A 124,272-nucleotide genomic window follows, 5' to 3' on the forward strand; every position below is an offset into this window, starting at 1 on the left:
TCTTCTTTTGGAGAAAACAGAATTTTGATTTCGCTGGAAAGATCTGTGCCTTTTCAGGTCTGATGATGGATTAGTTTCCAATGGTGGTTGATTATATCAATCCAGACGGCAAGACGGAGCTCGATGCTTGTTGCCTCTTATTGAAGGATCAGAAATGGTTAGCCTCTCGTGCCACGAATGTTTCAAAGTGAGCTTTACGGCTCTTGTTTTTTTTTTGTTTTTTTCAAATAATCATTTAATAGGTGTTACTAAAACCTTTTAAACTTTTAAAATATCAAAGATAATTTTGTTCTGTAAAAAGAATAAAATGTTTTACCATATGACATTAAATGAATGATTAAAAATTTTCTTCAATTTTAGATAAAACGCGCCAAATGATGAGGTTGGCTAAATATTAGTAATTTGTTGTCACTTTTCATCGAAAAAAATTTAAAAAAGTATATTTTAGATATTTTATATTAAATATACACATTGTAAGACCACTTTAACTTAAAAAGAAATTTATTTTTAACTGAAACAGGCAATATTTATGACAGTAAAGCAAATCGCTTTTTTTTTACTCGAAAAATATTAATGGTCACGTGATGACGTTTACGCATAAAAATACAAAAAATGTTGTAAACCAGCCAACTTTGAAGACATATGGCTTGACATAGCTTGAGATTTTAATTAATTTTCAGATGTATAAAGGGATGCAATTTTGATAATTTGGTGCCCTTTGCAAAAAAAAATTACAATTTTGATTTAATAGTGATTAAATTAAAAATAGAAATGCATTAAAAACTAACTAACTTTTCTTCAAAAAATAAGCAAAGGGCACCAAAAATCAGATAGAACAGACATTCATTGATAAGTGTTCCAAATTTCAACCATCAAGCATATAGTTATGTAAGACCATCTTAGTTGTCCCAAGCCAGGTTTTTCGTAAATATCACAAAAAACAGAAAAGTGATCACAAATCATTGGCAATATTTTAACATTATTTACTTTTATTCCGTTTAATGTAACTATTTATTTAATAGGGAAAGATAAATCTTTTATATTTTTTTTATTTGAAGATGACAGCGTTTATAGAAAAAAAATACTAATATTTTAAAGTTAGTGATTTTTTATACTTTTTATGCGGAAATGCTTTTTTTTTGTTGATAAACTCGTGACGTCAGGCTCATTTTTATGAGTGAAACAGCCGTGGTGCGCATCAGCCAATATTTCACGCAAGTTGTGAAATGTGAGGATCCCAGATGTTGTTCTTTGAAAATGAGCTCTTATTTCCATGTTATTTCCGGTCAATTTCTGTTTCCACCTATTTCAATCTGCCAGTCAGAAGATGGCTTGGAAGCTGTAGTCGTTTCAGAGGTCACCAGAGGTAGTAGTAACAGTATCGAAAACAGCCAAACTGATTAATATCGAAAAGGGACTTTTCGGAATAATATCGAAAAAGAGAATACATCGAAATTGTTAGAAAAGAAATAGTATCGAAAATCAGAAAAGCAGAATAATCTCGAAATAGCTCAAAAGAGAATAATATCGAAAAGGGATTTACCAGAATAATATCGAAGTTGTGGAAAAAGGAATAAAATCAAAAAGGGACTTTCCGGAATAATATCAAAAATGTGAAACAAGGAATTGGTTCGAAAATTCCAAAAGCAGAATAAATAGAAGGCCAGTATTTTGCGGTTTTGAATTTAAGTGTAGTAATTATACTGTATAATTGTATAATTTATACAATATAAACTAAAAGTTCTATTAGTAGAACAAATAATATTGAATGTTGTGTTGTTGGCTATTTATAAAACGATTTAAAACAAGATGTTTTGATTTTATTTACATTTAGTGTCAACAAACCATAAAAAGTTACAAAATTTTCAGTCAAAATCAATAAAGACTTACGAACCATAAAAAGTTTAAAGGATAAAGTTATTTGTAAATATGCAAAACTATATGTCAACTAAGTCATCTGTTATATATGCAAAAAATTTCAAGAAAAAAATACTTTAAAACAATGAGAGCAGGATAAAAGTTCCTGCTTAATAAAACAGTTAAAAAAGCTAATTAAAAAATCCTGATTAATAAAACAAGAAAAGCATGCTAAAAGATCCTTTTTAATATAAGATTATAAACAATACCCACTCTACCTCCAAATACCATGGAAAAATTACTATTACATGTAGTCATCTAGTCATTCTGTTCCAGAATGTTTAACATTGTAAATACTAAAAAAATATTGAGCGCACAATTTTAAATACATTGCTGGTATGGTATGTAGCTAACAAATGTTAAAAATTAGTTATCATATTGTATTTTACAAGATGTTATTTAATAAAATTTCCATACCAGAAGTTATTGAGTTTATTTTACAAGTTGCTGAGAGCTTAAATGAAAATATTTTACAAGTTGTCTATTATTTTTACATAACGTTTTGTAATAGTTATAAAAATGCCTTACATATTTATGTTGGGACACTTTCCTACTTACTTACAAAATCATGCAGAATCTGTTTGGTTTGGTTTTTGAAGAACTTAAAAAAGAAGTAGAAATTAGAAAATACAGATAGATATACATTATTTTAGTGTTATACTTTCGTGCAATTATTCAAAGCATAAATTATATCACCATTAAAAATTATTTGGAAAGATTTTCCATTGGTTTCATTTATTGAAAACACATTCTGGTAATACTGATACAATAAAATATGCAAAATTATTACTCAATTTTGGCCCAAAATATTACAAGATAACTGTTTAATATTAGATGAAACGTATTTACAGAAATATACAGAATACTCTGAACTTTGAACTAAAAAAAACTTCTAAAAAAAGGTCTAAAATTTTCAAAAATGGTATACAATAGAAAATTGTTAAGAACATTCATTAAATAATAGGAACATTCCGTACATAATAAAAACTGCTTCAGTTATAAAAATTGATAGTAATTGATTGAGAAATGAAACCATTGAAACTAAATATGAACTAACTACAAAAGAGTAATATATATTGCAACGCACTAAAACAGTTCTTTTTCAAGTTAATACATCTATGTCATCTATGGATTTACGTGAGAAAGCTCAAATGGCTCGTGGTTTGAAGGCTGTGCATAAAAGAACAACTTTCATCGACGGCAAGCCTACTGAAAAAAAAAAAGACTTTTTGTTTGCTGAACGACAACACCGAGGACATTTAAGTAAAAATTTTAATATTTATGAGTGATATTGGTGTTAGTTTGACTAGACTTGAAATACTGCGTGTTATTAATAACTATTTGGTTAATTAAAATCAAATCTGTTTTAATATTTATGAGTGATATTGGTTTTAGTTTGACTAGACTTGAAATACTGTGTGTTCTTAATAACTACTTGGTTAATTCAAATCAAATATATTGCAATGGCGGCAAAGTTACACTTGCCTGATATTACTCATATATTGGACGTCATTGTGATGATAAGCTGTCAAACCGTGCAATGTTGACTCAGCCAGGCACTATTGATCGATGGTATTTATTAAAATTATATGTTTATATGTAAATATACTTTATAAAAAATCGTTTTTTTTTAAAAAAAAAGGCGCAATCTTTAAAAAGTAAAATTCAGTTTGTTTGTAATGTTCACAAATTGTCCCTTTTTTACAAACTGTTTAACTAATAGCATTTTAATAACCTGCTTTATATATTTTTTTTAATTTTTAAATCCAGGTTTTCACAAATTTCTGATATGTACAATATACTTGTATTTTTTTTTTCAGCCATTCCACATTTTTAATTGCGATAAATCTGATCTTCAATGTGATCAATACAAATTTAAGGTAGTGTGTTGAAAAGGTTCAAAAGGACCTAAGAAACTTTGCGGTAGCAACAAAAAGGCTTCAGTCACAATACTCGTTTGCTGTAATGCTTTTGGGACATTTTCGCTTGTTCATGTTTTGTTCCAAGGCCAAAGGTATTTATGATGAATTTGGGTATTTATTTAAAAAACAGATGTGCGAAGAATCCGGAAAACTCCCCATTTTAAAAACTAATACTCAATTATTTGAATTTTTAGATAGATGTCCAAATGGCTTCTAACTCAGGACGAGTCAAACGGTTGGATGGAAGAACTTGCATTTGCTGGATGGTTTGAAAAGAAATTTGTCTCACATTGTCGCAATTTTGAAGGATTCAAAGTCTTTTTTCTAGTTGGCCATGCCTTACATGTAACTCTGGAACAAATTCACTAAGCAAAAGAGGAGAATATTATTATTTTTAAGCAACCGGCTAATCCATCTCACGTGCTTCAGCCACTTGATGCAGGCGTATTCAGGACGGTGAAAAGTAAATGCTGCGAAATCCTATACAAACATTTCATTCAAAATGGTTTTAAATATCTCACAAAACCTAACTATCCTGGGGTGCTCAAACAACTTATTGACCAAAGCTTTTTAGCAACAAAGTGCGTACTGGCATCAAAGCAACAAGTATTTTTCTTTTGTGTTGGGAAAAAATAACTAATGAAAAATTAGCTATTGGATCAATTTTTGCGCAAAGTACTCAAGCCTTACCAACACTGCCTATACCAGTTACCGCAATTCCAGAAAATTCTTTTTTTTTTACATTTACACAAACTTCTTCGAGCTCATTAAAACAAAGACCTCCTTTAACATGTTGCACAACTGCTTGTGAGCATTTAAAGACATCAATTTTAGATGCTTTGCATGTTGGCTTGACCAAAGGCTCTCTGTATCAGAGTCAAAGCTAAATGTTTCTAATAATAACATGCGCCTCATGAAAAGTTACAATATAACTTCTGAAGAAGCGTTGATAGAACTTAAAACAAGCAAATAAAAAAATAAAAAGAAGGAGAAGAAGAAGAACAAAATACAAGCTAGAAAGGTTTTGCGTAAAAAAAGCAAAACAAGAGGCTAATTCAATTAGGACTCAAAAACGTTTGGCAAAGGAAGCTGGTTTGTTTAACAAACCAACTATTAAACAACGTAAATGACAACTAGTGGAGGTAATCAAAGTTCCGCGTATATCAGAATTCAAAGCGACTTTCATATATCAATACTGTAATTCTGATGGTTCTTTGAATTCAAAAAAGCTGTAATTTTACCCAAAAAAATGTCAAGCTTGTGGCATTTCTTTTGGTGATAAAATTACAGCTCAACAACAATTATTGATGTGTCTCGAATTTTGTTACAATTGGTTGTGTGGATCTTGCTGTTCTACTTTGGTCGACGACATGTGCAAGAACTGCCAATAAACATACAAAGCTTATTTAAAGCAAACTAGTCTTTTTTTGTTGAAAAATTCTTAATTGAAAAATATCTTTTTAATTTTATTAACAAGCGGCGTAGCGAACGTAGCATGTAGATGTCCCAAAAAGTCTTAAAGGTCTTTTCTGTGATAATAAGGACTTCTTAGAGCAACTAAAAAAAAATTGATAAAGACCAAAGTAATAAATTTTTGACTAATTATAAAAAAAATAAAAAATTATACTATTTATACTTAAAAAAGCTTTTTTTTTTATGTACTTCATGTTGTTTTTTTTGGCACCCCAAAAAACTTTTTTTTAGAGTCAGGGACAACGCTCTCCTTGATTACTGGTATTACCTGATATTATATCATCATTAAACAATAAAACAACATTTAAAAATTAGTTTTGATTATTCGTGACGTGATGAGTAATTAGGATTTATATAGCGACCGAACTTATGAGATGGTATTGAAAGTTCGGTTAAAGTAGATGTTTTAATATAAAGTTAAATATTGAGTACTAGTTTTTATTTTTCATTTTTTTTATTTGTGCAATTTCAATTATCAATGTAATTGCCTGTTTGTTTCAGGAAAAAAAAATTGAAATTTTTTTATTTATGCGTGATAAATGGTAAGCAGAAGATAGTAAGGCTCAAAATGCGGTTTTGAATTTTTAAAAAAACGCAGACCAGATATCATACTGTTTTTATGAGAAATATAAGAGTGCTGCTACATTGATTGATTTATACCTGCCCCGACCCTAAACCTCAGTCAATTTAGCAGCATGCCCTTTACATGTTCTACCTAAATCAGTCAATTTAGCAGCGTCTTCTTATAAGTTCTCATTATATCAATATAATGTCTGGCCTGCGTTTTTTGAAAGCTAAAAAACCTCATTTTGAGCCATACTGACTTCTGCTTACCTTGATAAATAAAAGTTAAAAGCTTACGTGAACGAGTTTAAGCTATTTTTCGGTAAAATTCATGGTAAAAGTTCTTCTTCGGACTAACGTCTTTTTCCTACTTAACGGAAGCACAGCTGTTTAATAATATGGCTAGTTCGCTTTGCTCACGTTGTTCGAGTGTGGTTAAAAATATTTTTGGTTCGAATGGTTTTGGTATTAAAAAAATAATTGTCAAAAATAGATTTTATAGCACTGATTTTGATGTTACTCGTGATGTTTTTAAATCAACAGCACCAGATCATAGAGGAGAAAAGAGCACTCTTTTTGAAAGGGGAGATGTTCAAGACATTTTAAAAAGGTTAACTGGTTTTGATCTCAACATTATATTCAAACCTCAAAAAAACACTCTTGAGCTTCCAAAGTATAAAGTTATGACAGAAAAAGAAATCAAAGTGGTACGTTTTTTAAATAAACTTTAAATGCTAGACTTACATATCATTGGAAAGAAATTTGTAATTTTAAAGATAAAAATTATCAAAATTAGACAAATCAACAAAAAGTATAAACTTTTAAATAAAAAACTTTTAAAAATATAGATTTGTTTACAAAACTGTGGTCAAAACTTAGTTTTTTCATAGTTAAAATTTTGGTAATTACTCTTTTACAGAGGAGAATGCAGCGCCAAACGTGTAAAGTTAAATTTTTTAATGTATTATCCTTCGTAAAAGCAACCCTAGGTATAGGATAGGGCTAGAAATTTATATTGGCCTCAAGTCTCTTGGCTAGGCCTGTTATATATGGGTAATTCCATGTTAAATCAGCAGAAAAAACATAAAATGTCACTCCATGTTTTGGATTTTGCTAATTTTATTAAATGTTATAGGGTTTATGAAAATTAAGAAAATCTGAAATTTGGAACCTCCAACCCCTTATGGTTCTTGAGATATTCAAGATTCAATTTTCTTATTTATGCTGGCTCAGCATTTTTTGAAAAATACTTTTTTGTTGTTAAATAGCAATATTATATGAACCAAATGAGGTATCATTCTGAAATTTTGTACATAGACAATCTTCCGCATGGCGGAAACAAATTTCAAATTGAAAATTGTCACCTTGATCTTTTTTTTTGAGGCATTGTTATAACTTACAATATAGGTATCAAACATCACTATTAATAAAAAATATATTACTGCATTTTTCAACTTTTCTAAATGCAGCCATTTTAAGTAAAGTTTATATATATGCTGAGTCAGCATAAAATTGGTTGCTTACATATTTATGACAAAATTATCTATATTTTGACAAAATTAGTTATATCTTTATGACAAAATTATCTATAATTTTATGTTGTAAAAAGATATTGTTAAAGTCTTTTTGAGGGCAATAATGAATTTATACTTTAATTTTTTTTGTACCTGGGGAGGACTCATGGTCTAAAGGGAAGGGGGGGGGGTTGATTTAGCATTTTACCAACCCCCCCTTTTTTTTTTGTTAAAAACATAAAAAAAAGTGACTAGGAGAATTTTGCAGCCAAATTGTGCCAATTACACATACTCACATAAAGTTACAAAAAATAACATACAAATATAAAAATAATAATGCATTAAATATTTTTTTATATATCTTTATTTTTTTTTCAATATTTATACTATATATTTTTTTCATCTAATTCAGTTTCTGAAATTTTATATATGCAACCATTTGTTGTAGATCGCAGATTAATGATACATAAAACATGATTTGATGGGACTCAACACATATCTTCCCATGCGGACCAAACAAAACTTGGGCTGGGACCATGTAGATGCATAAATGTAATTTTATAATCTCCTTCTCTTTCATCTTTTTTGGTTATAATTCCAATCCACCAAAAATTGTTATACTTGCAAGCTACATAACCCATATGATTATGAATAACCTGCTGCACAACCAGTTCATTTGGTATCTGCACAAGGTTAAATGTCTGAGCATCAGTTTGTCAGGGTTCCCACAGTCCTGGAAAGTCCTGGAATTTGACTAGTGTCCTGGAAAGTCCTGGAATTTTTCATTTTTTCTCTTAAATCCTGGAAAAGTCTTGAAATTTTTTAAATTCAAGGATTTATTAAATTCTACTTAATATATCTGTAAAAATGCTTGACATGATAAAAACTATATGATTAATTGAGAATTTTTCATATTTTTAATTTAGTTAAATGTTTATAGCGTAGTTTATTTAATGCAGTCAGTTTTTAAAATTATGTTTAGATTTTTTCAAAATGTTTTTTATTTTAGTGTAATAGATTAAAAAAATGCCTAAGAATGAGTGTGTATTTCAAGAAAAATGGTTGTATGATGATCAATTTAAACCCTGGGTTCGGAAGATAAATGAAACAATGGCTAAGTGTATATATTGCTTTAGTAAAATCAATGTTTCTAACATGGGAGAGGCTGCATTAACATCGCATATGAGAAGCAAAAAGCATATACAAAGAAAACCTTTAGAACAAACCATCAAATCGTATTTATCACCTTTAACTTCCCCACCTCATATTCTAGAAACTTGTTCTGAAGCTATATCACAATCAAGCAAATCAAAAACAATTGATCAACTGTTTATAGGATCATTGACACTTGAAGCTGAGATACGCTGGGTTTTAAATACTGTCTACTCAAGGCATTCAATGAATACCTCATCAAATTCTGGAGAATTGTTCAGAAAAATGTTCCCTGATAGCAATATTGCAAAGACATTTCAATGTGGTTGAACAAAGGCCGGGTATGTGGCTACATATGGACTTGCTCCATATTTTCGAAGTGAGCTATTATTGACACTTTCAACTGCTCCATATTACACTATTTCGTTTGACGAATCACTTAATCAAATATTTCAAAAAGGACAAATGGATCTTTTAGTCAGGTTTTGGAATGAAAAATCCGACATCGTTAATACTCGATATCTTAATTCAGAGTTTATGGGACGCTCCACTGCTTAGGATGTTTTAAATACATTTCTCAGTGGTGTATCCGAAATTGACAAAGCAAAGATTTTACAAGTGTCTTCCGATGGTCCCAATGTCAACCACATATATTTCTCAAAAATTTCAGTGAACAAAGGCAAGAGGAAGAACTAAGTCCTCTTAATGATATAGGAACATGTGGTCTTCACACCATTCACAGAAGCTTGAAAGCTGGTGCAAAAGCAAGTGGCTGGAAAATAAATGATGCTTTAAAATCGATGTGGCAATTCTTACACGATTCGCCCACACGGCAAGAAACTTATGAAAATATTGCTGAAACACTGGAATATCCACTTCAATTTTGTGGACACAGGTGGTGCGAAAATGAAAACTGTGCACGAAAAGCTGAATCACTTCTTGATGGTTACAAAAAATTTGTAACATAATAGTAGTCTAAAAAAAAGCAAGCTACCTGATGTCAATAATAAAGGTTGGCAGAGACTAAAAGCTATGAAACATAATCCAATTTTACCAGCAAAATTGAAATTCTTTGAAATGGTAACTTGATGTAAACAATAGAAATGTTCGAAAACCTCCAGCAGACATTGATATTGGATTTGCTTCTCGTTTAAAACTTGACCAAGCCAATCTAGCCTCTACCGATTACAGAGTAGTCGCATTTAAAAGTGAAGCTGGGGAGTTTTTAGCAGTTTTGTTGGCACATCTTTTTGACGAGTCCCCTTTAAAGTTTTCCATTGTACGCTCTGCTATATCTGTAAATCCAATCCAAATGGCCAATAATAACAAACAAAGTAACTGCGTCAAAAGTTTTTCTGTTCTTTTACAAAAACTAGTAAATTGCAACCGTCTGTCAACAAAGTCTGCAGAGCTTTCAAAAGAACAATACAAAAAACTATTTGAAATTGTTGACATCAACAAAAGCGCATTTCAAAATTTTGACCTTAAAAATGATCGACTTGACCAATTTTATTCAGACTTCATTGGAAAAAATACAGCTTATGAAGAAGTTCGGAAGGTTTTTAAATTGATCTTTGTGCTCTCGCATGGTCAGCCATCAATAGAACGTGGTTTTAGTATAAAAAAACAACTTTTAGTTCAAAACTTGAAGGAGAAATCCCTTGTTGCTTTACGTATCATTGAAGACCACCTTTTATCTTCAGGAGAAACTCCTGAAAGCATCAAAATTACCAAAGAAATGCAGCAACATGCTAGAAAAGCAAGCAGCTCATACCATAAGACTTGAGAAAGCAAAAATTAAAAAAAGAAAGTGATAATGTGGCGTTAAAGTGAACGATTGTTGATGATGTGTTACAAGCTGTTCGGCCAAAAAGAAGACTTCTTCAAAGTCAAATTGAGTTGTTATCTAACGAGTCGGACAAAGTTGCCATTGACGCAGAAAAGAAAAGTGACTTTACGCTTTTAAAAGAGTCAAATATACAAAAAAAGTTGTGTAAAGCAAAGCAGAAGGAAATTGATGAGTTAGATTTGATTGAAAAAAAGCTGAATAAGAACTAGACAGTATTTTCCATCTGGCATTATTCTTTGATGATATTTTATTATTATTATATTAAAAATGCCTATTACTATATATTTCATTTTTAGAGTTTGAAAAAAGTCTTAATAATATTTCAATATATATATATATATATATATATATATATATATATATATATATATATATATATATATATATATATATATATATATATATATATATATATATATATATATATTTTTAAACAACTTTAAAAAGTATTCTACACAATAGAGTGCTCAATGTTCTTAAAAGAACAGAGCAATTATATTAGTAGTAGAAAATCACTTAACAAAAATTTTTTCCATTTAACACTGTGTTTCATCAACAAAGATTCATCAGAAATGGATGATCAAATTAATAAAACTTCAATTTATACCAAAAATTAAATTACAGGAAGTTGCAAATGTCTTAACTACTGTAAATTTTCACACATTTGTGGAATTTGCTGACACTATTATAAAAAGAATTCTTTAGAAATGATTACTTATGCTATTTTTTTAAAATATTTTTTTAAAAAGGGTAGTTAATGTAAATATTATTTGAACTCATTTATTTTTATAGTTTTTTAGGAGAAACTTATTTTCGTGCCTACATTTAGAAATTAATTCCGATCTTTTGTTTAATAAGCATTCTTGATTTGCATGTGTAATTATTTCAAATTTTTCTTGTAGGCATAGTATGCATTTTTTGGAAATATTGTTATATGCAGGCGCTGTTTTAAGGATAGACCAACTCAGTATAAAATCATCAATATTTTTTTCTTTTAATTCCCATATATATTTTGAAAGCATGGTGTCTTTTGAATACTTTTTATTCTTGAAAGATTGCTTATGATTGGCAAAACGTTTTTTCCATTCACCCTCTGTTATGCCAATATATTGTTTATCAGGTACATTCTTAGAGGAAACAACACATTTATATACCACATTTTTTGATAAACAACTTCCACTCATTAGACAATTGATTTTTTGTTTACAATTACAATTTTCTGTATTTTTTTCATTTAGGATTTCTTTTTTGTTTAACAAAGCCTTATTGTGACCTTTTATAATTCTTTCCATATTTTTTGTGCAACTGTAGCTAACTTTAATTTTATTTCGATTAAAAATTTTATGTAATTTATTAGATCGCGAGAAATGCTTATCGACCAATTTTAAAAACACTTTTCCTATGTTAGTAGAAACATTTTTGCTATATGGGGGGTTGAACCAAATTACATTTCTAGTTCTATTTCGTTTTTTTGTATTCTTTTTTTCAGGGTCAAATTTTAGTTCAAAATTTTCAAAACCACTTTTTTTTAGGGCATCTTCAAATATTCGTTTAGAGGAATTGAATACATTTTCATTTGAGGAGTTTTGGTTTAGTCTGTTATTAATTGAAATCGGGATTTGTTTTAGAACTTGGGGTGGATGGTTAGAGTTAATGTTAATATATAATAGTTCATCATTTGGTTTTTTGAAAGGCTTATATGAATTTTCAGAGAGGTTAAATGTGACATCAAGAAAATTCACAATTTTTAAATTTATATTTATTTCGATTTGAAAGCCAATATTTTAAAAAATTTTTATAATATCTTTTCTAATTTTGTCGAGCTGTGGACCAGATTTTCTACGCATTACTATTAAACCATCGTCGCGATAAAGGCCTAAATCTTTTATATTGATTATTTTACTTAACAAATCTAAAATATATAGTCCAACAAATTCACAAACTTCTGCTCCGTCATAACTGCCCATTGTTACATTAAAGCAGTCATGTATGTTTTTCTTTTTCCAAGTTTCCTTATTAAAATAAAGTAAGGTTTTTCTACAATGTTTTATTATACAGATTGTGTCATCAGGAATAGCTGTGTGGCTTTTTGCAAATTCAATAGTCTTATCTAAAATATCTGCGGTTATTGAGGGGTAAAAATCATTAATGTCAAATTGAATAAATGTGCAGTCATTTTTATTTTCGATTATGGAGAACCAATTTATAACACCAGTGGTATTTTTCCACTGTTGCAAATTTAATTTATTTCTAAGAATATAATTAATTTTGCTTATATGTCCAATCTCACTTTTTGAGGGAACCAATAACCTACAAGGAAGTTTGTTTTGAAAATTTGGTTTATGGTCTTTTAGTGTTACGAAGGCTTGGGCAGGGGCAGTTGATTCGATTCTATTATCAAGGTTTATTTTTTTAGCAATACTTTGCGCTTCTAAATTAATTGCCTTTTCCAAATTTTTAGGGGCTTTTTCATAAGAACTAGTAATATTGTCGCGTAAAATTTTATATATATATTTATATATAAAATTATATATATATATATATATATATATATATATATATATATATATATATATATATATATATATATATATATATATATATATATATATATATATATATATATAATATATATATATATATATATATTTGAGTTAGCAAATGTTCAAGTTATTGGGACATTCTATTGCACAAACTTTGGCCGATAAGTAAAAACAATTTGAGTTACCAAAAGTTTTAATCTCTAAGGTAAAAATAATACATTATAAATTAAAAAATGTTCTGTCACTCTGTCTTAGTTTTGAAGAAACATCTCTATCGAATATAATTGAGACTTGTAAGACTGAAGGGCATATAGTCATACAATACTTGCAGTGCCTCTCGAGTATCACTAACTTTTGGGCAAACTGGATTGATTGCATTATTATCATCATTATCTTCCGCTGTTGTACCTGGAGAGTAAAAATTATCAAGTTAATCTATCTGTTTTTGATTCTCTTTAAAGGGGTTGTCGTCTTCATCCGAGTAAGCAGATTTTTCTTGATCTTCAGAAATTCCTGCTTTTGCAAAACAATTAATTAATTTCTCGTATCCACTCTTCAAACAGTACGCTATCCATCCAGCTTTTATTTTGATTTCTGTATCTGCAAGGTAAGTGTTTAATTCCTTTTAAGCAGCAAGGTGGTTTTGATTTTCCTATTACAAACATAGGAATTTTATCACCTACTGCACCTGCTGCGACCATTCCTTTAAGACAAATTTTACTGTGCTTTCCTCCTATACACGTCTCAGATTGAAGATTTAGTGACTTATAAGGTTGCATACATCGGTTAGGAAGGAGGCGTGAACTTCCGAATAAATGCACATTCGCTGTGCTCTGTGATAAGACTGTAAGGACTTCTTGGGACAACTAAAAAATAAAACAAAAATAAAAAAAAAGTTTTATACAAAAAGATAATCCAAATTCATCTGCAAATTTCAACAAGGGTATACCTGTATAAAATTGTAGGAAGAGTTGTTTCCTTCCATGGCGTGGTCATTTCAGCTGTGCACATACCATCTTGAAAGAAACATTATACCTGTTTTTCCAACAATCAAACCAACTATCAGACGCTTGAAATCCATTTATATTAAATTTTTCAGCAAGTTCTCTGGATTTTGTTTTAAGAATTGCTGATACTGCCACATTTCTACCCCTTGGATTTAAAAGCCATTTAAAATCAAGATTATCTAAATTTGAGAATGTTCCTTCTTTAATTCTCATACATTTTGACTTAATCCCTTGCATCTTCCTACATTCGAAAATATTTTTCATATTTTGTAGCATGAGACTTTGACAATACTTCTCCGATTTCCTATAAATCAGTGTACTTTTTTAAAATCGTTTTGTGTTCTTTACAGCGACAGAAGCCATAATAAAATGTAAAGACAACAAATTTTATTATAATACTGCAATGTGCATTAGTATAACTTATACTATAAACTTAATTAAACTATTATTATTGTATATAATATATATATTATAATATATATATTATATATGCTTTTATTTTAGGTGCCCTAAGAAGTCATTACAGTCTTATAATAGAGCATCGCGGAAATGTATTTAATAAGAAGTTTACGCCTCCTTCCTAACAGATGTTGCAAAATATGCCCAGAGATGGGTTTAAACCACAAATACCTAGTTTCTACCACTACCACTGTGCTACACTATTTTATACTTTAGGTTTTGTGTTTTATTAGAAACATTTGTTTATGAAAATTTTAGATTCAAGTGGTAATAAAGTTTTTTATTTTTTTAAATGGTTTATTTCAAAGGATATTTTCCGAATTTTTTATAGCTAAATCCTGGAAAGTCCTAAAAATTTTTTTTTTGGGGGAAATATCCTGGAAAAGTTCTAGAATTTTTTTTCAAAAATCCTGGAAAAGTAGGAAAATGGTCCTGGAAAGTCCTGGAATTTCGATTTTTTTTTTCTGTGGGAACCCTGGTTCGTTGACTCATCCTTGGTTTTAAATCTAGATAAGATGTTAAATCATCAAAATTCAAACATCTTATCTAGATCTAAAATCTGTCCAGTCATTGTCCTTTTTATACTGGCTTGTGCAGTCTTTTTACTATGCCCCCAGTTCCACCACAAGCAACCTGCTTGTGGTGGTACTGGGGGCATGGTTTGTGGCAAAAAAACAAACAAACCATTCACCATCAATATCAAAATCTTCTTTGTGATGGCGAAGATTAATAAAAGTTCTTAAAGTTTTTATATTGTGCTGCACATCCATCAGTGAAGTTTTTAATATTATTAATTTGTAGAATTTTTGCTTTAATGTAATTGATAATGAGTATACATCATGCTCAGCTACAAAGTATACATCAAGCTCAGCTTCATCAGAAAGAAAGCAAAATTACTTAGATATCAGTTTACCATTAGATTTATAGTATATAATAATAGAATGAAGTGTACATTTTGGTTTATTCCTGTGGTAACTTTGCACCTCATCCTGAACAATAAATTGAAAGTTCTCTGCAAAGTCACCCAATATTATACACTCATTGTGATTTAAAAAATCTTTACAGTCTTTGAGGTACTTGGTCTGACTTTTAGCTATAAATGAATGAGATCTAAGTTTATCTATTTTATTGCACATATGGTCAATAACATCTTCAATATTGATTTTTTGATTGATCAGTGTAGTTCTATAAGTACCTTCCCTTTGATTAATTGTTATTTCTTTATCACTGTTGTCAAATTTTCCTGTTAAGAATTTTTTTGAAGCAGTAATACCAGGACATAGTAGACATCAATGTAACAAGCACTCTAGATTATCCAGATCGCAAACAATCATTCCCATTAAATCTCTATAATCTTTGTCAATCTTAAGAGTATCAGCTAACAACTTAACATTCTGATGATAGATACAGACACAAACACTGTGAATGCCAGACGAGTTTGTGGTTACACACCATCTTGGGCAAAGGCTACAAAACTTTAAAAATGCAATATTTTAATTAGAGTGTTCAAATTTAAATGCTACATGAAGTTTTTTTAAATTAATCAAAATACTCCCATCATCAAATATTAGTCTTTTTTGCATGTGTTGCCTGTTTCCTATACTGACAAATTTTTTTTTTCCAGGCATCATCTGTGTGTACTCGTCACTTTGATAAAAGCTATGAACTAGATTAATGGTTTCATGGAAAAGCGACTTTCCTTTTTTTAATGATGGTTTATACAAAATTCCATGTTTTTTTTAGCTTTTCTAGCTTTTTGTATACTTATGTACACTTATGTAACAACTAGTGCATTACCACCCAGGTACAACAGGAATATCTTGTGTTTTAAGAGTTATTGCTATTGATAGAGATATCTATACATTTTCTATAAAAAAGAAAAAGAAACAATCATTTTTAAAAACTAATGTCAACTAAGCATCATTGTAAAGAATATCTTAGTATATTTATTAATTTATAAAACAATTAAATTTTAAATTTATAAAAATATTTGAATTTTCTTCTTAAAAAAGCATTTTTTTTGTCGTATGATTTTTTTAGTTTATTTAATTACTATTTAAATCATTAAAATTATGAAAATAATAATAAAATTGCCTTTTATGTTTTTCTTTCGATTTCTATGTTTTTTAAATAGATTTTCTTTCAAATTCAACTCCAAAGTGTTCTCTATGATAATAGCAAACTGTTGTAAACAGTTTTCTACAATGAATTAAACCATCTCTCCATAATAACTTGCGTTTTTCGTCACTTGAAAATGTTGATAGGTCTAAAAGACTTTGTCTTCTTGTTCAACCAATGCTTGTGACAGTCAACATTACATTCTATTAACTTTTAAATTTATTCAAAATATCTAGATTTCAAATATTTTACAAAAAAATATTTTTTAGAAATACCGTTAACATTATTTAGTTTATGGTAAATTATGTATACATTTTATTATAATATCCATATAATCAGATGTGCCATATTATATGACTTCTTCTTATGCATGATTAAAGGGTAGTTAATTTTTATTCTATTTACAGATCATATAGTAGTTATTTAACATTTATTAATTAGTTAAGTAAATATAAAAATTTTGCAAAGTAATAGGAAACTAGTATTTACAACATGAAATCAGAAGCAAAAATATAATAATGAGGAAATAAAAGATTTTATCTATAAAAGAAAAAAATATGTCTTTTATAAATATAGCCTTTTACAAAAGATTTAATTTTTTTTTTTTTTTTTTTTTTTTTTTTTTTGATTATTCACCTCCCCAAGGCCCTAGGGGGGCCACTACAGTCGAGGAGGATACTCATTTTTTTTTTTAATATTTTTATTTTTATTTTTTTAATCATTATCGTGGTGCAACCCTCTCTCAACTCTTTAACTCCGAAACACGAACCTTGCCGAGCAAGGCCGCTGCGCGGAGAAACTAAGTTGAGCGCGGTACTTCCAGGGACGTGGTGGGAGTCGAACTCCGAACATCTCGCTTACAAAGCGAGCGCTCTTACCACTACACCACTACCGCATTTATAAATGCATTTGGATTACAGCTTAGTAAAGATTCTATACTTAAAAAAATGTTGGTCTTTTACAAAAAAATTAGCTTCAATAAATATTTTTTCTAATTATTTCTCCATAAGGCCACTAAAATTTGAAATTTTGGAAAAATATTTAATTTGGAAAATATAACTAATTTTATAATTAATATAATTTTTTTTTTTGGGGGGGGGGGTTGAGGCCTGATTGCCCCCTCCCCATACTTTGAGCCTACCCCAGGCACAAAAAAAATATAAATAAATTTCAAATTTTTTATTGCCTTCAAAAAGACTTTAACAATATCTTTTTCATGTGAAGATTGTCTATGTACAAAATTTCAGAATGATACCTCATTTGGTTCATAAAATATTGCTATTTAACAACAAAAAAGTATTTTGCAAAAAATTATTCAACTCTTTATTATTAAATTCTGCAAAATAAAAAACATAACTATGCCATTATTAATGGGTATTTTAAAGGGAAAATGTTCAACCAATGATAGCTCATCTTTGGAACATTCCTGTGACTGGAAATTTTTTTTTTTTTAGTGGATGCATCTGTAATATATCTAAAATAAAACTATAGATTAATTGGCGATTCAATTTACTATTGATAACCAAGCATAACCTAACAACTTACACACTTACAACTTAAAGCATTTTATTACATCCATTCTTCTCTCACCACTCTTCATTGACTTTATTATAACTTTTCTTTTTCTGATCATATTTTTCAGATATTCTTGTTTTTTGGAACAGCTCTTTTTCCTGTTTTTTTTTTACATCTTCGCTTCCAACGTTATCAGACATTTTTTTGGTCAAAATGCAAGCAACTACTATTAGAGTTGGAGGTTACTGGAAGAGAAAAGATGAAGTTTGTAGAGCAAGATAACGAAGGGCGGACGGCTTTAAAGATTGCAAATTATATGAAATCAAATAGTACAACCATTTATCATGCACATCTTTCGTTTGTTACAAGAATATATACATGACAAGCGTTGTTTATTAAGCTGTGAAAGCTTATGAAATATTCCATTTTTGAAAAATCTCTTAAATGCAAGTGTTTTCTTTGGGTTGCTGTTAGGGTTGAGCTTTTACTAAAAAATTTACCGGTAAATCGGTAAAGTTGTTTTGCTGATTTACCGATAAAATTGTCTGTAAATTTCGATAAAAGATTTTAATATACTATACTATAAATTAAACAATTTATTTGAAATCCCCAATTATGAAATTAATTTTCTTTTCTTTGCTACATTTGTGAATAATATTTTGCTGTAAAAAGAAGTTATGATTTTCAGCTGCAACTAATTGAGTATTAATTTTTTTTTTGTTCAAAATTTCGTTATGATTTCTTTATCACCGTCAGAAACGCACATATCATTCCTAATGTTATGTATACTGTTTTCCTTTACATAAACCAGAACTCCTCCGCCTCGTTTATTTGTTTGTCTCTATAACAAAAGTATAAAAAAAAAGATGGTAATCAGAATTATTGTGCGCAAAAATGCTTTAAAATATTTTAAAAAGTTTGAAATAGCTTAATCAATAAATTAAAACTTTAACAACTACTTTCTTATTAACTAAGCTGTTTGTTCTGTTTGGAAACTAATTCTGTTGGTTAAATTTTGTCTGAACATTTTAAGAAAGACGTTACTACTTTCTTACTAAAAAAGCTAAAAAAGCTGCAGCAGTTGTCACAGATAAAGTGGTTGAATTTGGGTTGAACATTAGCAACAACATTGTCTGCTCAGTTATGAATGGAACTTTCATGATGGTTAAGTTTGGAAAACTGGTTTCAAACTGAGCAACAAATGTGTTACATCCATGGAATTCATTTAGCAGTTCAAGAAATACTGTACGAGAAGCCTTTTTGAAAAATCAATAACAACACATTGCAAGTAGCAAGCAACAAAGATGAAGTCAGTAGTAACGAATCCGAATCTGACACCGAAGTCAGTTTTCTTAATGCTGCCATGGATAAAAACATTCCCATTTCAAAAGTGAAAGTGCACTTGCAATCTGTCATTACAAAAGTCAGAAAAAATGTCAAGTTGTTTTGAAAATCTCCAGTCAAAAATGACGTCCTCCAAGAAGAAATCAATAGACAGCATGAAAAAGAGGTTTCACTTATCCTTGACTGCAGAACAAGATGGAACAGCCTACTGTTGATGATTTAACAGTTTCTTAAAGTTAAAGATTCACTCAGAAAAATATTGAAAGACGTTTCTCCACATTTTATTTACATTGATGATGAAGTAAATATTTTGTATGGCATTGTTGCTGTTCTTGAACCAGTTAAATTGGCAGTAGAAGTCCTTTGCCCACAGAATGTAACTCTTTTTACTGCTGAGGGAGTTTTCAAGTTTTTTGTGAACAGACTGAAACAATGAGATTTAACTCTTTGCATTGCAAAGAAGAGTGCAATTTTGAGACATTTTGAAGAGAGAAGGCAGAGCCATCTTGTAAACTTGTACAGATACCTTTCCAATCCAGAATGTGTATCTGACATTAAAGAATATGGAGTTTTCAAAATGCCTTTGAAGTCTGTACATCAAAAAAAAGATTTGTTGTCTACTAATCTGGATTAGTTTCCAACTAATCCAGATGACTTAGAGTTCATTCAAGTGTGGCTCAGAAAATCTTGATGAAAATCCAATTTCACTAAAAGATGAACTCAAGGAAGCAATTCAGCATTTGATCAAAAAACAGTGCCACAATACAAATGACTAATTCAAAGCCATTTTTAAAAAAATGTTGGTCTATGAAGCTACTGGAAAGAGAACTGCTAATCTTGAACTTTTGTTCAATGCACTGAAGACTATCCCTTCAACAAGTATTGAGTATGAGCAAGCCTTTTCTGCTGCAGGATTATTGGTAACAAAAATTTGATCTAGAATGAACAACAACTTACTTGATACACTTTGTTTCTTCAGAGCTTATTTTTTATTAATATAACAATTATCAATAAAGATATTAGATCTGAATCTTATAAAGACTTAATTTTGAAACAAACAAAAAAATTTATAAATTTATAGTTTCTATGATTTTTTTTTTCTCAACCCTAGTTGCTATCAATTTATTAAAAAAATTTATTTATTTGATAGAAACTTTGCAAACAAAGAACTATCAAAGTTTTTATTGCTTATAAAAAAAAATATATATTTTTTTACTTTTTTTGTAATAAAGTGTTTTAGTGAAATTTCTTGTAGTACGTAAAGTTATAATAAGTTATAAAACATCAGAAACAACATTGTATTAATTTTTCTTTTGTGTGATATTACAGTCTAATTTGTAGACCTTTTTATCTATAGTTTTTTTTTATCTTAGTTATAATAATAATGCTTTTCGTTTATAAACAACTTTGCAAACTTGACCATATTGCCATTAATGTTATATTGATGATACACAGTATTGAAACAAAGATTGTAAGAAAAAAAATCTGTCTGCACTGCATATTTTTGCTTGATTAAAAGCATTTCATTTAATTGACCTCTTTAAAAAAAATCTTTAAAATTTCAAAACATTGATATTTTCTAAAGTCTAATTGAATAAAACATAAAAAAGAGGTTTTAAAAAGAGTTTTTGAGGTTTTAAAAGAGTTTTTGAGCTTGAAAAGGATCTCACTTCTGCTACACCATGGGGCTCACAGTGGCTAGTGAACTTTAATTCATATAAAACTCAATTTTTTTCAGCCAATCGTTATCGCAATAATTTAGATCTTCCTATATTTATGAACGGTGATGTACTTGATGAGTCATTTATTCTTCATCTTCTAGGATTAACTCTTACTTCCAATCTTTCTTGGAAACCATCTATCAAGTCAGTTGCAAAATTAGCATCTGCTAAGGTTGCATCTCTTTATCGAGCTCATCACTTTCTTACTTCAGATTCTATTCTCTATCTCTATAAATCTCAAATCCGGCCTTGTATGGAATACTGTTGCCATATCTGGGGCAGTTCTTCTAATGATGCCCTTTCTCTTTTAGACAAGGTGCAAAAACGCATTGTAAACATAGTTGGACCTGCTCTTGCAGCCAACCTCCAACCATTGTCACATCGTCGTAATGTGGCTTCTCTTTCACTTTTCTACAAATACTATATTGGGTACTGCTCTAAAGAGCTAGCGTCTCTTGTGCCATCTACTAAAATTCATTCTCATGTTACTCGTCATTCAATCAAGTGTCATCCTTTTTCTGTGACTGTTCCTAAGTGCTCCAAAAACGCTTATTCGTCTAGTTTTTTTCCTCGAACATCAGCTCTTTGGAAATTGGAAAAACGCATTTGCTTCCTTTGTCTTGCTTTCCTGATTCATATATATATATATATATATACATATATATATATATATATATATATATATATATATATATATATATATATATATATATATATATATATATACATATATATATATATATATATATATATATATATATATATATATATATATATATATATATATATATATATATATATATATATATATATATATATATATATATAGATTAGTAAATAATATAGTTACTATTTATAAAAAGTTTTTAATATTGACAATTGCAATTTAATATTGAAAACTGAAAATGTAAATAAAAACTTAATTTTAGGAAGAAGAAAAAGCTATAGCAGAAGGAAAAAAACGTTTAAAAATGCCTAGTGTTATGAGTAAAAGAAAACCTATAAAAACTCAACTCAGTATTAATCCTGAACTAATTGATATGGATGAAAATGGTGCAAATTATTTATTTACTGATATCAGTCCTTCCAAAGACAGAAATGTATATACTTAGTGTGAGCTTTTATTTAATACTCTCTTTTACGGTATGATGATAATGTAATGATGGCAGTGATAATGATGATGATGATGTCGATACTGATGATGATGATAATGACTATGATGATGATGATGATGATGATGATGATGATGATGATGATGATGATGATGATGATGATGATGATGATGATGATGATGATGATGATGATGATGATGATGATGATGATGATGATGACGATAAAAATAATCAGCACATAGATTTATTATTTTTGTTTAATTTGCTTAGAATCGTGGAGTTCTTGTACGTGAAAATGACACCGGTATTTTGCGTGAAGGAAGCTGGGATGAGCGTGATAGAATGGAGTTTATGTACTGGCCTCAAGAAGGTCAACATCACGAAATGTTTCCCATGTTACAAGATGAACATTTACCAGTAAGTAAATCTAACACAAATTAACACTATGGTTTCAAATTATGGTCTGATAGGTATTTTAAGCAAAGCATGCTTTTAAAAATGTATCATCTAAAAACATTTTTTTAAAAATCTGACCAAGTTCTCTAATATAAAAATGCATACATTTCCTGGGAAGGCTTGCTTTGTATTTCTAATCAATTATAAAGTATATGTTCAACATACTTTTCACATACCAGCCCAAACTATTTGTTGATGTATGTGTTGTATAAGCCCCCACAGCTCCCTATTTCAGTTTGACATCATCAATGTGTGACTAATGCTACTTTTATTAATATATAAATTTTTATATATATGAGCAGTTCCAAAAAAAACCTTGCATATGTTAAATAAGTTTGTTCTTGATTAAATCAAATTACTCAATTGTAATTGTTGATTATTATTTATTAGTTTATTGTGCTTGTATTCATGCTTACTAGCAGAAAGCAACCCGTAATATTAACATAAAAAGTATGAGGAGGTAAAATAATTTAACAATTATTTAATATTATTTGAGTAATTTACAACTGACATAGGTCATATCAGTGTAAGGCAGTACCATTTTCCTCAACATTCCTAAGTTCAACGCAATACGTTTTTAGTTACTGACACAAAATAATAACATCATGCTTTATATTGACGAAAAACTAAAACTAAATTCTTGATATATTTTTTATAACATGAGCTTTAATTAATTATTAAGATAAATATGAAGTTAACTTATATTATACAGGAGTTATTAATTTTTTGGCATCCCCTTGATTCATTTTTCTTTAAAAAAAATTATTATCTTAAAAACGTTTAACGCACACAGCTAAATAAATTTATTAAAAATAACTAAGTTTATTATAAATAATTAAGCAATTGAGTACAAGTATGTTTTAAACAAATAAAATTTAATTTACAATCAAACATGTGTATAAGAAATTTTTAAAAATATGTAAACTTTGATCTTTTATATTGCATTAATGCGTCATATGTCAAACTAAAATAAAAATTGTAACAGATAAGTAGATATAAAAGAAAAGAAAAAACAAACAAACTGGAAAACAATTTACCTGCTTTCAGTAACCTGTTGTTACTGAAAGCAGGTAAATTGTTTACCTGCTTTCAGTAACATTGTTGTTTCATACTTCAGTTGCTGTCATGATGCAGCTTGTCGGTGTTGTTTAATGACATTATTTCATGTTGGCTTTTAGTAAACTTTAGTTTAATTTAAAAGACATCACAAAAGATTTAAAATATTTTAATTAAAAAGCAAAATAACAAATGCTTCAAGGAGCCAAACTATAAACATTAAAGATAAAAAATCAAATTGAGATATAAATAAATTGGATTTGTATAGCTAAATATATTGTCTTGGCTTATAGTAAGTTTTGAAAGCAGTGAGTTCAATAACTTAAACTACCAATTAATTATTTTTAACAACAGAATGTAGCATCATTATATTATGATAATTGGATAATGAATCAATTTAACTATATTTAAGTTTAATTGGTGAAAAAACTAATAAAATTTTAATTAAAAAAGACCAAAACAAATCAAATATACAATATAATATATTATTATTGGGTTGTCCGATAATCTTTCCCATTGAGTGGAGATGTTCTGCTACTGTTGATTTATTGGATCCTATACGCTCTGCCAATTCTCTAGTTGTTTGACGCGCGTCTTCGTGGAGAAGTTGATTCAAATGCTCTTCATCAAACTCACTTGGTCGCCCAGAATGAGATGCATCCTTGAGGTTGAAATTGCCACTTTTGAACTTCGCAAACCAATATCAAGCAATTCTTTCAGCTATGGCACCCTTTCCGTATACGGCACAAATCTCACTAGCAGCTTCCGTGGCTTTGGCACCTCGGTTAAACGCAAAAAGAAGGTGGTGTCGAAAATGCTCGTTTTTGTCGACTTGACACTCCATTTATATGCTCTGAAAATTAACAAAAATGAATCAAAACAAAAAAACCAAATAGACTTTCTTGTAGGGCGAAAAGTTCTCTTTCGAATAACACAAAACATTATACTAAAAAATTTCATTTAAATTGCAAATTTTTTAATTAAAAAAAACGACAAGAACTTATCGGACAACCCAATAAAAAAAATTACAATTAAAAAAAATAAAAATAAAAAAAAAATCACCGAAGAAAAAGCAGCAACAAAAAAGTTATAAATATCTTCACTGATAGAAGACATTTACAACCATTTGGTTGCTGTTTTTTCTTCGGTGTCTCCCAACACCCCGGTATGGAAGAGCACTCCATTTGAAAGAGCCCTCTTTCAAATGGAGCGCTCTTCCATACCATACAATGCTAAAAATATTTAAAAAAAAAAAAGAGAGTAAATTAAAAAGGGTTAAACATGTGAAAATTTTTATTTTAATATCAATTAATGACCTTTGACTTCTAAGGTACAAATATAAATGCTTCATTTATTTAACTATACTAATCATATAATTTATATTTAGTTTTTGTTCCAACTCTCCTAGAAGAAAAAATAAAATGCCACATGGACTGTGAATCATGCAAGTTTTAACAACGTCATAAAGATCACGATTAACAATTGGATCTGGAGTTTCTGCAGATATTAAATTATTGATATCATGTGCTGTTTGAAGCTTATCATCATTTGCAAAGCGAAGTAAAATATGAACATATGGCAAACCACACTTTTGAAATTCAATAACCTGAACATGTGTTACAACTTTCCCTAATATGCCATGCTTAAAAATGTTGTTGAGGAGGTTATTTAATTTGAGTTTAAATACTCAAGTAACCAAGTCAGGTCTATCATTTGCTGTCTGACCTGGATATAAATTTTCAGTTATCTCGCGCCATTTTGGGTTGCAAGTGAAAGTAATAAAAAGATCTGGTTTACCATACTTTTTAATTATAGTCATAGCATCTTCAAAGTTTTCTTTTAAAGCTTTAGGACTTCCTACATAAGTTGATGGCAAAACTACAACATGCCCTTGTCTAACATTATGATCATTTCCAAGGTTGTTTACATGTTTGTGTAAGGCATCATACTGCTTGCTTCTCAATTTGTTCTGGTTATTTCTAATGAAAGCAAAGCGCTGGCCTTCAATTTTAACATACGCATCAACAGCATATTGATGAAACAGTTTTTTGCTATAAAAGAGTGAAGAAAAACTGAAAGTCTATAATTATAATACTGAGATAATGTAACATGGCTTCTAACCAATGTAGCATGTTCAGGGTTGTGAACCAATTGATGATGCCAACCGCAAGTTGATCAAAGATGTATAGTTAATATGTCGGCGGAACATCTTGATTTGGCCTAAAATTACCTATACGATGAAAAACTTAACCACATATTCTAAAACATGGCGGCCTATGATTTATGAGTTGAACTACATTAGCTGCAAACTGTTGTTTGCAGTAAATAACTGAGTTTTATTGGAGCTAAAATTCATAAACCGCTGCAAGCCACAAGCTGTTACAGAAATTGTTACAGATCAGATACAAGATCGGGTCTCTTTTCTAAGTGACCAAAAAGAAAAGACTTTTGGTCAAGACGGGAGTATAAAATTGAGTCATCAGCAAATAGAATCACTTTAGATATAAGATTGCAATGCAGATCATTAGTGCAGATAAGAAGTAAAACAGGACCAAGGATAGACTTGAGGAACTCCAGAAGTTACTGGAATTGTTAAAGAGTTTTGGTCTTTGAGAATGATTTTAATAAATTAGCTAAAATGAAATGATTTGACAATCTAATAAACTTTCCCAAATACACCATATGAAGCAAGCTTATTGATAAGACCAGCATGCCAATCATTATTGTAAGCATTAAACATTTTAAGGGCATTAGCCCTTGCTTAGCCGCCTCCATTTAATGCATCATAAAGACTTTCAGTCTTAACAGTTGGCATGTCAGTCATTGAACTAGAAGATCAAAAACCATAGTGATTGTCAGAGACAAGTTATAAGACTGAAGATGGGATGTTGGAAATTTGTTGATCAAAGACTTTGCTATAAACAGATAGAAGACTAATCAAACAATAGTTCGAGAGGTCAGATTGTTCTTCGTAGTTTTTAAAAACTAGAACCACCAATGACATTTTCTAGCAGGCAAGAAAACAAGATTCAGTCAAAAGCTTATCAAATAGTTTAGAGAGATTTGAAGAGAGCTTAGGAGAACACTTTTGTAAGACTATGACTGGAGTGTTGTCTGGACCACAAGTCAAATTAGAAAAGTTCTTTGCAAATAGTTCAGCCTTAGAAGAGGTAATAAGATTTTTCTCTAGAGCCTAACATTTGAGATAAATCACAAGATGACAACGGAAAAGAATTGAGATCAGCATCAGACAGCACCTTTTTACATTAATTTCTTATGTTTTCTTAGATTATCTGAGAAGACATAAGAAATTAATGTATCATGCTCTAAAAACCTTTTATTCATATAGTTATTTTCCCTGCACTTCATCTCTTTGGAACTTTGTCTTATCATGTTTTCTCTAGCCTTTACTTAAACAAGAGCCCCAAGGCTGGAGATTTTTAGGTCAGAGTTTATTTCTTCTCGCCTTTGCCTAAAAAGCAACATTAAAATATCAATCTAAATATAATTTTTCCATTTCAACTTCGATAAAATATATCATTGATTTCAAAATTTAAATTTAATTTTCAATTTAAACAATGTTTATAGTTTTTAAAAATATATAAACAATGTTTATAGTTATCCTTAGAAAAATAAAAGAAACATCAACAAGTTTTTAATAAAAAGAATGTAACAAATCACTTTATTAAATTGCAATATTAAAGACATATTTAAATAAACTGAACAAATCAATATACTAAACAACGATTAACAGCAGGTTTCAAGATGTGTTTCTGAATATGTGAGTATTTGAGCTGAACAAAGTGCACAAAATTTGGAAAATTTTATCTCGCTACTGATTTCTTCTGCGTACAGGGCATAACATTCCCTTAATATAAGTAACAAGTAACGTTTTTGAAATTTTTCAACATCAATTTTGATAAAGTCTTTCATACCTGGAGTCCATCAAGATATTTCTTCGTAATTGTAAAACTCAAGTGCATAATTGATTACACTAGAAATGGATGCACTTTTTTATCTTTGATATATCTGGTAAAGAGATGTTCATTTCTATTGCTAACTGTTTTTGTGGCGATGTTGGTAAAGCCAGTTTAATGCGGTTCACAGCACACGCTAATGAACTCGAATGATAGGCGGGTTCTTCCATTTGACTAGAAGAAGAACAAGGAATATCAATGATACATTGAGCTTTTTGAAGATCTCTGTGTCTACGTTGTTGTAATTTAGCAAGCTCCTTATTTTTTAATTCTTGCGCTGGCGTTGATTGTTGGCGATGAATATTATTTTGTTCTTTTTCTTCAGTTTTCTTTCTTTCTCTATAATCTTTGCAAACTTGTTTGTGCGATTTGGGCATCGTTTTAATATTTATATGTTTCTTGTATTTTTATGTAGAATTAAATAAGTTATATTTCAAATAAGTTGTATTTTAAATTTATAACCTTAAACACACCTTATATTTTAAGTTCATAACCTTAAACACATGGTTATATCAATTGTTTAAATAACTCCTTATAACATGTGTTTTAATTAAGGTCTTTCAAATTAAATTTTATTCTTTGACACATTTGAACATCTATACAATGCATTTAAACATCGAAACGAATCTCCTACACATGCATAAAAATAAATGACAAAGTGAAGATATTTTTTTTAGATGCACTAATGTGTCTGTTAAATAAATTAAAAAAAATCTATTTCTAATATTCAGTTTAAATATTTTTGAATTATGGCAATCTTATATGGAATGACCCAACAGACATAAATTTCAAGTTTTCTGGTGAAAAATCTCCACTAGAGAGTGACACAAGAACAAAAATCATCCCCGTCCTGACCCCATCTCCATTTAAATTTTTCCATCTTCACCCCATCCCCATCATATTTGTTGAAAAAGGTGTAACTTTAGTATTATTACTAAATAAAGAAAATATGCTTTTTAATTCAAAAAAAAAATAAGTTGTCCATTGATTATTTAATCTGAATTAGAGCTGATTGTTTTTTTCAATCTTTGTTTTTATTTTCTTCTGCAAGAATTTGTTTTCTTTTAGATTTTTCTTAATTTTCCTCTTTTTTTTTTAAAAAATCTTTTTTTTTTTTAAATAAAATTGTTTAAAAAAACAAACAAACAATATATTTAAAAAACTAAATGTCAAATTTTTTTCTATATTCAGTTTTTTAAATGTCTTTTTCTTCTATTGCATTTTCTTTAACTCTAATCTCTTTTGTGTACTGTTAATTTTTAAATATGATTTTTTATCAATTTCATCATGCAATTGATTATTGTTGGCTTCTGTGAAATCGTTGATTTGTTTTGAGCTATTATTGAATTTAAGTATTTTATAAAATTTAAATAATTCTCTAAATTTAGTTTTTTATACCTATTTTCAAGCTCTTCCAAAACTTAATTCACAACGTTGTTTTCAAATATGTTTCCAACATTGTTAATGCGTTTTTAATAAAAACATTAAAAGATTTATTTCATTATTATCTTAAAATTCAATATAATACGTTGAATTACTTTTTTATAACCATTATTGTCTACATTTAATGAAAACATTCCTGTTGACTTTAATCCATTAATAATATTTTTTTAAATATTTAGATCCATAACAAAATTATTCAACAATATTGGTACATTTTCTCTACGACTTTAAAATTAAAATTGTTATCAAATATAAAGTAGTGGAACAAAAAAAAAAGTAGTAGCTTAATAACAAACTTAATTTATTACTCAGTTCAGCTTAATAACAAAACTAATTTGACGCTTAATTCAGCTTAATAACAAAACTAATTAGCTTAATCATATTATTTTTTTTTTTACAACAGATAAAATAAAAATTTATTTAGTTTTTTTGTTACTCCGCCTTTATTTTTCTGGTCTCTAGCTTTTTTGAGCTTAATTATATGAGAATGAATTCTGTTAAATACGTGACCTTATTATTATTTTTTTTATTATTATGTATTTCGCCGATAAGAAAAGTTTACAAGTTTATGCAATACAAATATATAAATACATGGCTGGGGCAAGAAGAAGACAAGTTCTGTCTTATCACCAAGCCCCTTTAAATAAAAATGTCAATAATAAAAATACAAAACAAAGTAACTCGTTAAATAAACGTTAAACAAAACGTTGCGTTAAAATAAAATAACGATAAATAAAAACTAAAAAACATTTTAAGCTATATTACAGTGTAATATATCCAAAAGTATACGAAGATTTTTTAATTAATAATTTTAATTAAACTATTTTTTTCCTAACTGGTTTTAGATTTATAAACCTTTTGAATTTAAATCATAAAATAACAGATAATACACGAACAACAAACAAACAAACAAAAAAAAAAAACATTTTTAAAAACATTTTAGTATCATAATGTGTCTTTTATATATGTAAAGTTTATTATATCAGATAAAAAACAACGTCATAATGTACAAATTGAAATGTATATAGAATATTTATTTAAGCCATATTTATAAAGAAATAGACAAACGTGATTACTCCTAATCAAAGGCTTCAGAAAAATTTTAATTCGTTGTCATTTATTAGGAGCTTTTGCTTAAGTTTGTTTTTAAATTGTTTAATAGAAGAAATAGTTTTTAACTCATTATTTAATAGCATGTACCATAGTTTAGGACCTCTGTTAGCAATTGAGAACTTAGTAACAGAGTAATAGGTTTTAGGTTGAACATAATTGTTTTCTGAAAATCGTGTTGGGTATAGATGATATATTTTTTCCAAATAAGAGTTAAATAAAATAGGTGCTATTTTTTTATTAACTTTGAACATAAAAATAAGAATTTGATAAAGATTTAGTTGAAATTCGTTGAGAATATTAAATTTAATGAATAGAGGTTTAGTGTGTGAGAAACGATCTACATTTCCAATAATTCTTAATGCATGCTTTTGTTTAATTAATAGTTTATTTATTTTAGTTACGTTAGTGCTACACCAGGCAACGTTTGCATAACTTAGGTAGCTATGAATAAATGAAAAATAAATGTATTTTAAACAGGTTTGATTTAATAACTGCTTAGCTTTGTAAAGTAGACCAATATTTTTCGAAATTTTATTTCGGATTATATTTATGTGCTCCTTCCAACTCACATTTTCATTAATAACAACACCAAGAAATAACAATGAACGCTCTCTTATTATACAAGAGTTATTTACAACTAAAATTGGAAGATTTAATGGGATGAGTCTCTTTTCATGAAGACGATGGAAGAAAGTATATTTTGCTTTTTTATGTTTATGGATAATTTATTTGCTATAAACCATTCACTTAGTTTTGCAAGCTCTTTGTTTACTGTTTCAAATAAAGAATTAATATCCTTATCAGAATAAAATAAGTTGGTGTCGTCTGCAAATAGGATTGAATTTAAGATACTTAAAAATTTATTTAAGTCATTTATATAAATGAGGAATAAAAGAGGCCCTAAAATTGATCCTTGTGGGACGTCGCAGGAAATTGTCGCTAAATCTGTTTTACTATCATTAAACGAGATGTACTGTTTGCTGTTTGCTAGATAACTTTTAAACCATGCTAAGTTATAACTTATGATACCATAATTTTTAAGTTTGTGCAGGAGAATATTATGATCCACCGTATCAAAAGCCTTACTTCGATCAATAAAGACGCCTAAAGTAAATTTGTTTTCATCAAAAGCTTTAAATATTTCGTGTACTAGATGAATGATTGCATGATCGGTTGAATGGCCAGATTTAAACCCAAATTGTTTATCGTAAAGAATTTTATTATTAGTTAAAAAAGAAAACAGTCTGTTATACATAACACGTTCTAAAATCTTGGAAAAGCAGGTAAGAATTGAGATTGGTCTGTAGTTTGAGACGTCAGAAGGATCACCTGTTTTATAGATTGGTGTAACCTTTGCACATTTTAAGTTTTCAGGAAAAACTCTGTGTTTTAAAGATAAATTAAAAATATGTAAAAGTGGTATTTTTATAAAACTTATTGATTTAATAATGACAATACTACTGACATCATCAGCACCCGAACTTTTATTAGGTTTTAGTAGAGAAACTGAGTTTAATAATTCATCTTCTGTAAGTTCATGATTAGACATGACAGATTTATTTGGTGTTAGGTATGAACGAAAGTTTGTCTGAGATGGTCCTATTTTAGAGGCTAAATTCAAACCTACATTAACAAAAAAGTTATTAAGTGTTTCAGCAACTAATGCATTTCGGTCCAGATTTTTCTAGCCAATTACCTCTTTAATAATGTTCCATGTTTTTTGTGTACTGTTGTTTTTCTTTAATTTTTCAGAATAATAGTTTTTTTTTTAGCGTTTTAGAACAGATTCAAATAAACGTTTATAACTTTTATAAGTAGTTTCATTTACCAAAGTTCTTTTTTTAAGAAACTTACAATTTAATCGTTGTTTAATTTTGGAAGATTTAAGGACTCCCTTCGTTATCCATGGGTTTAAAAGCATTTTCGATTTGACTAATTTAGTAATTTTAGGGAATGCTTCATTATAATGAGTAAGAAATTCAGTTAAGAAGATATCGTAGGCTTCATTGGCATTTTGATTTTTTAGCGTCTCGTTCCAATTTACACACGATATAAGATAATGAAAATATTTTATGGATGTATCATTTATAATTTGTGTTGTAACTTTTTTTTTATTAGCATCAGGCTGAATGCATTTATTTGATATTATAAAAATCGGAAAGTGATCCGAAATGTCCGTTTTAAATATTCCAGTTTTAATTTTTGTATTGATAAATTCATTAGTTATAATTTGGTCTATTGACGTTGCACTACCGCTAGTCACACGCGTAGGTTTATTTATTATTGGAATGTATCCACTTTGAAAAATGACATTAAAGAATTTATTCGTTTGTTTATTTACGTCATAATCCAAAATATTAAGGTTAATGTCACCCACGATATAAACACTTTTATTCAAATTCAATTTATTTTCAATTAAATTTTTAATGTGATCTTTAAATGCATTAATATTTCCTGATGGTGGTCTGTATAATGCATGCACGACAATGTTTTTTGAGGCTTTATTAATCATTTCCACACATAATGACTCATAATCATTTGTGATTGAACTTAAATTTGAATTAAATTTGAATAATAATGAATTCCTAATAAACATACATAGACCCCCGCCTTCCTTGCCCAGGTCTCTAATTTGGTGGGCTACATTGTATTTGGGTATTTGGAAATATGAATCGGTCTCAACATTTTTGTCTTGACACCATGTTTCACTAAGACAAATAATTTGAAAATTAATTTTAATTTTATATAGAAACTGTTTTAATGATTCAAAATTTTTTTCAAACTCCTAATATTAATATGAAGAATTGAAAATGAGTTATCATCCATTCCTTTGGTAATGTCTTTTGAGTATGGGTTATAATATAAAGGGCTAATATTATATGGGTTATAATATAATGGGCTATAATATATATGGGTTATAATATAATGGGCTAATATTATATGGGTTATAATATAATGGGCTAATATGGGGTTATAATATAATGGGCTAACCTTACATCTTCAAGACTTCATAAATTCCGATTAAATAATTTATGTGTGTATGTTAATCACCTTTGAATATTTATTTCTTAAAATAAATATAAAATGAGTACAAAAAAGTTAATTTTGACTGTGTTTAAACAAAAAAGACATATATATTTTATTATTTAGACTGTGTTTGAACAGAAAAGACATTTAGATGTTTTGGATCTTATTAATCTTCAATGTCCTCCTGATGCTCCAGATTATATCAGAGTAAGTTTCTTACATGATTTTGTTCAATTTTTTAAATTTGATTTATTGGTGAATTCATTTTCTATTTGTTTTTTAAAAGTTTTTTTTTTTAAAGCATTGGAAAATAATAAGAAATTTTCTTTATTAATTTATTTATTAGTTTAGTAAAAAAAGTTTGTTATAAAGAATGAAAAGCTTTTGGTTTGCAATTATTGTTAAAAGCACAAACTAATGCTTTATTTTTTATTTATTTTTTTATTATTTTTTTTTACAATTATTTGTAATCTCCTGAGCAGTATATTTAGCTTTTTTTTATCTAGTTTTGTATTCTGCTCTCTATAACACTTAAAATAAAGTAGATTAGAATTGTTATAACAGTTTAGTTCAAAGTATAAAAAAGATCGAAGTTATTTTTTGAGCAGGTGTCAATCCAAATAATCATCATTAAATGGTAAATTTGCTTCCAACATAGTAAATTTTGCAACACTAACTGGAATAGAAATAACTTTTGTTAGCATATATGAAATAACACATTAAAAAATATTGTAAAAACCAATACAGGATCAAAACTTAAACTAGCCTAAAATAAAAAAAATAAAAAGTATCCAAATGCTTTCCATGTCTTTCATGCTGTTAATCAATAAAAAAAGGAAAATATAATTTTGTTCCAACATTTAAATAATTGAAAATTAGACATTCTAATCTATAAGTTAACTCTTAGTTTCAACTTATTGCTATAACTTGTTGCGCCAGTTTGAAAAAATTTTCAATCTGAAAAGAAGTTTTGTAAAACAATGACTTTTTTTGTAAGAATTAAAGTACTAATTCAAACATGAAATTCATAAATTTCCATAATAGCTTTTTCATCTAATTATTAGTGATGTACTGATCAAACATTTGTGGCTAATGATAGCAATGTCGATAGATAAAAAACTTGCTGATACTGATTATTAAAATGTTAATAATGGCAAGATTTCAGGATAAAATCATCACAACTATTCTGCTACTTGTAACATGTAATCCAGTATAGCCTGCACATATCCTGATGCATAAGAGGACTTGCTTTTCTAGGCAAAGGCTAGAAAAAGTTAACTCTGTTTTAAAATACCCCCTTATCTAATCTAATACCCCCTTATATAAAGCTAGAGTTGTTGTCTTGTTAGAACTACATTACTTTGTCAAGTATTAACATTTAACTGATGTCTTGCAGAAAGTTTCTAAACCAATGATTTTCAGGGAACACTGAAAGTATTCTGTAGAACAGCATTGCACCCCATCTTCATCTAATAGGTAGGTGTGGAATAGAACCTGTGATACATTATTTCCTACTTAGGATGAAAAGCAATTGATCTTCTTGACTTTACTCATGGTTTTTTTCTTGTCCCACCTTAGTAGTGGCTCTGCAAATCTTGTTCTACAATTTTCTAAAAAGGTTTTAGAAAGCTTAAAAACTCAATTTATTGGTTCTGAGGCCGCTGGTAGTAAGGCTTCTGAACTCTGTATTAGCTCTCAGAAAGGCTGCTTCCATCAGTAGTCGTAAATTTTAGAGTTAACAATGCCATGTTGTGCATGGATGGTGTCTGTGTTAGTACATTGCTAAGGTCTCATAAGGTTCCCTTTTTTACAAAATTAAGTTTGCTTGGCTATCGCTTAAAACAGATAGCCAAACTTTGATCTAATTTCTCTTCATTTAAGAGCTTGGGTCTTGCAGTGACTGGTGAAACCCAAACAAAACCCAGTTATTTACCACTAATAATTATCACGGTATTGTTTATATTCCTATATTGATTAATTAGCAACACTCTAACTGAGTCTTCTATTTTATGTCTTCTCAGATTTTCATTTACTAATGACCTCAAATGGAAGCCATTTATACCGTTACAAGTTAGCATATGCTAAGGTTGCCTCTCTTTATTGTGCTATATAAGGTTGCCTCTCTTTATTGTGCTGTAAAATATTTTTACTTTTGATTTCATATATGACCTGCATAAATCTCTTATTTGTCTATATATAGAAAATATATAGACAAATAAGAGATTTTTTTCACGTTTAGGCTGGTTTTTATAATGAAGCCCTCTCTCTTTTAAACAAGAAACACTCTCTCTTTTAAATAAAGTCAAAAAACACATTGTAAATGTTGTTGGACCTGCTTTAGCCACCAAATTTTTGTACAGTTGCTTCTTATTCTCCTTTCTAGAATTACTGCCACGATTTCTGCTCAAGTGAGCTGTTTATTTTTCATTACTTGTTTCTTCAATCAAAACTCAATGTCTTGTGACACATGATTTCATTCATCATCAAGTCACAACCTTTTAATGTTCCTTTGTGCTCAATAATGTTTTATTTATCTAGTTTTTTCCCACAAGCATAAGTTCTTTAGAATTTTCCACCTGCCTTTATATTTTCCTAACACAGAAAGTTTACAGTTTTTTCTTTGTGCAAAAGTTAGTCAATTAACCCAAAGCTGATAAGTCACTACATTACTCCTTGACATGATAACTTTTGTATTTTTTAATTTATAAAATCATTTCCATTATCAGGTTTATCATTTTGACATAATATATTTTGTACACTTTACTTTTTACTTGACTTTTTAGGAAAATTAGATAAAAGGATAATAAAAAAAATTGATGTTTTTTTTGCTGTATTAAATCATTATTTCAAATCATTCCAGATTAGTCTCAGTTCATCCATCATCCATTAGTTTAACTATCTCAATCATCCCAATAGATAGTCTTTAATAATCTTAATCATCCTAAAACTAGCTCTCAACCATCTTAAAAATCAGCTTAATCGTCTTTTTGTGTCATCATTGTCAGTATACCTTTTTTCAAGAGTGACTATCAGTGTGCAGATGTTTTAGGCACACTTATGTTTTTGATATTTTGTATGTTATATTCCAGTATTTATTATTTTATTGTTAAATTGTTAATTTATATCTTAATCATTATTTTTTTAAGGTCCATGAAAGAGTATACAATGATATAGAAAAGCATCAGTTGTATGATCTTTTGCAATCAACACGTTATTATGGTGGAATGGTTTTATTCTTTGTGAAGAATAACAAATTTCATTCATTCCTCAATTTTCTTTTAGAAAATGAAAGGTAATATTAAAATGAAGTATACCCAGCACCCACTTTTAAGGTGTACAAGAGGGTGGCAAGTAAATAGGAGCTGCTCATGTTGTAATTTTGTAATTGCAATCATTGAATATATTTTTTAATTCAAAAAAAAAAAGTACAAAAATTTTTGTGTTATTATCTTCTGTATACTTTACCAGCAAATTTATAAAATAGTCAAATATAATATTTATTTATTTATATAAATTTGCTGATATATAAAACTTCAATATAATATCTTATAGATATTATATTGAAGTGTTATTATTATATAGATTATATTCAATATAAGATATTATATTGAAGTTTGTATTGTAGTATTATAGTAGTAATTAATATATTTTAGCACATTAACATTTTTGTTTTTTTGTTTTTGATTCTAATTTACTTCAAACAGGGCTGCAACAACCACTATTAAGTTAAGAGTTACTAGAAAACAAAGAATAGAGTTAAAGAGCAAGGAAGGAGTTTCTATACTCAGTTTCTTATTTATAGGATTATTATGAAGGATTTTTAACTCCTTTTGTAGGCAGTACAAGTACAAGTAGTAGAAAATCACTTAACACAAATTTTTTTCATTTAACACTGTGCTTCATCAATAAAGACTCATCAGAAATAATACTTTATTATTGCTCTGTTCTTTTAAGAACACTCTATTTTCTTTTATTATTTGAGCACTCTATTTTGTAGAATACATTTTAAAATTGTTTATATATATAGATATAGATATAGATAAGATAAGATAAGATAAGATATATATATATATATATATATATATATATATATATATATATATATATATATATATATATATATATATATTCATGTTGTTTCTATTGGTAACTATTGATTGTGAAGGATTGAATTATAATTATAGACAGGAAATATCAATTAAATGTATAATGTTTTTGTTTGTACAAATGGTTTTCATATGATAACAAAAAACTTTGATTGTTAAGCTCAAGAAGGATGAAAAGTTGGAAAAAAGGTTCAGTTCACTTTTGTGGGCACATTGACAAGTATAAACATGGTTGTCAAATCGATCAGTTGATAAGCCAGTTCTGCAACTGGAAATATGTCCGTTTATACGTAATCTTAAATTATTATTTTTACCAGTATATGCTTGTTTTTTGCATGTTAAACATTCTAGTTAATAAATTACATTTTTGCTGTTGCATCTGATGTAACTTTTCACTTTCCAAATAGTACCTTTAGATGTTTTAAACTCATCTACTTTTTGAAAGTATAGTTTGCAAATGTTGACCCAAATATCTTTGCATTTGAATATGCTTCTTACTAGTTACTTCAATATTTAAAGAAGTAAGTCTTCTTAGTAAGTTAGGAGGTTGTTTAAAAGCTAACACTGGATGAATATTAGAAAAAATATTTTTAATTCTTTTATTATAAGATACTTTGAGCAAAAGGTTAGCTTCTGTTATTAAAGGTTGACAATTGAGATTACTATAGAATGTTGTCACTAAAGGAAATATTTCTTTAGATTCCTTTTGTGGTGCCGGTCCTTGTAGTTTTGCATTATGGAATGCTTTTTCTATAATTTCATCAGGGCATTTACAATCTTTTAACCATGACTTTAATTCTATTATGCATAATTTTTCGATTTCATAATTAAATGTAAAAACAATTATTCTTTTAGCTAAATTATAAGGAATATTCTTTTTATTGGGAAATGGATGATGACTGTTATAGTTTAAATAGTCATGGGTGTAAGTTTCTTTATAGTAAATGTCTGTTTGAGTTTTATTATAATTTTCAAGTATGATTGCAATGTCTAAAAAGTTAATTACACTGTAGGTGCTATCATTTTTTATAAATTTGAATAATGTCATGTTCTAATTTAGGCAGTTTTAAAACTTTTAATATACACTATTCATCATAATTTATATGTTTTTTTACTAAATAAATTAGCACTAAAAAAAGGATTAAAATAAATAAAAAAAATTTATTATATATAGAGCAGCTGGTTGTTCAAAGTTATATTTTATCAGCCATCATTAAAAACTTATTCATCTGTCAATAAACAGAGGACAAGACTGGCAAGACATCTAACAAGAGTATTTTATAATCTACACATTTAAACTTTAAACAATAAAAACATCAAGCTATAACTTATTTATTTTATATTATTCATTAATATATAAATAGAAAATGAAATATAGATAAATATAGATAGATGTGTATATACACAGGACTTGGGTTAAAGAAAATTTTCCAGTTGTGCTCATTAAATGTAATATGTTGTCATCAAGCATAATGATGTGTGCTCAAGATAATGTTTGTGAGAGTGATCATGAAAGCAAAAACTTAAAATTAAATTAATTTAACGTGATTTTATACTCTTATTATAAGCTAAATAAGCATTGCTTGTTGCATCTGGAAGTTTTGGATATTCCATTCATGGACACATTTCACAAGAGAACAACCACGCCTCTCTTTATCACATGCCCTGTGTATATATATACATATATATATATATATATATATATATATACATATATATATATATATATATATATATATATATATATATATATATATATACATATACATATATATATATATACATATATATATATATATATATACATACATATATATATATATATATATATATATATATATATATATATATATATATATATATATATATATATATATATATATATATATATATATATATATATAGATCTATAGTTTGTTGTCTTTGGGAAGAGCAGAAGGAAAAAAGTGATTCTTACGCCAACACATACGTCACTTTTAATTACTTTTGACTTTCGTCCAACATTTGCGTGTTGGACGAAAGTAAAAACCATTAATTTAATTACAAATAAATCGTTTTTTAAAAAAACCACAAAAACGCAAATTTAATTGACCAGGGGCCAATGCTATAAACAATTCGAAGTTTTTTTCGAGAAAAAAAATCTTTCGTAAAAACGCAATTTTTAAAGTAAATTATTTACACGTAAAAAAATGCGTAAACTCGAAGAATTTATCGCTATTTGTATTTTTTTCGGCCATTGCTATAAAGCATAAAACGTATACGTCACTTAAATTCACGCACTTTTTATATCCGTAATACGTCATTGATAACAACAATTTTTTTAAAAAATTTTATTAAGTAGGCATACTAAATAAATTTTATTAGTTATTAAGTAGGCTGTGCTGTCTATTCTATTTTTATAAATATTTTTACATTCTAGTATTTGGTGTTTAAAAAAACTGTGTAAAATTAAAATAGGAACATGGATTTAATTTTTTCGGATGAAGATTTAGATTTCGAAGTTGCAGAAAATGAGCTTCGCCACCGATTGCCTCGAGAGGTTGGAGTTTAAAGCATTACTTAAAATTACTAAATTTTGATGTTTTTTAATGATTTGTTATCGAACAAAATCAGAAATCATACTAAATATGCACAGAAATTATATTTTTGTTTTGTTTTTCAATTTCATTTTAGTTTAATGGTCGCTCTTTTAACGAAGATGTTTCTGACAACGTTTTTCGAGACCAGTATCGAGTCCCAAGAGCTGTATTAGATTTTTTAGAAACTAGGCTTAAAGATGATTTGCAACATTATACTAAGCGAAATAAAAGCATTTCAGTACGTTTCCAGATAATGGTATTTCTTCATTTTATTGGCACAAATGTTTTTTTTCATGTTCTCAGAGACTGTCATGGAATCTCTACCAACACAATTTATCGTATTATACACAGTGTAGGAGAAGCTATTTTCAATGTTAGTGTATTAAGTTAATAAAACTATTGAAAGTTTTACGTTGTCATATAAAGTTGCTTATTATTTTTATTTTAGTAAGTAAATTAAAAACTAAGTTTAGTAAAGATAAAAATTGTTATCCTATAAGATTAGATTCGACAAGAGATCTTAAAGTGGCCCAATGATTGCTTCACTCTTCCACAGAAGTTCATGGAAATCGGAGGTTTTCCGTGCGTATGTGGTGTCCTGGATGGATCTCATATACTCCTTTCTAACCCTCCTCAAGCAGATGAAGATTCTCTAATCAATCGCCATCATGTCCATAGCATAAATGCAATGGCAGTATGTGGACCCGACACATCCATATTTTATGCATCGACCAACAGTCCAGGAAGGTGGCATGATGCACATGTAAGTCTGTCACTAAGTTATATTTTACAACTGTTAGTGCACTAATGCCGGCTATTCAACTAGTACGTGACACTCTTCGGAATGTTCATATTTGAACATACTATTTGAACTATTATGATTGCTAATTTTAATGTAGCTTAGACTAACTAATATAATGTATTATAATGTAACTTACAGTAAATTTAAATATTGTGACTTTACTGCTATTAGGTTCTAAGAAATTGCAACCTATGGAACAAGTTTGAAATTGGAGAGCTTCCATTTAATGGAGCTGTAATTTTGGCTGACTCTGCGTACCCATGTTGAGAATGGTTAATTCCACCTTTTCCCGGTGATCCAGACGGAGCTCAAAAACGTTTCAACATAGCACAGAGAAAAACTAGAAACATAATTGAGCGATGTTTTGGAATTGTCAAAAACAGGTTTTATGCTTTGAAAACTGGAATTCGTTTGCATAAGGTCGAAGATGCCTCTAAGCTTATCATGTGTGGATTTGTTATCCATAACTTGTGTATTCGACATGGAGACAACGGTAATGACTTTGAAGAACGCGAAGAAGAACAAGCTGATGAAAATCTAGCTCAAGAAAATCAGAATGATAGAGCTTTGAATAGACGATTACAGCTACTTAACTACTTTACTTAAAAATATTGTTTAAAAATTCATAAACAATTTGTTCTAGAGCATAGGATCTATCAAAATTGTTTAGACATGGATCATAGATTTGTGTCTAAATTAGTTGAATTAAAATTGGAAAAAAATTTACACAATGATTTTTTAATAAATGCAAGAAATTTTTATAAAAAATTAGACCATAAAAATATATGTTTATATTTGTTTTTAAGTATGTATATTTTGTTTTTTTATAGAGCACGCTTAAAAAATAATAGGAGATTTGTTAACTTTATAGTTGTAATGCTTGTATCTATTTCACATCGCAACAGCATTGGTCTTAATGTTTGTGTGAAGTTTTACAGAATTTATTACTGTAAGGCAATGGTGATAAAAAAATGAAATAACAATAACAATTTCAGATTGGAGTTATTTTTTTATTGTTACTAAAAAAATTTGTCATGGTTATACAAGACGAATGTTTAAATATAGTATATATTTTTATACAATAATTTTCAAAATTTAACATAAAATTATGATGTAGCTTTTCTCTTAATGCAAGAGAATTTCCTCCTAAAACAAAAAAAAATTTTTAATGATAAAGTTATACTAAATATTACTACAAATTAATTTAAAAAATAAAAAATAAAATACCGTGTCTGTATTTACAAAATGTTGCTGGTTTGAAGGTTGCATTTTCTCATGCATTAGCTTTGTTGCTGTTGTGTAATATATTGTTAAAGCCTTTTCTTTTCGAATTTGCTGTTGCCTGAGGGCAACGTCCAATTTCAAAAGTTTAACTCTTAACTCTTGTTCTTTTTCTAATCTTTCTTTTTCTAACCCTAAAACACTTACTTTCAATTTTTTAAAACTTCCATCTACCAAGAGACTTTCTCTAGCTTGTTTTCTTTTTAAATTTTTTAATGCCCCCATTGATGGTTTATTTTGAATTGAATCTAAAATTTAATTCTAGGTGTCAAAACAAGATCAGTTAACTAAAATAATAAGAAAGGTGGTTTAGATTCCTTTAAAAATAAGAAGTTTTTGATGGTTTTGGAAATACTAGTTTTAAAAAATTAAGCACAAATTGATGTTGTCTGTTATATAATTATAAGTCTAAAACCTACAATTAACTAAATTAAACAACTGAGATTTAAAAAAAAAACAATTTATAAATTGCATTACCTTGAAGTATCTGACGACTATCACCAACAAGAGTGGTATTGTCTAAATTAGGGGAGAACATACAATCAATTCTTGCATCTAATATAAACAATTAATTTGTATAGAATTTATATAAGAATAAAATAGAACTCTATAAACTATACAATATATGTATATATATATCTATATATATATGCATATATATATCTATATATATATGTATATATATATATATATCTATGTATATATATATATATATATATATATATATATATATATATATATATATATATATATATATATATGTATATATATATATATATATATATATATATATATATATATATATCTTATAATACAACTAGTCTTAACCAATAAAGAAAAATATACCAGACATAGATGAAATAAAAGAAGCTGTATCAGAAGATTGTTTCAAAGTTAAGTTTACTTCTTTACTTGATGAAGAAAGGGTGGCAGTGGGAGTAGAAAGTTGGTTGGGAGTGGATGACAATGCATCATCTGTCATACAAAAAGAGATATTAAAATCAGGAACATTGATTCCAGATACATTTATTGACTTCCTGTCAAGAATGTCTAAGACAACATTATCTAATTCTGTTAGTTGTCTCCCTGCAGCACCTTTAAAAAATGTATATATATATATTTGTATATATTATATATATACAAAAATATTTAATTATATATGTGTGTGTATATATACACACACACACACACACACACACACACACACACACACACACACACACACACACACACACACATATAAATATATATGTATAACAAAACTATACCTGTTTTTAGACTTTTAGCAAATTTTTGCATTGTAGCTCTTCGCAAATAATCCCACTCTCTATTACGCAGCTGGTTGATATCTTCAATTTTTGCCCCTAAACTATTTAAATGTGACATTATGTCTTCCCAAATTCTATTTCTATGCCTCATAGTAATAGATGGACCTAAAAGTAGAGTAAATAATCAATATATAGTATAATATAGTTTTATATAGTAAAATACTAAATATTCTATAATAATATATTATTTTATAATTAGAATCATACCTAAAAAAGCTTACCTATATTATATATATATATATATATATATATATATATATATATATATATATATATATATATTATATATTATTTATATATATTTATATATATATAATATAATGTAATTATACATATTTTTATTTAAATAGTTTGCTAATTAAAACATACTAAGCTTCCCAAGAAGAACCTCTTTGTTTTCTCTGATCTTTATTGCTAGTAACATTTTAAGTTCTTTAGACAGCATTTTATTTTGTTGTGTATTTGTGTATTATATGGCATAATTGTCGACTATATATACTTTTCTTTAGTCAAACATGAAAAATTTGTTTAACCAAAATTACTATCAAAAACCTAACAAGGAAAACCAACAAGGAACTGAATAATCGATTAAATGCAGATTTTAAGTAATTAGTTTAATTACTTAAATTAAATTAGTTTAATTAAATTAAATTAGTTTAATTACCAAAATCCTTTCTCAGTTTTATCTGTAAAATATCTACATAAAAACACAAACAGAGAATGTTCAATGATTTTGAAGTGCTAACGTTGTTCCAAGAATGGCCGCTAAAAATCACGAAGAAAATATCTAAAATAGAGATAAAAAATCTATCTGAAATTTTTTTTCGAAAAAACGCATTTTTTATCTGAAAAAGGGATTCCCTTGTTCGTTTATAGCATTGGATTTAATAGCGAAGTTTTTATCTCAAAAACGGTATTTTTTGAATGTTTATAGCAATGGACTTTTTTTCTTCTTCGCTTTTTACGGTAAAAACTTCGTGTTTTACGGAAAAAACTTCGTTTTTTATGTTTATAGCATTGGCCCCAGAATGTTTTAAAAACATTCTGAATGTTTTTAACAATATAAACTATGTTTTTATTTTTATTTTTTTAATAAAATGTTTTTATTTTTAATTTTTTTAATAAAATGTTTTTATTTTTATTTTTTTAATAAAATGTTTTTATTTTTAATTTTTTTAATAAAATGTTTTTATTTTTAATTTTTTTAATAAAATGTTTTTATTTTTATTTTTTTTTACTGTAAATCATATGCGGAGTGTTGCTACATCGACTATCTTATATATATATATATATATTAATAAGACTATCTTATATATATATATATTAATAAGAAAACATCAAACAATACCAATTCTCTTAATACAAATAATAATTTATTTTGAGAAATTTTCACTGGGTTATGGACACCAGCATCATCAGCTCGTTAAATATTAAAAAAATTTTTGAACGTTAAAAAACAGTTCAATAAATTTTTTAACTGGCGTCAGCAGTTGAATGGCTTCTTTTTTCTTTACGCAAAAATATAATAAAGTCCAAAATTTTGACAAATTGCCCATTATCAAGATTTATTCCGCCATTCGATGGGAAACATTGGTGCCTCTGTATTTTGAGTGCTTCACATACTTTATGGCCAAATTTTTTTATTTCACTTTTAAGAGTTCTAGTTTTCTCCCATTTTTTCAGAGCAAAACTTGCTATGTGTGGCAATTGCTAATTGATGTTTGCCATCGTTTAAACTTTTGTGGTGTTGTTGAGTTCTTGTTTTAATTTGTAACTTTGTTTCTCCTACATATTTTTTGAGCAACTGCATTCAACTAAATATGTTCCAGGCTGGTTATTTTGGGGCAATCTAGATTTGCTTTTACATGTTAGTAATGTTCTTAAATTAGGATTTGATTTAAAAACTACCCTATATCTGACTTTCCTAAATATTTTCCTTAACTTTGGTGATAGTGAAGGTATCCAAGGTAATGATACTGTTGGGAGAGCATTGTTCTCAGATTGAATTCTATTGCTCTTTACAGACCGTTTTTTCCTAATTTGATTTGCAATACTTTTTAGTTGGCTTTCGGTGTACCCATTTTCATTAAAAACTTGAATAAGAAAGTTTATCTCGTTTTTTTATTGTGTAACACTGCATATGGAGTATGCCCTGTGAATATTGTAACCTTTGAATATTGCACATAAAATTTTGGGGTCATGATTCGAGTGCGGTTTATTTAAATATTTGTAATGGCTTCTTTTCTGTAGACTTTAAATTCATACTTACCTTTGCTGTTATTTATTATTGTTATATCTAGGAAATTCAGAGTTTTGTTATGGTTTTCTGTCTCAATTGTTTATTGTATTGCAGGGTGTTGTTTATTTAAGATTATTTTGAATTTCTCTGCTTCTTGGATGTTCCAAATTCTAGCATGGCTATCATCGGCGTATCTTAAATAGGATTTTAAGTCGAGAGGAGGATTTAATGTCTTTGCAATTTTGAAGGCATTTTCTTCGTGATGTTGCAGAAAAGATTCTGCCAATACAACCATGAATGAAAGACCAGTAGGACCAGAATTCTCCAATTCATGGATCTCGTTGTTCCACAAAAAATAGCAACGATGTAAACAGAGCTCTATAAGCGTTTTTGTTTCTGATATAGTAAGCTTGGTAGAACATCTGTAGAAATCATCTTTATTTAATTGATCTATAAGAATTAAAGTAGCTTCTTTAAGTGGAATTGATGGATACAGGTTTATTACATCGAATGAAACTTGAATTTCATTTTCGTCTACATTCCATAAGTTTGCTTTGTTAATAAAATCAAAAGAATTTTTCAAACGTGTTTTATTTTTATTTAAGATAGTTTGTATTGCTTTAACTAAGTAGTTAGATATTCCATAATTAGGTGTGCTGATAGTTGATATAACTATTCTCATAGGGTAAGCTTTTTCAGGCTTATGAGCCTTAATTAGACCATAAATACGAGGTGGGATTGGATCACTTAGATATATACTGTCATATTCTGTTTTTGAAAATCTTTGTTTTTTATTAAGTTGTGAGAGATTTTAATTTTTATAGCATAACTAGATGTAGGATTTTCACTTAAAACCTTTGTTTGACCCATTTGATCGCGAATTCTTTCTAAAGCTTTTTCGTGTTCAATTCTCACAAACCCATTACCCTTATCAAACGGATATATATCGACAAGTTTGTTTTCCTTAATTTCCTTTAGAGCTTTTCTTTGCTCTCTTGTTAAGTTTTGGCTAATTTTTTACCCATTTTAAGTTCTTTTAAAACATTTTTTCTCAAATCCTGCGGATTTTCAATTTTGTTGTTATATTCTAGCTTTAAAGCAAATGACTCTGTTGTGGCGATAACATTCATATAAGGGATATGTTTTAAAGAAAGTACAAAGTTTGGACCAACAAAAAGAAGATCATTTTGGTTATTAGGAATTTCGGTACTGCATAGGTTTAAAACAGCATTCTTAGAATGCGTAGTTAATTTACCGTTCTTAGTTTTTTGTTTATTTTTAAATTCGTTTTGAAGAATATTAAACTTTTTGAATAATCTTCCTTTTGATCTTTAAAACATTATTTTGCGGGCTTTTTCAGTGACTTGTTCAATTTTTTCATAGTTTTTTTCATCAAGAGTAGATTTAAGATTTTCCTGAAGGTTTTTTGTTTCATTTATAAATTTAAAATACTGTTTTTTAGCATCGTTTTTTAGACAAACCAAAATTTCAAATCGAAATCAAAAAACAATACTCATTGCTCTCTGTATTTACAGGACTGTTGATACGTAACGATTGAAATAAAAAAATTCGTAATACAGAGGCACCAATGTTTCCCATCGAATGGCAGAATAAATCTCGATAATGGGCAATTTGTCAAAACTAAATTTTGGACTCTTTTTATATTTTTGCGTAAAGAAAAAAGAAGCCATTCAACTGCTGACGCCAGTTAAAAAATTTATTAAACTGTTTTTTAACGTGCAAAAAATTTTGTAATATTTTACGAGCTGATGATGCTGGTGTCCATAACCCAGTGAAAATTTCTCAAAATAAATTATTATTTGTATTAAGAGAATTGGTATTGTTTGATGTTTTCTTATTAATATAGCATACACTCTTATACACGATGTCTACACTCAAATTATATATATATATATATATATATATATATATATATATATATGTATATATATATATATATATATATATATATATATATATATAGCAGGGGCTATTCTAGACCATTTTTAACAGTGTGACAGTATTTGGGCGCCGCCCAAATTAAAATTTGATATTTTTTTAAATGTTTTTTACAGCAAATTTTGCAAATGTATATGTATATATATGTGTGTATACGTGTGTTTATTTATTTATTTATATATATATATATATATATATATATATATATATATATATATATATATATATATATAAATATATATATATATATATATATATATATATAGATATATATATGTATATATAGATATATATAGATATATATATGTATATATAGATATATATAGATATATACATACACACACACACACATATACAGTCATGTGACATTGAAATGGAAACACTTTTGAAACTTGATTACTTTTTAATTGAACAATATGTAACAATGTTATTTATATAATTTCATCACACATGATTTAAAGTAGTTTGCGGGAAAAAAAGATTGCAAAATAAAATCAAGAAAATGTTAAAGGGTGTATTTTATCATAGGTACAACATTATATTCGTATAGAATGATTAAGAAATTATTAGAAAAGAAATCAATCAAAGTTTTAATAACCACTATTAGTAGAGTTAAAAATAAGGTGGTAAGAATTAAATGAAAAGATGATTTGAATGGCAAAAAAAGCTGAATGTCGACATGAATTATTAAAGCTAAATTTACAGCAAGTTTATCAGATAAAAAACTTAAAAAAAGACATTCCACTAACTATTTCTGAATTATCCAGAAAGTTTAAAATATCAACCGAGTCAATTAAATGTTATATTGATAAAATATTTAATTTAAAAAAGTTTCAAAAGTATGTGTACAATCATTATCACTTTGTGCGATATATATTAGGGTCTCACAACTCAATATTTTAATAATATCTTTTTAAGAAAAGTTTTTTTTAAAGCAATTATTATTTTTGGAATGTTTATAAATTTTCCCTTCCTTTCAATTTCATTTTTTTTTTTTTTTGTAATATTAGTGGACCCGATAAATTGAATATGAATATGAAAACATATTCGCAGAATTTGCGTATATATTTAATATACACAAATTAATATTCTGTGAATATGTTTCAAGAATAAAATATTATTTTTAACAACAATAATTATAATAAAGTGTTTATAAAGAAAACAGTAAAATATTTGAAACCTTATAACTTTGTAATTGTGATTAAATGTATTAATGGTATAGTAATGATTTTTTTATTTATTTATCCCTTTGTAAATATTGTTTTTATTCTGTAGAATACCTGATGCTGTTGATTTAATTAAACTGTACTCGATTATACATAATGTTGCATCAAATTCTGATGGAATAAATCTGTTAAAGGTAAATTGTGTTATACTTATAATCTGTTTAGTTGTTAACTGTTTTTGAGTTTTATTTATCTTTTCTCAATCTCTATAAATTCATTTTATTGCTTTTAAGGAATATTTAAAAGATCACAAGTTAGTCGACTCGTTAAACTTGCTACTAAAAAAAACTGCTAAAAAAGAGGCCATCTCAGCTTGAAGAGTTTTATATTTCAGTTTGTATATCTTTCAGATCATTAATGGTTTTTCAAATTTTTAGTTTTTTTTATTCAAAAGTAGTAAAAAAAGAAAGAATTATTTCTTATAAAAAAGTTCATGCGAATGGGCTCTTAAAAATATTTTTAAATGTTATATTTAAAAAATATTTCACAAGCTTTATACATAACACCAATTTGTATAAATATAAAAATTAGTATTAAAAGTAATTTTTTTTCATTTAAATATTGACTGTATTGCAATTAAAAATAGCTTATGTATCTATTAGATTTTATGTTGTTACAATATGCCAATTTTTAAGTTATATCTTATGTATAGCTTGTTTTAAATACAGGTGTAATGTTTTACATATAATGTTATTCTTAATACAGGTGAAAATGGGTGAAATGCTTGAACATAAATATTCATATAGTTTATGCAGTTGTATGAGTGTACCAAGTATTGATAATGAGTGTGCTATATTCAATGTTGACAATAAGGAATTTTTTAACACATGCACAGTGGGTTCATATATGAAAATAGAGAACAAATATTGAACAAATATAGTAATACTGGCTTCTAGAATGAATAATATATATTATTTGTTCTGAATACAAGATAAATTTAAAAATGAATAATTATAAAAAAAATATTTCTTGCTTTGGTGATGGTACGTAATCTTAAAGTTTTCATTAAAAATGAATTTACCACCATGAAAGTTGTTTAACAGCTCATTTAAAAGTTGTTTTTGATTTAAATATATTTTTGTTTTAAATTGATACTTATAAATATAGTTTAAAATTGAATGTCTGAATAAATTTAGTAAAAATCTTTGTAAATTTTAAATTTTTTTTAAACTTAAATAATTTTTTTTAAACTCAAGTAATTTTTTCTTTTTTTTTTTTTTTTTTTTTTGTTGCAAATTTGAAGGTTTTTTTCATTAGCAAAAATCTAAATCATAAGTTGCACAAAAATAGTTGAACAGTAATTTTTTTTTTTTGATAAAAATAATAAAATATTTTACTTTGGTTAAAAATAACAAAAAAATATTTAGTGTTTTATTTATTTGCCTATATTTTGTTTGTATTTCAGCAAAAGAATATAAAAAAAGTTTGTAATCAAAGGAAATAAAAACATAAAATATATCATTAAAGTTGATTTTTTTCAAACTCATGTCATAAGAAATACTTTTAAAAAGTTTTAAACTATCATTTAATTCACTAGAGTTTGAGAATGTGTGTATAAATAGGGAAACATTATTAGAGCCTGAAAGAAAATGTGTTTAAATATCCACTAACTTGTCGAAAATTAATAAAAATTGAAATTTGAACCCAATCCATAAACTGAGTTAAATAGTTATGTTTACTAATGTAATGCTAATGTTTATGTAACATTAACATTACTACATTGAGGAGGTAACATTAAAAATACTACATTAAGAAGGTAACATTACTACATTGAGGAGATAACATTAACATTACTATGTCGAGGAGGTAACATTGAAATTCCTACATTAAGGTGGTAACATTAACATTACTACATTGAGGAGGTAACATTAAAATTACTACATTGAGGAGGTCACATTAACATTACATTGAGGAGGTAATATTAAAATTACTACATTAAGGAGGTAAAATTGAGATTACTACATTAAGGAGATAACATTAACATTACATTGAGGAGGTAACATTAACATTACTACATTGAGGAGGTAACATTACCAGTTAGGAGGTATTATAACAATAAAAGGTTTTTGTTTTGTTTTCGAATTTATTATTGGTCTTTTATTGATAATTTTTGTTAAAAAAATAGAAAAAGTTTTTAAATGCTACAATTAAAAGTTGGTGATTTTTTACTTGAAACATATAAATGGCAAGCAAATAAAAACGTTCCATTAAATTACAAACAATATAAGTTATCAAATTATGTGATGATGTTGCATAAAGGAAATGATGATGGATTGTTATTTAAGATCAAAAAATGTTGTTACTTTATTTTAAACTACTTTTTGTTACGCAACTCTTTATTTCTCTTTATTTATTAATTGTTAAAGTTTTAGTTTGAATTTTACAATTAGAATCTACTTAAGTATGATATATACAAAAGTTTAAATATTTTTCCTTAGTTTAATACATAAAAGATTTTAAAATGAACAACATACATAAAAAACACCTCAAAAAAATAGAAAAACTACAAAAGTTTCGCAAAACAAAGAGTAAAAAGAAAAATGATTTGAATGGAAAAGAAAATAGTTCAAAGGAAGAAAGCAATATTAACAAAAAAGAAAGTGATCCAGAGGAAATTAGTATAAATGAAAAACTAAATGACACAGGTATACATTTGTAGTTATGTTATTATAATTTTTAATAATTAATTCATTTTTCAATTATTAAGCAAGAGCAGATATATTGTTGCTCAGTTTTTATATAGAAAATGCAGTTATTATTTATCGAAAAAATAAAGCCAAGTTTCTACAAACTTACAAATATACTTAAAAGAAGAAGAATCTTAAATATGGAAGGTCTATACATTTTATACATTATTGTTTGAGTTTTTATTGGGCTAACAATAATAATAAAATGTGATAGACAAAAGTTGGATATGTGTAATTATCATAAAATGCAGTCCAAGCAATAAAATTGTACATTCTGGTTCTAGGGTAGAAAAGTGTCAATTATCAAAATTGGAGTTCATTGAGTAGAATAAAACTTCCATAGTATTTTTCTTCAAAAAGGATATGTATTTTTTTTTTACTTGAATTATATTTTAAGTCTGCAAAATGCATGTTTTTAAGGATAGCATTTAGTTTTAAGGATAGCACTGTTTAGTTGTGAGATCTGAGAGTTAAGATAAGTTAAAATATTTGTTTTACATAAAGTTTCTGTTAAGCTCCTTTTTTTATCATTTTTTAACTTTTAAAATAATCTATAAGTGGTAAGATAAAAGAAGTAATTTACTTTATAAAAAATCGACTTTAAAAATTGTGTAAAAAAGTTTGTGACAAAAGTTTGAATGACAATTATATTGTGTATAAGCGCTATTTACAAATATTGAATAAGTGCTATTTACTGATGAAAAAAGTTCAGATAAAATTTAAAACAAAAAAAAAACTGAAGCTTTATTAAGCTTTTTATCAATGTAGATAGTAACAGACTACAAATTTATTTAAATTTTGTTTTGTGCAAAGTTATTAAACAAAACTTAAAAGAAACCTATAAAAGAAATATGATAAAAAAAAACTTTATTTATCTTCTTGCAAGCACAAAAATATTTATTTATACAAGTTTTTCAGGCATTAAAAAAGTTTGCTTAAATTCCTATTTAATAGTAAAAATAAGTTAATAACAAAAAAACACTTTTTCATGAAATAATTATCTTATAGATATATTTATATATAAAAGTTTATATAGATAATAAAATTAAAGTTTATGCATGAGTTGAACTTAACTGTCAATTTATTCAAAAATATTAGGCAATCTTGTTCAATATTAAATTTTTTTTTTCTTAAAAAAAAATTAGTTCATTTTTATTTCTGTCCTATACATTTTTTTTTGTATACTTAAAATTAAGTTTCTTGCAAATGTGTTCTGAGGCTGAGAATTTGCACATAACATACATTTTGAATGTAAAACTTTTTCTCTTAAGCCAAACGGAAGCACAATGATATATATTTTTCAATAAATGGTACTTGTAAACCTAAAGTAATTAAATAATTTTTAATATAATAGCAATAAATTATACTTTTTATTTATACTATATAAATTATACTTTTTATTTTTTACTCTCTAAAATTTAAAAAATAAAAAATCATTTTTAGTAGCAAAACCAAAATTAAAAATTTAAGATATAATAATAAAAAAATAAAATATTTTAACATTTTAAACAATATTTTAATTCATTTATACTAATTATGAGAAATAAAAATAAATTAGTTTATATTAAACATTTAAAAAAAAGGTAATATTGAATTTAACTATTTAAAAAATTATTAAAAAAAATAAAAATAGATAAACATTCCATTAAAATAATTCTGCATTGTTTTTGTTGATTGAGTTAATTTTTAATTGAACTCATTTTGCAGAAATGTATTATATTGTGGTAGTTTTGATGTCTTTAAAAAATAACAATATGAAGAAAAGTTTTATGACATCAAATTCATATCAAGCTAAGCATTTTTTATTTAAAACAAGCCCTGATATATATATATATATATATATATATATATATATATATATATATATATATATATATATATATATATATATATATACACATACACATACACACACAGTGACAAGCTCAGGGTTTATTTGGGGATACCTTTTTTTTTCTGGCAAATTAGGGGGTTCTTGAAAATTCAGTCTCCTCACACACACTCCTCCTTTTTTTCTAGTTAAAACCGGTGCTGTGACAATGATTTTTAAATATCACTTTGATTGAGTTCACCTTGTTTAGTTTTATCCAAAGATAAGGAGTTGATTTGAAATAGTGTCCCGTTATAAAAGGCATTTCTTTGAATACATTAATCTACCAGTGGGCGTATGTGTATGCTACTTTAGTTATGCTAAGAAAAACTATTTTATTTTAGATTTTACTAAATGCTCAAATACAAATTTTAATAATGATTTACAAATACTCTACGCTATTTGTAATTCATTATTAAAAATTGTTTAAAGTATTCTAAACATTTTGTAACTATGTTTTAGTAATTTTAATTTAGGAGTTATTAAATGTTTTAAATTTTTTAAACAATTTTTAATCAATATTTACAAATTGCGCAGTATTTGCAAAGTAAAAGTAATAATAATTACTCTTACATCTTGTTTTCAAAGTTATTGTTTATAAATATTATATCAAATAGTTATTGTCTATAAATGCTTATGTTTTAATAAACTTTTTTTTATTTTACTATTATTTTAACTAGCAAATTTGTTTATTAAACTTTTACTAAAGGTTAATAATTTCATAGTGCGTTAAGGAACCTTTTAAATAAAAAATTACATAATTAAATAAAAAATTACAGCAAACATAATTAAAAAAATATGTTATATTTTTTTAATAATTAAGTATCATTTAAAAAATTCCGTACATTAAATAAGTTATATTTACAATGGATTTTTTTAAACATTTAAGACATTAAAGTTTTAAAATAACTAAATGTTAATAAATTTCTTATTAAGTTGTTTGTAATCGTTATTGTAATCGTTATTTTTATTATTAAAGTTAAAAATAATATTTAAAAAAAAAACTTAATAAATTTTTGTTTCGTTTCTTCGTTTTCCTAAAGTAAACTAAGATAGCAAGCTTACGACCAAAAGTTCATTTATTAATTAAATTTGCGCGGTTACTTTATTGTTATTAAGACTGAAATTTTTACTTTGGTTCATTTATTATTAAAAAAAATTTTTCTAGTATAGTCTTGCATGGTAGTCAAAAAGTTTCCTCCATAAACTGTAGTTTTAAAGAGAGCACTAATAAACCAGACCAAAAAAAGTTTAAAAACTTAAGTAATTTTTTTCTTCTTAAATGATAGACTGCCTGCCCTAACCAAACCCTCAGTCATGTAGCAGCACTTAGTTGCGAGTCAGGCTATAAAATAGTCAACATAGCAACATTCCCTTATAGCTGCAGGTTATAAGATAGTCGATGTAGCAATACTTGTTTAAAAAAAATGTTTTTAAAAAACAAAAACACTCTTAATTAAAAAAAAAGTTTTCTTGTCATTATTATTGTGGTTTTTTAAAAAACAATAAAGCTTAATGTACTTCCGCATTAATTTAATTGTCTTAACTTTTTTGATGACAATAAAATGTAGCCTAATTGTCGAGGTAGCAAAATTGTTGTTAAAAGAGACTTATTTTTCATTAAAAGTCTCTTTTGACTACGAGATAAGGATATATATATATATACATATATATATATATATATATATATATATATATATATATATATATATATATATATATATATATATATATATATATATATATTTATATATATATATACATATATATATATATATATATATATATATATATATATATATATATATATATATATATATTTATATATATATATATATATATATATATATATTAAAAAACAAGACACTTTAGGTGAGCTAAATAACAGAGGTCGAAATAGGTACCAGACATCACCACTCCTTGGGCTATTTTTGGGACCTGCTTAATGAGGGCAATCAACTATTTATTTTATCAGTAAAAATGAAAAAAATAGGTTATTTTAATTAATTAAATACCTTTAATTACTTTAAAATAATCATTCTTGTAATTTTTATTTTTTATTCTAGAATTTTTTAATATTAATGGTGACATCGTCACCATTAATATTAAAAAGTTTTAGAAATTTTTTTTTATTATATTTGCTTTTTCACTACTTATAACTAAGCGGACATAATTTTTACATCCTGGTTTTTAAAAAAGAAAAAGTTTAAACCCTTTTTACATATATAAATGTGTTTTACTGAAAAGCAGTCATAAATTTGTATAAAATAACCTTCAAATATACATGAAAATGCTAAGCAGTCTTTTCTTCAAAGAAACATCTTTTTCATTTTAAAACTTTTTGAATGAGTCATGGCATATAGGCAATTAGTTTTGTGTATTTTTTCATGTTTCATGCTATTCAACATGTTTTATTGAAATGTTCAAAGTAGTTTAGGCGTTAAACAGAAATCCAGGTTTAGCTTTAGTGTATTATAAATTTAATTGCTGATTTTAAATGTTTTAAATTTAATTGCTGATTTTTAATTGCTGATTTTTCATTACTATTTTTATTTTTATTTTTATTTTGAAGATAACACTGAAGTTGTAAAAGATAAAAAAAGAAAAATGAATTATGAAGATAACAATGGTATTTTTTTTTTTTTTTCATTTATAATTAAAAACTTTTTTTTTATTGTTTACGAAATATTAAGTTATGTAATATAATATTTCGTATAGTTATATTAAGTTATGTAAGTTATAATATTTAATAACTAATTTTTTTTTTCTTTTTTAATTATTTTATAAGACTTTATTTTTATTTTTATTCATTAATTACAACTTTATTTTTATTCATTAATTACAACAATTCTTATATTTTTTATAGACGGTTTAACATTTTTAATTACTTTTATTAGATGTTAAGAAAATCAAAAGTTGTTCAGAGAACAAGGATTTTGTAGATGAGAGTGTAGCTGATGCTCAACAACCTAATGAAGATAATCTAGTAGAAAGCCTTCCCAATCAAGGTTTATTTTATTAAATTATTTTTTTTTGTTTTTGCTTATTCTTTTTTTATTTTATTTAATAAATTGTTTTTAAAGAAGCATCTCTTCCACCCAGTAAAGAGTTTAAATCATTAGAAGGTTTAGTGTGTGAGAAAACACTGAAAGGAGTTTTTGATATGGGTTTTACTCAAATGACTGAAATCCAATACAAAACTGTAATGCCTTTGCTTAATGGAAGGTCTGTTTTAAATGTTTTTTTTTTTTAATTCATTTCAAGTTTTATTATATATTTTAATATTATAAAAATATATAATATGTAAAGTTTATATTGTCAAGATAAGTATATAAACATTCATTCAGTGAATTATATCGTTTCATTTATAAATCCTCTTTGTTCTGGTCAAAACTTGAATTGTTTAACTAGTTGTTAGGTTGCTTAGTTATTAGTTGTTTGACTTGAATTGCTATTTAAGTTAAAGGTTGAGTTGCTAACTGGAGTCAACAAAAATAAATATGCAATCTTAGTCTGTCTTGGTGTGTGATTCAACACCATTCCTTGGCCATCAGCTTTTTAAATGTTTTAGCAACATTGTACTGAAATAATCAACTTTAAAATTTTCATATTTTTCATTTTACTCAAAATGCTTTTATATAAAGTCACAAATTACTTTTAATGATTATTTACAATAAAAGCATTTTAAATTATCAAAGAATTGTATAAATTTAAAAATTATGTATTTTTTATGATAATGATCTTTTAAAACAATTTTTAAGATTGATAACTTTAAGCAATGATCTTCGAAGAATTTTTTTTTAACAAAGATAATATAGTAGAAAACATAATAAAGTTATAAATGCATGCTTACATAAATAAAAAAATATTTTTGATAATTTTAGATAATCAAACTTAAAACTATCCGAACTTTTTGATAATTTAGATGAAATGTGTTTATTTACTAAACATTTTTATTTTTGAAATTTAGCTTTTCAAGTTGAGTTTTTGAATTTTCTCTTTCGATAAAATTTCTTTATTTTTTAGTTGTTTTTTTTTTTTTTTTTGAATTTTCTTCCTATCGTCAAGTTTAGTTTTTTCAGAGCATTTTTGATATATTCTTAAAATTAAAAATCACAAAAATCTAAATTCCACTGATTTCTTATGTAATGTGGTGTATGAATTCAGATTACAAAATTTACAATCGTCTATAAAGAAAAAGTACTCTTTAGTATTCGAACTGTAAATAAGTTATAATTTATATAAAGCAAATTTCTATAATACCCCGTTTTTCAAAAGTTTTGTAAAAATAATAGCTTTTTTGACTTGGTTGTAGGTGCTTGTGAGGGACACTTAAGAAAGTGTGAAATATAATAATATTTCTTTATTTTCAGAGTAATTATTTCAATAAAATTAACTTATAGTGCTTGTGAGGGACGCTTAAGAAAGATTTTTTTCTGTTTTACCTTATTCTTGTTATTTTTTCAGTCCTATCCAGTCGTTTGAAATTTGATGCCAGCGCACGAAAAAGCGCTGGCAGGATGGTCATTTTTAAGTTAGCCTGCGCGATTTAAAAAATTAATTTTTTTTTTTTGTTAATTAAATATAACCATAGAGAAAAGAATGCTTTGAATAAATACAAAATAAAATTATTCAAAAAAAAAAACTGGTAAAAAAAAAGCATTTTTCATTTAAATTAAATAAATGAACAAAAGTGTTTTGTTGCAATTTAAAACAAAACGCTTTTATTTTTTTGGCAAGCGCTTTATTATGCGCTTGCAAAAGTTTTTGCGGGTGTGTGGGTGAGTGCAAAAGCACTGGCTAAACAGAGACTGCCCATCATTTTAAAATACAAACTTTGACTAACAAGATTGTTATTCTAAGAAATCAGTTTAACATAGTCAGGGCTCGAATTGAGTGTTTTGCAATCACAAATCATAATTGCTTTTCACACCTTCACGATCAGTTTTTTCTTAAAAAAAATATTTTCGCGATTTTTTTTTTTTAACTTATCATTTTTTTCAGCTTTAAAAGTAATGTTTTTGTCTAGGTTTTTTATTAGGGGTCATAAAGTACGTCACGCTAAATTTATCTTTTGAATGGAGGTATGATCTTTGCTCTCTTGCATGGAGCATTAAACGCTTTTGAATTTAAGTTACTTTAAATCTCTGCGCGGAAGCCAATATTATTTTAAACTTATATTTAATTTGATTTACTGAGTGGATAAAGTACATCACAGTAAATTTACCTTTAAACTAAATCAAAACAACCGGTTAATTACTACAGTAACTTACAGTTACTCAACTATTAAATTTACTTAATATACTAAAAGACTCGCAAAAATTAGCCATACAGATATTTCTATTAGCCATATAAATGTTTTTATATGTTATTAGCACATAATATAAGCTTCTTCTAACTAAAAATAAATTTAAACAAAAAATCTCGAATAGAGTATAAAAGACGCGATAACATTTTTGTATATTTTGTTTAAAGCGATATCAAGATCAAATATTTTCTATAAATACGCAAGTTGTTTTTAGGAATTTTATTTAAAAAGAAATCTATTTGAAAATCTTATTCAAATAATTGTGCGATTGAAATCTGAAATTTAAAAAAAAAAAAATTGAAAAAAATTTTAACGCTTAACAATTAAAATTTAATTCAGTGGCGTCCGTAATACCGATTCCGCAATACCCAGTATAGCAAGAATCGTTGCTGAAAGTTTCTAAATCTAATATTTTTACTGTAGCTATATATACGTTTAGTGCATCTAGCTACAGTAACGATATCAGATTTAGAAACTTTCAGCAACATAGTGCAAGTGAGGAAGAAAGTTTTATTTAAATCGTAAACATTTTGAATGGATAATTGTATTTTGTTTTTGAAAATAGTTTTAAAAGTAAAAACATTGTATTGCAAACATTAAATTAATTAATAAATTATTTTACTTCTGTTCAAAGAAATTTTTTTCTAAAAAAATAATTTCATCATATTTTAAAACTTAAGAAAATATATAATTCGGTTTATTAAACCAAATTTTTTTGTTTCATTTTTTATTGCAAAACAATTTGAATGAAAACATCCACAAACATTTTGAATGAAAAACTTAATTATACTTAAATTTTAGATAGTACGCTAGATCAAGAAAAAATAAATTATAAAAAACGTGATATCTAATTTTTTTTAGCTTTGATCTTACTTGTTTGGTCTATTGTAGACTCCCATGGTCTGTAGGCATGTTTTTGCGCAAATATGAAGTTTAAAGTTTTATGACCATAATGTTTTAATTTGTTAATTAGAACAATTGTATTTATCTTGTTTTATTTAAAACTCGTTTTATGTTATTAATGTTATAAACTGTATAAAACAGCGCCACGAAGTTATTTTACATTAATACAAGCTCTTTATATTTTTAAAACAACTTTGCAGTTTGTTTTATTGTTGTTTTACAATAACAATTAAATATTCTTTAAAAATAACACATGTTTTATTGTCGGCATGAATGTGAATAGTTTTCTATGACTAATTCTGCAGCTGTTTTTCAAAATGCCATAAGGTAAAAACAATCAATTTTTATTTTTTTACAAAATAAGCTAATTTAGATGTCTATGAACGTTATTAAATGAATATTTTTGAAGAAATTTGGAGAAAGAAATTCATAAAAGTTATTAGTTTCAAAAGACATTTCCAAAGAGTTTGTAATAATAATTTTTTTTTTAATTGCGTTTTTCTTGAAATACAGGAATGAGGAGGGGAGGGGGTCAAAAACATTTTTTTCGCGATTAAATTTTAGTGCGTTAATTCAAGCCCTGATAGTACTAACAGAGATGTTTTCTGGAAGAAAAATCAGTTCATTTTTAACTCATATATCTGGAAATAACCATTTTTAATGATAAACATTTTTACTTAATTTTTACTTAATAATTTTAAAATTAATACTCAATATAAACATTTTAACAACTTACTAAAAGTATTTTTAAAATCAGGTGCTATCTTTATTAATCTAAGCTTTTGAACTTTTTTATTCAAAAAAAACCATTGAAACTTATTATAAAATATAGTTTTTAAATTATACCAATACAGTTAAACTCATTTGAAGCCAAGGGGTCTTAAAATTTTAATTTTTTATGAATTGGTGTTTTTATTTATTTATCGATGAAAATGATGATAATGACGATGATGACAACAACAATAACCATTAAAATAATAGTAACTAAAAATAGGAAGATTAAGAATAACAGAAAAAATTGTAGATGTGATAGTAAAACTAATTTTGATATTATAAATAATAATAATAGCATTTGAATAACTATAATAATTTTCATTCTATATTATTTTATTGTCATTCATTTACCAGAAGGCTTTTTAAAAGGCCGTATTCAATATTTATAAGCTTAAAAATATAAAACTGAAATCAAATCTTGTTAAAAAGTTTTTATGTAATTCACACATGATTAACATGAAGAAATATTTTTATTAAGAATTTTATCATAAATTTTGAATTGTTATAGTTTGAGTTACTTTTACATGATGTTATTATTATTTCTCTATAAAAATTTTTTTTTTTTAAACTTCAAAAATAAAAGTCATTGGATTTATCCAAGTAACTTTATAATTTTTTAGGGATCTTTTGGGTGCTGCAAAAACAGGTAGTGGTAAAACACTTGCATTTTTAATACCAACAATTGAGCTACTTTACAAGTTGAACTTTATGCCAAGGAATGGTAAGTGTGGTCAACAAAAACATTCAAGTATGAATTTGTTATTTTAAAAGTTATATAAAAATTTATAAATGTGGATGATATGTAAGAGTATGTATGTTATAAATATGAAAATGCATTTGATAATTATCAAAATATGCATGTTATATATGTGAAACATTGTGTATATGTTATAGAAATATTATATGTATGCATGTGAATATGCTTTAAAGGAACTGGTGCTATCATTATTTCACCAACAAGAGAATTATCATTGCAAACATTTGGTGTATTAAGAGATTTGCTCCAACACCATCAGCAAACATTTGGTATTGTAATGGGTGGTGCAAATCGAAAGCAAGAAGCAGAAAGACTACAAAGAGGTGTTAATATTTTAGTTGCAACTCCAGGGCGCTTGTTAGATCATTTGCAGGTTTGTTTTTTAAAGAAATATAAAATTGTTTATAATGGTGTCACCTCTTTTTAATTTGAATATAATTATATTTTAATTTTTTTGGGGAGGTGAGCACTTTCCAAAAACAAAACCAGAAGACTTGTCATTTTTATAAAATACTAATTATTTATATTGTTGAAATATAAATGTTAAAATAAATTCTTTATTTTTTTTTAAACATAAAACTTTGTTACAAAAATTTTTTGTTGTCTATATAAATACTGTAATCATAATTTATGTTTCATCACAAAAATCTTTATGTCAATTCTATTTGTTTGAATCTCCAAGTCAAATCTATTTTTGTACAAATATACAATAGTGTCCCCTAATTTTTTTTTTTTGCTAAATACCATCTCTAGGAAGTAGCTCTATTACATTATATTACACCATAAATTTCAGCTTATTTAAATAATATTAAGAGAGTTTTGAAAATAAGGTTGTGTACAGACTATATCTGTCTTTTTATTAGACTACGGACTGCACTGTGATTTTCAAAGCAGTTTTGTAATATTGGTATTGCTGTGTAACTGTACAAGATTGCCTGCGTATTTTTTTGATTGCACAGCCAATCTTGTATGTTTGGCTTTCTGACCACTCATTAAAAGTAACACTAAGGAAGCTTACAACTGTCAGTTGTTTCATAGAAACTGCAAGGAATCAACAGTTTTCAAAGGTCAGTTTTAAAGTGATTTTAGCAGATATGAACCTCTATCAACTTTCATTGTTGATACAAGCCGTGTTTTCTCTTTACAGGGCACTTTGAAAAAAGTGAAAGTGGTGCTAGCTCTTGAAATAAGTACTAAGAGTGTCTTTTCATCATCAAATCTTTAGATTTTATAACAGCATCATCAATCATTATTGTGTTTCAATGTTTGAATGAACTGAATGTCAATAGACATAGACAATAATTTTTTTATATTGCTCTTGTTTCCATCCAAGAGGATTTCAGTTTTTAATATACAAACGGCCATCTATTGGACTTTGTGTGTTGTACCCAGCTTTGAAATACATCCCAGATTTTAGCAGTGTAAGAATTGCATCAGCTGTTAACTTTCAAGCTCCTGATTTCAGTTTAGACAACCTCATCAGTTTTATGCTACCACCTCCAGGAGATAAAATCATAACAAGTGCACTCAGTCCTATTTAGTGTTGCAACCATTTTCTAACAAACATCTACTAACATCTATTATGGCAATGAGTCATCGTCTGACATAAGACAATGTTGTTTACTCCAACAATCAGTCTTGGCATCTTTTTTTTTTCAGAAATGTTTTATTGTCTCTAAACATCCTATTCTTTATCATGGTTTAAGGTAGTATATAAGTCAGCAAAATTTAACTTATATACTACCTGTTAATATATATTTCTTTTGAGTGTGTTTTCTCTACTCTGGTGCTTGATTAACTGTCCAGCAGATAACAATAATCTTCTTAATAAAGTCTAGACTTGATGACTGGTATTTGTGACTGGTATTTGTGTGTCACACTGGTATTTGTGACTTGATCTACCGAAGAAGCAGCAGAAATACTTGCTGGACACCTACAATAGTGTCAGTTTTATTTTGCAATAGTAATATGAAATAATATGAAACAATTAAGGCTATGTAAAAGTTGTGTAGACTGCATGGCATAATTGAAGCATAAAAATTACAAATATATGTGTGTGCATCTTACTTAGAAAATACACTGAAAGAATACTTCAGATTTCTTATATCTTAAGTGGTATAAGAAATCTGAATGTGAATAGATGTGTATCATTCATAAACATACAACAGAAAGATTTTTTATATACAAAATACAAAAAGTAAATAATTTTAGAACAAATACATGAGCAGCAAGATTTAAAAAAAAAACAATGAGAAATCGGATAGTAGTGGGATTTGAACCACAACCATTCCGCCTATGAAGTAAAAACCTTATCCAAATAAGCTAAACATGCATATACTTTTTTAGCAAATAAATTTAATTATTTAATTGAAAAAGTGATATAAAAAGGAAAATATAGGAATATCAGTCTTTTTTTTCTGCTTTGCCATATCCAATTTCGTTGCTGAAAATAACAATCACTCTAAAGAAACAAAAATTAAAGCAGTACACAAATTGTTTAGATGATTAATTTTTTCTAAATTCATTTTAATTTCCTATTTTGTTACTTTTGCTTTCTTTGTTTTTTCTGCAAAGTATTGAAACGATTATTATAATAAAATTTGCAAACGGCCGTGATCAATTTGTTGAAATAAAAAACTTATGCATGGACAAACGAAAAAATTTATTTAAGTTGCATCTACAGGCTGCCATGCTCCAAAACTGCCATTAAAAAAAATCATTAATGTTATTAAATTTGTCAATCATTCATTCTAGCTAATAAAATTCAACAAACTTCTTATCTTTGGAATGTCATGGAAATCATAAAAATGTCATGGAATTTCATTTAGTTATGAAAAAATTCCTAAATTTTTATTGAAAGTCATAGAAAATATTTATGGAAAGTCATGGAGTTTTTAAAATAATCTTTTTTTCTACTGGTGACATTTTTAAGGTATTTGCAAAGAAAAGTACTAGTATGTCTAGTCTAAGACCTTTATGAAAAAGATATTATTTCAATGTAAGTTTTTGATTACCAATTTATTAAAATTTACCCTTTAACTAATTATGGAAATTTATGACATTAATTCATATAATCTAATATTATATATAAATGTATATATATAATATTAGATTTTATATATATATATATATATATATATATATATATATATATATATACACACACATGCACATATATAATATTAGATTATATGAAAAAATACAACATTTTGATGCTACATAAAATTTCATGCCTATCGGCAATCATGTTATATATGGTTCTTTTAAATAAAATTTGTATATTTAGGATCATTAGGATTTTAAGTTGCTAAAGTATTTTATATACTTGATGTTTAAACATATGCTAAAAATTTATTTGTATATTAGTATATAAAAATGTTGTGTTTTTGATGTAACATTGACATGTCAATCTTTTTGTGTATTTTTTTTTGTGTATTCACTGCATATGGCCGTTCCTTTATTCCTGCTCATTATGTAACTGGAAAATACAAATTAAAACTTATATTTAAGTACAAGTAAAACAATCTTAATTGTTAAACTGTTCAAGTATTTATTTTAAATTTGATTTTTTTAAAATCAATAATATTGTGAATAAATGGCTAACATATCTGAACACTGATAAAAATACTTTGCTGGAGAATTTAGTTGCTTCTCATCGGAGCAAATAAAATAATAAAATCATTTAATTAATAGTCAATAAAATAACAAGAGTTCTTTTGACAAAGTGGGATAGGTTTGAATTATCTCATAAAGAACACTACACATCGGAGAAAATAGAAATAGCCTTGCCTTTTTCTTCTAATTTAACAAAAATGGCAGTGGAACAATTATTAAATCTACTTTCGAGTTTTATTATCTTCTACTACAATAAAATAATTTACAAATTGGTATGTTTAATTGATTAATTAGTAGTTTCTATAGATATTTCATTCCAAGCTTCTCTGGTACGAGTTTTCTATCTTCTACTACAATAAAATAATTTACAAATTGGTATGTTTAATTGATTAATTACTAATGGAAAGAAAAAAAAAGTATTAAGTATTATTATAATTTTGGGTAGTTTCTATAGATATTTCATTCCAAGCTTCTCTGGTACGAGTTTTATTATCTTCTACTACAATAAAATAATTTACAAATTGGTATGTTTAATTGATTAATTACTAATGGAAAGAAAAAAAAAGTATTAAGTATTATTATATAAGTTAAAAGAATTTAGTTTGTGGAGATAACAGAATTGACCTCATTTATGTTATACACAAGAAAATACAGAAAAATTTTTATTTTTACACTCATTTAATATTTAGTATTGCTTCCTAAATTTTTAATGACTTCAAATATGCGACTCGACATATTAGTCACAAAATTTTGGGTAGTTTCTATAGATATTTCATTCCAAGCTTCTCTGGTACGAGTTTTCAGCTCCAATGTGGATTCAAATTGCTTACCATTTTCATAAACCTTTCTAGAAAGTATTCTCCATAGATTTTCAATTTGATTTAGATCTGGACTGCATGTGGGCCATTCCATTGCATGAATATTTTTTTCTCTTAACTAAGCTTTTCTAAGATTTGATTTATGATAGCAGCAATTTCTTATTGAAAAGTGAAATTTTTATCTATTGATTCTTCACCATGTTCAATCAAACTAATTTCTAATAAGTCAATATAGCCCTGTGAATTTATTTTTGTTGAAATCCATACTAGTGGAAGTTTTCCAGCAAAGGAAAAAGACCCCAAAATCATAACAGTTCCACCACCAAAGTTACAACTCACCTGAGTTTCTTTCTCTTTTTGATGATTGTGCCAGTAATACTGATGGCCATCAGGACCATCGAGATTGAACTTATTTTCATCACTAAAGAGAACTTAATGCCACTCTTTTTGCCAAGACGTGTTATTTTACAAATTGTAATCTAGCTTCTTTATGATGAACAGTTTTTGGTATACGCTTTTTCCTAACTGTGTTTAGATCTTCATGTAAGATTTGTCTCACATATTGAACAGTTGCAGTAATTATAAATCATTACGAATTCAAGATGCAGTCATGTGTTGAGCAGCACGATGTGTTGTCATGTGTTGAGCAGCACGGTGTTGAGTTGTCATGTGTTGAGCACGATGTTGAGTTGTCATGTGTTGAGCAGCACGATGTTGTGTTGTCATGTGTTGAGCAGCACGATGTTGAGTCATGTGTTGAGCAGCACGATGTACAATAGCTCGTTTAGTACAATTATCAATTTTATGTTTGCCACCACTTCTCTTTTAAACTCCATAGTTATTGTCCATCTTGAATTAATTATTAACCACTTTTGGAGATCTTTTAATTTTCTTAGCAATTTCATGATTAGATAAGCCTGTATCTTTTTTTGCTTTGATTACAGCTATTTCGATCGAGTTCGATCCCCATCACGTCCCTGGTAGTACCGCGCTTAACTTGTTTCTCTGCGCAGCAGCCTTGTTTCTCTGCGCAGCAGCCTTGTTCCTCAAGGTTCGTGTTTCGGAGTTATAGAGTTGAGAGAGGGTTATAACCACTATTAAGTAGCCTCCTCATATGTAGTGGCCTTCTCAGCCTTGAGGAGGTGAATAACAAAAAAAAAAAAAAATTTCTTCATTCGTTAAACACTTACCGCATCCCATTTCAAATTCAGGTATCAAAAACCAAATGTTAAAAACTTTATGAGCACTGATTAACAGTCTTTGTTTAACTTACAAATAATAATAAAAAATTAAGTCACAAATGCGTATCACCAGAAAAAATATACAAGCAAACTGAAATAATTATTGATGAGGCTAATTCTATTTATTACCGCAAATATCAAGTATTTTACATTTTATAGTTTTATCAAATGTACCACAATTTAATTATACTATATTATAATCTAAAGTTGTTGTTTGTAACAATAATTAAATATGTGTGGATACAAAATATATAACACACTAATTTCCTTACATATTTAAAAAATATTGGATTAGAACATTGTGAGGCTAATTATATTTTCTCCCTTGTATAATAAAAAGAGGATATCATGGAGTTGGATAAAAATGTAATAATGCATTTAAAGTTTAAAATTAATTGATAAAGTTCAACTTTAAGTGCAACTTTATCTGCTGTTAAGGTACTTTATCTCAGCTTTGGACCTGTAGTCCGATTTAAGCTTTTAAATCCATAAAAGAAAAGATGCTTTTCTTTTCCTACAAGAAACCCTTGGAAAGGTGCTAACATTGTCATGGAAAATCTATGTTGCCATACTTTTCTTTTGTAAAGCATGCTAGGTGTGGCTTGTCAAAGTATGCAGAACAGTGAACAGAGGCAATTTATGAAAATTTAAGCCTACATAGCAAATATATAAATGTAGTATAGAGTAGTATGGAGTTTAAAAACTGTTGTTGTTGATTTTGGAATAAAAAAGATTGTAATATTTAATGTTACTATAATGTTTAATGTTATATAAAAGTTATATTATGATAAAAAATTTTTGAAATTTATTTTATTATAAAATAAAGATGTCTTGAATAAAATGCAAGATTATTGGACGGGGACAAATTTGAGACATCATTTCCACTTGTGGTAGATGGGTTTTTAATAAAAACTTGAACTAAATTAAAATTCATCAATAGATTCCAAGTTTCATTAAAAATTACTTTGGCATTTAGAAGTTATGGCAGAGTTTTTAGTCCTTAGCCTTGACCTTGCCTTAAGGCCAAAAATTAAGGCTTTGGTCTTGGCCTTGAAACTCTTGGCCTTGATCTTGAAACTCTTGGCCTTGATCTTGGCCTTGATTTTTTTGGCTGTGGCCTTCATAAAAAATACATAAAATTAAAAAATTAAAAATTTTCATTCTTTATTTTTATGTATTTTTGTTTTCGGCTTTCATATATATCTACAAATATATTTTCTTATTGACTTCGTTGAATTCTGCGCATAACCTTGGTTTATTTTTACAACATGTGGTTTTATTGTCACAGCAATTGCTACCTACAGTTTTGTTAATAACTGGCCTTAACGTAAGGCAAAAATTAAGTCTTTGGTCTGAAAAATGTTTGCGTTGGCCTTGAAACTCCTATTATTGGCCGTGACCTTAAAACTCTTGGTCTTTTCCTTGGCCTTGTAACTTTTGGTGTTGGTCTTGACCTTGAACCGTGTGGCCTTGGCCTTGCTACTTTTGGCCATGTTAACTACTCTGCTTTACAATACCATAACAGTTATGGTATTGTTAAGTATACAACCCCCTCATTTCTGCTTCAAAGTTTTAGGTTTGATTTTGATTTTTAGCAAATGAAATTGATTTTAATTTTTTTTGAAATCATGCAATGAAAACAATGCATTATCATCATAAAAATCCCAGTTGTTACTCGATTAAACTTACTGGGCTTACTGGCCCACAGTGGTACATTTTATTAAAGTTATGACAAAAACATTTTTTTTAGCCTGTAATTAGAATTAATGAACATTTTGATACTGATTAAAAATTATTTAGTTCAATAAGGAATTATCTTTTTCCGGATATTTCTAGAATTCCAGATATTTCTATAAAGTTGTTTTTTTTTCGGATGACCAATAAATATTTGGAAATACAAGTTAAAATTTTTTTTTTTGTCATCAAATAATTAAAACAGTTAAGATAATAATTTTTTATTAAATTATGTTAATTCATAAACTCTTATTTAAATAAGTATTGAAATACTTTTCTTTTATATAAAAGAATGTCTGCCAAAACCTTTCTTTTCAAACACATGATATATTTTTAGTTGCACAAAATACATTTTTATTTTCGAATTTCTCCGAATATTTCTTAAAAAATATTTTCCTGATTTTTTCCTGATATTATTAGAAAAAAATTTCTGGATTTTTTAACTATGACCAAGATAATCACTGTTCAATTAAAAAAAAAAAAAAAACGCCACGCACCAAGACAACTGACTTCATAGTTAGTTCTATTTATTATTAAATATTTATCTCCCAAAGTATATCAAGTTGAAGCAAAATTTCATAAAAAAATAAAAAATATTTTTTTTTTAATAAAAATTAATATTTTAAAATTAATTGTAAAAATAATACTAAATATTAATATTATATAAAAAATTTTAAAAACATTTTTAAACAAAAATTAAAAAAGACATTTCAAAAATTCAAGAACTCACAAATAATTAAATAATTATTTTTAAATTATTCAATTGCTTGATATCTTACTTGATTAATATTTCATTTGTAATAGAGTCTGGTTTTATTTCGCTAATTGACTTGAAAATTTTAGAAAAATGATGTTGCAAAACTATAACCTCATTTCAATTTTACTCTACAAAATTCCATAATGTTGCAATTTGAATTTATAATTAGTACTTTGTTTTATTGCCGCCCATTCTGAATAACTTCAAATATTCGATTTGGCATACTTTTCGAATGTTTTCTAAGATCTGCAAGAGATATGTTCTTCCAAACATGAACAATTGCCTTTCAATTCATTGACATTCAAATATTGTTTCCCTTCTTCATAAACACCTCTTGCTAAGATGCCCTATACGTTTTTGATGGGATTTAAATCAGGTGAGAGCACTGGCCATTCTAATAATCAAATTTTCTTGCTGGTAAATCATGAGATATTTGACTTTGCTCTATGAATTGGAGCATTATCTTGCTGGAAAATAAAATTGGTGTTTTTGAATTGAAGTTTTTCCAAAATAACTGAACGCACCCCAAATCATTACTCCTCCACCTCCTACAACCTTCTTTCTGAAAATATTTTTTCTTTTCTAATATCATGCCAGTGTAATTAAAGCCATCTGGACCATCAAGATTTAGTTTATTTTCATTGGACCACACAATCTTCCGCCTTTTTTTTCCCAAGTCATGTGATTTTTGGCCCATTGAAAACGAATGCGTTTGTACGCTTCAGTTAGTGTTGGAGATGTGCATTTTTTTGCATATCTAAGAACGCCTGACTTGTTAATTGCATTACTCACCGTCCTTCTTGAGCATTTCAATCCCAAATCAGCATTCCTTTGTCTTGCGGAGATTGTACAGTTATTAGCAGCATGCATAGTTTGTCACCATAGGCAAGCTGCAAGTATAGGTTTTCTACCACTTTGATGCTTCATGCAATAGTTTGTTGGATCATTTACGAAATTATTGATCGAATGTGGTAAACGTCTCAGTTGGCAAGCATTTGCCCTGTTTGATTAACACAATGACCTGTAGGCTTCCATCTTGTCTTTTTCTTCATCGGAGAGTGTAGCTCCTCTTGGCATTCGGTAGATTGTATTTTATAATTTTAAAATGTAATAAATTTTATTTAAAAACGGAAATTACTACTATTTTTGATGGCTTTTGATGCAGGTTAGATAACGAGGTTATAATTGTGCACCACGGATTTATAATTTGAGTTAATTAAAGTATAAACAGATTCATGTAAATTATTTTGTTTATTTTAAAGAATGATCTACAAATAGAATTTGATCAACAAACTTTGAAAGATAGTTTTAAGGTTTCTATACAGGTGAAGTTATAATTCTGCACCCCACTGTGTATGCAGGTTTTTAGAGGGCTTAATGTGGTTTAATCAAATTAAGTGCTCTAAAACTCAAGACTTTCTCAAAAATAATATCTGTTTACTTCACTATTCTTTAATCTTTATAGAATTTAAGCTTACTTTTTATTAGGAATGCATATTTATTTGAAAGTGAAGCAAACTGACATTATTTTTGCAGTTATTATTTTTCTTGCAAACATACATGAGACCTAAACCAAAATTTTGGTCAATTTATGTACTGAAGCCTCAATCTTTAGCTGTAAATATATGTATACATATTCCACAACTATTTTTTTTTTTGCTTTTTTTCTAATTCCATCTCAGATGGATTTATTTTTCATTAATAGGGTGACAAAATAAATAGCTTGTCTTTTTTTAGAATACTCCTGGTTTTGTATTCAAGAATTTACAATGTCTTATCATAGATGAAGCTGACAGGATACTAGAAATTGGTTTCGAAGAAGAAATGAAACAAATTATTAAAATATTACCAAGTTTGTTTTCAAATATTGTATTTATTTGCATTTTTTATATATAAAATTTATATACATGAAAATATATTGGTACTGTTAGTGGCCCTCTCAGCCTTGGGAAGATGAATAATATTTAATAACATTTTTAAGTTATTAATTATTGTTTTCTATAATAGAAAAAAGACAAACACTTTTATTTTCTGCTACTCAAACACGTAAAGTGGAAGATCTAGCTCGTGTTTCTTTAAAAAAGGCGCCATTATATGTTGGAGTTGACGATGACAAAGAAGTTTCTACTGTCGAAGGCTTAGAGCAAGTAAATAAGTTTTTGTTATTTATGTATTAATAGTGTATTCACACTTTTGTTTGCAACTTTTGTTATTTTCTTATAACAAGTTTAATATGTGGCCATGATAGTAATTGTAGAAAATAAAATGGTGATGATGGAATGTTGTAAATGTTGTTGGAGTAGGTAAAGAAATCCTACATTTACTATGTGTTTTTGAAATTTTGCCTAAAAGAGGGAGGGCCTCATTAGAAAAAATTTACCCAAGTATGACAATTATATTCCATACGTAAATGAATGAGAGGTAACCCCAGCAGGTAGTAACTTTGTCATGGATTGTATATATGGTTTCCGTTAGAATTCAGTAGTAAATCATAATTCAAAATAATGTAAATTAGAGTATTGCCGTTATAATATAGAAATGTTAACAATATTGTGGAATTGTTGGCAATAAATAGCTGGGTTTTGTTAGGGTTAAAAATGGCTAACCACTAAAAAACCCCAAGCTGTTACAGAGGCAAAATCAGATTCGAGTTTAGCTGCCTGTTCTAAGCAATCAAAAATAGATGACTTTTTTGTCAAGACTGGAGTATATAGTTATGTTATCAGTAAACAACAAACACTAATATTATCAAAAAGATCTTAAATGAGAAACAACAGAGTTTTTTAGTTACTGGAAGTTACTAAAAGTGAAGAAAAGTATCAGAGTTTATTGAAAGCCTTTAATATGATATGTTGATATATCAAGAGAAAATCTCATTGCTTCCAACTAATTCGCAATAAAACCTTTTTGTTATGTTTAACAAGCCAGCAGTAGAATGAGAGGATCAAAATTTATATTGATTGACAGAGACTGTTAGTTGTTGTTAAGATCCGTAAATGTGTAACAACTATTTCAGAAATATATTGATTGATTGAGTCTAAAGTTGTTAGACTCAATCAATCAATATATTTCTGAAATAGTTGTTACATTTACGGAAGTTTACAAATAGTACATGTACTAATCTTAAGTAAAAACCTTGCAATTAAAAGCCAATAAATATATTGTTAATGCTAATAGCAATATTAATCGTCCACAGCAGTAACAAAACAAACATTAAAAGTTGTAGTAAAAATAATAATAATAATAAAAGTGGTAGTAGTAATAATAACAATACAATGATAACAATAAAAATGATAATAATATAAATAAAATAAAATAAGAAATTAATTACAATAATCATAACAAAAATAATAGTAATCTAGTATTAGTCACATACATTCACACGTATAAAGACGCATACAAATACATATATACAAACACACATACATACTTACATTCACAAATATATATATATAAACACTTATACTTATATTCCTCTGTATTGTATACATACATTATATACACACATATATATAGATTCATATATATATACACATACATATTAGGGTGGCCGTTAAAATAACTTTTTTTTAAATGTCTGCTCTCACCCTCTAAATGTGTTCTATATAATAAAATAACACTAGAATTAAAAAATTTTCGAAAAGAAAAATATTTTTAGGGGAAGCTCAAGACATCAGACAGGTTCCTATAATTATCAAAAAAATTGTTCTTCAAAAGTATATTATGTTAGGTCTCAAAAGAAGCGAAATTGTTTAAAAATTTTAAAAATAATCATCATTTTATAAAAAAAATATTCTTTTAGATTTCACTGCTTAAAAAATGACATTTTTTAACTAAAAATTAAAAACTTGCATTTTTACAAAAAAAAATTATATATTTTTTTTTCTTAATGTTTTTAATAAAGTGATAAAATTTTTTCAATTCTAGTGTTATTTTATTATATAGAACACATTTAGAGGGTGAGAGCAGACATTAAAAAAAAAAGTTGTTTTAATGGCCACCCTAAAACATATACATACACATATATACATACATACATACACTCACATACACACACACACACACACACACACACACACACACACACACACAAACACACACACACAAATACATATACACATATATATGCATACACACAAACATACATACATATACATGCACACATATACACATACATACATATATACTCACACTTATTCACATGCGCTTATCACAATCACTTATACACAGGTACACATATCTTTGAATTGATAACTGTATTTGATTAGGAAGGAGTGGAATAGGTTACTCTTTAAAACTGAGATTGATTGGAAAGCTTTTAGGTCATAGGGATGTTGTCAAGATGTAAGTATTAGAAGTTGGTTAATTTAAAATTAAACACTTTCTTAACTCATGATTAAAAAATTTTTAATAATAGTAGTCAAAAAGACTTATTGGGCAATAATTAGAGAATTGATCTACAGAGTAAGGAAATTTTTGAAACGACAAATGGTATTTTCCTGCTGAATGAAAACCATGATTACCACCCATAAATTACAAAATTAAAAATTAAATGTTTGTACCGCAATTAGAATTATGGTGGCGTGAGTTCTAATAAATCCATGGAAACAAAGTTTGATGTAAATGATTTACGTTTAATCTCCGGTATTGATTGAGGAAAGAAAAAATTTTTTTTTGTGCCTACACTTACGATTTATTTTGCTCTTTGTATTTATTAGGTTTTTGTTTTTTGTATAACAAAATTTGATACTTCTGATTCAAACAGAGATTGCAAGTTTTTGATACTGGATTGTATGGTTTGCATTGTTGAATAATCTTCTTTCTTATTGTAGGTATAAAGTTTTTTCTTTTAATTGCCATATTTCCTTAGATAACTCCGTATCATTCCTATGCCTAATTGTATGAAAAGATTTTAAATGGTTTGCATGCCAAAATTTAAAATGTGTTTCACTGACTCTAAATATACTTTTTATTTGTATTCTGGTTTGCTTGATTTAATGGCGGCCTGATAAACAATGTTATTAGACAGGCAATGGTTGTTCATTGTTTTTACTTGAATACTTAGCTCCTTATATTAAATGTTTTTATTGTGAGAATTTATAATGGATTTTATGTTTGGCATGTAGCAATAACTTATTTTTGTTTTTTCATTAAATATTTTATGGAGCCTGTGGTTAACTGGAAAGTGGTTGTCAATGAGATTCAAAAAATATTTGCCTATTTTTGTTACAACATTTACACTGAAGCAGGATTGTACCAAATTATCTTGCATTTATGATTGAAATGTGTTGGTTTTATATTTGGATGATATGCAAGTTCACAATTGTTTTTTTAAAATTCTGTAAAAAATATAATTTCAGTTGAAAAACACAGAAAACCTGTGTTTTATATACTGATCATGTTGAACTTATTAGGTTCATTGAATAATATTTAATATAAATAAATGTTATATGAGTAATAAATTTACCTCACTACAAAAATGTGTTTTTAGGGATATATTGTTGTTCCATCAGAAAAGCGCTTTTTGTTGCTATTTACATTCCTCAAGAAAAATATGAAGAAAAAAGTGATGGTCTTTTTTTCATCTTGCCATTCTGTAAAGTTTCATTCAGAATTGCTTAATTATATTGATATTCCTGTTATGGATATACATGTAGGTTACAGCTTTGTTTGATTACTTATCATATTCATGTTTGAATAATATGTTGATCTTTTCTGTTATTGTTTTTTTAAAGTACTGTTAGTGTTACTTAAGAAAATGTTAGTTTTTGTAATATGTACTTACTACTTTTGTTATTGCTGTTAGGGTAAACAAAAACAGCAAAAGAGAACAAGTACATTTTTTGAGTTTTGTACTGCAGAAAGTGGCATTTTATTATGTACAGATGTTGCAGCTCGTGGTCTTGACATCCCAGAAGTTGATTGGATTGTTCAATATGATCCACCAGATGATCCAAAGGTTTTTTATTGTTTATTAAAATTTATTGTTTAATTTTTATATGCATGGTTGTCTTTAGTAGTTAGATATATCATGTTGTTATTTAAGTTATGAAGTTTTAGTAAACAAAGTCATCAGTTTTTTTTATTTGAATTCCATATGCAACTTTAGTTGGATTTTTTATCAAAAATCTGTATAATAACACTAAACTAAACTCAAGCCATTTGACAGCAAAAGATTTGTTAACATAATTATTTGTTTATTAATTTTGATAACTTTTATGGTTGATGTGTTAAATTTAAAAAAACTCTTCAAAAATTCTTTAAAAAAAAAAAAGCTCTATCTCTTTGTAAAAGATTAGCTAGCAAGTAAGGAATTCAAAATTTAACTTGTTTTTATTGCCTACACATATGGCTGCAGGACAGTTACAGTCAAGGTGGTTTTTCTTTTCTTTGGTTTCAGTTTTTCTGATTATCAGGTTTTATCTCTTTTAATTCTTTAACAAAATATTTAGTCATTTTCATTGATCAGTGTCTTTAAGTGACTCAGACATCCTGAAAGCAGATAATTTAGCATGATTTTTCATTTTTACAAAATTTAACTAGATGAAGTGTTTATTTCCAGGTCTTGAGTTTATGATGATCCTGTCCTGGTCATGATGTTATTCTGATTTTATATTCGGGCAGTTGGATCTTAGTTGGATCCTTATCTGTGGTGAAGGAAACTTACCTTGGAAAAAGAAACTTTAAATATAAAACCAATTTAACTGTGGGTTAGGAGTAGGAGTAGCTCTTAAAGCTTGGGTGTGATCTTTCTAGTGATTGTTTTTATCATTTTAAAACATGCAGTCTGGATCTGCAAAACAAGTTAATTTTAGGAATGACATCATTTTGTAAAAAATTATTTTAACTCCTCCATAATGTCCAAACCGCACTAGTGTGGAACCACTGCGGTAGTGGTGTAGTGGTAGAGCACTTGCCTCATAAGCAAGAAGTTCTTAGTTCGATTCCCACCACTTACTTGGTAGTACCACGCTTAACTTTTTTCTCCGCGCAGTGGCCTTGTTCATCAAGGTTTGTGTTTCTGAATTATAGAGTTGAAAGAGGGTTGTAACCACAACTAATCTAGCCTACTTGATTGTAGTGGCCTACATGGCCTTAGGGAGGTAAATTAAAATTGAAAAAATACAATGTAAAAGTCATCATTCTTTTTTTATGGAGCTTGTCTTCATATTTTATATAGCTCATTGGAACTTGTTACACCAAGAAGAGTTACATCATTTGTTTGTGTAACATTAAAGTTACATCATTTGTTTGTGTAACATTAAAGTTACATTGTTTATTTGGTGATTTTATTAAAGTTGGTCCTTTTTTTTCTGATTTAATAAAAGAAGTTTTTGGTTCCATGCTTTTCTCAGCTTTTCTGAACTTGTCTTATTGCATTAGTTCTACACTTGAGGTATCATCGGTTATACTAACCAGTCTTACTGCATTAATCTATCTTTATTGGCCACTTTTCACATATTTTTGAAAATATCAACATATAAAAACCTTTGTACAGTGTGTTAAATTCTGTAAACAATGATCTTGGCAATAGTTTTTATTATTTTTTCTATATTTTAGGCCTCAATCTTTTATGTCAATCATAGTTCAGAAATCCTGTGAAAAAAAAGTCATTCTTTAGTGATTCTGAATTGCTATTGTTTCTCTAACTACAAAAACTACTTTTATTATATCTGAAAAGTTTTAAATATAAATATCTGCTAATTTATAACAACTGTTTTGTTAAACATTCACTATTAATACACAGAATATAATATCTTTTGGCAGTCATTGCTTTTTGTAGAAAAGAAAAAATTAGTGTATATCTCTTAAATAATGACTTTTTTGAAAAACTCACAAAAAGTCAAAAAACTCCTTTGTGAATTTCTCTCACAAATGTAAAAGAGTTTGTTTAATTAAAAAGTTATAGTAATAAATAAAAACATATTTAACTCAGGAAAAAAATTTTAGCAAACTTAAGGAAAAAATTTTTTAGCAAACTTTATTTACTCTGAACTAGTTTTTTTTTTTTTTTTTTTCAATTTTTAAAGTTGGCATTGATACAAGAGCTTATTATTAGTATTGCATGCAAAAAACAAACTGTTCATAAATTATGGCCAATTTAGCTCATGTGGCTTTTAGGGCAAAAAATGTGAGTTTTATCATTACAGCAAAAGAACATTGTGCAAGATTTATATCACCATACCTACCAGGTACAACCTCAATTAGGTTTACCTTTTAAAACTAATAAAAAGATTATCTATTATTTAGAAAAGTATTTTATTTTCTAAGATATTATGAAAGTATTCCCTCCTATATTTGCCTTATTTTTGAGGTGCAATCTATAAATTATATTAAGTATTATTATATATTTATAACACAGAAAAATATTTGACATAAAAGAAATAAGTAATAAATGAAACAATGTGCATGCACATTTAACTAGATGAAGTGTTTATTTCCAGGTCTTGAGTTTATGATGTCCTGCACATAAGACTATAAAATGATTTTTTTATGAACTAAAACGTTTTGTTTGTTCTTTTGATTACTACATAAAAGTTTCACAAGTATACCCTTTACAAAAAAGAATTTTTTAAAAAGCTATTTTGCATACTTCAAATATAGTTGAAGTGACTTTTTTAAGCAAGACATTTTTTATAGCAATTTTTAGATAATGTTTATTGGAGGCAGGTTTATTGAGAAGGCTATTAATAATGGAGGTTTATTGGGGGCTGGTAATCTATTTAACATTTTCAACAAAAAATAAATAATTTTCCTGACATTTAAATTATAGTGTTACAACAGGTAATTAATGTTGATTAATTGATGCATATTTTTTCAAAATGGGTTTAAGGAAGCTTTTACAAAAAGGGTTATGTTTAAATCAGAAACATATTTAATGAGAATATTTATAACATTTTTATGAGTTTTTTTTTTGTTTATAGGAGTATATACACAGGGTTGGTCGAACAGCTCGTGGATCTCAAGGTCGTGGTCATGCTTTATTATTTTTACTACCAGAGGAGCTAGGATTTTTACGTTATCTAAAACATGCAAAGGTTTCTAATTTTTTTATAAAATTGTTGAACATTTAAAAATTTAAGTGTTGCTTTTTTGTTTGTAAAAGTAGTATCATTAAAATGGTAAATAGAAATCTTCAATTTTTAAATTTTGATTTTTAGGTTCCATTAAATGAATACGATTTTTCTAAGGCAAAAATATCTAACATACAATCACAGGTTAATTTTGGTTACTTTGTTTTTTAAAAAAAACTAGAAAATAATAGAAGTTGATGTCAATATTGTTTTTCATTAGTTGGAAAAACTTATATCAAAGAATTACTTTTTAAATAAATCTGCAAAAGATGGGTATCGTTCCTATTTACAAGCCTATGCTTCTCATCAGCACCGTAATATTTTTAATGTAAATACCATTGACTTGCAAAAAGTAGGACTTTCATTTGGATTTACTGTTCCACCAAATGTAAACTTGAGTAAGTGGATTTTCCTGAAATTTTCTTATCATTTTTGATAATAAAGATAATATTTAGGATTATTAAATTTGTAAAAAATTGAATTAAACATTGAAAATGTTTTTTTATATACAAACTGATTATACAAGCAATATTTAAACTATATTTAAATCATTTTAAAAAAACTCATAACTTCTCTGCATAGTATCTTAAAAAAGTCACAGTTTTAAAAAACTTCTTTAAACTTATTAGTTTAATTTTGATTAGCTAATCAAAGTTAGATTTTTTTTCAATAAAAATTTGAATGATTTAAATTTTAATGTAATATTTTAAAATTTAAATGTTTAGTTTATATATATTTCCCTTTGACTAAAAATGTTTACATCATTAATATTATTATTTATAACAGTAAATAATGAAAAACTTTATTATCCTATAGTGTAGTTAGTTTTAAACATGTTTTACGATTGGCGATCAATAGATTTAACTTTTAATTTTAAATATAATAATAGGCAAAAATAATATAAAATATTAGATAACAATTCTTTAATAAACAACATAATTTTTAAGTCTGTTCAAAATTAAATTCAACAAAATAGTTTCAAGAACATAGTAAAATACTAAATAACAGAGCATAGTAAGATACTTGAATCATTTATATCAATACCAGTAGCTAAACAATCATGCATAAGTTCCTCAAAACTTCCAACAACTCTGAAAAGAGTTTTCTACCTAAGCTTTTGAATGTAACGATATTAGTATTGATATTGGCAGATACCTTGATTATAGATAATCCGAGTTTTATTTGTAAGCTTTGGTTTTTCATAGTCTGATGATGCTTCTTTACTTTAAAACCCAAAACCTTGAAAATAAATTTTGTAGAGTTAAATTTTAAAGGAGGAATTAGTGTCATTCCCAACGCGTTCCTAGATTGATTTCTGTTTAATTTTTTTCTATGCATTGATGACCTAAAGATGCTGAGTTGGCTTTGTAAGCAAGATATTCCGAGTTCGTTTCTCACTGTGTCTCTGGTAGTACCGTACTCAAAACGTTTTTTCGTGCAGGTGTAACAATAATTAAAAAATATATACAGCATTGGACAAAACATTTGCAATCAACATCGAACAATGCTAAAAAGTGTTCCTAATTTTACGTGTCTTAAAAACGAAACGAACTATACTACCACAGCAAACAGTTAAGGAGTCTGGAGTTATAGCATGCCATGACATGAGCAATCAGCTGACAGGTGACAGCACACAGGCAGAATTTCGTTGACAAGTGCCATTTTGCAGCGGACAAAACAAGTGCAACTTTTGGTTTGTTTCATTTTCTTAAGTCTGGTCTGTGTCAACGTCACAGAAGTTTTTTAATAATTAAAGGAAGTTTCCAGAAGCATGCAGAAGCTTCCAGAAGTTTCCAGAAGAAGCATCCAGAAGTATCCAGAAACATTCAGAAGCATCGAAAAGAAGCATCTAGAATCTTCCAGAACAGGTTCACACAGGTTCATTTTACTATATAAGAGACATGTAAATCGACATGTAATTCAGTCAGTATATGGAAGTCAATCAGTCAGTATTATCAAGACAGTTTATCGAAGTGAGTTTTATCAAAATGTTTTATCGAAGAACATCAATGCAAAAAGTGAAATACAACAAGTGTTTCATTACATCAATGCAGTCCACATCCAACCAAGAAGTTGTGTTCCACAGAGCATTATTGTATCATCACAAGGTAAATGTAACACGGTAAGCCTTGAGAAGCGTGATTATTTATTTTTATTATTTTTATGACTTCAAGTGCAAAAATGGCTCCCGACAGTCTTGGATTGGAACTAAGAAAGAAAATTATTGGCGATTACGTAAGTGGAATGTCACAAAAAAGTATTTGTGATAAATATCGCGTGAAAAAATGGACCGTATCAAGACTATGTTCCAAATATCGTTCTACGGGGAAGTTGGCAGCAGATAACAAAGGTGGAAGACCACGTTCCACCACTTCTAGAGAGGATTCTATGATCGTCAGATCCGTCGGATTGTTTTCTCGACGCCCTGTAAAGAAACCGCTGATTTCACTAAAAAACCAAAAGAAAAGACTCCTGCTTGCTACATCTCATATTGACTGGAATGTGCGGAAATGGCGAACTGTCCTGTTCAGTGATGAATCGAAGTTCAACATCATTGGGAGCGATGGCATTTGTTGTGTACGTCGACCGGCCGGAAAACGCCTCGATTTACGTTACTGCCATAAGACCGTGAAGCATGGTGGAGGCAATGAAATGGTCTGGGGGTGTTTTTCGGCTAACGGTCTAGGTCCAATACATCGAAACGATGGAATAATGGACCGTTTCATGTATAAAAATATCCTGAAAGATGTTATGTTACCTCATACTGAATGAAATATGCCAATAAAATGGGTTTTTCAGCAAGACAACGAGCCGAAACATACTGCAAAAGTAGTCAAGCAGTAGTTTCAAGACAACCACCTATCGGTGATGGATTGGCCGCCTCAATCTCCGGATCTTAACCCTATCGAGAACCTGTAGGAGATCGTCAACCGCAGAATTAATCGTGAAGGTGTTCGTAATAAGGATCAACTGTTTGAACAAATCCAAAAGGCCTGAGCAGCGATTCCACAAAGTTTCATTGATCACCTGATCGAATCTATGCCTCGAAGATGCAAGGCTGTGATCGACAACAAAGGATTCGCCACGAAATATTGATAGCGAAATACAGCTTGGTCAACATTTTGCCAAGTTGCACTTGTTTTGTCCAGATGGAAATCAACTTTTTTTAATACTTTTAATTAATTTATTAATTTTCGTGTACAAATAATGAACTTTGTGATGAATAAAACTTGAAGAACTTTGTCTCTAAACAGTTACATAGTTTTTTCTCTAAATTGAAAAAATGCAGCACTTTTATGTAAAGAAACTAAATTAGCATTATTTGGTTGTACTCGTTTTGTCCGATATTGTATATATTAGCTTCGTCGGCTGTAGTGGTCCCACAGTATAGGAGAGGTGAATAAAAATAATATAAACTCCCTATCGAAGAAGTGTTGGCTGTAGTTGGAAGTTTTTAAATTTGTTTAAAAATACAAAGTAAATAAACGACTTCCTGTTTTTTTGAACTTGACAGAGGTAGAATATGATGTTAAAATGTTTTTTAAAACAAAAAATAGTTTTTAATAAAAAGATTATTATTTTCAAAATTTTTATACAGTTTTACTTTAATTGAAACCCAGGTTGACCTATTTTTAAAGACTTTTTCAATAATGTTAAAGACCTGATAAATATTTAAGGTCTTGGGGATCCCTAAAAATATTTTTTATTTGAATACCTTTTAAATCCAGTGTTATTTTATTATATAGAATACAAATAAGTGGTCAGCATAAGTATTTTTTTAAATTGTATTTTTGACATCCAACTGTTCGTGTTTTATGCACAGCGTGTCTATAGCAATGTTTGCATGTAACAATGTTTAACCAAGAATGAGTGATTGTGATTTCTTAATCGCTCTGATTCATAAATCCGTTTTATATTATTTTTAATTATAATTATTTTATACTATAGTTATTCTTTTCTGCAATTAAAGTAATATTTTGTATAATTAATATTTAATTATTGTTTTTTAATATTAAATATAATAACTTAGTATTAATAAATAATAGTTTGTAAATTAATTTTTTTGATAATATTGACTGAATTTTTTATCGTGATTACAGGTGTCCATGCAAGTAACAGTAATAAGCTACAAAAGAGGAACGGTGCTACCGTATACGGTACTGGCAGTCACGGATTCAAACCCTCAAAAAGTGTAAAACGTTTTAAACCTTTAAATAAATTAAATGATCGTAGGTGACGATTTTAAATCATCAATACTTTTTTGTTTGACCACGTATATAAAATAACGATGCTACATGTGTTTCTCTTAAAATATGTCATTTGAAGAATTTTTTTTTTTTCTAATTGTTTGCAAATTTAAGGCTTCTGTCCATTTGAAACTAGGTATCAATTATCAATTTTGGTATCATTTTATGTTTCACTCAATAAAATTAATAAAGTCTCAAAATCCTCTATCAATCATATTTAAATAATTCATTCAATATTTGTTTGAGTATACAAAATTGTTTAATAATGCTTTTCGAACTTTTTGCTCGATTCATTCATTGCCTGTTTCACAATAAATTTGCTAGGGGCTTGCAGCAATTTAAAATTATTTTGTATAATTAATTGCTAGCGAAGTCCTTAACAATTTTTAAAGTTACAATATATTTAAAAAAATGTATGGCGAACTGTAACAGTATTTTTTCATAATCAAAATAAAAAAAAAAATTTTCTGGTTTTCTTCTGAAAAAGAAAATTATAATCATTAGGAAAATGCTATTCCGCAAAAAAAACAAAAAAAAACCTGACAGTCCAGATACAGTTCTTTATGAAAAACGCTTTTTATCTGGATATGCAACAACTACCAAATTAGGCCATAAATGGTCTAATGATTCTCTATCAGCTTTTACTTGTCAAACCAAGTTTGATATCTACTGATCCAACGCAAACTGAACAAACTTTAAAACATCTTCGTCTGTCCGGAAAATGTCCGATAGGCTTGATATATTTTCGGCTGCTTTTAACATTTCATGCTTTTGGTCATTACTTCAGAAGTTAAAAAAAATTAAGAAAATGATGCTGATGAAGTTAATCTAACTTAAGACTTTGCGTATAAACAATCGCTGATCAGTTAGTCAACAGACTTTGAAAATTAATTGATTGTCAGATTCGTGTTTAAAATCAAAAATGATCATACCTTCAAAGGATACTTGAAATTAGGCGGAAAATTGGATCTCTATCTGACAACAGGATTTTCATAATTTTTGTTCGAAATGACCAGAAGCTATTATTTTTGTTAATAACAGTAAAAAGCAGTAAAATAGTGAATCTTTGCAACGCATCCACTACATAAGCTCTATTGCAATTTAAATAAAATACAGCTCAGAAACTACTGTGCAATCATTTGACTGCTTATGGATGAGTAAAGAAATTTTATAAACTTCTCGGTATTCCCCTTCTGACAAAGCATTCTTCGAAACTCAATTCTAATTGAATGATGGATGGTACAAAATTTTTAAACCTAAAAAATTTACTTTTTTTTTTTTTTCTGCATTTCTTTTTCTTGCTTTTTTTTGTAACTATAGTTTTAAAAAAAAATGCAAAAAAAAAAGATACATTTAATTGACGAAGTCATCAAATTATCCCTTACTATGCCTGCTCAGTTTTTGATAAAAATACTAAGTATACTAAAAATACTAAGTAAACCAGACTCTTTAGTAACTATAGTTTATGTTTTATGTTTCATTTTACGGAGGACCACAACATCTTTGCAGATTTTTATCAGTTTGTAAGCTTTGATTCTAAATTTCTGTTTAAATAAACACAGTTTGTTTTAGATGAATAAAGAACGTTACGAATACCTTTTACCTTAATTTGCAACAATAATTCGTGTAAGTCAAGAAATATATTTCGAAAGATCGATCCATGTTTGGCTAAATACAACTTGTTTTTGTTTTATTTTGTGAATCTGTTCGTAACAACTAGATCATAGAAAAAAATCAAAAGTTTTATTATGATATGAAAATAAGCATGCTGGTGTAATATCTTAAATGGTGTAATATATATATATATATATATATATATATATATATATATATATTCACGACTACATATTAAATACAATTTTTTACAAATATAAGCAAAATATACTTCCGTTACAAAAAATATATGTAGCAAATAAAAATTTATATATATATATATATATATCTATATATATATATATATATATATATATATATATATATATATTCACGACTACATATTAAATACAATTTTTTACAAATATAAGCAAAATATACTTCCGTTACAAAAAATATATGTAGCAAATAAAAACGAAAAAAAATAACACTCAGTTTAGAAAGAAGAAAAAAAAAATTTAATTTAGGTTGCATTATTTGAATATATTATGAAAGGCTTGATAAGATAGATTATGTTGATATAGGGAATTCGTAGAATACTAATGTTGTTTTTTTGAGCTCATTAGCTCAAAAAAACAACATTAAATAAGTAAAAAAAATACCAACCTGACAATTAGAACTAATTTTTACCAAATATATAAATACCAAACCTGACAATTAGAACTAATTTTTAGAATATACTAATTTTTAGAATATGAGCACTTTAAATTAATTTAAGTGCTCATATTACCAAGTGGTCTGTGTAATATGAGCACTTTTGCTACTTTTTTTAAAACCTCTGTGTTTTTAACAAAAAATTTTGGATGCCTAAATATCTCAGTGGATCAAAAGTAGGAACCCTTCAAAATAGTTTATTCGCAAAAATTTTGTATCCAACATAATTATTTTTGAAAATATACCAATTTTCGATTTAGGTGCTTATATTATTCTAATCTACCCTACGAAAAATCATTTTTAATGATCTATGGAAGAATTTAACGTAATTTTGGCAGTCAGAAATTATCTGGAGAGGGGCAGTTCTAAAATCGAAGTTTCATATTTTCCACTTGGGTGTGACAATATGTTTCTTTTTTTTTTCAATATTGTCAATTTTTTTTTAATATACTAACACATATACAAAAATTCAAAACAAAACAGTTTAAGCAAAAAAGACTTAATTATTAGAAAAATCTTATAATATTACACACAATCCTGTGTGAAACCTCATATAAGGGATCGTCCAAAATTACGCAACGCAAAATATATTTTAAAAATAGATGCGATATTTATTCTCTTTTACGCATTTTCATTAAACTTTGGCTATTTTGATTTCTTACTTAAATTGAACTCTGCGAAACTTTTGATCCTCTTTTGTTTATATATATATATATATATATATATATATATATATATATATATATATATATATATATATATATATATATATATATATATATATATATATATATATATATATATATATATATTGTTTATTTATAAGTGCAACTACATTCCTATGCAATAAAACTGCGCTTATTTAAAGAGAACCCGCTTGAAAATTGTTGATTGCTATCGATATAGGAGTTTATAAAATGGTTTGTTTTTCAATTATATGCGTAAAATTTGATAGATCAATGGTTTAATGCGCTGCCATCGGTGCCGTTTTGCAAGGGTTCAAATCCGCCCCTTAACACAATATATTTTCAATTTTTTCAATCTGGCCGTATATACTTATAGCAAAAAAACAAATGTAGCAAAAAAGACTTTCATTTGATAAAATAAAAGTTTTTTCTAACTACGGGCTTTTCATTTCTTTCTTTTTTTTTCTTCTGCCTCCACAACAGCACCGGAGTAGCACAGTAGTACAGAAGTAGTCGAACTGTCTCATTAAAAATTAATTTTTTCTTTATTAGATTACAGACCATAAGTTTTTTTAAACCATCCGTAGCTTATAAGGACTAATTACTTGAGCTTATTAATAGCATAAGTATCTTAATCATTACACATACGCAATAAATTTCTCGCGGTGTTTAGATGTTTTTAGAATTTTTAGCTTTTTAAAAATCCTTTCATTTGTTATAGTGTATAATAGGTTATGTATATAATATCTATAAAACTTAAAAAGTGTTTTAGTTGGTATTTTAAAAAAATCGAAAAAGATTAAAAAACAATTAGCTAGCAATGATTTGATTTGAATGACTGCTTTTTTGTTTAGGAGCTAAGCAAGCTAACCACTCGGCCACGCTGACATGACTCGCAATCATTACTTGGTGTATAGTTATCACTTCGTGGATTATAAGTTAATGAGTTGTGGATAAAGTTGCATACTCTTCCACATTCTTTTTAAGTTTTAAAGTTGATGAACTACTTTATAATTTAGCTTAAAATTTGAATTGTTTTCAATTTTTATATTGTGACACCATGTTTCTGTGAGGCAAATAACTTTAAAACCCATTTTTGTGCTGAGTAAAAAAACTTCAAACTTCACACAAACTTTTTTTTTGAATGCTTCAAATATTTAAATGTAGGATAGACCTAAATCTATTTCAGGATTTCAAGTATTTAAGTTGAAATATAATTAGTTGTAATATTAATTATAATTTGTAATTTCCTCGCTATTAATATAAAAATCAATATATGGATCTAAGTTCTCCTATGATTGTTCATAATTGGTTTTAAATTTGCATCGGAACAAACTACCCCGTCGTATCAAACACCAGTGAGCATATTAACATCAATCATACTGTTCAAAATTTACTTCAATGTATAAGATATCGTGAAAATGGCCCTACACTTTTAACTATATTCCAATAAATATATTATATTTTTTGAATTACTACAGTCTTTGAATAGACTTGACTGGGCTAATTTGCCTCTATGGTCAATCTGCCCCGTTCTACCCAACTGATTTTATATTATTATTACTATTAAATTTTTATTATTCTTATTTAGTATTATATTAACATTATCAACACTTTTTCTTTATTAACTCTTTCATTACTCTATTTTAAATATAATGATTTTAAACAATGATATTGAATTTTTTAACTTAAAGTCTTTAAATTATATTTATAGACTTATATATTATATAAATTAAAATTATAACTTATAAATTATAATTTGCAAATTTTTATTTATTAATTCGAAACCTCGTGACTCTTTTTGTCACAACTTTATAAATAAGTTGTTTGAATGCTTTTAAAAACTGTCTGTTGTAAAAGCTGTATATAATTGGATTTATTGCGGAATTCATTGCCGGTAAGATCATTATAAAAGTGGTATTTAAACACTCAACAAGTATTGGACTTTGAAGTTTCAAAAAGAAGTTTTGATCAATCTGCATAATGGTTTGTAAAATGCAACTTGGTAACCAACCGACGAGAAATGCTAAATAACTAATACCAAATAGTTTTGTCACTTTTAAATCTTTTAATAATATCTTTTTCTTTTTAATTTTTGTTTTTTTCTTACTTACTTGGTGTGTGGTTGGTGAATTTGTAGCAAACTTTCTTCCAAATAGAATTTTAAAATAAAAACATGTCACAATAAACACGGATGTGAAATATACGCCATAAATTGAAGTAGTATAATAAATTTGGTTTAAGTTCATACAAATACTGTTGACCTTGATGGCTAAAGATTTAGTATTATCCCACATAAATAAACTAGTGCCGCTCCATAAAATTGAAAACAACCAAATTCCGGTTATTAAAAGTTTCGTCTGCGTTGTCGTTATCCAATTAGAATACCGAAATGGAAATGTAAATGCAATGAATCTAGTATATAGCACAAAAAATAAAATCAATTGGTATTTTAAACAATTTACATTTAAAAAATGATAATTTTAAGATAAAAAAAATTGATTAAAGACAAATCGATTAAATACGAAAAAATTAACCTGTCAGCAGCTATGAAAAACACGCTTAATATACTTGCTACGTTTCCAATCGCATCAGCCAAGATATATATATAACATGAAGCAAGAGTATGGCAAAAGATCATTTTATGAACTATCTTTGATACGTTGAACGGGATTATAAAGCAACTTAATAGTACATCTGACAAAGCTATGAAAAAATTATATCACTTTTTTTAATTTAATTACAGCATTGTAACTTTAAACACCAACAAAAGTGAATCAAATTTCAACAGAAGTGAACCCCGCACAATTGACGAAATAATTTTGCTAACTAAAAATTCTCACTAAATTTGAATAATAAAATATTAAAGGTGCAACTAAAAAGATCAAATTTCACTCACTAAGTTTCTGTTTAACTAATATAAAATACTCAATGTACTTCATCTTAACCTTTATCATTATATATAACTTATAATTTTTCAATCGCAAACAAAGGATCTAATATGTGGAACACGCATTTGAATTACGAGTTGAAAAACCTTTTCTTTCTCTTTGCCAATTTAAAAATAAAATGAAACTACAACATTTGATAAAAGATAACTAAATAAATTTTTTCTGAAGCTTTTAATCAGAAGTAATCATGTATATAATAGTTAGTATCAATCATATTTATTTGAAATTTAAAAAAAATGTTATATTAATGTTTTTCCTAATATATACGTTTATGAACGTGTGTACAAAAGTGTGTATGCATTGATTCGTTGTTCTTTTTTTATATGATTTTATAATTTTATCTATAATATTAGATCTATTTTATAGTTTTAAGTATATTAGTATATCTGCAGAATAAAAAGTATTCTATATTTAACGAAGTTCGTAATTTTTGCATTGTATATATAATTTTTTTGTTTTCTTAGGGGCTCAGCCGTAAGACTGAATTTTTCTTTTATTTGCCTCAGCCATGTATTTGTATATTTGTGTAAGTTTATTTTGTAAACATTTTTTAATCGGTAAAAACATAACAAAAAAGTTACGCTTGATTTCTGTTGTCTTAAAACCTTCTGAAACAGAAAGAATAACACGTGCCAAAAATGGTTTTTTTTCCCGTGAAATTAACTATTACTATTTACCAAAAATATTAATTAAAATATAAAGGGTATCACCTTTACGGAAACGTAAAACTATAGTATAATCAATTTCTGTTAGCAGTAGCGGACTGGCCCGGTGTGCCACCATTCTACAGCACAGTGGACCGGTACCTGCTTAAACGTTTTGGGCCTCAAGCAAAGATCTATAATTTTATATTTGCACTTTTTTTTTATTATCTTTTATTATAATTTATAATATAATATAAATTATTGTTATATTGGACGAGGCCGTTTCCCGTTAACACATAGACACATAGTATAAAATATTAAAATATAAATAGACATCAAATTTCAAAACAAACAAAAATATTTTGTTTCTGCGAACGTTATCGTCTTATCGGATATCGGTATTATATCATAATTATATGACAATATCAATATACGCCATGGATAGCAACGTATTTACGTACGTGTGTGTGTGGTTGTGGCCAGTGGGTGGTACCGTGGTGGTGTATATCAGGAAGAAACTGACTACAACTGCTGGAACAATTATTAACTTAATAATAATTTGTTGTTGAGTATTACCTATACTGTTCGTCGTACATTTACCGGAAAGTACAATAGGTGCATTAACCTAACGAGTATAATATAAGATACGACTACGGACTAATAGTCAATTCTAAAAAATAAAAATGAATAAAGTTAAAACTAATCGTAAAGGAGGAGCGGAAAAAATTAGAGATAAACGAATTGCCGAACTGAAAGCAGCAGGAAGTCATCCAAAACAAAAGAAATTACAATTTTGTTCAACTATCAATACACGAAGTGGTAAGTTTATAAGTTTATATAATTCAATTCTGAGTGGGTATGTTATAGTAGTATATGTATATAAATAATAAATATATATGAAGACATGAAGTACCTTAAGTTCTTAAGTACCTATTTTAATTTATATTGCATTAACATTTTTAGATAACTTTAATGATGATACATCGGAATTCGAAATAAAAACAAATAATCCTATATTTTCAAGTGTAAGTATTAAAGTATATTATATACCTACCACCAGTCTTGTTAAGTATTCGAATACTTGTATTTTAAATACTTTTCAAATTCTTTCAACCCGTGTATTTTTAAATATTTAAAGAATACTTTGTTTTGTATTTTTATTCGAGAATACTAAATACTTTTATTCTAGTGTTCAACTCGAAATTCCAATTACCAATTTTTCGTAATATACTAATTTAAATTTTGTTTCTAAAGTATTATTATTTAATGTTAATAGTTTTGACTTATGAGAATTTATAAATAAGGTTTCCCAAAACACAAGCAGATAACAAAATGACTGAAACCCCCATCTGCTCCTCTCTACCATGGCATACGGGACACTTGTACTTACTACTTATTAAAGAATTATATTTAGTCATTGAAACATTTATAAATAAGTTTAAATATCTATACATTTGCATATCGTGTTAATTATATATTATATATTAATAATTATTAATAAAAATAACATTTATAATATGCAATTTATTGAACTAAAAAAAAATATTTGTTAAGTATTTTGAATATTTTTAAAAAGTATTTGTATTTATATTCAAATACATTTGAAAAGTATTCTTAACAAGACTGCCTACCACATTAAAATATATTAAATGTAAATAAAGAAAAAATTTACACGAAGGTATTTATAAAAAAAAACCTAGCTATACACTTTTATTTTAATATTGTGTTGTAGACTAGAATAAAAAAACTTATGTTTCTTATTCAAAATAACTTATATTGGAATTATCATTACAGGATCCTGTATGTACTAGTACATCTACTGTGCATAATTCCAATAACTTAAACATCAATGAAAAAAGTTTGGAATTAGTAATAGAATCTGATGAAACGACAAATCCTACATTTTCTAGTGTGAGTACAAAGTTTTACAGTATCTTATATACCATATTAAAATATATAAAATGTAAATAAATAAAAAATGTACACAAAGATATTTAAAAAAACTAATACTTTTAAATAAATTTGTGTTGTAGTCTTGTAGACTATAAAATACAAAAAACTTATGTTTCTAATTGTTTGATTGCATTAGGTATAAGATATTATTATACGTTCTAATATCAATATCAATAGTATTATAGATGATGAGACAGGTATTATGAATAGCAGTATCGGAAAAACTGGTTCTGATTTTATTTCGGTTTGTACATCGACAACTGACATTCCTATTGTGAGGACATTTACTTATTGCCATTTTAATTAGTTTACCCATTAAATTTATATGAGATTTTTTTTTTTTTGTAGGAAAATTATGGTTATACTATACAAGTTGATTTAAAATTTCCAACAAATCCTAAAAATTTAACCGTGGTTCAAAAATTCGAGTTTGTTAATACAATTCACCCTTGTCAACCTAAGTTTTTAGAAAATGTAGCTTGGTCTCTTCACAGAATATATAATCGAACAGACCTAAAAAGTAATTTAATACCAAGAAAATGGTTGACTGTAAAATGTAAAGGCAATAATTATGTAGAAGCTGTTTATTGCACAATTTGCATGGTATTCAATTCTTTAGCTAGTAATTTTTGTTCTGGATGTACAAATTTCAAAAATATATATGCCACCATTGAATCACATGAAAATAGTCAAGTTCATGGTTTAGCTGTGGAATGCATATATTTTAGCATCCAATAATTACAATATTGAAAATTCTGTAAATATAAATATGATGAATTTAAAAAAAAAAACAAGCACTTGAACGTATTCATGTTTTAGAGCAAGTTTTTGAAATTGTTAAGCTTTTGGGGAAACAAAATCTCCCTTATAGAGGTTCAGGTTCATCTGAATCTTTATATAATATTAACTGTGAGAATATTAACTATAATAGAGGAAACTTTTTAGAACTCTTAAAGTTTACAGCCAAGCGAGATTCAATTTTAAATGACTATTTGACAGTTGCAATTGAAAGTAGTAAAAAGCGCAAAGAAAATATTTCTAATAATTCTAAAGGAAGAGGATCTTTAGTAACAATGCTCTCTAAGAATACAGTTAATAAAGTTATCTTAGCTATATTAGAGTTAATAAGAAGAAAAATTAAAGGTGAATTGGGAGATAAACAATTTAGTATACAAGTATGTTATTTGAAATTATATTTTTTTTCTATATATGTATATAATACATATTTTAAATATTTTGTTCATAGGTAGACAGCACACAAGATATAGGGTCTACAGACCAAGCTGCTGTTTGTATACGATATGTTTTTAAATCTAAAGTAAAGGAACGTCTCTTTGCTGTATTAGAAGTAAAAAATTCTTCTGGAAAAGACATGTATGAATTATTAAAAAAATATTTTGATGACCATTCGATTAATTTTAAAAACATTGTTGGTAAGTCTTTTGATGGTGCTGCTAATATGCGAGGAGATTTCAATGGACTTCATGCATACATAAAAAAGAAAATGAAAACAGTATTTACATATGGTGTTATGCACATATTTTGAATTTATGCATTTGTGATACTTGTGATGATAAAGATGCTATTAAACTATTTGGATTATTGAATCGTCTATCAACATTCTTCTCAGACTCTTACAAAAGAATGAATGTTTGGAAAGAACAACAGGAACAACTAGGAACTGGTCAGAATAAATTAAGAAAACTTCAAAAATTGGTGAAACCCGATGGTGGTCACAAGAAAAAGCATTAAAATGGGTTTTCAGTGGTGCTGACTGTTTATATCCAGTTGTTCTTAGTGCTCTTAACTTTGTTACCACATCAAGTAAATTTGATCCAAAGTCTTCATCCGAGGCCTCGTCTTTAATAGAAAATTTATGCAATTTTAAAACCATATGTACTTTTAAAAATATTTATTACTGTTGGTTCTACGTCAACTTATTTACAAACTAAAAATTTAGACCTCCTTGCTGCATGGGAAATGGTCAAAACAACTATTAAAGAAATAGATAAAATTAATTTTGACGATGTTATGTTAGAATCAGAAAAATTTTGTTCGGATATGAATACCAAGTTAACAACTGCTAAATTACCTGAAGATATAATTGTCGAATCCGAGTTTAAGCAAAACAGAATAAGACGTACAAAGCGAATGTTTGACGAAATATGTAGCGATGAATCACCAATAAATCCCAAACAAAAATTTAAAGTTGAAGTATTCCTGTGTATTATTGATCAACTAAAAACTAGCCTGTCAGAAAGATTTATAAATAATACAAGTTTAATTGTTGACATGCAATATCTTTTACCAAAACATTTTAAGGATTTGAAATCAGATGATCTTCCAGAGTCAGCGTTACAAAAATTGTCTACTTTGGCGTCAGTATACCATCCATTGTTATTTGCTGAACTAAAACATTTTGCAAGTATTTACAATAGTGTTAAACAACCGCTGAACAAATCCAATCGTGTAATATATGATAGCATTGATGACAATAGCCATGAAGAAGATGATGGGATTAATGATAATTTATATGAACTTCCCACTGATATCAGAACAGGTAAAATAAAAAACAATTTAGGTAGGTCGTAAATTAAACCTAGGTGTATAAACAAGTATAACTTAATAGGTAATTCATTTTTTTTTAGGATGTGACAAGTCTATGAGAGAAAATGATAATGGACATAATCGTGATTCTTGTCTCTTGTGTGTTTACAAACTAATTTATTCGCTTAATATGCATTCTTCTTTATACGCTAATCTTTTTACTGCCATAGAATTTGTATTAACACTATCCGTGAGTCAAGTAAATTGCGACCGTGTTTTTAGTAAATTGAAAATAATTAAAAATCGTTTACGTTCTTCTCTTGGAAATGAACACTTGGAAGCAATTCTCCTTATGACAGTTGAAAAAGAAATTTTAGACGAAATTGAATTTGAAGACATACTTGAAATAGTAAAGAGTTCATCACCGTTAATGTCTAAGCTGTGGTCAAAATATTAAATATTTCAATTTATATTAACTGTACCTAACTATCTAAGTGCCTATAAGGGCATAAGGCCATAAAGTATCATTACTTTTATTTTGTTTAATTATGTTTTATGTTATATCAAATTTATCACATTGATTATATTATTATGTATTTATGTTATGTTTTCATACTAATTTATACAAGATTTTAGCAAAAGTTATGTTGATGACAATATCAATTATTTAGATATTGTACAACAACATAAATATAATAATGGTATAAAAACCATTAACATATTCATAACATTCAGTAATTATTATTTTGTATAAAAGATAATTTGGCCGTTGACCCACAAAGTTTATAAAGGCCCGTAATCACAATATAAGCAAACATTTTTTTTTGGGGGGGGGGGTTGGACCTGTAGTAATAGGGCCGCTAATGAACTTGGAATAGTGGGCCGAACCCTTCCCAGTCCGCCCCTGTCCTTTAGGAAGTATCTATAAACCATGTTCTACAAGTCATGTTTAAAATAAAACATGGGCTTTCTCCTATTGTATTTCAGTCTTACTTTAGTGAAATCTCACACAAATATCCTACTAAATTTTCAATTAACAACTTTATTGTATCAAAAACTAATTTAAAACTAAGTTCTTACCAAATCCAATACCGTGGACCGTTTCTATGGAAACACTTTTCAAAAGTTATTACAAAAAAAAAAAAGAATATTTAAAACATCTCTTTGGAACAATTCAGAAAAGAATCTCTTATTACAAAATGACTTTGATTTAAAATATCTGTTTTAAAATAAATGCGTAAATAATATAAATTATCTAAAAAAATAGTTATTGACACTAATTCTCTTTTGTAGCAGTTTTATTTTTATTTAATTTTTTTTTTTTTTTGTTAAAAAACTTTAATACTTTTATATTGTTGTTAATCTTTGATATATTGCGTTATATTTCAACACTAATATTTATATTACATTAATATTTATATTGTAACTAACATGTGTAAAATTCTTATTATGTACTTAGCTACTTTTCTTTTTTGTATATAAACTGACGATTTTTTCAATGTAAATGGGGCTCGATGATAAGACAGTTTATGTCTTCTGCTTGCTCCAGCGGCGTCTTATGATTCAACCGAATCGTAAATTTCAATTTAGAACCGAATATGAGAAATTTATTATACCACCGAAAATATTCACGAAAAAAATTAGAACCGAAATAATTTCAATCGAATTTTCGATCGAAAGTCGTAATTGTATTTAGAACCGAGAAAATTTCGATCGAATTATCAATCGAAATGTCATAAATAATTTTAGAACCGAAAAAATTTCGATCGAATTTTCGATCGAAAGTCGTGAAATATAAGTCGTGAAACATAAACGAAGACTACGCGAAAGAAACAATAGAGCATCGAAAGAAACTGTGGGAGGAAGTTAAACGACTTCGTAAGGCTGGTAAGTACGCTATCATTAAATTTGATAAAATTTATTGCAGAGATTTATAAAAAAACAGCTGTTTTAAGCGAGCGCGTTTTCTAACAACTTTTTATTTTCTAAAACACCATTTTTGCTAATGAAACAAAAGACTTTGAATCACTGCGTTTGAATATCTATGAAATCGCTAATCAATTTTTACCACACAGTCACTATGACGACTTTAGTTTTTTAAACAAAAAATACTCCGATTCTGCATATTTTGATATACAAAATTTTAAATTTGAACTTAAAACCATTACAAATAACTTTACGGTAATACACATAAACATCAGAAGTTTACTTATTAATATTAAAAAACTTTTATTAATATTAAAAAAATTAATATTAATATTAAAAATATTAAAAAACTTTCTCCTTGAATGCAAACATACTTTCAGTATGATCTGCCTTACAGAGACTTGGTGCTCTGACGAAGCAGCAGAAACAAACTCTGACCTCCAAATTCCAAACTATAAATTATTTTTTAAAGAAAGATCAGTTTGCAAAAGAGGAGGAGGAATTGTGAATTATATACTGAAAAATTATATTATTGTGAATTTATTATTGTATTGTATTATATTATTGTGAATGTATTATTATATAAATTATATTATTGTGAATTATATACTGAAAAAGATTTAAAAACTACTTCAAATTTTAATCTTCCTTACTTTGATTTAATTTCTCAAGAGAGACTTATCAATAAACGCGGTGGAGGAGTTCTTATTTATGTAAAGAAAAATATTGCGCATTATATTAGGAATGATTTGAGTGTTTCTGACGGCGACAAAGAAATTTTAACTATTGAAATTCTAAACAATCCAATCACAAAACATTTTACTAAGCTGTTGCTATAGGCCCCCAAATGGTGTGGCCGAGAACATGAGCATGTATTTTGAAGAAAACCTTTTCAAAATAGGCATTCTTAAAAAAAAAGAATTTTATTCTAGGGGATTTCAATATGAATTGCTTCCATTACTTTACGGACATTAAAGTTAAAAATTTTTATGATTCTATTTTTGAAATGGGAGCCATTCCTTTAATAAATCGCCCTACCAGAGTAACTCCTAAATCGGCTACTCTAATTGATAACATTCTAACAACTGATATTTTTAACAGTGACTTAAATAAAGGTATTTTAAAAACAGACATATCTGACCATTTCCCTATCTTTTTTATCATAAACAACTCTAAAATTATGACCAAAACTAACATAAAAGTTAAATTACGCAACTTTAACCAAAAAAATGTTGAGCAATTTAAAACACAATTATCATTACTTCATTGGAAGAACATCGACTTTAGTGATAACGCAAACAGAATTTACGATGATTTTTTTAATACATTTTACTCAGTTTATGATGCCAATTTTCCTTTACATGAAAAAACATTAAATCAAAAAAACATTAATTCTCCCTGGATTACCAAAGGTTTGAAAAAATCATCAAAAGTTAAGCAGAAATTATACATAAAATATCTAAAAAACAAATCATTCGCCAATGAGAAAATATACAAAGACTACAAAAATCTTTTTGAAAAAGTTCGAAAAAACTTAAAAAAACATTACTATTCTAAAATTCTCAATAAAGCCAAAAATACTTGTAAACGCTCCTGGGAAATAATAAAAGAAATTATCGGTAAATCAAAACCGTGCTCAGGTTCCCTGCCACACATAATCAAAGTAGATAACAATAATATAATTAATTCTCAAACAATAGCTCACGAATTTAACAAATTCTTTGTTGAAATTGGCCCTAAACTATCTAAATTAATTCCTAACACTGAAACATCATTTAAAGATTTTCTAGTACCGATGAATAATTGCATTCACTCGGATGAGTTATCTAAAGAGTTACTATTTGATGAGTTCGAAAAAGCCTTCAAAACACTAAAAAAAAATAAAGCAGTTGGACCGGACGAAATCAATGGTAACATAATTATAGATTGCTATGAACAATTAAAATATATTCTTTTTAAAGTCTTTAAATCATCAATCGAATAAGGAGTCTTTCCTGATCAATTGAAAATTGCTAAAGTTATTCCACTATTTAAAGGTGGTGACAAATCTGACATTAGTAATTACCGGCCTATTTCTATCTTATCTATATTTTCAAAAATACTAGAAAGAATCATGTTCAATAGAGTATTTAATTATTTTAGTTTAAATAATTTATTATACAACAATCAGTTTGGCTTTAAGAAGAATAACTCAACCGAGCATGCAATTATTCAGTTGGTACGTGAGATTTCCAATTCTTTTGAAAAATCTCAATTTACATTAGGAATTTTTATCGATCTTTCAAAAACATTTGATACTGTGGATCATGATATTTTACTTTATAAACTTAATTATTACGGAATAAATGAAAGAGTTAGTAAATGGTTTCAAAGTTATTTATCCAACAGAAAACAATTTGTTTCTTGTAATGATCTTAATCATACACAGTTTTTAAATGTTTCCTGTGGTGTTCCGGAAGGTTCCATCTTAGGCCCTCTTTTGTTCTTAATATATATCAACGACTTGCATAAAGCATCAAATCTTCTAAGTATTATGTTTGCTGATGACATAAACTTATTTCTATCTAACAGTGACATCTACCTACTATTCTCCGTTATGAACAAAGAACTTCAAAACATATCTAAATGGTTTAAAAGTAACAAATTAACATTAAATGTAAACAAAACAAAATGGATTTTTTTCCACCCGCTCTCCAAAAAACGTTCTCTACCCCAAAATTTACCAAAAATTTTTATTGACCATAATGAAATAAAAAGAGATTCTGTAACTAAATACCTGGGGGTTTTCATTGACGAGAACATCACATGGAAACATCATATTAACTATGTCTGCTCGAAAGTTTCAAAAAGTATTGGAATTCTATATAAGGCGCGTACTCATTTAGATAAAAATAATTTAACTAAACTTTATTATTCTTTTATTCATAGTTATATAAGTTATTGAATTATTGCCTGGGGTAGTACTGATCAGAGTAAGTTACAATGTCTCCATCGCCGTCAGAAACATGCGTGTAATTAATTTTGCGGATCGGTTCTCAAATTCCTCAATATTTTTCAATCAAATGAAAATCCTCAATGTTTATAAACTAAACGTATATAAAAATTTATCTTTTGTTTATATGTGGAAGTATGATTTATCTCCTTTAATTTTATTAATTTTATAAGACCTTTTTATTTTGAAACCTCTAAGCAAGTTTAACATGAGGAATAATAACTATTTAAATAAACCACTCTGTCGAACAAAGTTCAATCAATTCTGTATCACTTAATTATTTTGCCTAACTTCGGCTTACCCCTAACTTATTCTGTTTTTAAAATTAAATTAAAAGATCTCATTCTCTCTATTGAAAATATCTTAGAATATTTTTAATTTGTCTTATGATATATAATAATTTTGAAATGTATGTTCAATCTTTGTTTTATACTTGTTGACAATTTGTTTCTATTTATCTAAGTACTATTTTAATATTTTTATGTTAATTTTTTACGTTCTCTTATTGTAAAAAGGCGTTTTTATAATACTTTATGTACTCTGTTTTGTAAAAGGCTTCTGACGATAAGATCATTTGATCTTCTTTTAGAAGCCTTGTTTGTATTTGAAAAAAATATGTAATTTATATATATTACGTCAAATGTAAACAAAAACTTACGAAAAAAAAAATATACGGAATGATCTAAACACTAAGATAAGAATTGACCTTTCAAACTCTGATGGCAATAGTAAGGTCTTCACAATGGAAGTTATAAACACTGCCTCAAAGAACTTTCTAGTTTCTACGTGCTACAGACCACCTGATGGTGATACTTGTGAATTTTCAAATTTTATTAAACATATAATTACAAAAAATAGAGAACAGAAAAAGTTATTCCTAATTGGAGATATAAACATAAATATTTTAATGTACAACAAGCATGCTATTACTAAAAATTTCTTTGACGACATGTTTCAACTTAATATCTTCCCAATTATCAACAAACCTACCAGGGTAACTTCCAAATCTATTACTGCTATTGACAATATATTAACAAACTCAATACAAGATCCTTCTCTAAAATCAGGAATAATAAAAACAGATATTTCAGATCACTTTCCATTATACTTTTCTCTGTCACAAAATTCCACAAAAACTGATAATTCAAAAATCTTATGTTATAAAAGAGTTATCGATGAAACGTCTACTCAAAAATTTAAGGACTTGCTATCGGCAACAAATTGGAAAACTGTCTACCAAGAATGTGATCAAAGAAACACAAACTCTGCGTACATTAACTTTATAAATTTATTTATCCTACAATATAATAAAAGTTTTCCAATTCAACAAAAAGAAATAAAAACAAAATATTTAAATTGTCCATGGATAACAAAAGAAATAAGAAAATCCTCAAAACAAAAACTATACGTAAAATACTTAAAAAATAGAAGCGAAGCAAACCTTTCCCTTTACAAGCAATACAAAAACCTATTTGAAAAAATAAAATAAGAAAACACAAAATTTTATACTATTCTAATCAAATACAAAAATTTAATGGTGACCTAAAAAAGACATTATGAAGGAAATTATTGGTAAAAGTAAATTTAATGTTAACAAAATGCCTTCAAGAGTAATAATTAATGAAAGAGAATCAACATTGGTGCTGATCTTGCATCGAAAATTCAATGCCCAAATAATACATTTAAAAGTTACTTAACAGGCTTACACTGCTCTTTAAATTTCAATGAAATAAATCAAGACGAACTTGAAATAGCTATTAAATCACTTAAAATTAAGTCCCCAGGAATCGATGATATCTCTTGCAAAGTAGTCTCAGATGTTTTTGAGGAGATACGTAATCCAATTTACCAAATATTTAATTCATCAATTTCAACAGGTATTGTACCTGATAAACTAAAAATCTCTAAAATTATACTAATCTATAAATCAGGAGAAACCAGTTCTTTAAACAATTATAGACCAATCTCTATCCTTTCGGTATTCTCAAAACTCCTAGAACGAATAATCTATAATAAATTAAATGAATATTTAAAAACCAACAAAATTATCAATAAAGGTCAATATGGTTTTCAAAAGCTACACTCAACTGAGCATGCAATCCTTGACCTCTCAAATAGGATAAGTAGATCATTTAAAAAAAAAAAATCCACATTAGGGATCTTTATTGATTTGTCAAAGGCATTTGACACCGTCAACCATGAGATTTTACTAACAAAAATGAAAAACTATGGTATAAAAAATCAAGCTTTAAATTGGTTTAAAAACTACCTTGATAACAGACAACAGTGTGTTATTATAGATAGAAAAAGCAACTCAAATTTACTAAAAACAAAATATGGTGTACCCCAAGGTTCCATTCTTGCTCCTCTTTTGTTTCTTATTTTTATAAACGATCTTCCAAATGCCTCTAATATCTTTAAAACTGTAATGTTTGCCGACGATACAAACTTATTTTACTCGTCAAAGACAATCGAAGACCTCTTTGAAAAAACAAATGCTGAACTAAAAAAAAGTTAACATATGGTTTAAATCAAATGAACACACCTCCTGGAAACCCCACATAAACTACATAAACACAAAAATATCAAAGAACATAGGTTTACTTTACAAGGCAAGATCATTTTTGTCACAAAAAAGTCTCAAACTTATCTACTTCTCATTACATACATAGTTATCTCATGTATGCCAATATAGCATGGGACAGTACCCACAAATCTAAATTACAACCACTTTACTTACGTCAAAAACACGCTTCAAGACTAATATACAACAAAAGCAAATTTACTCATGCTCAACCCTTACTGGAACAAATGAACGCACTAAATATATTCCAAATAAATATTTTTCAAAATATACTTTTCATGTTTAAATATAAACTAAGTCTGGTTCCAGAGCATTTTACAGCACACTTTTTTAAAAACAATATATATAAATACAATACAAGAGCAACAGGCAACTTTAAGATACCTTTTGAAACAACAAGACTCTCAAAATTCTCAGTTACATATCGTGGTCCCTATTTATTTAACAAATTAGTTTCCAGAAACGAATCACTATTAAACTTAAACAACGAACACTCTCTGAAAAAAAAGCTAAAATCTACAATAATCAAATTAAACAACTGTAAGGAATTTTTTTAAATTTGAATAAATAAATAAATGTAACTTAATTTTTAATACAAATCGATAATAAAAATAATAATAATAACAAGGTATATATGTAACACGTATATACTACTGTGATCAAAAAGTAAAGTGAATTTTTTTATAAAATGAAAAATCTTTATTTATTCTTCCAAATCTGTATCGTCCCCCTCAAAATAATCCCCCCCCCCCGACCCCAATGCACTTTTGCTAACGTTTTTTCCAGTCTTCGAAGCATGCCGAAAAGTCCTCGGTAGGGATAGCCTTCAATGCGCGTGCCGATTCACGTTGGATCTCTTCAATGGACTCAAAACGATTTCCCCGGAGAGGTCTCTTGAGCTTTGAGAACAGCCAGAAGTCACACGGTGCTAAGTCGGGCGAATATGGTGGTTGTGGAGCAACATGGGTAGAGTTTTTGGCGAAAAACTCACGAAGAACTAGTGCTGTGTGCGAAGGCGCATTATCGTGGTGCAAAATCCAAGAGTTATTGGCCCATAATTCCGGTCTCTTTTTGCGAATAGCTTCACGCAAACGTCGCATAACGCTTAAATAATATTCCTTGTTGACAGTTTGGCTAGTTGGAAGGAATTCGTAGTGCACGACACCACAATAATCAAAGAAAACAGTCAACATGGCCTTGATTTTTGAGCGACTTTGACGTGGTTGCTTCGGTCTCGGCTCGCCTTTTTCACGGTATTCACTCGATTGGTCGGTTGTTTTAGGGTCGTATGCGTAGACCCAAGTCTCATCGCCAGTAATAATTTGTTTGTAGACGTCTTGATAGTCAGAAAGCATTGCTTCACACGTTTTAACGCGACGCTCTTTTTCAAAGAAATTGAGAAATTTCGGCACCAAACGTGATTTGAGTCTTCTTAGGCCCAAATAATCCTTCAAAATCGCTTGCACCAACCCAAATGATATTCCAACCATGTCAACAAGGTCTCGAATGGTTAACCGACAATTTGCAAGCACCAATTCTTTGATTTTGTTGATGTGGCGATCATCAATCGAAGTCGATGGTCGTCCGGAGCGTTCCAAGTCATCAACACGTTCTCGGCCTTCTTTGAAGTCTTTGTACCACTTGTAAACATTTTTTTGAGACATAGTCTCTTCACCGAAGGTCTCTTGCAACATTCGATACGTTTCAGCAGCAGAAATATCATTCCGCAAACAAAATTTAATAGCACTTCTTTGCTCAACAAAATTAGACATCGTGAAAATCGCCGAATGCACTTTTGGTACTTCAGAAACAAGCGTAAACAAAAAAAAATAATTATGAGTTTGACATGTAATTTGGTGCAAATGTTAATGACATTCCTGCCAACTTAAAAATAAAAAAGATTGGACGATTCGAATAAGGCCGGAAGTTTAAATTAAAAATTCACCTTACTTTTTGATCACAGTAGTATATACCACGTATGCAACTGATTTTTTATGTGTATTACACGTCTAAGAAATAGGTACTCGATGATAAGACTGACTTAAGTCTTCTGCGAGCTTCCTATGACTACAAATAAGTATTTCTTTTTTATCAATCTTACACAAATTTTGTTTTTATCATATTTATACACTAACATTATCTTGAAATGTGGTAAATTAACTTATAGTGAAACATCTAAACTCTCCTCCAAAAAATCAGCAGATTATTTCTATTTATAGTATTTTTTATTTTAATTGGAGTAATATAGAGATATATTTCTCGGATTATTTTTACTTACACGTTATTATATTGTTGTAATTGGTATTTATTTTATTCATGTCTCTGAGCTGTAAACAACTATATTTTTATTTACCTCGTATATTTTGAACTTTATATTTATGATTTAAATTTGTATATCTTTACTGCCAATCAGTGATTGGTAACTTGTAATTACTTTGTAGTTGTAAAATAAAATATGTATAAAAAAAAAATAATAATAAATAAAGTTTTTAAATTAAATTTAAATATAAAAAGAAAGGATTTTGTAATTCGAATAAAATTTTTTCGGTTGTAAAATTCGGTTCTAAAACTTTCGGCGCAAGAAAGGATTTTGTAATTTGATCCCGCAATGAAAGTATACTTTTCGGTTCTAAATTTTTCGGTTGTGAAATATTTCGGTGATATTTTCGAGGATAAATATTTTCGGCTCTATCGTGTGACACGGCTCCAGCTCTCTTATTTATTAACACGATAGATTTCATTGTAAATTTTAATATACGGCAAATTATAATAATAATAATAATAAAAATAATAATAATAATAAGTATGTTGAGGGAACGATTTCTCAAAACGTCGGAACGATATCCCTAAAGAAATCGTTCCTATTTTTCCGCATAGGAACGATTTCTGAAAAAATCGGAACGATTTCTGAAAAAATCGGAACGATTTCTGAAAAAATCGGAACGATTTCTGAAAAAATCGGAACGATTTCTGAAAAAATCGGAACGATTTCTGAAAAAATCGGAACGATTTCTTAAAAACCGGAACGATTTCCCGAAAAAAAAGCCGGAACCGGAACGATTTCCCGAAAAAAAAAAATATAATAATAATGTGAAACCACTGATAAAAGCATGCGACAATTGATTTTAAAACCTAAAAAGCCACGTATTAAATTAAAGTTAAGCTGCCCGTAAAATACACGTTTTTTTGTTTACCCCTTGATTGCGACAAACATGTGTCTATACGATTTTAATTCCGAATAAGAAACTAGTTGTGCCGTTTGGGTACTTAAAGTAGTATGGAGTTTTTTATTTGAGCTAGACAACCATTGCATTTACGTTTCGCAAGTTTCAATTTGATATTATTCCTGGTCATCACTTATTTAATTAATATCAATTATTATTCACAAACAAATTACTATGATTTACCCAGCCGGCACATCTAGTTTCACTATCGGAATTAAAACCTGTATAGACACGTGTTTGTCTCGATCCAGGCGTATCCAAAAACACGTGTGAAAAAAACACATTTCGAGGCAATTTTACTCAAGTTTAAGACGTATTTTTTGAGGCTTTGAAGTCAAATTTAAATGTCGTATGCTTTCATGAGTGGTTTTACATTCTGTACGGAAATTTAGTATAATATAATACTACGTTTCCATGAAGGTAAAACCATTATTATTTAACTGGTGTTTTTGGTAAATGTCACAAAATAAAAACTATTTTTGGCACGTGTTATTCTTTTTGTTTTAGAAGGTTTTAAAAACGCAACAAAAACCAAGTCTAACTTTTTATGAGTTTTGTCGAAACAACGATATTTTCAATTTTTTCGGTTTTGGAAGTAACATTTTTCACAAACCACAAATGCGTGACCATGCTTTAATTAAAATTAATGAGTAGTTATTTACAGCAAGTAAAATTATTTTGCTTAAGTAATAAGCTGCAGCAATTAGGGGTGTTGATAGGTTGGGTCTAGAACTAGATCCGATCCAATCCGTTTAAACTGGGTCTGGGTCTCGTTTTTTAAACCCAAAACCGCCAGACCCGTTAGTTGAATGGGTCGTTTAATGATCTTATAATATCCATACTCGTAATATCCAGATCCGACTAAAATTAACTTAACAAATCCTATTAGGTATAATTGAAATTGATGATCATCACGTTGACCAGCGTTAATTACTACCTAAGACAATTTATGGTGTTGCAAATGAACTGTAATTGGAAAATATCAAAAGTATTATTAGACATACATACATACATACATACATACATACATACATACATACATACATACATACATACATACATACATACATACATACATACATACATACATACATACATACATACATACATACATACATACATACATACATACATACATACATACATACATACATACATACATACATACTTTTAATACGAAAAAGTTAATTAAAAAAATATTATTCTAAAATTTGTATAGTGAGTAAGGTTCCAAATTTTTTAACACATTAAAAATTCCAGTGTCAAAAGAAAGTTCAGCAGCAATTATTTCTTCTGCTTCTTTTATGTATACATAATTGACTGAGAAATTCAAAAAACATGTAGAGTTAAACGGTGATCTGTGAAATTAAAAGATGAATAACTAGTGTGTTTAGATAGGCCATCAATTGTTGTTTTGTAACAAACAAAAAAAATCTTGCAGAAGAAGTTATTGTCAAGGCACCTGAATACGAAGTAGCAGAAAAGATTTTTTTTTATTGAATAAAAGTGAATTTTGGGTAAAAAAAATCTACAAAATCTGATTTCTTAGATTTTTTTTTCTGACAAAAAGGACTCAATTTGATCAAAAATTATCAAGAAAAGAGAAACTTCTTAGCCGAAGAATTTTGTATCGATTTGCAGAATGATTTTGCAATCATTCTGTTGTAAAAAATTAAAAAAATCCTTTTTTTGTATTGCATGAAGTAAAAAAGTTTTTATATTATTAACATCACTAATTTACTAGCATTTAATTTTTTCGCAACAATGTGATTTACAATTTAAGTTACCATCTAATTTTTTTTTTGATATATAACTTACCTAAACTGATGGCAAAGCGCATTGGTATTTTCTTTTTCAGCACGTTTGATTTCAAAATAGAAATAACTACAATTGTGTTACCAATCATACTCGTCAATAATATAATTATCATTAACAACGATAATATAATACTTTTTACTGAATTAATTGCAATTTGACAACTAACATTTGGGATATCTATATAAATTTCTCTTTTTATAGTGATATTTATTTCATTAATATTACTCATAATAATAACTGGTAATGGTTATTGCTAAATAAAATATTTTTAGTTGTTAGCAAATTATCAAAAAGAGTTTTTCAATAAAATTTTAAATTCTGATTGCTTGAAAGTTATTGTCTGATATTTCAAGCAAGACAAATTTTTTAATAGAGTTTATCTAATTATCATCGTTTTCCATTCTGAATAATGTTTATAAAGAATAAGCTATCGGCACAATTTTATTTACAAACTAACTTGGTTTAAAATAAGTTGCGGTGGTTTATTTCAAAATATTCAAAAAGAAAAAGTTATTGTTCGCATATTTGTCGCCTTCAATTTTCGAAATGCGTTTTGAGTTTCACACATTTGTTCTATTTACGGCGCAATAATGTGAAAGTTCTTCAAAATTGAGCCAAAAAAGTTTTACATATTAAAAAAAAAAGTTTTATAATGCTTAGAAAGACTTTGAATTTATTAAAAAGTTTGATAAATTCAAAAAGTCTTTCGCTTAATGAGTTAATTGCGTACAGCCAAACAAATAAGTATTCTTAAATCGAATTCTTAGAACTTTTTTAAAAAATAAGTTTGTTCTGATTTGCACACGAATCTGTAATAAATATTGTTTATTTGCATTTACTGAAATAATTCCCTTGCGAAATAAACTTTTAAATCATGCACAAAATTAAAATTTTAAATAAATATTAGTGATGTCACGAATATTCGGTGACTATTTGGTACTGGGCCTATTCGGCTACTTTTTTTAGTATTCGGTATTCGGTCGAATATTGCAAACTATTCGTCAGAATAGTTTGCAATATTCGATATAAATACAAAATGTAACGAAAAAACGCATAAAAACAGATTACTTATGACAATATTTTTTTATTTATTATTTTAACAAATAACTGACATAAATTTTATTTTTTTATTTGATACTTAAAATCTTTGAAATTAGTTTTGGAACGTGAATCAATAAAAAAGGCAATCGTATATTGATATTCACATTAAAGTTAAATCATGCTTTAAGTTCAGGTTGTAGTTAAGATATCCTTTTTAATAAGCTTAGAGTTCTTTTTGCTATATCTATTTAAAGCAACTTCTGAAATTACCTCAGAATTGCAAGATATATAGTGTTGTTACGACTATTAAATAATTTGACTGTAGACTAAATCAACTAATATATTTTCTAAAGTCAACTAAAATCGACTAATACATTTTTGAAATCAACTAAATAATATAACAATTACATCAAATAAATCGAATAAATCAACTAAATCAACTAAATAATATAATAAATACATCGACTAAATCGACTAAAAGTCGATTTAGTCGATGTATGGGAATAGTTTATTTTCTTAAAATAAATTGTAATAAAAATAATAAAGTAATTTATATTTGCTTTCTTTTTTTAATATCAAACCATTTAAATAATAATGGAGGAGAGAAGGGCTGTCTGACAACGAGACAATCTATTTCTAGACCCCAATTTTTGATTAAGTATTCAATTTAGAGACCGCCTTAAAAACTTTCTATATAACAAAAAAGTCATTACAATCATATTTACAATGTGGTTATTTAAATTGATGACATTTAGATTTTGGAGCTTCACAAATTAATTTTGTCCCAGGGCCCCGAGCAAGTTTGCAGTGACTCTGTATAAAAGTATTTATGAAAATCACAACCATCGAGTAAATAAAAAAAAAAAAAAAATGAACGAAATACATAATCGAAAATTTATTTAGTTATAAACAACGCTAATTAGTAGAAAGTCCATAGTCGATTAAATCGACTACTCGATTTTTAAAAGTCGACTGATTTTGACTTTCGACTAGTCGATTTAGTCAAAGTCGAAATTAGTCAAAAGATAAACATGAGCTATTTATTTTTGTAATCTTTTTGAATGGTTTGGAGTGTATGATACTTTTATATATAATTTTAAAACAAATTGATGCAACAGTCAAAAAATTATGCATGCTGTAACAAGTTATGCATACCTTGTCGTAAACGAAGTATAAATGCTTATAGCGTTGTAAATGCACTTCAACGAAGCAAGTCGGAACCGCCAAAATTAACTGTGTTGCAAGACATTCGGCAGTCGAATATTCGGTGTTCGGCCGAGCGCCTATTCGTGACATCTCTGTTGCAATAGTATATCGCTTATTATTTAATTATCATGACTCTTGATGAGACGTGACTCAACAAGTGTCATTATAGTTAAATAATAGGCGATATACTATAGCAACAATCTTTAATAAATATTGAGATATTGCAAAGTTAAAATTTTATATGCTTAAGAGTAAGTTTTATATGTTAATTTTTATCAACAGTTTATAAAAAAATAGCTCATACATAAAAAAAAAAATTTCAAAAAATAAATCATACATAAAAAAAAAATATGTTAAAAGATCACTAATTACTTCTTTTGTCTGGAGTTGTAGGCTGTTTATTGAATTTTTTGCCAAAATAAGAAGTCAAACACTTTCTATTAATTTTTTTTTTTGCCATATAAATTTATTCAATTCGTAAAACATAATATAAATGCATATAGCAGGGTAAGAAGAAGGCATAATTTATCTTATCACCAAGCCCCTTAATCTATACCGCAAATATAAAATAACAAAAATTAAAAAACGTAACACTTTATAATATAAAACATTTTTTAAAGAGTTTATAAAATAAAAATCATAGATCCTAATGTCCTACTTTATCTTTTTGTTTTTGCATTGGTTAAGAAAAATTTAAATATATATATATATATATATATATATATATATATATATATATATATATATATATATATATATTTAGTGTAATAAAAACTATATCTTTCTTTTTACACCAGCGTATACCTTGGATATCTGGAGAATTCTTATAAATCATACATTTTATGAAAAAAGAATTGAAGCAATAGCAAGTGACACAATCCTTTCTAAGATTGTCAACCAGATAATGACAAACTTCTTAATTTGTTGGATAAGTTTATCAGTAGCAACCATTAATACTTAAAAAAAGCTGAGTGCTACGTCGTTCATCCATAGTTTTTGCTTTAATTTATTCTTAAGCTCATTAAGCTTTGCAATTGTTTTAAATTCATTAGTTAATATTTTATTCCATAATTTTAGCCCTCTAATTTAAATTAAAAATTCATTCGCCGCAAAATAACTTTTGGGTTAAATATAACTGTTATTTGAGAATCTGGTAAGGTATCTGTTTTGATAATAGATGGTAAAAGAATAGTGGGTAAAATATTTTAGGAGATTTTTAGACATTCATTACATTTGAGTAAACAAAAAATGCTTGGGAGTGCGTAAAACGGTCCATATTGGAAATGATTCTAATTTCATGCTTTTTTTTTTATTAAATAGTTTATTTATTTTATTTTTATTTGTACTGCACCAAGCAATGTTTGCGTAATTAAGATGGCAATGAATGGACAAGAAATAAAAAAGCTTAAGGCAAGTTGGATTTAAAAAAAGCCTTCGCTCTAAAAAGTAGGTCAATGTTTTTCGAGATTTTATTTTTGAGATAATGTATGTGATCTCTCCATGTCATACTTTCATTAAGAAGTACGCTGAGAAATTTTAATGTGATTTCTCTTTTTATGTCCTGATTGACAATACAAAGTTTTGGAAGTTTTAAAGAAATCTCAATCATGAAAACGATGGAAAAATTTGTTTTAATTAAATTTAGAGATATATTGTTTGCATTAAACCATTCAGTAAGATTTAATTTTTTTACTGACTTAAACATGTTATATATAAACTATTAAAAATATATTTTTTTTTTAGTTTACATTTATTACATGTTGTATAATATAAATTGGCACCTGAACGAAGATTATGCTGATCTTGTCGCCAGAACCATATAAAAATTTAAATATAAATATAATATAATACAAGTAGTTCAAATCAATATAGCAAATCTAAAATAATTTAAATAATAAATGGTTAAAAACTACATCTCAAAAATATTTTAATATATTATCCATTGAAAAAGCAATATTCTTTAACTTATTATAAAAACTGGAAAAGAGGTTGACGAATCAAACTTGGGCTGAATAACTTTATTCCAACAATGAAGTGCTTGATAAATTATACAAAACTTGTTAAACTTTGTTTGACAAAAAGGTTCGTTTAAAAAGCTATTGTTTCGCAAACTATATTTGTTCTTTGCTTTAAGGGTGCATATATCTTTAAAAACATTTAATAATTCATACAGCAAAACGTAAAACATACGATATTATAAATGTATAAAAGTTCATAAACATTTAAAACATTCGCATCTTTAAATAAAGGTTTCGTATTTAAAAAACAATTTAAAAAATACGTTACGCGCATTTCATGTTTCTGATGTTCTGATGGACGTCGTAGCTTACTTTTACCTGTACTTTCCCTGGCAATATTCGCATAGTTTATATAGCTATGAATAAATGAGTAGTATAGTTGTTTTAAATTATTTTTATTTAAATAATTTCTAGCCTTAGTAGTAGTAGTAGTAGTAGTAGTAGTAGTAGTAGTAGTAGTAGTAGTAGTAGTAGTAGTAGTAGTAGTAGTAGTAGTAGTAGTAGTAGTAGTAGTGGTAGTGGTTGTAGGAAAATGCTGCAAGAGGTTTCCCTGTATTTCCTAGAGGTTATTGCAGCCTTATCTACTTCATACTCTAATTTTATTGATATCAATATATACAAATTTGCATAGACAAATAGTATGAAGTATAAGTTTGTAATTTATTGTTTTTCCCTTTTTTTTTTTTTTTTTTTAGTGATAATCTCGATACTTATGCGAAATATTTGAAATTTCCGCATCAAGGTGAACCTTGAAACTGTTAACAGATGAAGCGCATACAACTTCTGGCGGTAATATATTCCAATGATTCACTATTCGATTTGTAAAAAACTAGTGCCTTTGCTCGCAGTTTTGAACAAATTCTCTAGTCAATTTTAGATGATGTCCTCTAGCTTTTGTTTTATTTGACACCCCAACATGAAGGACATGTTCACTTCATAAGACAATGTCTATATTGTTAATAATTTTATACGCCTGTATCAGACCTCTACTAAAGCAACGGGTTTCTAAGGAAATTAAGTTCAGTATACTCAGACATTCTTTGAATCACATATGACGGTATGAAGGTATTAAACGGGTAGCTTTTCTTTGTACTTTCTCTATTTTATCAATATCTATTCTTGACGATGGATTGCTGGCTGATACCGCGAATTCCAGATGAGGTCATACAAAGCTATGTATAGAATTTTAAGTAGTTATGGAGTCATGTGACTGAAAGTACGATACAACATGCCTAATAGACGGTTAGCTTTATTGATTCATAAGTTGTCTGGCGTAAACATGATGCCCAAATCTCGTTCGACTAAAGTTGATGCTAGTTCGACACTATTATTGTTATTAGCTGGCATTGAGTAGACATAAAAATTGTTTGTTTTACCAATTTGCAGATTTTACATTTATCGATATTGAGTTTCATTTTCTAGGTTTTACACCGTTCGGCTATATTGTAAATATCAGTTTGAAGTTTTTATGAAGCTAATGGGTGGTTAAAAAGGGCCAGCAGTTTTGTGTCATTAGCATATATTTTACACGGATGGTTAACAATATAGGATATTTTTTTTAAATTAAAATAATAAAAAGTATTGGATCTAAGACGGATCCTTGAGGGACGCCACTAAATACCTCTTGTCACAAGAATACATAATCGTTTATCACAATTCGTTGAAACCACTGGTGTAAAAACAATTTAATCCAATTCAGGAAATTTCCAGTAAAACCATATACCTCGAGTTTGTGAATTAGTCTCTTGTGGGGAACAATATAGAACGCTTTACTGAAATCTGTAAATAATACGTCCATAGAAACCTCGTCAAATAATGCTTTTGACATCATGTCAATCGACTTCAGCAAATTAATCACACACGCTTATTTATTAACAAAACCATGTTGAATTTTTTGAAATAAAACTATGTTCGACTAAGTAATTGACCATAGTGTCGCGTAATTTTTCTCCATTACTCTACATACAATTGGTATTAAGGAAATAGGCCAGTAACTGCCTGCGTCGAATCTACTTCCTTTTTGAACAGTTGTAATACATTAGCTTTTTTCCATATTTTAGGACTACACCCACTACCTAGCGGCTTCTGAAAAATTGTGCTTAAAGGTATTGAGAAGTTGTCAGAGTGTTCTTTAGTACATATGCGCCCTACAACATCCACACCAACCGTTTTATCAATTGATAAATCCCTTAGCTCGTTTTTAATCAGATTTTGTGTTATTTGCGAATACTCGCAGGTGGCTTTAGTTTATTTTATAAAAAATGGCAGTTCATCGTCTTCATTTTTGTTGAAAATACTATGAAAGTGTTCGTTCAGCCGATTTGCAATTTCTATTTGATTTGTGATAGTGTCGCCATTGATTAGATGATGAAATTGAGTTAGTTGTTAGGAAAACGGGGAAATGATCTGATATATCCGATTTTATAACGCCTTTTTGCATATCAGTGTTATATATTTCCATTGTTAAAATATTATCAATTAGGGTGGTTGAGTTTTCTGTAAATCGATTAGGGTGATTAATCAACGGTGTCGCTCCTGATATAAAAACTTCATCATGAAAATTTTTTAATTTTGTGTTTTTACTATATCTTAAACAATCCATGTTTAAATCCCCATGTACAAAAATTTTTTTCTTTACTTTGTTAGCTTTATGAAAAATTTTGCGCTTTAAGTAAAAGCTTAAATTTTCAAACGCATCAGCAGGTGATCTATAGCAACAACTTAATCAGTGATGTACCGGAATTCCGGCGTCGCGAAATATATATTCCCTTTTATAAAACTTCCTCCCAACCGAAATATACTTTCCAGGGTGGAAAATTTATTTCAAAATAATATTTTCCCTCTTGTATAATTTTTTCTTCATCTGCGAAATAAAATTTCCTCCGTCACATTAGTTCCCCCTAAATATTTTCTTAAATCTACATATTAATATGATTGTGCAATAAAATGTTAAAGAATGATCTAATTAAATACTAAATCTTAATAAATATACCGTCTCTTTAAATGCTAAATTAGCCTACATAAAAAACAAAGTTTCAATTTGAATCAAATGCATCAATAAAAAAAAAATGATTGTCAGATAAGTTTGAACTCGCTTTCTTTAAATAAATTGATAACAATAACTAAAATTATGTTTGATTATTAACAAAATAACTTCATGCAAGTTTAGAACGTTTTTGAATGTTTTAAAAAGTAAAGGCTCGTTAATTTTCGATTTTTCGGACTACTTATGAACTAGTAATTCAAATCTGTATGAGTATTTTGTTATGCTTAGTAAAAATATTTCATAAAATTGAGGATAATTTTTATGAAATAACTTACAATTTTTATTTATTATAGTTATTTGCTATCAGTAAAGAACAAGAATGTTTGTGAATGTTTATTATTCAACTAGCTACATAAAAGTACAAAACTTGCAAATATAAGTTGTTTTTGTTTTATTTAACTATTTGAAACAAGAATATGGAAAAAAAGAAAGCGAGGTTCTGGTTATATATCTCGGGAAAAAGGAATATCCATCGAAGTATACGAAAGACGATAAGAGGAAATTTCGAAAGAAAGCAGAATCCTTCCGGTTGGTACATGGAGAATTATTTCATATCGGAAATGAAAAGCGACTATAACGAGTTGTAATTGGAGAAGAAGAGCGAAACCGTATAATACGAACTCTCCATAGCAACATAGTTGGAGGATGTCACTTTGGGCAAAACGCCTCGATCAAAAAAGCAACTGAGAGGTATTGATGGAAGTCGTTTTTAAAAGACATACGCGAATTTGACGGATCCTGCCCTAAATGTCAACGTGCGAATCCTAACAACAAATCATCACCTGCGACCCTCCATCCAATCCCAGTTCATGACATTTTTTACAGTTGGGGAATAGATCTAATTGGTCCGTTGAAAAAAACTTATAACGGAAAGAAGTTTATTGTAGCAGCAACAGAATACCTGACTAAATGGGCTGAAGTTGATTCCATTGTGGACAAGGATGCGGATTCTATTCATCGTTTCATTCTTTGTCTGGTATTCAGATATGGGGCTTGCTACATTATTCATCACGACCAAGGACGCGAGTTTTGTAAAAAGCTCGTGGAAGATCTTATATTGAAACTAGATATAGAATCCGCAAAAACGTTAGGATATCTTTCCCAGACTAATGGGCTGACAGAAAGGTGATAAATGGTTATACTCTTTTTTTTATATTTGTATAGTTTTTATAATAACTTTTAAATTTGTTTTTTGTGTAAAAAAGGGGCATTATTTAATAGTTTTAAATACAACAGTTACTAACTATAACTTATTTATTTGTTTTGCACAATAGGTTCAACCAAACATTGATTACACATATAATGAAGCTTGTTAACAACGAAGCAAACGACTAGGATGAACTTCTGGACCCGGTAGCTTTTGCATATCAAATAAATAAACAAGTTTCTACAAAATACTCTCCCTTTGAGATTATGTATGGAGTTAAAGCTCAGATTCCAATCGATTTGGAAAACCGGACAAGAGAGATTTTTCTGTGGGATACTAAAATTGACGAAGCCAAACAAGGATTACGAATGACTGAGTTCGCTGAACAAATTGGCGCGAAAAGAAACGCAGCTAAAAAGAACATCACAATGGCACAAAATATGCAGAAGAAACGTTACGATATTAAACATTTAGCTCAATCATTTGCAGTTGGCGACAAAGTTTTGAAATGCAATAGACGCAAAGACACACGAATGGGCGATAAGTTAGCTCAAAGATTCCACGGCCTTTACCCAATAATAGATGTTTTAGACAAAGGAATTTATCGGTTGCAAGATAAAAAAAGAACATTGAAACAAGTTGTTAATGCTATCAATCTAAAAAGATGGAACAAACGACAGGAATACGCCATGTCAATTAAACCCGCAACCTCCGGTCAGAATATTGATGAAGTTATAGCAACAGAAGTATTGAAAAATTCATTCGAAAAAATTGATTATCAAAAAAAAGGTTTCAAAATCAGAACCCTGGATTTCAAAGAACAATCTAACAATTGGAGATAAACAGATCCTGCCTTCAGACGCATGGTTGAACGACAGAATTATAGATGCAGTCAATAAAATGGTTTCAACACATCTTGGTAACAAAAAAAAAATCAATCAACTCTTCTAGTTCAGACACGATCTGGGTTCGAAGCAGTCACCTGTGAGTCAGTCATCTGTGAGTTCTTCACGACGTCAACCATTGGGTGACAACTGCATGCATTGAAAGGAGAAGTTTTGTATTTAGATATAGCTCCGTTTCAAACTATGTTAAAGCTCAAATGAGAGAACTCTATGTTAGAATAGTTAATTCCGAAGGTTTTCTTCCAGTAACAGTAGTACCATGCGCACTACAACCAAATGCATCGGATTGCGGTGCTTATGCAGCTGCCTTTGCATTTCAGTTTGCAATTTAGGGAAAAGATGATATGACGCAAACATTTGAAGACAAAATGATGCGCTCTCATCTCATTTGCTGTTTGGAAACATCAATCATCACACCTTTTCCAAAAACCATCTCACGTACACATGAACGCAAGAAGGTGATGCAAATTATCAACACTTAGAACATGTTATTTAATATTTTTAAACTGTATTTTAACTGCTAAATTACGTTTTTATTTTATTTTGATTGATTTTTTTAAAAATGAAATACTGGGGGCCATGTAAAAATTATGCACCAAGATCCGCCATGCATATTAACGTTCCTTGGTATCGGTCATAATTAACGTTCAGGCATGTTATTTAATAAAAAAAATAGCGTAACAATAATTACTAATGTTTTATCAAAAAATAAGTTTTAGTAAAAATTTTATCGGGGGAATACTTATTACGGGTGGGGAAGAAGTAATGTACCACCCCCGAAATGTTTATACTAGAATATACTTTCCGGGGGGACAAAAATATGGGGGGAACATTTATCACGCGACACGGGCCGGAATTTGTGTCTTTTAGACCAATTCGCTATTGGCTGGAATCAAAAAATTTTTTTGAACTTTTTTTTATGACATGTGACACAGGCTGTGTAAATAAATCAAAAAATCATTATCCTACAGAGCAATGAAGAACTAAAGGTGAACCTAAGTAAAAATAACAAATGTAATTTTATTTGCAGAATAGTAATACTGCAAATACATTTGCAAAATTACATTTGTATTTTTTACCTAGGTTTACCTATAGTGCTTTATCGCTCTGTAGGATAATGGTTTTTTAATTTATTTACACAGCCTGTGTCACATATAAAAAAAAAGTAAAAAAATTTTATATTCCAGCCAGAATCGAATTGATTTAAAAGACACCGATTCCGGCCGGAATTCCGGTACATCCCTAAACTTAATAAAATATTTTTTCTTTTTAATTATCGCTTTTGTTGTTTAAATTTCAACTGTTACGATTTTTTTTATCACCATCAGAAACGCACAAATCATTCCTAATGTTATGCATAATGTTTTCCTATGCAAAAATCAGAACTCCTTCACCCCGTTTATTGGTTTGTCTCTCTAACCAAAATTGTTTCAAAACCTGGAAAATGGATAGTAAAATTATTTTTATACTTATTCAGCAAATAATATTAAAAATGTTTTCCGTTTCATCTAAAAAATCTTGAAATTTTTCAACTTTTAATGTTAATATGGAGGATTCTGATTTTTTCATTATCAATGTCATTTTTAATAAAAAGTTCACTGATTGGTATATTGATAACAACAACATGTATTCACATCATTAAAAAAAGTTAACATCTGGATCTGAGTTGAGATATGAATTTAAATATTTATCATGAAAATTTTTTTTGTGTTAATTCACCTCCCCAGGCCCAGAAGGCCACTACAGACGAGGAGGTTATTTAATTGTGGTTATAACCCTCAACTCTATAACTCCGAAACACGAACCTTGACGAACAAGGCCGCTGCGCGGAGAAACAAGTTAATTTATATATTAATAATAATAAATTAATAATATGGGAGTCGTAGTCATCCATTTTTATACTTTTTTGAGTTTGATAAAAGGAAATTGAAAGAATTTCTTATCCTAGCCGTCGATATACGTGTAATAATTTTGATACGTATTACTCAAGCATACTTACCGACAGCTCTAAGTTCTTTTGATTTAGAAAAATGGAGTTTTCTTTATTCGGATGTTCGTTCATTAAAATCTTCATTTACTTAGAGTTTTTCATTGCACAACTTGAGTCTTTTATATATTCGTCTACAACTCTTTTTTGTCTTTGAAGTTTAGAAATTTTACCACGATTATTCTTCTTTTCTTCTGTCCAAATTCATGTTTTCTTCCGTTCTGTGTGCCTCTCTATTTGAATGTCATTTTTTATTCCAAGTTTTTTTCTTTTAAATATATTTTAACTTTTTGCTCACTATTTTTCTCTTTTAGTTTTTTTCAAAACCATCGTAAATTATATCATCAACTTCTGTCTTTTAATTCGGCAGACTGTCTTTAAAATCTTTAATGTTTCTTTCGTTTTTGATGTTATTATTACTTTTTTTAATTCTTTAAACTTTTTGAATTCGTTAATAAAGTGTTCATATTATTTGTTTTGAAATGCCATTGCTTTATTTACATCAATGATTTCTTTCATGAGGGATAAATTTTCGTTTATTAACTTTTCGATTTTTTCTTCGAGTTGATCAATTTTTTCTTCAAATATTTTTAGTAGAGTGTTTTCGTGAAACTCTAATAATTCTTTTACTTGTGTGATGGTTAAACTTTTTGCCATTTTTGAAATACTATTTTTATTATTTATATCATTATGCGTATAAAATAGAAAATAGATTTGTGTTACATGCAAATAAAATTGTATTTAGTTTAGTTCAAGCTTTGCTTAAATCATTTATATAAATAAGAAATAGGAGTGGTCCCAATATGGATCCCTGAGGAACCCCACATGTTATGTTCATATTGCTTGTTTTACCTTCATTATAAGAAATGTACTGTTTTTTATCTGACAAATAGCTTTTAAACCACGCAATATTCATGTTTAATACCATAGTTTTTTAATTTTGTTTGTAAAATGTAATGATTGACAGCGTCAAAAACCTTAATGAGATCATTGATTACACCTAATGTATATTTACAACTAATAATGTATTTTTATTAGGGATGCAGAGTCTTATCAATTTTTACGGAATCCAGGACTCCGGGGTCAAAAAATAGTGACTCTTTGGACTCAGAATTTCTAATTTTTTTTGAATTAAAGTTAATTTACCAGAGGGATGAAATAATCCCTGAAACGCCAGAGTAGACTATATAAAGTTTCAATTAAGCTGTAAAAATTTTTAACTTATTTTTGATTTCATTTCTTTGCTCAAAAAATAACTATTTCTTATATGTTTAAGGTATTTTTACTAATATACTTTACATAACAACCTAGTTTACTTCAAGCGTACACGCTGTGGTGTAGTGGTAGAGCGCTCACCGGTATGCGAAAAATTCTAAATTCGTTTACTGTGCTCTACTTGTTTCTTCGTCTCTGCGCATCGGTCTTACTTTAAACCCTTCCCAAAACTATATAATTATTTAAGGTGGTAGTACAGTAATTAAAATTGAAAAAATCATTTTTCAAAACCTCATTTTTTTATTAATAAAATCATAGTAGATTCCTAATTTTTTCTTGGATTGCAAAAAAACTTTGGTATCTAGATCTAATCTTTGTTTAAAATGATTCAGAATAAATTTTTATCCACAACAACGCTTTGATTTATCCGTTGCTACGCATTTTTGTAATGAAATCATATCACAAAATGCAATAAAAACACCTTTATACTGACTGTATAAAACAAAGTACTGTTATTCACCTATTGCTTCTTGTTTATTGACTTGATTTATGCGCGTTCATTGCGCACAAGACAGCTATTTGTACTACTATATGTTCTTGTCGAGGTTATTTGTGACTCTATACCTTAGTTTTTTTTTAATATCTTGTTTATATAAAGTGTTATGGATGGATCAAAAAGGAAAATATCTTCAAAAAAGCTTTACCAAATGTAAAATCAAAGTTTCATGAAAACAGTAATAAAAGGGTTTACATTTTTAAAGAAACAACGCTATACTTTCAGACTGAAGTTCAACTTAAAATATTCCAGGCTCATCCTCCTTCAATAAGTTGTCGAACAAAGAAGTTGTACAGGATTTTTCAAATATAAATGGAGATTTTAACCTTATTATAAGATTAATTTTACCTTCAAACATAGTTATGCTTCTTAAATGTCTAGAATGTGAAGATTTTGTAAATTTACAATTTGATTCTTCTAAAAAAGTAAGTCTGGGTATTGGACTATAAACTTATTGCAATAGTTTTTAATGAAAAACTGTTTATTTATTTATCTACTATTATTGCTAAAAAGAACTCTAATGCAAAACAAAATGATTTAGTTAAACGTGTGTTTGACCACTTGACATAAACCCTAATGTAGTAGCATTTTGTGAGTTGAGTAAAAGATTGCCATCAGTTTTGCATGTCCATTAAAGGGTTCAGGTTACAATCTCCAATCTAAAATATTAGCTGGAAAAATGACATATATTTGATTTTTTTTATTCTAGCTGTTGTGTACACTATTCAACCAATACTTATAGTCATTTCTTATGATAACTTTTCTGAGAAATATTTACATAAAAAAAGAGTTCCAATGAATCGCTAAATCAAATTATACGAGATGTCTAAACTGTATACATGTTGAAAAAAAATGCTCTAAGTATTAAAGTAGGATCAGCTGTTTTAAATTCTATGATGGACAAGAATTTTTAAACAACTTGTTTAATGAGTTTTGAATGACATTTAGTAATAATGGGCAAAATTGTAGTTTATGTAAGGACACCAAACAAGTCTCGGAAGCAGAAAAGCAATGTAACCAGAAAACAAAATTGAGAAAAAATGTTATTAGAAATACAAAATAGTTTTGTGATCAAAATAAAACATTAGTTGGTGTAATGTATAAAAGTGAAGATTTTTGAACTTAGTTTGTTTCCTTTTTTTTTTACTTGCATTTTTTTCAAAATCATGTTTTTTGGGCTGGCGACGGAGATATTTTCAAAACTAGTTATCAAATTGATTTGAAATTAGGCCCACTTATTTATCGTATTATTATTTACAACATACACCAGAATAAAGTTTACTGTATCTCTGGTTTAGTATTTTTTAAAGATTTTGTGCCCTTAAACTCCTTTTTTGCCCAAATTTACAAAAATGCTAATATTTTATCGAGTTTTGGACATAACTTAAATCTTTTAATCCACAACACAATGACACATTTAATATATCACCAGCCAAAATCTTCGTCGCCCTTTACCCCATTTTTTAACCTTTAATGATTAATAAATAATAATTTCGAAAAAAATTTCGAATTTTTTCAACTTTTTTTTAGCTTTAAATAGTATATTATACAATTTGAGAAAAAAAAAACATTTGTAAAATTGAATACAATTTTTTTTTCTAATTACTGTACTACCACCTTGAATAACCCACAAAAATAGTTATTAAAATAACTTGTAAAGTAAATGCGTATTTTAACTAAAATGTCGTAATGTGTTTTTAATTAATTTAAATGATAAATTATAGCAACTCAAATAATATTACGAGTTTTATTCTGACGACGTGCTCAGACACATTTAATAGACTTCAATTGCTACTCATGTAAAAATGATACTTTCTGTATTTAAAAAGACTTTTAAAATTATTTTATCAGTAAAACCATACATGTTAGTATGGTTTTACTGATAAAATAATTTTAGGCTTCGAACCGCTCGATTCTGAAGCAGAGATCTAACCATTGCCCACGACTGCAGTAGATTTTAATATGTAGCTAATGTTGTCCCGGTTTTTACGTAGGAAAGCGAAACGCTAAATAATTAAAATTCTAATTCCGTTCTCCTATTGAAAAACCGGGACAATGACAATCCTAGCCTAAACATAATTTGACATCTTGCAATCAGTGCACACCTAAGGTTTCGTGTACCGCACAAACTGTGACCCCCCTCTTCTCTTATATCCCTTAAGATGTCTGCCATAGGCGATGTATGGCATTAACAAGCTGCACATTTTTAACTTACTGGTTTAAAGATACGTAACTGTTGGCTAAACAAATTTAAATTAATAAACTTTTAGAAGTTAATAAGGTTAGTTTATTATTTTAGAAGTTAAAGTTAAAATAGGAAACGTTCATATCGTGATAAAGAATTAAAAGAATCCCTAATTTTATGACTCCGGGTAAAAACAGGGATTCCTCAACTCCGACTTCTCATCACTGATTTTTATAGTTTGCGTCAACTTACCATACCCCGTTTTATTTGTTGAACCCTGTCGTCATTACTTGTTAATTTAGTTAAAGCATAGAGTAAAAGCGGGTCAAACCGATCATACTATTTTTTCGATCACTGATCGAAAAATTTACATAAAACCAGAACTGATAGGAATATCTTAAAATTAAAACACCAGAAGAAAGAGAATCATCTCCTCTATTCAAATGTGTCAAAGTAAAATCCAAGTCATTTTTCAGTCATTTTATTTTTATAAAAGTTTAAATGAGAGTCGTAAAAATTTGCTTTTTTCTTTTATTTGCTATCGTAATAATTCGGGAACCATAATTCGTTTAAAAATAGTTTTACCTTTATCTTGTAGAAAATTTAATTTTAATACCGATTACATAACTTTTTTTCGTTTTATAGTTAAAAATTAGACAAAAAAGTAAGAAAAATTAATATTAAATTTTTTCTGGTAAAACCGATCATTCACATATTTACTTTAAATTCCTTTATTAAGCAGTATGTGAATTTTTAAATTAGGTACCTAGGTGAATTAAATTATTGGATTTTCTCATGTGTTAGTTCCGGTTTCTTCCTAAATAAAGTCATTTTACAAAAATGACTCAATGATATTAATTAATTATTCATTTTCAAGATTACAACAAGTAAAAAGTCATACAATGAATAAGATATAAAGATATAAAAGAAGTTAAATGATATAAAAGAAAAAAAATGCTTCAATCAGGAAAGCTGCATTCAAATATGGCATTCCATTCTCAACTCTAATAGGTCGCGAGAACAACAACAATGCTAGCTTCAAGGGATCAGGATCAACAACCGTACTCTCAAAGCAAACAGTCAATTAGGGTGCATGCGTTTAAGTTCCACTGTGATTGGGGTTATGGTTTAACACGAAATGATACCATGAACTTCGTATGCGGTTACCTTCTTCGTACAAATCAATCAGGCCTATTTAAAAACGGTAGGCCTGGCAAAGACTGGTTTTTTGCATTTATAAACCGATGGTCTAAAGAAATTTCCACAAGAAAAACTCACACTTTAGCATCTGCCAGAGCCGCTTCTTGTACGCAAGAAATAATTGATAACTATTTTGAAGTTGTCACTAAACAATATCAATTGTCTGGAATAACTTCTGGTTGTCACATTTGGAATTGCGGTGAAACGGGTTTTTGTGGTGATCAAGGCAAAGCAACTGTAGTATGTCGAAAAGGTGCAAAGCGTGTTTTGAAACTTACTGTAACAATGAAAAAATCCATTAAACAGTGAACAATTGCTGTAATGCTGATGGATACTTTACACCACCATTCGTGGTATACAAATCAAAACGAAACTTTAGAGCTGAATGGGCTTTAGGTGGTCCGACTGGCACCAAATATTCAAATTCTAAATCTAGTTGGATGGAGCATGGCACATTTATTGAATGGTTGAAGGAAGTGTATATACCAGAATGTTAAGCTATTAGTGATACTCATTTTACATCTTGATGGAAATACGTCTCACGTCAGTTTAGCAGCTGTATTGCTATGCCGGGAAAACAATATAATTTTGATTTGTCTACCAACCCACTCATCTCACATTCTTCAGCCACTGGGCAAAGGTGTCTATTGCCATGTTAAGCAAGGCAGCTCTTACCAAATATTACTAAGACACAAAAACTTAGATAAAGAAAATTTTCCTACGTTGCTCAAACAGGTGTATGAGAGCGGTAAGTGTTTTACACGTTTGCACGCTATTGCTGGTTTTGAATATACTGGGTTATTTCCACTTAACAAAAACAAAATCAATCAACAGGCATTAGCTATCTTCTAAACGTTTAATCAACCGACGTCTTCAACGCCATTGCGAACAATAAAGTCTTCAGCATCTTTTGAACCAGCAACAGTAGTTTCGAGATTCGACAAGTACATGAGAATGAAAATTGAAATGGGAAATGAGCTAAAGAGTTTTTTTTAAGAAAAATATCAGTCTCATGTAAAAAAATCGAGGCAACCTAATATTTCAAAAATTGCTGGCCAATGTATTACAGAACACGGTGTTGCAGATCATCTCAAAAAAGAGAAGTTAAGCAACTCAAATTAGCTGAAAAACAAGCTAAAAAACGTAAAATCATCTGCGAACTCATAATGCCGTTGCCAAACCCTGCAGAAAAAGAAGTAACTTAAAATATAGAACCAATTACAACACTTTCAGCCAAAAGAAGAAAAGTTATTAAATGCAGAAAGTGTAAAAAGGATTACATTCGGACATGATGTCATGTGAGAATCCAAATTGCAATGCTTGGCTCTGCAACAAAACATGTTTGCCAAAAAATTTTGTAATGGGTTCAGATATTTTTTTTTGTAAAAAAAATAAACCTTAATCTTTTATTATTTCTGTATGCTATATAAAAAATATATAGCATATTTCTGTTTGCTATATAAAAAATATATACATTTACATATATAAAATGTTAAATTTATTAAATGTATTTTTAATTGATCGGTTTTAACAGACTTTCTGCCAAA

General features: G+C 27.7%; 5 protein-coding genes across 8 annotated transcripts; 4 read left to right on the top strand and 1 right to left on the bottom strand.

The window, feature by feature from the left end:
• The first annotated feature begins 6,232 nt into the window (after positions 1-6,232).
• LOC100201234 (small ribosomal subunit protein mS22) lies at positions 6,233-49,172 on the top strand. Its single transcript, XM_065799415.1, has 7 exons — positions 6,233-6,583; positions 22,028-22,198; positions 22,481-22,627; positions 33,406-33,489; positions 36,429-36,574; positions 48,852-48,936; positions 49,036-49,172. The coding sequence occupies exons 1-7, from the start codon at positions 6,275-6,277 to the stop codon at positions 49,117-49,119; spliced, it is 1,026 nt and encodes a 341-aa protein (XP_065655487.1). The 5' UTR covers positions 6,233-6,274; the 3' UTR covers positions 49,120-49,172.
• Positions 39,791-41,391, top strand: LOC136081689 (uncharacterized). Its single transcript, XM_065799412.1, has 4 exons — positions 39,791-39,927; positions 40,062-40,340; positions 40,473-40,730; positions 40,941-41,391. The coding sequence occupies exons 1-4, from the start codon at positions 39,850-39,852 to the stop codon at positions 41,034-41,036; spliced, it is 711 nt and encodes a 236-aa protein (XP_065655484.1). The 5' UTR covers positions 39,791-39,849; the 3' UTR covers positions 41,037-41,391.
• LOC136081690 (uncharacterized) lies at positions 41,824-43,988 on the bottom strand. 2 transcript variants are annotated; one of them, XM_065799414.1, is made up of 6 exons: positions 43,748-43,988; positions 43,319-43,483; positions 42,897-43,145; positions 42,528-42,569; positions 41,997-42,298; positions 41,824-41,915 (listed from the first exon to the last, which is right to left on the bottom strand). In XM_065799414.1, exons 1-6 carry the CDS (start codon positions 43,821-43,823, stop codon positions 41,895-41,897), a joined length of 855 nt encoding a protein of 284 aa, XP_065655486.1. In that variant the 5' UTR covers positions 43,824-43,988; the 3' UTR covers positions 41,824-41,894. The 2 variants fall into 2 exon arrangements, with proteins under 2 accessions (XP_065655486.1, XP_065655485.1); XM_065799413.1 differs by having other exon boundaries at positions 42,528-42,605.
• Positions 49,173-51,234: 2,062 nt separating the features above from the next.
• Positions 51,235-82,590, top strand: LOC100198795 (uncharacterized). 2 transcript variants are annotated; one of them, XM_065799416.1, is made up of 14 exons: positions 51,235-51,447; positions 55,932-55,988; positions 56,257-56,367; positions 56,443-56,584; positions 60,965-61,065; positions 61,275-61,474; positions 71,004-71,118; positions 71,274-71,413; positions 74,758-74,919; positions 75,073-75,225; positions 78,191-78,304; positions 78,428-78,484; positions 78,561-78,738; positions 82,441-82,590. In XM_065799416.1, exons 1-14 carry the CDS (start codon positions 51,264-51,266, stop codon positions 82,575-82,577), a joined length of 1,851 nt encoding a protein of 616 aa, XP_065655488.1. In that variant the 5' UTR covers positions 51,235-51,263; the 3' UTR covers positions 82,578-82,590. The 2 variants fall into 2 exon arrangements, with proteins under 2 accessions (XP_065655488.1, XP_065655489.1); XM_065799417.1 differs by having other exon boundaries at positions 56,446-56,584.
• Positions 82,591-89,741: 7,151 nt separating this feature from the next.
• LOC136081691 (uncharacterized) lies at positions 89,742-94,402 on the top strand. Of its 2 annotated transcripts, XM_065799419.1 has the most exons (5): positions 89,742-89,994; positions 90,139-90,200; positions 90,970-91,086; positions 92,375-93,688; positions 93,777-94,402. In XM_065799419.1, exons 1-4 carry the CDS (start codon positions 89,859-89,861, stop codon positions 92,672-92,674), a joined length of 615 nt encoding a protein of 204 aa, XP_065655491.1. In that variant the 5' UTR covers positions 89,742-89,858; the 3' UTR covers positions 92,675-93,688; positions 93,777-94,402. The 2 variants fall into 2 exon arrangements, with proteins under 2 accessions (XP_065655491.1, XP_065655490.1); XM_065799418.1 differs by lacking the exons at positions 89,742-89,994; positions 90,139-90,200; positions 90,970-91,086 and having other exon boundaries at positions 92,963-93,688; positions 93,777-94,274.
• The last annotated feature ends 29,870 nt before the right edge of the window (positions 94,403-124,272 follow it).

Source organism: Hydra vulgaris, chromosome 06 (genome assembly GCF_038396675.1).
Source record: "Hydra vulgaris chromosome 06, alternate assembly HydraT2T_AEP".
Classification (NCBI taxonomy): domain Eukaryota; kingdom Metazoa; phylum Cnidaria; class Hydrozoa; order Anthoathecata; family Hydridae; genus Hydra; species Hydra vulgaris.

Excerpts from the sequence above, each read along its gene's own strand:
- LOC136081689 (XM_065799412.1), top strand. The coding sequence starts at position 39,850 with ATGGATTTAATTTTTTCGGATGAAGATTTAGATTTCGAAGTTGCAGAA. Across the intron at positions 39,928-40,061 it reads GCCACCGATTGCCTCGAGAG|TTTAATGGTCGCTCTTTTAA; the intron begins GTTGGAGTTTAA and ends ATTTCATTTTAG. Across the intron at positions 40,731-40,940 it reads GAAGGTGGCATGATGCACAT|GTTCTAAGAAATTGCAACCT; the intron begins GTAAGTCTGTCA and ends TACTGCTATTAG.
- LOC100198795 (XM_065799416.1), top strand. The coding sequence starts at position 51,264 with ATGAACAACATACATAAAAAACACCTCAAAAAAATAGAAAAACTACAA. Across the intron at positions 71,119-71,273 it reads AATTATTAAAATATTACCAA|AAAAAAGACAAACACTTTTA; the intron begins GTTTGTTTTCAA and ends TTTCTATAATAG. Across the intron at positions 78,485-78,560 it reads TATCTAACATACAATCACAG|TTGGAAAAACTTATATCAAA; the intron begins GTTAATTTTGGT and ends GTTTTTCATTAG.
- LOC100201234 (XM_065799415.1), top strand. The coding sequence starts at position 6,275 with ATGGCTAGTTCGCTTTGCTCACGTTGTTCGAGTGTGGTTAAAAATATT. Across the intron at positions 6,584-22,027 it reads CAGAAAAAGAAATCAAAGTG|GAAGAAGAAAAAGCTATAGC; the intron begins GTACGTTTTTTA and ends ACTTAATTTTAG. Across the intron at positions 48,937-49,035 it reads ATGGAATAAATCTGTTAAAG|GAATATTTAAAAGATCACAA; the intron begins GTAAATTGTGTT and ends ATTGCTTTTAAG.
- LOC136081691 (XM_065799418.1), top strand. The coding sequence starts at position 93,109 with ATGGTCAAAACAACTATTAAAGAAATAGATAAAATTAATTTTGACGAT. Across the intron at positions 93,689-93,776 it reads TCCCACTGATATCAGAACAG|GATGTGACAAGTCTATGAGA; the intron begins GTAAAATAAAAA and ends ATTTTTTTTTAG.
- LOC136081690 (XM_065799413.1), bottom strand. The coding sequence starts at position 43,823 with ATGCTGTCTAAAGAACTTAAAATGTTACTAGCAATAAAGATCAGAGAA. Across the intron at positions 42,606-42,896 it reads TTTTATTTCATCTATGTCTG|ATGCAAGAATTGATTGTATG; the intron begins GTATATTTTTCT and ends TGTTTATATTAG. Across the intron at positions 42,299-42,527 it reads TAGTCGTCAGATACTTCAAG|ATTCAATTCAAAATAAACCA; the intron begins GTAATGCAATTT and ends ATTAAATTTTAG.